This window comes from Adiantum capillus-veneris, chromosome 7, assembly GCF_014529385.1.
Source record: "Adiantum capillus-veneris isolate H3 chromosome 7, ASM1452938v2, whole genome shotgun sequence".
NCBI lineage: Eukaryota > Viridiplantae > Streptophyta > Polypodiopsida > Polypodiales > Pteridaceae > Adiantum > Adiantum capillus-veneris.
The window spans coordinates 14,236,797-14,380,975 of record NC_140937.1 but is presented as its reverse complement, the minus strand read 5'-3'; the positions used below and the strand labels follow the sequence as shown (position 1 = coordinate 14,380,975).

Genomic DNA, 144,179 nt, shown 5'->3' with positions numbered 1-144,179 from the left:
CCAAGGAAGGGGGGAGTGTTTGTGGACATCCATCATTCACTTGCTTCCCTCTCAACCTTTCTCCCTGACCTCTTAATCTCCAATCTTAGGGAATGTATATATAAAGCCTTATATTCACAAAAACAAGATAAAAAAGTAAAAGAGCAAGAGCCATAACACAAATCATATAAAAAAATTATGCACAACACGACCCTTGTAATATTTGCACTCTAACCATCATCTATTTGCGTGTACAGATATGGCTAGTACGCTAGAGTCATCCACTCCTGCCTTGGGTGAGAGGTACCCTCGTTACTTTTCACAAATATTTCACATGGTCTTTCCAGTGCTTGCATGTGAATGGGATTTGATAGGTACGCTAGCATGTGAGAGGAATTTTGAGGAGTTAGAATGGCTGATACGTCTCTTGACCACGTCTGATCCATACTTAGTAGAGAGTGTTTCTCCCATTGCACAAGCCTACCCTTTTGACCAAGATGACTATAGGCATCTAGTGACCTTCTTAGTAAACATGGGCACCTATGATGAAAAAGAAAATTTACACGACTACACGGATGGCACATATGGTCTCATGGATGATGACTTTGTTTATCTCGACGACGAGGATAGGGGTTTAGCCTTAGGGTTTCCCCCCAACCTCTACAATATCCTATTCCCTTGACTCTCTAGGGGGAGTGCAAATAATTAGGTTAGGGTTCCTTATGTTTTTTGTTGTGTTCAATAAGTGTTGGTACCTTTTTCCACTAATGTGCCTCCTGGAGGTATTCCTTTTGTTTCCTAGTGTGTACAGGAGCGTGTTGCTATTGGTAGGATTTGGACCTTCATGGAATCTTTATCTCAACTCACTCTTCAAATCAACCGCGACCATCGACACAAACAGGTGTTTCTTGTCCATTAGCATTGCCCCTTATCTTTTTTACATCTATGATTGTCAGCTTTAATCGTGATTGGTAGCCTAATATTCACCGCATTTGCTTAGTATCAAACATTTAATTCAATGTAATTTTTTGTCATAATCACTTGTCTAGGTTTAAAAATCAAGCAGTCCGACAAACTAGTTTGACCAAGTTAAGTGTTAGAAATCTTCTCTTAATACCATGGGGAATGCCTTCCTAATAATTAATGGTTACTTAGGTTCTTAATCCGATTTAGGCAGCATTGTGTGAAATGTACTAGGGCTTTCTAGTGGGCTTGACCCTATTGACCTTTAGCTTAAGTATTATAAAGGGAGTTTACTAGTGTGATGAGCCTGGGGAGGTGTATCAGTGTTATATGACCCCCCAAAGTTACAAAATTAAAATGCTGAAAATGAACAAACAAAAAATCAAAGTGCCACACTGTAAAATCTTAAGCTGGAAGAGAAATCTCAGCTTGATTTGGTACTTCACTCACATGTATTGCCTATGGTACTAGAGCCCTAGAGGTTCCCAGTATGGGCGCTTTTACTTGAAAAGCAAAAAACCCAAGGCATACAAAATAAGCACACACATCAAAATTGAATCACTGTGAAAAGACTTTGGGGGGTCAAAGAAAAGTAATCAGTCAGGCGATGATTTCATGAGATATTCCTTTTATGGTAGCTTAACTACAAGGTCTTCTAGATATAGCCTCTAGTCAGCCCTCGAACATGAATACTTGGCTCTCGCGATTAAACAACTTAATTGACCAAAGAAAATTAAGAAGCTTACCCATGGTATTAATATTCGATCTCTAGTGCCTTTCGACCGTCAAATTAGCAACCCCAGACTTGTTTAATTTTTTACCTTTACATCTGTTTATGCATTTGATAACATTGCAATTTAATGTTCATTGCTGACAAATTGTTTGAAATTCTTTTACCAATCAATTTGTCTACCTAAAACTGCATATGCTTTTTAATCACTTATGAGAATGCAATTACTGTGCCAATGTTGTTTGGTTTTGCGGTGACTGAAGAAGGCTAAGGACATTCATCTCAAATGCTCTTCCACCTCGACGAACAAGCTTCAACTCAATAGCTTCCGAGGACGGAATCTACATCAGGAAGGGGGGCATGTTAACCCTCACGGCTCACGGACACCCCATCACCTACGACGGACGTGTATTATGTATTTGGTAGAGTCAGGTACCGGGCTTGTCGGACCAATAGGAAAAGGGTAAGAGTGATCGCCGATGAGAGGCGCACTCTAACTTGGACATTCAAGGGATTAGTTGGCTAAGCATGGGCGCCCAAGTGTGAATGGGGTGAGCTCATATAAAAGCCAACTAAACCTAAAATTCACTCATTCTCTCATTTGTGCAATAGAAGAGTGCTCTTGCTCCATCTTCTTCTTCTTCACCTCCTCGTGCGTGTGTGTATGTGTGTGAGAGAGAGAGAGAGGGAGAGTGTGTGTGCGATCGAGCATTACGAAGGCACGACGGCGGCGAAGCGGTTGAGCGCGGCACGACTGCAGCTTCTTCTTCATCGCGGCAAGGAATCCTCCACGGCAGGAGCATAGAGCGGTGAGTGACACACCATTGCCCTCTTTTGAGCTTGCTAGATTAGTCTTGTTGTGTGCTTGGAGCCATTTGTGGCTCGCACACGGTGTATCGGCAAGTCCCTTGCTTCGACAGTGCGGCAAGGAGCGCACATCGTGACAAGCAAAGGTAGCGTGGTCGTAGCTGCGATCGTTCTCAGGATTGCACAACATCATAGCAAGAGTTGCGGCAAAGACATGAGAAATGTTGAGTGTGCCATAAAAAGGGACACTTGAAGAAATATTGTCGCACAATGCAACATGATAAGGGCAAAGAGAAAGCGAAGTCTGACAAACCTAAAAGTAGCGTGAAAATTGAAGAGATTAATGTGGTTGAGTATCTAGCCATTGAGACAATTTTTGACGTGCCAAATGATGTGTTGATTTTCACATCGACTAATTTGAGTTATGATGCATTGTTAGCTCTTGACAAATATTATGCATAGAATTGGATTGTGGACTCAAGTGCTAGCTTTCATGTGACTCCTCACAAGGAGTGGTTTTCTACATACATTGCCACACATGGCACAATAAAGCTAGGAAACTCTTATGAGATTGATATATGCGGTGTGGGCAACATCAAGTTCTCTTTGCGTAATGGAACTGAGTTTATGGTGCATAATGTTAGACATGTACCCACACTGACAAAGAGTTTGTTGTCAGCTAGACAACTAGATGATTTGGATTACACTACCATATTTTCTCATGGTTCTTGGATTATCAAGAAGGGAAACCCGGTCATGCTTAAAGGACAAAAGTTTGGCTCATTGTATTCACTTATGTGAAAGAGAATTCTATTTGTGTAAACGAGCTACCGTCTACGGAGTTATGCATAGCCGGCTAGGACATATGAGTCAAAAGGGAATGGAAGTCTTGCAGTGTTCTGGTTCTATCCCTGTGTTAAATTACTTTAATTTCTCTTTATGTGATCATTATATCTATGGCAAATAGACTAGGTTGACATCAGTGCCTTTAGACAAGGAGTTAGGGAGTCCTCTAGATCTCGTTCATAGCAACTTGTGCGAACCTTTGCCAATCAAGTCTCTAGGGGGAGCATTATACTTCCTAGCATTCATAGATGACTCTACTAGAAAGGTATGGTTTTATCTCTTGAAGCAGAACAACGACGAAGCAAAATAGCAACGTCTTTAGTGTCTTTCATAGATAAACCCACACCTTTCTAGTAGAGTCATCTATGAATGTTAGGAAGTATAATGCTCCCCCTAGAGACTTGACTGGTATAGGTTCGCAAAAGTTGCTATGGTTTCCATAGATATAATGATCACATAAAGAGAAGTTAGAGTAATCTAACACAGGGATATAACCAAAATGCTACAAGACTCCATTCTCTTTTGACTCATATGTCCTAGCCGGCTATGCCACAACTCTGTAGATGGCAGCTCATCGATGGGCTACACAAATATGAGTCAAAAGGGAATGAAAATCTTGCAGCATTTCGGTTATATACATTGGTTAGGTCAAAGTATATTAGGTATACCTAGCTAGGTATAGCTAGACAAGTGATTTGCTAACCTGTTAGGTCAGTACTGGCACTTTGTCAGAGTACTTGGCAATTTTGGGCTTTTGGTCTGGTTTTTGGTATCCAAATTCACTTTTGAAAAGACCATTAGACTCCTAATGTCCTCTCGCTATGGTGCAAGTTTGGTATCAGTCTGTGTAGAGTAACATGGATCGCGATCCATGTACCACTATGTCAGATGGTAATGAAACTTGACTCGCAGATTGCCCTTGGTCTCCTGATGCTAGCTAAATGGTTTTTATGTGATTTGGATCACTTTAGGTGAAGCAAAAGTCAATTCACATGTCTGTTTTAGGGTTTTCACCTTGAACTATTTTTGGCACTTTTTTATGAGTTTTTTGGACTTTTTTGACAATGCTTCTTTGGGGACTTTTGTTCACAATGGTCTTTGCTACACGCTGGAAATTTTTTGTCCAAAATTTCTCAGGGGTACATGGATCGCGGTCCATGTTCCACCACTTTTGGACTTGATCTTTGGTGTGCTGATAGCTTATGATCTTTGTAGCTTGCTCCACAAAGAATTTTTGGATTTGGATCAATTTTTTTCATTCAAAAGCAAGTTTTTATGTCTATCCTATGATTTTTGACTAGTTTCTGTATTTGGCTATTGTCACCAACTTTTTTGACATTGTGCCTTTTGGCAAAGTTATTCCACTAGTTATCAAGGATGTACTTGTAAAATATCAATCCCAAATGTCAAAAGGTACATGGATCGCGATCCATGTTTGCCATTATTTTTTCATGAATTTTGTTCTGTTGGTTCTCTATTCCTTGTAGAAGCCAAATCTCACCCCTTTTTGGATTTGGATCCCAAAAAGTTGAAAAATCCCAAATTTTGTGTCTCCAATGGCTGTTTTGTTGTTTTTACCCTAACAATCGATTTTGATGTGATTTTTGAGTTTTTCTTTCAAGAAAACTTGATCAGATAAATATCCCATTGATGCTCAATGTCACTGATCACTTTTCACCAAAAATGGTCTCTGGGGTACGTGGATCACGATCCATGTTCCTCCATAGATTATGGCCAAACTTTCCAGATTGCTTCTAGAGAGTCTGATAATGCTCTTGATCCAGAAATTTTTGAATTTGGATCACTTTTGAGGTTTCTACCATCAAATTTTTAGAATTTCAGAGTTATGGTCATTTCACCAAAATATGGTTTTCACCCTTTTTTTTGTCAATCTTTTAGCCAGAATTTGATGTTGGTAGTTTCTACTTACCCTAGTTCTAAGTACTGAAATGAAACATGAAATAAAAACAAACGAAATGGTACAAAATAAACTCAAAGCAAAAAAATAACAGCACTCTGAAAGCATAGAGAAAATCAAAGAAATGAAATGCTTTTGGCTATCTCACTCACAACCCTCTTTACCTCTCGAGAATAGATCTAGCAAGTCCTTGACTTCTAGACTCTACCAAGCACTAAAACCCGTGTCTATCTGCTTCACTGTTAAAGTGTAAATGGAATGGAGAGACAAATCTTCAAAAAGGAATGCTCTAAATACGCACTAGGTCACACTCACCATCTAAGGATCATGTCCCCGGCAGCGGTGCCAATGTTAGCGGGTCGCTGCGAGACAGGCATCTGTAGCATAGCTATCAGGCACTAACATAATGTCAATATTTAGGGAAGTGACTCAGATGGGGCACGAAGACTCTTTGAGATCATCAATCTTAAGAAGTGAACCTAACAAGCTAACGCAACAACTCATAAAGAAAATCAATCACTCAATGATCAGGGAAATTTGTCTATGTCTTTTCTCACCCCTCTTGGTCATCATGCAATTTCGTCACTCGAACGGACTTGAAATGCAACGAAAGTTTAGGAGGAGGTCTAAGACACCTAGGGTCACTATCCTACCAAGTCTGGTCACAATCCATCATGAAAAACATCTTTGAAAACTGTAACAGAACTATCTAGAAAGGTCGCCTTATGGTCTACGAACACCCGCATATGGTCAAAACGTCATAAAACAGTGATTTAAGCACTCAAATCTGAAGACTAGGCTCATTAACACGTAGTCGCGAACCTCAACAAAACTGACAATGCTTACACTTAAATGAAAGAGAAAAGAGAGAGGAACACAATGCAACTTTTGGAATTGAAAACTGATTACCCAATCATTAGGAAAGTTGATTACAAGTTGGAGTAGTTTCGTAGCTTGACCGTACTTTTTTAGAGCTCCCTTCTTCTCTAAAGACAAGCCTCTCTTTCACATTAAAGTTATTGAAATTTATACCTAGGGCATTCTAAATGGCTAGTGGTCGGTTCACAAGGACCTTTACAATTGTCATGACACAATTACAACTTAGGGAATTGACCTGCTACTGTAAAATCAGGATTTACATAGAGTATCACTACACTAGCTTGACATAATATTAGATTACAAATGTGGTGTTCGGCTACATGTCCAGCCAGGTGGATGCCCGTTTGATTAATAACAACTTTGGACCATTGGCTAGAGTCATGAGATATCAGGATCAAAGATGCCTCGGGTTATTTTTGCTAGAGCTGCATAGACACAGGGAAATTCACTTGAGAGACCAGGTAGTGGGAGACATTCACAAAGGGAGATCACTGAATTCTTTACAGCAGGGACTCAACAGTAGGATGAGCATGTCCGTAGTAGACTTCATAGCCCACTTCTACCAGAGGTATATTAGTGGACATAGCCACAAAGCTTGGGAGAGCTAGATGCCCATGTCTACGGGGACGACCATGACATTGACGGAGGCTCCACCAGAGAATCGGGACTATTCTAGCACGACATGGGAGATGCCCACTACGACTATTTACAGAGGTGGACATTGACGAAGCTCTTCAATGACCAATGCAATACTTTCGTAAACAATGCCCGATGCCAGTTATCCTTGGGCATGGATGATGATGATGATGATTTTCAGGCTGACGATTTGAGTCTTTTAGTCTTAATCATTCACTTTATTTCATTTTATTTTTGTACCCAGACATTGGATTAGATCCACAAGGATTGTATTAGCTTGGTCTCATAGGTCATTTTGGCCTTTGAATACGTTTATAACATTTCACTTCATTTATCTCTCTCTCTCTCTCTCTCTCTCTCTCTCTCTCTCTCTCTCTCTCTCTCTCTCTCTCTCTCTCTCTCTCTTGTGTGTGTGTGTGTGTGGGGGGGGGGGGGGGGGGGGGGTTGTTGTGTACACCTGGCCGTTGAACAGCCGGACAGATGGGTTGGGGGCATGCATCATCTCAAAATGGGATGTGAGCTCAAGATGGATGGGGAAGATCTGGCCTCATGGTCATTAGCTATGAGGCGATGGCATCAAGGGGCTCTATGTATCGAAAGCTCGATTGTTGCGCGTGTGAAAATGGCTCTCATGAGTAAATCTTTGCAGGCATCCGTAGCTACAAGTCTCTCTTGTAGTGTATCTAGAACCCTCGTACTATGGATTGTTCCTAGAGCTTCATTGCCCCGATGTGTGGTCATTCAAACCCTAAAACTCAAGGATCCCATCGGTCTTGGTACATAAAATTGTGGTCAATTGAATGAGTCCTCCACCCTGGTTCTAACAAGACTCACTCCTTTTGTTTATGGCCTTGACTTTGAAATAGTAGTTCTAAATGTGCTAGGAGTGACATAATATTGATGGAGTGGCTCTCCACGGTATGTTTATCTCTCCATATCTTTACGGTTTACAACAGAGTATCTTTGTTTATGTGAGGTCCCTGCCCCTTTTTGAGAGGAGCGGAGTACCTTTGATAGGTCTCCAATCCTAAAAAAGAAAAACCAACGGACATTACCTTAGCTACTACGTAGCCACGGGCATGAACCGTTAGTGAAGGATTGGTCCTATCTCGCTATGGCGGAGCGTGACCCATAACCCTATCTAAAAAATATCTATAATCAATTATACCTAAAAGTATAAATCTTAGAGTGACCAACCTGTGCGCTTTTTTCCCCATGTTTCAGACGCACAGCCGCCAAGGTTTGTCTCTTTTAAGATTTATGACTAAAAAAAAAAAAAATCTAGCGTTGGAAAGTTACCCAACTCATCGGGTCCACCCGTCCATAGAATGATACCGTCGGGGTATCATTCTCCCACTTTCCAAACCACACTCACCCTTCTTTTGTTATCTAATTACTACCACACTGTTTAAACATACATGTTCCTTTACTTTATTTATGATAATGGTTCGTTAAAACAGCCCTTCAAACACTATTACAAACAATTGTCAAACAAGAAGTCGTCCAATTTTAAACCAACAACCCTTGGATTAGGTTCACTCAAGAATCTCTACAGACGTTATTATGTCCGATCGGTATATACATTATTTATAAAAACCCTTGTCCTCATGAGCATCCCATACCGCTCGATAAGTATTCGTTGTGCTAATCTGGACGTACTCCCGTCACAGCAACAACGGTGCCAATCTGGGCGTCATCCTCACGCCACGGCAAAACAAAACCGCAGTATCCAACTGGGCTAATCTGGGTGTACTCCCACCACAGCATCAGCGGTGCCATCCTGGGCGTCATCTCACGCCTCGGCAACTGCCACATAATACCAGCGCTAATAAGTAGAGAGACTTGAGAAAAACCATACCGAAGGTTTTGGACAAACATTCTTTCCTATAGCAACCAGTTTAACCAGACAATCTTTCCTACTTGTCAAACATATGACGAGTTTCTTGGGGTTAAGCCCCGTGGTTTCGGTCCGTGTTTTCTTTTCATAAGGTAAATAATATATTCCTATGGTCTCGCATATGCAATGATGCATAACTTGAAACTGCAATACTAACCTGTACCATAGCTCCGATTGGTCCGATTGGTGGAGACATAGTATGTTCCGCAGGGATTCCACCGTTACTTGTACCAGCTTCATGATCGTTAGCGCCTTGGGTTCGAGCACGCTTTGGAGCCATTTTTTTTGTACTACACTTATGTTATACACTTAGCACTTTAAATTGGTCAATTTCCCTAGTAATCTCCTTGTTTTCAAAGAGAGTCTGTAATTTGAACCCTCGCCAACTCGGATTCACACTTAGTGTTGTTGTTCTACATTTAATTTCTATACAACAAATATTTTCTAATCTTAATTAATCAAAAATTAAGTGTGTAAATTACGAGTGAAAGTTTAGGAATGCATTACTTTTATGCATGACATTTCTAATCCAATTCTAACTTCAATTCTATACTTCAACTAAATCAATTTTTAGTATTATTCAAAATTCTATTTAACCTAATTGACAATAACATTGGTGAATGAGAATTTCATCATGTATAATAAGAATATGATGAGTTCTTTTATGTATTAACTTTCAATTAACTATACATAAGTTAATAGTGAAGATCTACTAACTAGAGAGAGTAGATATACTTAAAGAGATTGGAGTAAAAGAAAACATACACACACATCTTTTCTAAATTTAATTGAATCTTACTAATCCATTAGAAATATTAGAGTAAAAGAGAACACACACACACGTACTTTTCTAAAGCTAATTCAATCTCACCAATCTATTAAAGAGATTAGAGTAAAAGATAACACACACACACACACACACACATATATCCTTCTTAAAGCTAATTGAATCTTACTAATCTATTAGAAGATTAGAGTAATAGATAGCACACACACACATAACTAATTGAATCTTACTAATCTATTAGAGAGATTAGAGTAATAGGTAGCACACACACACACATATCTAATTGAATCTTACTAATCTATTAGAGAGATTAGAGTAGGAGATAGCACACATACACACATATCCTTCTTAAAACTAATTGAATGCTCAATTAATACACACCTTATTAGTCCACTAGAGTTTTTGCTCTCTTAGTGGTTTGTGGACGCCTTCTCTCTAAGAGAAGTGGCAGCACTTCGTAAGGGCTATAGAGGCAATCTCTATGTCTAAAGTGTGAGCATGGATGCTCTATTTATAGCAGAAAGAAACACGTCCAACTTTTTTTTCAAAAAAAATTATTTATTATTTTTAATAAAAAAAATTATTTTTTTTTTCAAAAATCATACCCGCGTTTTTGGTACCCTTGTGGTACCCATGAGCTTGACCACTTTGTCATTATCATCAAAAGATAAGGCCACGCAAGCCCCCCCCTCATTAAGATTAGTCAAGAGTAGCCTCTCCTTTTTCATGTGACAGTGTGTCCCACTTTGTCCCCTCCTATGTGATCCATGTGCCTTCATTTGTCATCCCTGTGTATTCTTTTGTCTTTATAATTATTTTATTTATTTCCTTAATGATAATTTACTTTACATTTTTAAGTTAAACTTTACAGTCTTATATTAACTTTGCAGTAGTAAAAGAAAATTCTACAATCAGTAAATAAGTCTTGGAATAAGTTAGTTAGTGATTCATATAGCTAAACATGTAAGAATTTTGTAGCGTAAATTTTAATTTCTAGGTTTTCTCAACCTACGATTCATAATTTGAACTCGAATATCTTAAATAAGGAGTGATGGTTCAAAAAAAATAAAAATGCGTAATAGAACTTGTGTGCAATTTGAAAGTAGAGACCTTACAGTTTATACTTATCAAGCATGATTGCATTATTACCTCTGTGTTCTTTGTATGTAAAGACATACACACATTTTTATTCCAACTACTCTCCAATGTAGGGCTCATCGCACTTTCAATAGAGCATTTGTTTTTTGTTATTGTATTTGTACAACCCCACATGAGTGTCATCTGTGTTGACTCAAGTCGCCTCATTCACTCACCTTAGCTTCACATTAGGAATTTCTAGCTTTGGCGGCTTGTCTTCAGGCTTGACAACATCAGCTCAAAATGGGATGTGAGCTCAAGATGGATGGGGAAGATCTGATGGTCATTAGCTATGAGGCGATGGCGTCAAGGGGCTCTATGTATCGAAAGCTCGATTGTTGCGCGTGTGAAAATGGCTCTCGTGAGTAAATCTTTGCAGGCATCCGTAGCTACAAGTCTCTCTTGTGGTGTATCTAGAACCCTCGTACTATGGATTGTTCCTAGAGCTTCATTGCCCCGATGTGTGGTCATTCAAACCCTAAAACTCAAGGATCCCATCGGTCGTGGTATAGAAAATTGTGGTCAATTGAATGAGTCCTCCACCCTGGTTCTAACAAGACTCACTCGTTTTGTTTATGGCCTTGTCTTGAAACAGTAGTTCTAAATGTGCTAGCAGTGACATAATATTGATGGAGTGGCTCTCCATGGTATGTATATCTCTCCATATCTTTATGGTTTACAACAGAGTATCTTCATTTATACTTATCAAGCATGATTGCATTATTACCTCTGTGTTCTTTGTATGTAAAGACATACACGCATTTTTGTTCCAACTACTCTCCAATGTAGGGCTCATCGCACTTTCAATAGAGCATTTGCTCTTTGTTGTTGTATTTGTACAACCCCACATGAGTGTTATCTGTGTTGACTCAAGTCGCCTCATTCACTCACCTTAGCTTCACATTAGGAATTTCTAGCTTTGGCGGCTTGTCTTCAGGCTTGACATCAACTTTTTCTTTGGTGCTTGTCAATCCCCATTTGCTCACAATGTAGGGATTTTGCACAAGTAGATACATAGTACCCTCATCTCATCAAAGTGTCAATCACCATTGTAGTCCACATGCACTATGTCCTTGAACTCACTAGATCTTTTTTTAACTTATGTAGTAGTGATCCATACCATCTTTGTAAATTTATGCACTCTGTCATGTTTAAATTGATATTTCAAGTGAAATAGTTTCGTGGTTGGTGCGGGTTGTGATAGTCTTGGTCCATGTTGGTTTTCTCTCTGAAACTCACACTCTTGAAACCCTCAACCATGTAGGTGTAAGATCTCTTTCAAGAAGTATGAGATAGAATTTCCTCAGGAATTGGCTCCAAGGTAGGCAACGGTCCCTGATTCACACTCTCTTCCATGGAAATGTGGCTAACATGGTCTCCTACCGTAGGGTTTCTACTTTGATATAATTTTACTAATCGCAAATTTACCAAGAAAAACACTATTGCAAAACCTTGACTTGTTACCTCTTTGGTTGATTCAAAATCATCTTAAGCCACATACTCTAGCCCTTGCAATTTGTACAAAAAAACACTTGGTGGCTATGAGTTTATAGACACTCTCTTAGTCAAAAATCTAGAATCGACAAAATTTATTGCGCTTTTGGAGAAAATTTCAACTTTTCTTGCAAAACCTTCAAATCAAGTACAAATTCAATTTGAAAAAATTATTAGGCTCCTTGTGACTAGCTCTAGCTATGGTGCAAGTCTGGTCTCAGTATGTGACAACGAAACATGGATAGCAATCCATGGACCTTTATGTCAAAATGTGATAAATCTTAACACACAGTCTGCCCTTTGTCAAGTGGTTTCAATTTCTGCTCAAACAGCCTTAAAGGTATCATGATCCATGTTCCTCCACAAAAGTCAAGAAAATTTCTTAGTTTTCTTCTTGTGAGTTTGTTGATTCCCTTTTGCACCAAACTTTTGGGTTTTGATCAGCTTTTATGCTCTGGCCATCAAATTTTCTACTTTTTTAGAGTTATGGTCTCTTTTGTCAAAATTTGATTATTGATAGTTTTTGTCATGAACCTCCAACCCAAATTTGATGGTGGTAGTTGCTACTTACCCTACTCCTAGGTACTAAATTAATCTATAAGCAAAAACCAACAAAATAGTGCAATTTGAAAGCGAAATGAAATGTGGAATAGTACTTTCAAATCATCGAGGATAATTCAAGAATGAAATGGTTTTTGTATGTCACTCACAACACTCTTTGCCTCAAAGGTACATGGATTGTAATCCCTTTTCCTCCACAAAAATACCTCAGAGGTACATGGATCGCGATTGCAAACTATGTTCCTCCACAAAACTGCATAAAAATTCTCAGTTTTCTTCTTGTGAGTTTGTTGATTCCCTTTTGCACCAATTTTTGGGTTTTCATCAGCTTTTATGCTCTGACCATCAAATTTTCTACTTTTTTAGAGTTATGATCAACCTTGTCCTTCGTGCCTGTCAATCCCCATTTGTCCACATTATAGGATTTTTGCACAACTAAATATATCATACCTAATCACATCAAAGTATTGATCACCATTGTCATCCATAGGCACTATGTCCTTGAACTCACTAGGTCTCTCTTCTAGCATTATGCAGTAGCAATTCATGCCAAATTTGTAAATTTTACACTTCGATCATTCTCAAGCTGGTATTTCAAGTGCAATAGTTTCATGGTTGGTGTGGGTTAGGATGGTCTTGCTAGTAAGAATTCCGGAATGCAATAAGGATCTAGTAGCAAGGAGAGTAGAGAGAGATACGATGCAAAGTAGATAAGTTGCAAATCAAAAACTTTAAATTAGAACACTATTACAAACTGATGGCGTCATCCACCCATGCGCTCTCAAGGTAGAGCTTAGATGGAAATTTAGACAACTAGGGCATAATGTAACATTTAATGGCCTAAAAACTTGTGTGTAGTGGAACTTAGCAGGAACATAGTGGGCATTTCATTAGAATAGATTCCTAATGAGAATTACAAGAGTGCTTGGGTGGAGAGAGCAACAAAAAGCATAACACCTAGTTAGATATCATGAACAATACTTTCAAAAGAGAAAGAAATTAAGCTATTGACAACAATTGAGGACCGGATTTGCATGGAGCCGGTCCCCCCTCCAAAAGGCTTTGTATTATGGTTTCTCCCATCAAGAGAGACATTTTACAATACAATTTCTTGTGTTCCTTCAATACTAGCTAGTGCAATGAAGATGGAAACTTCATGCATTACGCAAAACACTTATCAAACACAACATCAATTCCCTCACGGTCTCAGACCTTCTAACATGTGAAAATTGAAGAGCCTTCTAACATGTGTCCCTCTTTCCCTTTTTGAGAGAGCTTTATCAATTAAACTTAATTGATTTAAATGAATTAAAGCCCCATTGGACCTTTCCCCATTCTGGCCAATAGGAATTAAGTACACCATTGGGCTGCTCAATTCCTATTGGACCCCTTCACAGGCAGTCCAATAATCATCCAGGAGACTTAATTTTCATTGATTCTTTTTATTAAGTGTTTTAAAATTAATTAGACTAAATTTACTCTAGCCTAATTCTCATTGGTCCACTTCAAGGGTCATCCAATAGGAATTGAGCACACTTTGGGAGCAACTAGCTTAGGCATCTGACATGTGTCCTTTATGCCCTTTGTGTTCAAATGGGAGCTTGTGTGTGTGTGTAAGTTTTTTAGTCTTTCTCTCTCATCCCCCTACCTTTAGGGCTTGCCCCCTCATGTGTAGGGATGTGTGTTGACTTTGGAGAGTACACAAACCACCCAATTTATCCTAAGCTTTAACCCTTTGGACACAACCTTTGAATTTTAGAACCTTAGCATTTTGGAAGTCTTAATGGGCTGAACCTTAGGGTCTTTTTAGCCCATTGTTGAACATGGCTCTTTTGCAGATGGCCCCCCCTTTGGATCTCTATTTTCCCTCCTTTGGATCCCTACTGTGGCCAGTCTACTAGCTTTACCAATATTCTAGCTTTTTCTCCCCTGGCACTTCCCCACATTAAATGATCAGTTTAATATGAGAAAATCATTTAGGAGAATTAGATATTGATTATTATGACACATAATAGGAATACGAGGGACTAACAATCCTTCAACAAGGATGTGTGTGTGTTCGTCAAGTGTGCAAACCATTCTACCAAATTACTTATGAGAAGGCCTCCTTATATAGATGTAAGGGGGCCTCTAAACGCCCATGTGTAGCTATCCTTAGATAGCCAAGTCCAAGTAGAACTCGGCCATGTGTCCATGTGTGTGGCCGCCTTTGTGTAACCAAGTCCAAGTAGGACTCTCCCATGCACCCATGTGTAGCCGCTTTTGGGTAGACAAGTCCTCCTAGAACTCGGCCACCGCCAAGGAAATCCGGGCACTAGACGGCCATTTTTTAATTGTCTTCTGGAGAATAAAAAATATCGGTGAAAGGAATATTCTGGAGAATAAAAAGTATCATCGGATTTTTTTCCCGAGGCCCCCAAAGTTGGCCTTGAATTTTCTCTGTACCATCCACAATCACAAGTAGAGATCTCCTCAGAGTGCAAAGCTGTAATCCACCAAACATATTTGCACCATTAGCTTCTCCTCATATGGGGGCCTTACAAACTGTGCAGTATATATTGTGGTGGCAAAACTAAGGTGGGCATCGCAAGTATACCAACACCCCCCTCAATGAACACCAAAGATGCTCTATGTTGGCCATGTGCCAACTCCAAGTTGATGAAGATGTCGAAATAGCTAGTCTTTCCCTAGAGCTTTGGTGAAGATATATGCACAATTATCTTCAGTAGGTACTCTAGCTCCACAATTTCATCCTCAATTAGCTCTCAAACATAATGATATTGAACCTTAATATGCTTTGTGCGTGCATGGAAGACGAGGTTCTTGGCAATCGCCATGCAACTCTGGTTGTCGCATTGAAGTGTTGTCTGGCTAAGGCGAGTCCATGAGGACTCGCCTTAGCCAAACTGCTTCACAAGATGCAAAACAAGAAACAAAATGACCTAAGTACCTTATATACTAAGGCTATCATAGGCTAAACCAAAAATAGAGTTCAATGGGTCAAATGGCTTTGTATTTACGATCTGGAAGTGACATCGTACCCCGGCTTCTACAACTAGAATAGCTACTAATTACAATTGATTTTTTTAAACCATAATCGACATCATTTCATAACTTTTATAATATAATAATTTGGTACAAAAAGTGAGTTATGTTCTACTATTGACCCATGGGTCAACACTCCCCCCCTCCAAATTCATGTCATCCCTGACATGACCTGATTATCAATGTCGGTGCAGTCTATTGTCGTTTTTTATTTTGTTTGCTCCATTGCTTGTACATTGTCTTTTGGATGCCTTTGTAAAGTCCTTGTTAGAATCTCTTTTGACGTCCACTGCTTGTCAGCCTTACTTTAACTTAAGGCATGACTTGAGGCTTTGAGTCTTCACTTGTCTACCTTTTGTTTTTGCTCTTCTTCATTTGGGACTTCTTTGTTCCTGCAACAAGGTGATTAAAGTTGCATTTGCCACTGTTAGCTTTTGTGTGCTGTGTAAATCATTATATTGCTTCTACTTGATACATGAATTAATTAAAGTGTGACAAAGCCTAGTTAATTCCCCAAGTTAGTAACTTGTTATGAGCCATCATTGTCCATTTATCCCCAAAACTCATATACATGATGTAAGGGTATGTAGATGGCTATCATGGTTTCAGATTTGAAAAATTGCATCTTTGGCTAGGGTTTAAACTTTGATCCTTTTTCAATTTTCCTTCACCCTTAGCTTGTATTCTCTATTCATAGCCTACTGACAAAGTCTTGCTTGATTTGAGCTTGTAATTGGCTTTCTAAGCTAACGTTATGGATTTCAGTCTTGAAAACGATTGATAGGCATCTCTGGCACCTTCTGGCTGCCAATCTTGAAATGAATTATACCCTGAGAATCCTCTAAACATGTAGAACCAATATTGATGATTGGCTTGACCCGTGGTTGCTCCTACAAACATTTATTGCGATAGATGACTGAATTGTCATTTCTACCCCCTTTTTTTTGTCAGTACTGATAGTCCCTTTTGTTTGTTAGGCTTCATTAAGTCACATACAAGATAAAATATTTACAGTATAAAGATCTACTTCATGTACGCGGTCTTGTAGTCGCGTGAAGTGTCTAATAAGAAACTTTACACTTGATGGGTACTTTTGTTTAGTCACATCACCAACTTTCTTTGTCCCTCGTGAAGTTTTGTCATTTTCCTATAGCTTTTTCTCTTTGTACTATTCAAGCATCTCTTCGGTCCTTTCTTCATCTGGATTATGGATTTTTATTCTTTTTTTTCATAAAAATCTCAAAGAATAACTAAATAAAACCAACAAATGAACTCAACAAAAAGCAAAATCATTCGAATAGAATTCTAAACACCATGTACATTGTATGGCTTTTGTCCTTGTACTCCTCCTGTAATGCTATTATGACGGCATATACTCTAAAGTTTGTCAAAAAAAATATCACAATCAAACGCAAAAATTCAATGCAGCTCACAAAACATTACCCTCTAATATTCATACAATTAGATCTCCATTTAGAATGCCTCCCCCCTCCTATTTGGAGTCCTCCTCAATGACAGGGTATCACCAAGGGTATGTGATGTGCTTGGGCAATCAGAAATTGTGCCAATGCATGCCTTGTAATGTAGCCCTATTATGCATACATAGTCAATGCATGAAAAAAGTTTATGATGTGCAAGATGTGGGTATAAGGAATTTACTTATTGCCATTTGCTGGTGAAGCCTCCTATTCTAAGCAATGTGATGGTCTTTGAAGCTCCCGTGCCGTTTGCTTGATTCAAGGTTGTAGAGAGATTCGGAGTTCCTCTTTGGTTGCCTTTGGTTATTTTGCTTCCGAGCTTTTCGTACTTTATCTCCTGATTTGTAAGCCTTGTGCAGCATGTAGTGGAGAAGTGAGCAACTTGCTTGCTTCTAACTGTACTGTAAACGTAGGAGGAATTGAAAGAATTCAGTGGTGGTGCAGTGACAGTAGTTTTATTGGTTTCCTTTGGGACCCACTTCTTTGTGATTATTGGTTGTTTCATTGATGATGCTTGTCTGGGAACCCATACTTGTCCCTGCTTTGTTTGTGTTTAAAGAGACTTCTTTTGAATCCACCTTCTCTTTGTGTGAGTCAACAGTGGATTACCTTATCAAGTCCTTGTGTCCTTGTAAGTGGTGCCATTGTTGTGGGAGCGAATCACACCACATATAAAGTGCAGGCAACACTGCCTAGATCAACATAATGTCAATTGAGGACACAGATGACATGATAGGCGCATGGAGGAAATCTCTTTAGCTTGTCAGGCTGAGACCATCCCACACATACAACACTCTGGAAGGCCAATTAAACCATAATCAAGAATCTCACGGCTCTCAACTACACCACCCAACCCACATACACACAAACGGAAGGAAACTCACTAAACCATATCAGAATCGTACGAAACTTAAGGAACACCATCCCCTCACTAGGATACATCTGTCCCAAAGCCTCTACACTCAAAATCCTCATTCCAAACCCATCTGTGAAAAACACGTAAAGGCAAAATTTTGAAGTGCCCAAAACTAAAATCTATGAGTACCTATGCGTAGCTTATGTCGCCACGACTCTGATGACTACTTGCATGCAAAAAATAGACATCATTTGATTACGACCACAAATAGCTCGTAGATGTGTTAGCATGTGTGCTTTATTTTGCATGGAATGTTTGGCGTTGTTGTGTAGCTCTCCTTAAGCCTATCACAATGATGCAATTAAATCGCCAATCCGATGAGCGAGCAGGGAGTGGCGTCAGGATGAAGCTCTCTCTCTCTCTCTCTCTCTCTCTCTCTCTCTCTCTCTCTCTCTCTCTCTCACACACACACACACACACACACACACACACACTCGACAACAACTCAAAACATTGATTAAGATCAAGTTCTCTTTACAAAATGACGTAGGTACCTTATATACTAAGTCTACCATAGGTTAAACCAAAAATAGAGTTCAATGGGTCAAATGGCTTTGTATTTACAATCTAGAAGGGACATCGCCCCCAGCTTCCATAACAAGAATAGCTACTAATTACAATTGATGTTTTTAACCATAAAAATTGCATCATTTCATAACTTTCAAAAAATAAGACTTCGGTACGAAAAGTGAGTTATGTCGTACTATTGACCCATGGGTCAACATACTCTTTTTTTTTTTTTTGAGGCTATTTACTTCCCTTATTTTCCTTGCATGGTTCTTGTCTTTGCTTTGTTAGATTTTAGAGACAAGAGAGACAAACTAAATCAAATAATAAGTACAATTGAGAAATACTAACTCAAGGCTAGCATATGATGCACTGCCATGGATGCGCTAATACATAACAATAATGTAAAGATGGAGCTACTTACATGTGGGATATGATAGGATAAATCCAAGGACACGAGGTATTAGGATGGTCTTATCTAGAGGTTTGTGAACCTAACAACCCCCCTTCGTCACATATATGAAATTACCCTGTGAAATGACTACTAAGATGATGGAGAAACTACTCAAGCAAATGTCAAAGGAGAAACAAATCTAATAGCTTCATAGGTTTCTCATCATGGCTTAGTGGAGACCAACATGCATGATCCAAAGGCTAAACAATGGTGTGGTTCATAGGCATGTGTGTTATGGCTTAGAGGATGACAAAGGACATAACCTTCATAAAAAACCATATGAAATATGGGCCTTAATCAAAAGGGCAAAGCATCCCCCTCAAGGCTAACCAGGTTAATGCCCAAGTCATTAGGGTTTATTGAATGAAAATGGGAAGGGTAGTCTTACCACATACTAGTAAGTATGGGTGACATCTAAACTCTGGGAATACAACAAGCTTTATGAACATTTACATGGCAAAGATAAAAACCACATGTGAAAAAATCCTTTGTTTATTCATGCAATGCATGAAATGGGTGCCTTAAATAGAGTCTTTCAAAAAATCTATTTAATCAACCTGCAACAGTTCAAAAAGTAACAGCGTGGATGACACTGTGGATGGAAAACATGGCATTTTGTATGTAGATTTGGTAGAATTCATAGGAGACCAAAAAAAATTGTGTGTACATGCTAGGAAGTTGGTTTTGTATGTTTAGTTAGTAGTGTTGATAAACCACATGTATGTGGGTGCATGTGTGTGCGTGTGAATGTAGGATGTGTTCATATGAAGATAGTGCAAAGGATTAATTGTCTTAGGTGAGCATTAAGCACTTGAAAAAGTGTGATGGTGATCAATTTGCAATTTTTTTAAAAGAAAATCTCATTGGGTAATGTTGAGCATATCCTATAATAAAACACGTACAAAAGGAAACAATCATAGAATCTTCAAGTCCTAGACATATTCACAAAGAGAGAGAGAGAGAGAGAGAGAGAGAGAGAGAGAGAGAGAGAGAGAGAGAGAGAGAGATACTTACTCCTGTCTGTAGCAAGAATTATCCCTAAAGGATCTACTAATTTGTTGATTTTTGTTCTTCATGGATAGAAGTCAAAACTAATGTTAGCTATACTTTGACTCTTCTATTGATCTCTTCATGGAAGATTTTGTTTGTAAATTTCATTCCTCATGTAACTCTAGCCCACTTCATTTTAGCACATAAAGCCTTCAAGGTAGGATTGTCATCTTGGTAGGATTGATTCTATAGGACAAGTTGATGACATTTAGAAGATATTCAAAGAAAATATGGCTTACATAGCAAGGCTTACATAATGGTCTTTGAAAAAAGAGTTATGGGCTCACATAATGAAAGAGTGCATATGTGGATGCATGCATGTTAAAGAGAGAAAGAAGGAGATGGAGAATTTGTGTGGGTGGAGCTAACCTCTCAAGCAGAAGACTAAGAGAGATCCTTCTTATTGTATATGTACAAAGAATAAGGGGAAAGTAATTGGTTAGCCGGACATTGTGTCCAGCTTGAGGTAAGGCACATCACCTTTACCCCAACAACTTCCCATGTAATGGCATGTGTGCCAGGAAGTGGATCCACTATAGGACCTAATAGAAGATTCAATGGTACGTGAGAGACTCTCTCAATAATCCCATTGGCTCTCTAAAAGTATATGCATGCTACGGTATAGGCTCTAGCAATGTGGAAAAGCGTGTATCTCTACTAGAATGTGCTTTCATATTGTACAAGTATCCCATAATGACCTGCATAGCTCCACAATGCATCATGCTAGTGTTAGTCATCGCTCGACTGGCAACCCCAACTACAAACACTCCCATTGTAGCTGCTATCTTGGGCCTCAATTCTAGAAGGTCGTACATGAGACTCCTGAAGGTCAAGGAAATCTGTGTGATATCTTTCAGCCCATCCACAATATCCATATTAGTGCTCATTGCAACCTCTACGAGTCTATCCGTGGAAGTTGCCTCAATGCTATGTGCATCATTGTCATGTCCATATCAGTCTGACATATCGAGATGTGGAGGATGATATGTGCATCCTCAGCATCATCAAGACTACTTGTCACATGTTCTAACATCACCATATTAGTCTCTAGCATGAGCATGTCAAAAAAATCCATATCATCCATTTTTGTAGTAGGAGGCATCTTTGTCTCCTAAGAGAGTAAATTTGCTATGTCTCGCCAGAGTATGATCGCTCCAACTTTTCCTCTACATACAATTGTGCACAACAATTTGGAGATCCATGAAAGAGATTCGTCTACTCTCTCACCAATGTGTATGAAACACAATCAAATTTGAATAGTCCCATACCACAATGGATAGACCAAGCCACTCTGACCTCCCCTTGCAATCACTAATGATTTGCAATGCATCTAGAAAGAATTCTCCCTAAGCAATATTTGACATTCATAGTCTACTAACTGTCTCACTTAGATCAAACTCTCTCTCAACTAAGGAACATAACACACATGGCGAAGTGTATATGATGCACCTTTGGACAATGACATGCATACATCTCTTGCTTCTACAATGTCAAACATTGTACCATTGGCTAAGTTTGCTTAACCAAAGCTCCCACTAGAAAAATTTTAAACCACTCACAACATGGTGTGACATGGAAAACTACACCCCTCATCTAGCAACCAACAAAAAGAAATTGTCATATGTGCCAGATATATAAACAACATGAACACTAGATGTAAACATGACATCACCATCACCAGCATATGAAGTCACCTCTTTAGCATGTGTCAAAACCATATTTGCATCTAACATACATTGCCTATGTTGCTTGTAGTGTGCCTTGTGTAACCACAATGCCAACAATGTAAGTATCGAGATAAATGAGACCTCTGTCTCTCCTCACAATCATCTCTAGAGACTGTGAAACATCACACACATCTACTATATAGATGTCAAGAAACCAAAATATGCTTATGCATCAAAAAGTGTATGGAAATGAAATCAAAACTATGGCAAGAAATCATGGGAGAAATCCAATGGAGTCTTCCTTGTAAAGTGAGAAAAATCTCGATCAAAATCTTAGGCATAAATTGCATCAAAGTTACCAAAGTGGAGACATTTTGACCACTACACAATCATTAACTTGATCAATGCATCAATATGATGCTCACATATGCAATTTATAGCTCAACAGATGGTTCTACCAAAAGACAATAGAAGTAGTATCCAACCTATGCCAAAACTAGCAAAATATGCCGCATAATTAAGTACCAAAAAAATAACGTAAGCACAACAAGTATCAATGATGGCATGGTGCTAACACCATTAAAAAAAATTTGATACAGATGCCTAAATCAAAAAAGAAGCAAAAGTTTGGAGGACAAGGGATGCCAGTGTCAACATTGGAGCAAAAAGTAGCATAAAAATTCGTTGTTATGAAAGCCATCAATTTGAAGAACAACCCAGCATATGTATCTGAAAAGCTTTTTAGCATGTTACTAGAGTAGCTAGAGCACTAAATCATGAGTGTCCTATCAATTTGAGTTTGATTCGCCATCACAACATTGTCATACAAATCACAAAAATCAAAACCCAAATCTTTTCAAGGCATGGTATGTCTGGCAATATTTCTATTGGATTAATGTGTTCCAAAACATGTAAACATCAAAATTATGAATCTAAAATTAGCAAAACTAGAAGATCAAAAACCCAAGTGCTGGCTTTGGCTGAATCAGCAGTCCAGACAATCAAGAAACATGCATTGGAATAGTCCCAATATAAACCTCAAGAAAAGTTTCAAAAAAACCATGCTTGACTGAAGAGTTTTGGGATCAACTGAGTGTCAAAGCAAAGAAAGAAGCAAGGACATCAAGGGACAAGAATTTCAAGGTGGACACTGAAAGGAAGCTATAACATCTACATCTACGGCCATTGTACTACCCAGTACAACCCTTGAAACAATCATAGATTTGCAAAAAAGTCCCAATCAAACAAAAGAACAAATAGGAACATCGGAAAAAGTTTCCACGGTTACCAGACATGGCACAACAATCACCACTACCTTAGTCCAAAGATCTATTGGCAAAATTTAGGTCTTTAAAAAGAATATGTTGGTGGGTGATCTCGTCATTGAAAACTCCAAAATGATGACAATATCATACAATATTCCAATCATCAATAATGATGTCAACACAATCATAGATGGTTATGTAGTCACTATCAAACCGGCTGGAATACAATTGTCAATGCTCTAGGATAGATGATGGAGGCTCATACAAGCATGTAGAACGCTGACATCACTCGCCTCTAGAAACAACTCAAGCAAGAATTTTTTAATGCTGACAACTGTAGAAAGGAGGTAGTGAAGCTAAAAGTGACTCTAATAGAAGAACAACTTGAAAGGGAGAAGCACACTAAAACACTCAAAGAATTACAATGATAGAATGAGTGATTGAAGCAGATCAATTCCAATTTCAATGCCAAAAAATGAAAACTTACCGAAGATCTAACAAAACATTTGACCCAGACAAGACGTATGACAAAATTTTGTGGTTGTACACTAAAGAAATTATGAAGGTGTTGGGGTTTGGACCTAGAATGTGCACGATAGTACACAGCCTTGGGAAGGGTAGTTGCTCTTAGCTCCTCTTCAACAATAGAGCTATGGGAATGTTTAAAGTGAAGGGATTAATCAAGCAAGATGTCCTACTTGTCTCACTACTCTTTTCAATTGGTTCTCATCCCACTGGTGGCTTTGGCTTGAGGATAGTGATGCAAAAGAGAAGATTCAAGGACTCACACTTCTAAAGGGTAAACAATTGCTAAAAAGCTCAAATAAAATCTTCTCTTTATAAAGGCCAATTCCTAAAGGCTAAGAATAACACTCAAGATTCTCCAACTATTTGTAGCTCCATAATGCTCTAAGTGCAACATCAAAAACTCAAAAATGATTTCACTCACTAGTGACCTTGCTGAGTGGTCAAGGGAGATTCTGTCAAAAGACAAAGTGTTTAGACACCATGGTGCACTAATAGGGGTGGAAATATCAGCAGACAACAAATATTTGAATGGGTCCTGAGCATAATTATCATTATTATGAGAAGGTGGGAGTACACACTCCTCCCCTTCCACATCAGAGTGATTTTGATTAACTCCTTTACGATTCCTTGTCTTGCCTATTTATAAATATGGCCAAGTAATACAAAGAATTTTTGAAACCCATAAAACATTTCTTATGGAAGACTAACATAAAAGACACGACTCCATGGCAATGGGAAATATGGAAATGGGAGGTGAGACCCAAGGACCAAGATGGCATTATACCCTATACTCCATGTAGAAGTCACCATGTGTGCAAAGCTAGGAGTCTCCTTAAAGCATTTCAAACCAGGAGCACTTGTATGTACCACTTACCTTGCGAGCGTTTCAAGATGCTTGTAGTCTGTGAGCAAAGACAACTAGGCCACTAAGGCACATTTGAAAATGCAGGGCTAAAGCTGGCCATTGATGTAGCTCTATGCGTTTCAACATGCTGCCTCAAGTTGCTTTTACAATCGCCACCGATGGTGCACACACTACTGCTAGCATTTCAAAATGCTACACAAAGAGCTTACCCATCTCTAAGCTTCAAAACACAGGTAGATGCAGCACAAAAAACACCAATGCAAGGAGAATTTTAGAACGTTGTTGCAAGAGAGCCAAAATGCTAGTGACCTTCTTCTCCTTCTTTGCAACGATGCCCTCTCCCACAATCAATGAGCTTGGTGCTCTAATACCATGTCAAAGGTGATGCAGCGAAAGCATAGAGCAATGGAAAGAATGAGAGAGAGAGAGAGAGAGAGAGAGAGAGAGACTGTTGAAGCAACCAACCTTGGCAATGAATTGATGATTTACAATGGGTTCAAGGTGGTGCTTATATACTCACCTTAACAAAACGCCTTACCCAGACTTTGACAAATAAGTAAAATAAATAAATGCAACATCAATAGCTCTAATCCATCCTCTTAGCCGATGTACCTATGGTTCTGATGAGACGTCATGGCTCGGCTCAAGTATGACTTGAATTTGTAATTTCTTGGTTATGCTAATATAATTCACTCCCCATTGTGAGTTTTGCACACACAAAAAAAACTAAAACCAAAATAAATATTGGGATCACATTGGGCTGTTCACTTGAGATGCTATAACTTTTTCCCCCCCAAACTCAAAATTGTGAGTGGATGTATTGTATTCTCCATAAATAAACGTACGAAGTGGCCTCAAGATTGTGTCAAGCTTTGAGGGATTTGCAATACCTCGATAAGTGTTAGCAGGTCGACATTATTGGACATCTATAGCATAGCTATCTTGCACTAACATAATGTCAATACTCTGGGAAGTGATTTGGATGGGGCACGGAGACTCTTTAAGGGTTTCAACCTCAAGAAGTAAACCTAGTGAACTAAGTTGTCAACACAACTAGCAAAATATCAATGTCTAATATGGGAGATCCACCTATGTCCTATCTCACTATTCTAGATCATCATGCCATTTCATCGACCAAATGAACTCGGATTGCAATAAAAATTTAAGAGCAGCTATAATAGACCTAGGGGCATTATCCTACAAAGTCTAAAGGTCATCCAACAAGGTACCAAAATCCCAATCCATCATGGTCCAAGTTTTCAAATTTGCAGTAGGATAGTCTAGATAGGTCTCCCTAGGGTCTAGGAACACTCTTATATAGTCAAAATGTCAAAAAACAACCATTTTGGCACTCAAATCTGCCGATTTAACCCATGGCCAAGTAGTCGCAAAACCACATCTAAACTAAGATTGATTGTACTTAAATGAAAGAGCAAGAGACAAGGACCATAATGCAATTCTTGGAACATAATTTGATGACCAGATTAAGAGAAAAAACAGTTACGAGTTGCTATTGAGTGGCTACTCACAATCATACATACAAAAGCTCTTCAACATCTTCAAATAATGTTACAAGGTGTCTTTTCAAACTAAGGATTTTGATCTTTATACCTAGGGCTTTTCCCATGGCCAATGGCTGGCTTGCAAGGCTTTTAGGCTCATGATAGAAATACATCTTAGAATTTACAACATTCGGCTTAAAAATCATAATGCCTCTTTTACAAGGCTTTTTGGGAAAAATAATGTGGATTACATCAAAATTTTAGGCTAGAGCAAGGTGTGGGCGGCAAGGAGGGTGCCCAATCAACTTCACTGTCAAACACTCCCCCCTTCCTAACCATTGTACGTCCTCCTGCAAGCCTTGTTTGCTACTCTTCAGTAGTCAAAGTGCCGCTTCTCCAATGTCTTTGTGATCCGAGTGGACTTGGCAGCTTGAGCGACTATGTTGGCTTGGATTGATAGATCTTTGAAAGGGTTGTTCAGTAATGCACTCTGATAGGCTATGTGCCTTCCCAATAGATCTTTGGTTATGGGATTGAAGATGGTGGAGTCCATCTCAAAGAGGACCTGTCATGAAAGCCTCTTCGAATGTCCATAGGTATTGTGAGGGGAGGACCATGATCCTTGTGTACATCCACGTGAGAATATTCATGTTGAGGGCTTCAGTTTCCAAGCTCCATGGAATTCCCTTTATGCCTTCAAGAAATACTTTCCAAGGAAGTTCCGTTACATCAATGTCTTCAATGGCATGTATGCATGTGCTAATCTTTTTTGCTCTCTTTGTGAGCATCTGGCATGTGAGATCAGGTACATCCCTCATTTGAGCACTAACAACTTTCATGGTATGGACCATGTACAATTTTGTCAGCGTGTAATTGTTGATTGGCTTGGAAAGCACAGGGTAATTTAGAATAGAGGGCCTCCTACTCCTCCATGTGTAGTAGGTCTCCCAGGATTACCATCCATCCTCTAGCCTTTTTTCGAGCCACTTCTTTCTCCATTTGAGCTGACTTTCCAGGATGAGGAACACTTGGTCCGTTGTGACTGGTACATCCTCATAGTCACCCTTTGCATTGGCTTATAATGATGGCAAGAGCTTCTTTTTCGACAATATAGCTTCTTGCTTCATTTGTGGAAGTGCTATCATTTCATGGCCATGTGATCCTAGGCATGTCATCCATCCATTTCCTCGGCTCATCAAAGGCATTTGTCTACTCCATTTCCTCTTCAAAATCATGCAGACCTCCCTCAAATGATGTGCTTGGTAAATCCACTAGGGGTAAATCTGTACTTTCAAATTCAATCACTTTTTGTGTTGATTGGACAGGTACAATAGACTTTGATTGCATGATGGCACTGATGATTAAGTATTTAGCTTGTAACTCTCTAGTGTGCCTCTCTGCTTAGCTGGTCAAATCTATTTTGCTTTGACTAGATGTCCTTGGAGTTTCTTGATTTACTTTTCCATTTGTGTGTTGGTTGTTATTGACCCAGCCATGAGCATCTGTCCTTGTAGATTTTCTTGGCCAGCTCCATCTTTAGTGCTTTGATTTCCTCTGCAATGGCCGTGAAAGCCTGAGATGTGGATGCGGGTGCTGGCACTTCTTGGAGTGTCAAGACAGTCAAAAGCCTATGCTTGATCACATCATAAGACTCACATAATTTTGTATATTTATTTTGATCTTCTACCAAAGTCTCTTCTAGAGCTTGGTGCTCCACTTGCAGCTCACTATTGGCCTCAATCTATTTTTCTAGATCTTGAAAAATTCTAGCCACATCTTGTTTTTAGCATACCAGGGCAGCTTGAAGTTGCTCTTTTGTCTTCTTGTAGGCATTTGATTTGCTAGGAGAGACACTCAATCTCTCTAATGGCTGCATTGGCCTCCACCTTGGCATCTCTTGCATCTAGTTACCACAATTTTGAAACCACTCTTTGGCATATGAGTTGCAATCTTATCATTTCCAAATGGTCTTCTAAATCAAAATCCCGGAGGAGATTGTTTGTTGCCTCAGCCTCCACTCCTGAGAGACATGGTACCTCTTGCCGTACTTGAGTTGTAGGTTGCTAGGAACTTTCTGGCACTTGCTCCCTTTTTTGTTGATATTTTGCATTCTGCTCTCCAGGTTGCCAATGCTCTTCTTTTGGTTGGCTTTGATCTTGTTTTGATGTTTTAGAATCTTCAGGCTTTTGGCTTGAGCTTCATCTTCCTTCAGATTCCTTCTTGTCTCCTCGTGGTTTTTGTCAGTAGTAGGAGGAGGAGTTGTCGATTTGGGTGATACTTGTTGTTCTTATGTCTCTAATATCCTCTCCTCTTGCTGAGTGGTGGTAGTTGTGTTCTTGGCAAAATCTTTTTGTTTTTTATTGTTGACTTTTAGGTGAGTCTAGCTAAGACTCCAACTCTGTCGTCTTTTGTCTCTTGGAATCTTCTTCTTCCCTTTGATCATCTTTGTGCTTTAATACCTCATGGATCTTTTGCCTGAATGATCATGAAAACTCTACTTCATCCATTGCTTTTTGACATTTTTGTTGTTTAATCTTCTCGAGCCATTCTTGTCTCACTTTCTCAAGATTTTTATCAAGCTCTACAACATCTTCTTTGTCCTCTGAGGGAAATTCATCCAATTTCTTCTCTTCACTGGCTAGCTTGGCCATCCATTCCTCTTGGAGTTGTTGAGCTTCCTCCATAGATCTCTAAACTTGTGATTTTGGAATCTATTCAGTAGGCTACATTGTTTTTCAAACCAAGGGGATAGTTATGTCCTCCTCCTTATTTGTAGATGGATATTTGGAGGGGATGTCATCTTTTGTTTTGATTTCTCCTCCAAATTCAAAGTCCAACTCTGTGGCCTCATTGTTGGGTGTTTTGGCCCTGGAGTTTTATCCTCTTGTTCTTCTCTTTGTGGGTGTTGTGGATGAGCTGCCCACCAACCTCACTACCTTGCCTTGTGTAATAAATTCAATTGTGATTCAGTCTTCGGTAGCTCATGTATCTTGCCCAATGATTGATACGCAATTTTGGTTAGCAGTGGACCCACATTCATGTATGCTTTATATCGGTCACTCCCCTTCAGATTTGCCTCAACCAGATTCCCTAGGATGTAGTTGCCCATGTCGCATCTGATGACTCTTCTTTCTGCCAAGCCTATTGTCATTACCACCACTATGTGAAGGTTGGGCTTGATGTACCTTGGCGGATTTTGAACTTTGAGATGTTGGGAAATAAGTCGGAGAGACAACTCTATCCCTGAGTAGATAATATCTTCGTAGGTCAACTTGTGCCCCTACTACTTCACAAAGGCTTTCTCATTGTCTATTGATTTTGTCTTGTGGAGTAGATTTGTGGTTGCCAACTGGTAGATGGAGGGCTTGATTGGATCAATTCATCTATGATCCTTACTTTGACAACAAACTTCACCATTGTGACTAGCACAACTATGGGCACTAGGTCAAATTGTTATAAGTCAATTCTAGGTCAGAGGTACATGGATTGCAATCCATGTCCGAACACATTTTGAAGATCTTTTTGCACCATCTGATTTAATATGTTATGAGGATAATATGGATGAAAAATTTTGTGATTTGGATCATTGGTTTGGGATCTAAGCCAAAATCTAGAATTTTCCCACAGACTTAGAGAATTTTGCCATCTTTACAAGGATTTTGATATCCAAATAACTTGCACTTCATGGTTAAGCTTTTTTTGGCATTTGGGAGCTGATGGCTAGGTTTTGGTCTAGAAATATGGAAAAGGCACATGGATCGCAATCCATGTTTGGTCACATTTGGAGATGAAACTTTGGGAACATGTTCCTATAGCCTATCCTAGCACACTAGTGGAATCTTTTCAAATTTTGATTTTTTTCCCTAAGTTTATCGAGTTTCTCATCCTATGGCCTAGTTTTTCTCAACTTTGCCATATAGGGTTCATGGGGCTAAGTCATGTGGCTAGAGTGTGTTGAATTTGATTGATCTAATGCTTTGAGATTAAAGTTTATGCCCAAAGCCAGTTGACTGCCAAGCTTCACTCCATGTGGAGTTTGTTTAACTCCTCTAACTGAGTTGGCAAAATCTGTCTAGTTGGTAAGCATTTTGGAACTGATTTTTGAACCATTACATATACCATAATGTCTTTCTCATTTGTCTCTAGAAGATGCTATAGCTTTGCACTAAATACTCTGAAATTTAGCAACTACTAAAATTGGAGCAATCTTGCATTAATTCCTTAATGACTTGATGATATTATACTTTGCAAACATTGTGGACTCTGACTCTGTCAAATTTGTCCCTCAAGTACATGGCGATCCATGTTTTGGAGCCAAATTACACCAAACTTGGGGGGAAGGTTCCTAACAAGTCCTCTAAGCTATTGGTCATACTTTTGTGAATTTTGGGTAAAGTTTTCTTTACCTAGTTCAAAATGACCATATGCAGATGGACTTTCCAATTTTTTAGGATTTTAGGGTCTATTGAAGTCCATTTCTGCCCAAATTGCCAGGTGATAACCCCAAGTTGAGATCTGGATGTTGGTCAATTTTTACAGGATATTGGCACTAGAGGGTACATGGATCGCGATCCATGTTGGCATGGGTTTTGCAATTGTGATTGCATGAGTGCATATGCGCAGTTGAGAGGTGTCTTCTGGTGAAATGTCTTTGGATTTGGATGTGGAGGAACATGGATCATGATCCATGTTCTAACCCCAAAGTGTATTGTGATTGCAAGGTTGGGTTCTACTCTGCTTGAGGAGCTCACTCATGAAATATTTTTTTGTTTGGACAAAATTTGATGCTCCTAATAACCTTTGATAGTTTGCAAACAATCAATTCGGTGTTTTTTGTGCAGTGTGAGCTGGTTGGTAGAAGAACATACTTGTCGAATCTAGTGGGGTGTGGTGGCTCTGAGTGCTTGAGACAGGCAAAAACACGATAGCACAGCTCTAGATCAAAAAAGATCTCCCTCCCTCTCTCTCTCTCTCTCTCTCTCTCTCTCTCTCTCTCTCTCTCTCTCTCTCTCTCTCTCTCTATAACAACTGGAAATGGCCTCATTTTGCCTATATATGCCCAACCTATCCGGAGTGATAAGTGCATAATTACCTTGTTTGCCCTGATTTCTCATAATATATCACCTACACTCAGACGGCTCATCATTTGGATACTCGATTGCTAATTGTCCTTGATTTTGCAATTTTGATCCTTTGTGAGTTGGCCCAAAATTTGATTTGTGCCAAATTCTTTCAAGACTCTTTATTATTTTTTAATCCTTTTTACCTTAAAATTTAAAGTAAATTACTAAAAATTATTATTATTTGGCCAAAACTTAGTCAAAAAATATATCATACACTCATATATACATATGTACTCTCACTCTAGGCATCATGTCTATCAAATTATCGATATGGCTCATTATTATGCCTTATAAGAGAAGAATCCTCATAAAAAGAAACAAAAAAGAAAAAATTAAGCAAAAGACATGCTTTGTACACTATATACATAAATTATAGACATCTTGAAGTTTAAGATCTTGCAATAGGCTTCCAGAGCTACTTTACTTCCCCTTCCCATTCTAAGTCATCCCGGATGAAGGTTTATGCAATGTGCACGGGTGCAAATAGCATGTATGTGCAAGGCCGTAGAATGTGGTCCTATTATGCCAATGGAAAAGATGCATGGGTTTGTTGTGCAAGATGTGTGTATTGAACTGATTGTTCAGTGTCTTTCAGTGGGGTGAGGCTCCATCTAAACTATGCACAAAATAGAAGCCTTGCTTTGCAATAAGTCTGTCAAAGCACTTTGCTTTGCACAAGAGAGAAATCTTATTCAAATGAAAATTGAAAGATAGAAATACAAGTAGAACTTGAAATCATCTAACCTTGCTGCCCCTCTAGAAGCAGTTGCCTTTGCTTGAATCGGGCTCATAGCCATGTCTGCTGAGGAATTTAGAGCTGTCGGATGTATCTTATATGCCCTTGGGCTTGGTTCATACCAATCTCCAATAAAAAATAGGTAGATGTGTTGCCAAGTTTCCCCAAGTTCGTATGCTAATAGCATATTCCAAACTTTGGAAACTTCTATACAATATGCCCAAAAGTGAAGCCTTGCTTCGCATAAGTTCATCGAAAAGATGAGACAGTATGTAGCTTGAGTGCTCATAGCTAACAGGTACTTTGGTTGACACAAAAATATCAAAGCAAAAGAGAATCGATATTGTCAATCTTTCATAGAGAAACGGCCTTGCCAAAACATGCAGCTTATTGAGAAGCATGAGATTGTCCAATATTACAAGAGATAGCTCATGACGCTTAGCATCAAACTACCAAACTTTGCTTGACCAAAGCAACAATTTCTTGTCAAGTTGGCATTGTAGAATTTTGCAAGATTGAATAAGTTCAAAAATGAAACTTAAATATAAGGTACTTACCGATTTTATGTAGCCACCTCCCTTGGCATCAAAAATCATAGCATTCTGTGGCATGATTGTGCTTTCAATGTACTTCGTGTACTTATGTTGCCTGCACTTTAGCAAGCTGTAATTGCTTTGGAATGATTATGCACCCAATGCATAGACATAGATATGGAGCCATGCTCTTAGAATCCTTGCTTTTCCCCTCCTCTTGATAGCATAAGGAGGACATAGCAAAGAGATAGTAGCCAACAAAATCTATGGCCAACAAAATTGATGAAGTTGTGCTCCTTAGATAAAACATATACCGTGATGTACCTTTGAATTTTGACCTTGTCAAGGAGGATACCGTATTGGAAGCATAAAAATAACTATATTAATCGCACAAAAAATTTGTACATGAGTTGGCTAATACTACTTCCATTCACCCTAAAAAACCCATCGAATCTGTTGTACCGACCCTAGGTAGATCATGACTGTATCAAGTTTAGACAACTTTCCTAGGAGCCATGTCCTAGCAAATCCAAAACTCTAATTGGAGAGAAAGATGCATGTCAGCTTTGTGAATAGCAGTACATGGTTGGCCTTGTCACATAGCTCTCTCTACCTTACAAGCCGGAGGCCTGGCCTATACTTGCTTTTGCATGTTATAGTGCACAATAAGCTTTGACTTTGTAGACTAACTTTGGGTACCACTGTTGTTGGTATACATTCATGCCCGTACAACCTAGACAATTGAATCAAATGCAAAAGTTTTAAACTTTATTCCCCTCTCGAGGAAGTCCCCAACATTGCAAAGCTCATCCTTGTCATTGCATGGAAAATTCTTTTCTTTGACCTTGCAAACCTTATGGCTTGGGTAGAAGGACGTGTCCAAAAATTTGATTTTGTAAGGTCGAACTCCATGCATACCCATAATTCTCCACTATCACCATGCCTTGCATGGATTTCACATGGGTTTTATGCTTAACCAATGACCATTCGTCTTCCTGAGAAACAATCACTTGTCTTTGGTTATCCCTTGCATGCCAAAACTACCTAGCTTTGCTGGCTCTTGCTGTCGTAATGATCGAATGAATTTTGATCAAGAAGGAAACCGATAAATTCTTCATCAAATATCTTTCTTGGTTCACATACTAAACTTATTGTTTTTCAATAGATTTCCTACTTCCCGCTGCCAAGGGCCTTGCTCAATTCATAATCCAGGTTGTAGCTTGTGAATTTTGCTTAATTTTGGTCATTTTATCTGATGTTTTAGCTGTGTCTTTGATTTTTTCTTTGCTTTGTTTTTTAGTCCTTGTCAAAGCTGGTTTCCCTTATTTCTATGGCTTTTGTGTAATTCTATCCATGACACAGTCATTTGCGCCTACAAGAATCACATACTACGTTTTGCTCTTCAAAAGAGGCATAGGCTTTTCTTAAATGTTTTTCTATTTTTGCGCATGTTTTTCTTGATACCTCTTTTGTGTTCCCGACTTCTAGTTGGGGAAGTCATAGATGAACACCTCATCCTTGTTTGATTTTGTTTCGTTTTTAGAGCTACTCGATAGCTCATCCTCGGCTTCAATCTCTAATTCATTGTTTCATAAATCTTGGAACTCTTCATCACTTTTGTTGCTCATATCTTGAATGGAAGCCTCATCCACCTCTATACGTTTGCACTCAATCATTTTTTGAGCCCAATATCCTCAGTTTTTTACTCTGATTCCAAGATTACACTCACCATCTAGAAGGGTAGAATGTTAAATATTCTTCATCACAGAATCTTGTTGGGGTTGTCTCATTCACACACACATCTAGAGTAGCCAATATTTGGTCCCATCCAAAAGGTGCAAATGAATATTCTGGAAATGGCTCTTGAAAGTAGTCCTTGTCTTCCAGTGATCTACCCAGGATAAAATCTTCTTTGACCAAGCTCCCACATTTGGATGCTCCACACATCCAAATATGTGCTTTGTTATGCAACCATGTGGATATTTTTTTTTCATGGATTGTAGTTGTGTCAAAATCCTCTACAAGAGTTCGATTGACATCTCTATAACTATGGTCCTTGATGTCGACCCTCATGGTAATACCCTTATGCCGCAACTAGAGGTGGTTGTAACCCAGTCTTGCATCGTTTTAAGTTGATGCATGAATGGTCCCCCCAAAAAAACGTCAAAGTTGTTGCTCTTTTCAAAATCCACTATGGCAAATGTATGCTCATACTTGATTCTGCATGAAGATATGATGATCTGCTCTAGCATACCCAAAGGTCTTTCTACAAATCCATCTGCCAGCTACACTTTCATTTGTGTTTTCCTGAGATCTGGTCTCCCCTACTTTTCCCATATGTCTTTTGTAGCTATAGCCACTCTAGCCCCACTATCAAGTATAGCTATGGTTTTCACTCCCTGATGCTCTAATGGCAAGGTGGTGTTTCCTTCTTCTCCTTCGCAATAATCACCCATCTTGTTTATAAGCACAAGTTTTGCCTTTGGTTTCTCCAGTAACGTTTTACCCATTTTTTCATCTACAAAAACATCTTGAAGATGGATTTTTAGCCCCATCCTTTCCAAGTTTTTGCCCACTTCAACCCATAAATGTGGTTGTCTAGTAAATATATGGACGAGCAAGGCAAAGAGGACAAAGACCCAAGGAACCCCCCCCCCCCCCCCCCCCCCCCCCCCCCTACTCAACAAAGATAGTATGATAAGTGCAATATGAACCCCCAAAGCCTAATGAGAAAGATGGAGGGAACCTAGAGATAAGATAGTGCGTTAGATGTCTGCTGCCAAGTAGCGTTGGAGTGGCTGGAGTATAGACAAACACTCGCAAATGAGAAACACACCACGAGCACAAATATGGTGATGATTGATAACAAAATGATGTAGAGAATGCTTACACGAGCCAACACAATGGGAATAGTCACAAATTTGCGTTTGTATTATGATATATGAGCGCAAGTCGCTTTTATAAATGACTGCTTTGTTTTTATATCAAAATGGAGCAAGAGAGAGAATCCGAAGCCGCTGCGTCAAAAGTCAAAACTTGATGGTGAGGCTCATAGGGATTCTCACGACCCTCGAGGGTTGAATTTTACAAAGCTTCAATATTTTTGATAAATTACAAACTTTGACAGAAGTTTGCTACGAGTGGCTATATGAAAGCGAAAGTGTATAAGGTGTGCAAATAGCTAAAGATAGTAAATCTTTGCTTTGATGTCATCGTCACGTTGTCACTTGTGCCGTTTGACAGTAGTCCCGGCTTCGGTGTCGGCCTTTGTAGTGATGCTTGAAACCACCAAGTAAATTAAGAACAAGCAGGAGAGCACCTCTCACCGTTTGACGGTGAGCCACTCTCTCCCCTTCAATTTGAATGCAACCTTGCTATCTCTATCACTCTCACTTTTTGCTTTAATGCACTCTCAACTTCTCTCCCTTCCTCGTGGACTCGGCATTGAAGAACTTCTCTCTTTCCTCATGCGTTTGTGTTTGGGGCAAAGCCTTCTTTCTCTCTTCTAATCTCTACTTTTTCTCTCTTTCCAGCCAGCACAAAGACTCTATCTCTCTCTTTCTATTTTCTGTGGGGGGGTTAATGACTTTAAAAGATTGATTTATTTTTAAGGCAAATGGGGTTATGTATCACAGAACTGTTTCTCTCTCTCTCCTTGAATGCTGTAGAGCACAAAGATTTCTCTCTCCTCGTGCTCGCGGCCTGCAGCCCACAAGGGCTTGCTCTCTCTCTCTCTCTCTCCTCGAATGCTGCAGAGCCTTCTCTCTCCCATCTCTCTCTTCGCAATGGCCTGTCACACAGAGTCGCTCCTTCTCTCTCCCCGGCTCTTGTTTGTTGCAAGGCCGAGCCCTCTCTCTCTCTGGTTCCTCGTTTACAGCAGGGCAAGAGCCCTCAACTCTCTCTCTCTCTTTCTCCTCGATTTGAAGGAAAGGAGCCTGTAAGAGCAAGGCTCTCTCTCTCTCTCTCTCTCAAATCTGAGGCAATTTCTTTTTCCCTCCTCGATTTGAAGCAAAGAAACTTTCTCTCGCTAACTCAATGGAGAACAAGCACACACACATAAAGCTCTCGCAATGCTCACAGCTTGCTCTTTATGTAGGTGGCCGAGCACAAATGGAAACCCATCTCTCTCTTCTTTCTCACGAGCAGACACGAGCCACCAAAGGCATCTCTTCAATTTTTTTAATCATGCTGACTCTAAAAACTCAACGTTATAATTTTGTAAATGGAATGAGCACTTGAAATTTGATCAAAATGTAAACTACAAAAAGCATTTTGGTATTTCATGTTGATGTGTGTGGGGGCGTTCTTCATTCATTTGCAATCCTTCTTCAAAATTTTAGTTTCTCGGGCACTACAAAAACGACCAACCTTTCTCGGCCAAGATTAAGCACGACAGTTCAAAGAATCACAATATTGACAGTGATAATGTTGATGCAAACAAATGCAACACAACAGTGACAAAAGTGGATATGCATGCCGTGGTGCGATGATGCGGGGATATAAACATAGCATTCACTCTTGAAAAAAAATGCAACAGTGGTGTCATGCGGGGAAAACTAGCCTGCTAGTGTGAACCCAGAATTTCCAGTTAGACTCGTGCCTTATCCATTGGGCTACAAAAGCATAAGCAAATGGCAAGGGTCAATAGTGAGGAAAGTGATATCAGTAAGATGCATAAGTCTACAAGTCATGGATAAGATGAGGGAATAAAAAGTGGTAGGGTGGGTGGTTTGCAAACGCCTAAGATGACTAGTTAACCCCTCTAAACCCAAACATTTAAAATTTTGAAACATATCTCCAAAGTCATCATGAATAGAGGAGGATGTCACCAAGGAGCTGTCAAAATTTTGGGTGGAAGATCTAGATAGGGCCATCAAAGCAAGGCTATCTGCAACACGGTTGTCTTGATGAGGCAAAAAGGTAAGGTTGGAAGAGGTAAAATGGGTGAAGAGGTCATGAGATAAAAGGCTATACTAGTGCATTAAAGGGTGAAGGGTGCGGGCATGGCCACAAAACTAGTGTACCACAAGCTGTGAATCTCCATAAATATGCACTTGCTGCTCCCAAAAGAAGTAGTGCCCTCAAACCAATCAAAAGTGCTTGATGCTCTGCAATATTATTACTCAAATGATCCCCCAAAAGGACTCCCAATAAAATAGCATCTCTCTCGGGTGGGTATATGACAATACCACAACTTCCAACCTTCTCTTCTCTTTTTTGAGCCTCAAGGAGTGTGTTTGCATGAGCATGCTACACTAAAATGAATCATTTTATCTGCTTTTGGATGATGATATTTGCACTTGATCAACCATGGGGGATGTTTTCCAGGAATAAGCAAAGAGAAAAGGAGAAGACCAATCCAAGCTAGCAATCGACTTGATGCAATTCAAATTCATAAAGGAAATACAGATTGATTGTTAGCAGATATGTGGCATTAGGTGTGTGTATGCATGTAGCCTTGGAAGAAGGAGGAGTGCATATGAGGAGAGTAAGGAGGCCATTTTGTTGCCATGTCGATGCTAAGGCGGTGTTGGTTAGCCGCACATGGCACGGTTTTTGGTTGCCAAGCCGAGTGAAGGACGATGAGAGCAGGCAATTTTTTGCAAGGCCCATATGTTTTGTGTGAATGGGATTCCGAAGAGAAGTGGGATCGTGGGGGGGTCGCCCTAAAGCAGGTCGATGACTGAGAGATGGTTGAGGGCTCTAGGATTTGCAAGCTATGTTGGGGTGTGACCCACATTTTTTTTATGGTGTTAGTTTTTTTTTTTGGGAAAGTTGACAAGAGGGTGTCGATCGAAGGCATGTTGGAGAGATACAGGATAGAGTGGGAGAGTGATCATGAGGAGGAGGGCCGTGCATGCGAGAGAGGCCGCTTCCCTATGCAAGAGGAGAGGGAACCAGTATCACGAGGGTGTAGGCAGCCCATAGCCGGGAGTAAGTGAGAGATGGCTTTGCCCTGTGCATAGACCAATGAGGAGGGAGATCGAGAGACAGAACCCCTTTGGGGAATGCCGAGAGTGCACTGCCATGCCGACTGAGGGGGTGTAGGCCACGCCGAGAGGATCATCTTGGAGAAGAGGGCATGAGAGCAGGCTTCCAAAACCATAACGAGGGAGCAAGAGAGTCTCCATGACAAGCCAGGCTAGGGTGCATCTATGCAGACTGCCGCGAGCAAGGAGCCGGGGAGAGAGATCCTCTCTGAGTAAATCAAGAGTGATGTTTTTGTTTGTTTTAGCCTTTGGCTCCATTGAGACCCACAAGGGGGTGCTCCCATAGGAAGAAAATCGAGGAAGGGAAAGAGAGAAAACTCTCTACAGTCATGATAGAAAGAGAGAGAGATTTACTCTCTAATTAAGAGAAAGAATCAAGAGGAGAGAGAGAGAGAGAGAGAGAGAGAGAGAGAGAGGGCCTGCCGAGCAAATTAGAGAGTGAGAGCCTTGTTATGAGTTCTTTGCAAGCATTTGAAGAGAGAGAGAGAGAGAGAGAGAGAGAGAGAGAGAGAGAGAGAGAGAGAGAGAGAGTTTGTGTGAGGGCTTTGTCTCCGTGGCATTCAAAGGGAAAGGGAGAGTGAGGGCTTTGTCTATGTGGCATTCAAAGGGAAAGGGAGAGAGGCTTGTCTCTGTGGAATTGAGGAGAGAGATTTTTGCCCCGTTTTGAATCAAACGAGAGAGAGAGAGAGAGAGAGAGAGAGAGAGAGAGAGAGAGAGAATAGTGTAGCCTATTCCATCAGCATTTGAGAGAGAGAGAGAGAGAGCGAGTATTTTGGGCTATCAAACAAATGCAAGCATGCTGCCCTATAGGGTGCAAGCCAAACTGACGCACTGCCCTATAGGGTGCAAGCCAAAATGACGCGCTGCCCTATAGGGTGTAAGCCATGATCGCTATCATGGCTTACACCCTATAGGGTGCAAGCCAAAATGACGCGCTGCCCTATAGGGTGTAAGCCATGATCGCTATCATTTGAAGTTTGGAGCCTACGAAGCTACCTCGACCAAATATCTTGAAGCCAAAAGATAAGTTTTGCTACGTTTGCTATAAAAACAATATTTTCAATATTCAAATTGCAGAATAATCTTTCACAAAATCTCGTGCTCGTCTCGTCTTTCTTTGTCTTTTGAAATAAGACAACGTTAAATTCATCTCTCTCTCTCTTTTGATGAATGGTGAAGTGGTTACTTTGTTTGTGGATATTCATTGATATGATCTGGCATCGAGACTTCCTGGGCGGCAGATTTTAGTAGCACATCTCCAGCCATAGTTCCTTGTTGGTGGGCTTGGGTTGGGGGCTTGAGTATTATCTTTGCTTGGTTTTTCTTGTCTTGGTCTGCTCCATGGCCCATGCCTCGAAAAATATTCATTAGCGGTCTAATGTGCAATATTTCTGAGAGAGTTATTGTATATTGTATTGTAGTTGACAATAATTCATGGAGGCTCTTGGTGTCCATCATCTTTGGAACTGGCTTCCATTGAGGGGCAATCAATTTGTTTTCCTTGTGCTTATCCTTTTGGTGTATCATCATTTCTTGGTTGGGAATGTTTGAGTTTTTTGGATGCATTAGAGATTGAGTGGTCTCTATTAGCCATTTGAACATTTCCAATCTCTTCATTTTGAATTCAGGATATGGATATGTCAACCACCTTTGCTCCAAAGTCTAGTTGGTCTTCAGTCTAGCCTCGTACGCTTGCAATAGAGCCTCTAAAGTTTCTAGTACCTTGTCCACTAAGACTGAACCACCTTTTGATATTTTGGATGACACCGCTCCTTCCATCCTTTCCTTGTTTTCTTTTTTGCATTTAAGCTGCTCCCTAGTTTTTTGCAGCTCTATCTCCAAGGCACTCTTTTCCTTCAACCTTTTAGCTTTCATTTTGTCTCTTTTTTGCTTTCTAAGATTTTCTATGAGTCCTTACTGTTAGGATCTCAAATTCAATTTGGTCTGGTACTTTTTGCTCCTCCTTGATTGACATGTTTTGTGCTGAAACCTGAGCCTGAGCTCTAGTTACCACATTGATAGGAATTGTTGGCTCGCTCTTTGATCCACTCAAACAAGATAAAACTCCAATGACATTTATAGTTGCTTTTCCTTTTTTATCAGGATTCTTGGGGCACTTTGGAAGTGAATGGTTGATCGCATAACCATCACAAAACCCAAAATCCTTTGTTTGCTCATCCTTGTGTGGATAAACTTGTGCCCGATGATTTCCTCCACATTCATAGCAAGGACCTTCCGGGTGAGCAGATTGTTGTGTCCCCATTGGCTATCCTGTCCTAGAAGGATATCCTCTAGGTTTGTAGTTCTGATTCGCTATGAATATGAGCGTATTCTCGTCCATTGTATAATGATTTTTTGTTGATTAAGCAATGTATGAAGGTTTTGTAGCTTGATCTAAGCTTACCTAGGAAGGATAATCCTCGTTAGCATACATAATTCCTTCAAGTTCTCTCACAAAGGTTTACTTGATAAATTGCATTGCAAAGATTTGTCGGAGGTACTATCAAGGAAACCCAACTTTGTACCACCAAACCTTGCTTTTAGCCCAATACAAGCTAAACATGGTGGCCTTATAAAGGCTCAATGATGGAAGGTGGAAATTAAGACAAGAGGGATATGCACCATAAGTGGAGGGGGGGCAAGTAGTATGTGGGCTACAACATGTAGCTTGTGGCTATAAAGTGTAGCATGTGTTCATGGCATGAGAAGCATGTGTTAGGGATTCTTAGGTAGGAGGTTGTATCCATGCACATAGGGGAGCATGCTAGTATGTTTGGCTTGAGGGATTGTCCATATATTGAGTGTAAGTTAAAGGCTTACCTCAAACAATTCCCTCATAAGTTGAAGCTTACACAAAATGCATGGATTCTAATCAAGGAGTCTAATAAAGGTCACATAGAGTAACTACATATGGCTCATAAGATGAATCTAATGCAAAAAGGTAGGTCTTACCACCAAACTTTGGGTTTGGGGTAGTGTCTAAACCCATTACAATACATCCTCATCCCCTTCTTCTTCTTCTTCTTCTTCTTCTTCTTCCACGACATGTACTTTGCCTTTGGAATCTCTAGGACTCTTTTGGTTCTTAGCATTATCTTTGAAGAAACACTTGTTGGGTGCATGTCCCTTTTTGCAATGAGGACACACCTTAATGCGGAAGCAATCTTGTGATTTGTGGTTGCTTTTGCCACAATGTGAGCAACCTTTTTCGTCAACAACAAATGCATTTTTTTGAGACCTTGTGTAAGTGCCAGTTCTTTTTTCTTCCTCTAGAAGTGAGTTGATTACATCTTCAAATGTAGGAATGAAATCTTTCTTCTTGAACACAAGTACAATGTTATCAAAGCTACTTGGTAGGGCTTTGAGAAGGATGGCTATTGTATCCTTGTCTGGGATTCGTACCGTGGCATAGGCAAGTTGGGTTGAAATACTCTTAAGTTTGTTGGCAAGGCTAGCAACATCATCTTGCTCTTGCATAGTGAGGCCATCAACTTGAAATTTGAGGCTCATTTTGGAATGTTTACCTTGAGCACCCAAAAGACGCTCTAGGGTTTGCCAAGCGTGAAGCGCAAATGTAACATCATCTATGTGGTGAATGAAGTCATCTTCAAGTGTGATGATGATGATTCCAAGTGCTTGCTTATCTTTGGCTTATTGTTGAGCATTCTAGGTTCATGTTGAGGCTTCCCTCAAACTAGATGATGGTTTTACAATGCTCCAAAGATTATTGTTCATAAGCAACCCCTTTACTTTTGTTTGCCAAGTGTGAATTTCAATGCCATGAAACTTGTTGACATTTTTGGTGGATATTGTGCATGTAGGATGGTCTTATCGAGATAAGTCGGCAGTGTCTTAACCCCTCGACAAATTGGAATGTTAACAAGATGGAGACGGATAGTTCAAATAGTGCTTGCACGAGGAAAAACAAGCATAATTTTTTTGGCAAGGAGGTTTCTTATCCTTTGAATTTGCTTTTATTTGTTGAAGAGCATCACTAAAAAATCGATTTAAAATGTGCTTTTTTCTAATCTGCTACTATGGGAATAAAGGCTTGGTCGAGCTTAACACTAGATGATGGGCTTAGCAGTGTAGGAATGAGCTCTTAAAGGGTCTAGGTAAGCCACGGAGGACGAGCACTTTTCTAAGAAGCGGGGTCAGCCTGGGGCAGCGGGGGCAGGATTTTGGGCAACAGGGGCAGTGCAAGCAAATGACCCAGAATCTCATCGAATGGAGGTAAAAAATGATGCACGCTTGAGACGTTCAATTGATGAAATTAGGGCCTTTGTTCCATGGCCAAATGGCCAAGATTGCTTGTGCATCGGCTGCTGACGACAATTCACATGCTTTTTTGCCTTAGTAAATTATGAGTCCCGTAGATAGCAAAGGGTCTCCACAAGGCATTGAGTGATCCTTTTGTCTTGTGGGCCACACACAAACACAATCACTCAAACAAGAAAACACACACACACACACTCTCTTTCACACATACACATAGACTTTCCCAAATCCAATGATAGAGATAATTAGGATTGTTGCACTAATCTAGTCCTAAAAAGAGTTATGAATCAATTTTGTGCTTAGACATGAAGAACACTAAATTTAGCATAGGGATCTAACTAACGTAATTAGGAGATACCAATTACATGCAAGCTCTCACACCACATGTAATGCCTATGGTGGATAGACCAATTAGACATTCATTATAGTGAAAGCTTCATAACAATTAGGAGTAAGCTGATAAGAGAGAATGTACCCAATGAAATGAAATGAACTTGCTTGCTTGATTAACCAAAAAGAAAGAAAGAATAAGAGACCTAAACATGGTGGCCTTATAAATGCTCAATGATTGAATGTGGAAATTAAGGCAAGAGGGATATGCACCACAAGTGGAAGTGGGGCAAGTAGCATGTGGGCTACAACATGTAGCTATAAGGTAAGGCAAGAGGGATATGCACCACAAGTAACATGTGGGCTACAACATGTAGCTATAAGGTAAGGCAAGAGGGATATGCACCACAAGTGGAAGTGGGGCAAGTAGCATGTGGGCTACAACATGTAGCTATAAGGTGTAGCATGTGTGCATGGCATGAGAAGCATGTGTTAGGGATTCCTATCTAGGAGGTTGTATCCATGCACATAAGGTGCATGCTAGTATGCTTGGCTTTAGGGATTGTTCATATATTGAGGGTAAGCTAAAGGATTACCTCAATAGGAGACAGGTGCAGATAAGTGGCGAGGGAGATGGCAACGGAAGTTGGAAGCGACGCATGGCTGTCTATGCTTCTTTTCTAGTGCACGGCATGTAGTGATGAGCACAACAGGGCTTTCATGGATTGGTTACCCGCGTTGATTAAGAGTTCTTCAAAGTCAACCAATTCGGGTTTGGATCAAGCATGCCTCCAATTTTCCAATTGAGGGTGCATGAAATTTTAAGCAAAGTGCAGGATCTTTTGAGCTTCTCCATATTTGAAACGTGGAATCAAGCGAGATTGAACAGTATAATAATGTGTGAATCTACCGCCATGCAAGAATAGCCGACACTTAATTTGCATGGGGAAGCTAAGGAATGTAAAGTTATTTTGTGGGTTAACAAAGGTAGCGAGAATGGAGCTAGTATATGTGTATGTCCCCACGATTCTTAGGTAGTGGTTTAATAGAGGGTATATATTGAGATACCCTCTTCCAAAGGGAAAGTAAAAGGAATGCGTGCCAACAAATCGCAAGCTTGTAGCTAGATGGACATCAGTGCAAGGAGAGACTCCACGTGTTGGGCCAAGCCAAAACAAAAAGGATTTTGCTTTGGCGGCAATGGATGGCAGATAGCACACAATAGGATGGGGGGCAACTAGCTTGGGAGAGAAACTACTAGGTCTCCGAATGAGGCCGGAGGTCTCGGGAGAGGAGCCTTGGCTGTAATTTTTTGGGTGAGAGCTTCACTTAGAGGACAAAGAAGGAAAACAGATCGGATGGTTAGCATAGTGGGTATGCGCATATTCAATTGTCATCAATATGTGGGGATCTTGTCTTCATGTGCTGCTGGGAGAGAAGGTGAGCGGAGGCATGTGGTGAGATTCCACCTATTGAAAGTGCAAAGGAGCCATACAATTGCTTAGTATGTGCCTACGATTCTGGGAAGGGGATTGGGGTAGAATCCTAGAAGATGCTAGCTTGGGATTCAAGAGGAAAAAGGAAGGGGAAAAATATATATATATGTGTTTTCTTTTCATGCATGCAAGTATAGTTGTATATGTCTTTTCTAAGAAATTAATGGATTTCATTTTGTAGAATCTTAGAAGATAGGAGATGTCGCTTTCATAGAGCAAAGTATCAGCAATAAACACCTCTAGGGTTCGCAAAGGGATGAAGCTCGGGATGGGGGTGAAGCAAGGAGAGGCTTTTGTTGTGGGGGTGGCCTCCGGGAGGGGAGTCCCTAGCCATGAGCAACCCTGATGCTTCAACGATGGCCCTTCCAACCTAGCATTTTTTGAACCTTGGTGCCTAGGGGGCCACTCGCTCTTATGCGAGAAATTGGTATGCATCTCGAGTAGTGGTGCAAAGTCGCAACTATGAACGAAGCCCCTTTCAAGGGCTACTACTGGCAGTCTGTGTGGAGTAGGCAATGCCATCTCAGTTGGGGGGCTATTGTAGCACGGTAGGCCCTTGTGCTAGTGCATTGGGCTACTCGGAATGCACGGGATGTGAGATCATGCAAAGGGAATTCGTGGGGCGGTCATCAACTTTGGTTGTGGTTTGGTGGGTGCAAGTAATTTTGTTGGGTTTGTTGTCTTCCAGCTTTGCTAGAGGTTGGGGCAGGTTCGGCTTAATATCAAGATGTGGTGTTTGGTCCTTTGTGGGGTGCTCTTAATCTTGGGGATCTCACTTGAGGGTGCATGGCTCACTAGAATAGCCAGAAGTGAAGTCGTTTTGGAATTGTTCTGACCCGCAAGGGCTATTGATAGGGAAATTGGGACCCAACCACTTTTGGCTTGCTACTAGTGCTCTTCGTTGAAGGAAAGGCTTGCATGTGGTAGGCGGGAGCTTTTCCTGTGGCAACCAAGGAAGAGTATGTTTCCATTCCTTGGTCTTTGCAAGGTGGCTCCCTTTTCAACCATGTGTTCTTTTCTTTCGATTGTAAGGGTATTGGCTCCATGTAAAGCCTCGTGATAAATAGCCGATTATGTGAGGGTCTTAGACTCTATGATTGTGCGGTGGCTTAGATTGATACCCTTGCTTGGGCGGAGCACGGTTTGAATTTTTATTCTCATAATCTATTTTACAACTTCACTTGTTGGTGGAGGTACTGCCTTTAAAAAAAGATGCTGCTTGTTTGAGGAAGAAGGGGAATGGTGGATCTCTCTCTCTCTCTCTCTCTCTCTCTCTCTCTCTCTCTCTCTCTCTCTCTCTCTCTCTCTCTCTCTCTCTCTCTCTCTTTTTTACTGCATTGCACTAGTGTAGAGAGGTGGTTCTCATCATTGTTGAGAGCCTGAGCCAAGGCTTGTTGGGAAGGATCCCTTAGTCTCTCCAATTAGCTGCTCAGATGTCGTATTGCCAGAGGGCTTGTGTGTGTGTGTGTGTGTGTGTGTGTGTGTGTGTGTGTGTGTATGTCTTTTTTCTTTGCGAACAAAGGAGATGAAGGTAGGTGCAAAGGAGAAGCCGGAGGGAAATGATACATGGTGGATAAAGAAGCCGGTGATGTAGGACAACGAAGGGGGGCAAGGGATGTGAACCAGTGTGCAAGGAGGGAACTTGCTCAGTTTCACCATCATGGCCGCTAGGCAGAAGGAGGCAAGGGTGAAGCCATTGATGCAGCAAGGGGTACACTGTAACCTAGTCTTCATAAAGTTATATTGAGCTAAATATCTTTTTCTTTTTTTTGCCATACAATTGTGAGTGGAGATAAATTAGCTCTGAAATGAATTTACAATGAGCCTGAAGCACAAAATGTGTCTGCCAAAAGATGATAAGAAAGGTTCCAGCCTTTTCAGCCCAGCTTGACAAATATCTTGTCCTTCTTTCAAAAACCACTAAAGGCTCGAATAAAACAAGTGAAAGAGTCACGACGGCTTTCAAAAACAATAAGAAATTGATAAAATTGTTAGGTTGAATTAAACTGGTATTAGTGTTTGGGAAAGGATTGCTCAGCTTAGTCTTGAGCCAATTGAAAATCGAGACTAGCTAGCTGCAAACCATGTTAAATAGAAGAAAAAACGATGAAATATGTGAGAAAGTCGTCCAAAAATTCTACAAATCTAAAAAAAAATTTACTAGTATTTCCGATCTTCTTCTTTGTGAGGAGGAAACTCGACCAGTAGCCGCTTAATAAAAGAGACTTTCTCGAATGTTAACAGTGACCGGAATCAGGCTATAGAATGGAAGAAATGTAAAGCCATGTGAAGTTGTGAAATGAAAGGTGAAATAAAAAGAACTAATTAATACATGTGTGCGTACATAATTTATTAGAAGTAGGACCAACCAATTTCTGATTTGGGGTTGATTAATACGAATCCCAGTAGATGCTTTTACAACTTTGAGGCAAAAGAGGGGTGGGGGGGTGCACGTGGAGGAGAGGCAGGAGGTGATGATCGCTTTTGAGCTTTAATGGCACGTAGAGGGGACGGAGAGAGAGAGAGAGAGATCTGTCAGATGTAGACGTCAAGAAAAGGTGATTTTTGTATGGGATTGTGCATAGAGGATCGCAAAGTGTGTCTGCGGTCCTGCCTTGCAATGCCGACCAGATTCATCGAGGTGCATCGTGCAGACGGAGGGATCGCATTGGGCGAGCCTGTGGGGGTACGAAGGCCAATCAAGTCGCAAGAGAAGCTGTGAGGGAGGTGAGCAAGCAACAAGAGGATGGGGCAGTGCAGGGGAAGGCGAGTACCAATTATGTGGGCAGCTATCGCAGGTTGGTGTACAAACAACAGGGAGAGAGAATCGACTCACGATGAACGAGGGTGCAAAAGGATGGCTCGTGGGAACTGGAGCAAAGCCTCGAGATTTTGCATTTTCAACAGTTAGAGAGAGAATCTTGCACTCTAATTAATTAATAAAGTGCAAGATAGACCCATTAATGTAAGAATTATGTAAGGTGAAGCTTCACTTTAGCATTCTAAAACAATAGAATGCAAATAAATAAATAAATATATATATATATATATATATATATATATATGTGTGTGTGTGTGTATGTGTGTGTAAAATTTACTAAAATTATGCAAGGTGAAGCTTCACTTTAGCATTCTAAAACACTAGAATACAAGAAAAGTAAAGACATGTCGCCATGTGAAATGAAAGGTAAATCATCATGCACAGAAAACAATGAAAGTCTCTCTAACCCACCACAACACTAAGGGTTTCTTTTAAAAAGCCAAAAATTCTAAAACTACTCACAATTGTGAGTACTTTTTATATATATTTTTAAAAGCCTTAAGTGCCTTGATTTGTTACCTTGTTTCTATGATTTGGAGCCTTGCACACCCCTAAAGAAATGGCCCCAAAATTGTTATTACATATCTACTCTCCTACTGGGTCTACGTTCCTATTAATCGGAATCTTGGTAGATCCCCCCTCTCTCTCCTCTCTCCTCGGTTCCTCATCTCCCTCCTCTCTTTTCGCTTACGCTGCATGCTCGCTATCGCTTCACCCGCGTGCTACGCATCGCCATCCTCATCCTACGTGCGACCCCATAGCCACGACAAGCATCGCAACAGACTCTTCTCTGTGGCCCTGCTTCTGTCCCACTTCAAGCTTTACCTGCAGGTCGAGCAAACAACAGCTCCTCTCTCTCTCTCTCTCTCTCTCTCTCTCTCTCTCTCTCTCTCTCTCTCTCTCTGTTGCTCTCTCTCTCTCTCTCTGTTGCGCATCGCCTTCCTCACGCTGCATGCGACCTTCCTCTCTGCGCCTCCCATAGCCAAACACCTGCGCCACGACACGATGCACGACCTCTGGCAATGAGCTCCTCTCTCTCTCTCTCTCTCTCTCTCTCTCTCTCTCTCTCTCTCTCTCTCTCTCTCTCTCCGACTTCCTGTGATCGAAACACGTCCAGTATACGCTCGCCTCCACGTGTCTGCTTGCCCATTTTTTACTTCAAACGTATTGAAGGCATCTCCCAAGATGCCGACCTGCTTGCAAAATTGGGCACACCTACTCGCCCTATCTATGTTTACTTTTCTTCCATCCTTCAAAAGCGAGGCAAGGCTGCAAGCTAGCGATCAAGCTCGAGACAGGTCTCTTAGGGAGAGCATACTGCCGTGAGCCTACCCACCCAACCAAGCTTCATGCCTCCTCCCCAAATCTTTCAGTATTAAAAAAATTCCCCTCTCGATGCCTCAAAGACAGGCCTAAGCGAGCCCTCGATGCTATCATTGCCTCTATTAAAGAAACTTTATCAGTGTGTGCGTGCTGGTTTGACATATGGCGGAAGCCTCTACTTTTGCGCAACACTTGCAAATCTCTCTTTGTCTAGGAGGGCCTCTTTATTTGGCAGTTTGAGGGAGTCAAACCTTTAGTTGCTGCGAATGCACTGCAACAGTTGGAAATATCTCTCTCTCTCTCTCTCTCTCTCTCTCTCTCTCTCTCTCGCGTGTTGTGACGCGCTGCTTTCCCTTTTACTTCCATTTCGAGATGGTATCCAGTGAGATACCCCTTAATGAGCCCCTTTGGCACACCTACTAGCCCATTAATAATGCCCCAAAGGAAGAGGACATTACCCACTTACTCACCTTGGATATTGAACTACTTCCCCTTTTCTTGCTTGGCGTCAATTTAGAGCACAATGCCCATTTCTACTTTTTGCAGGTTGTGTCACCCTCCTTAGCATGTGAGTCTCGATTGTTTCTTCTCCATAGCTGTGGAAGAATATCTCTCCTCTTTCTCTTTTTCTCGGCACAAGTTTGAAAATGGAATTCCTATGGTTCAGGCTTTTGTCCGTAAAGCTCTAGGTCTGAAATAAAGCCTTCAAGTCTCTGTCTTTTTTTTATGCACGATGATAAAGTAAGCATCTTATAGCTTGATGACAAAGTGAAAACTTATACCTTCTGTTTTAAGCTTTGCTTTTCCACAAATTTGGAAAGAAGGGCGAAAAGGGAAGAAGGGAACCACCTCCCAAGGCCACTCGTTGGGATTATCTAAAGCTTCTTTGGTGCCTTAAAAGATATATTTTTTTGCCCTTTGATATGCCTTAGAGCATTGCAATTAGTGATTGACATCTACGTCAATGCCTAAAATAGTGATTCAAGGATTGTAATGTAGATACACGATTTGTTTGAAGCGAATCTTGGCAGATGCTATGCACAAGTTGCTTCCTCTTTCTTGAAAGATTTACCTATAAAGGTCTTCCTTCTTGAAATAAAGGTCGATCGCAAGTCTTTTTTTTTTTTTTTTTTTTTGGCGAACTTCAGAACGGTGAGAGGATCATATTAGCTTATCCTAAAAATTACAAGATTAAGTCATGCTTGTGCTGGGCCATGACGACTCCCATAGGGGAACCACCCTAGGACACAGAACCAAGGTTGACTCAACTTCGACTAGAGCATGGATCCAAACACTAATTATTCAAATGGCTCTATTCCATTCTTCACAGTTCATGTTTTCCAATGGCGACCATTGCTTATGTTTTCCAATGGCGACCATTGCTTCTGTGCTTTCTTGTAGAATCTCTATGAACCTAGCTGTTTCCAGAGCGTTCTCGAACTCTCGACAATTCCTGGCATTCTTGTTCATACTCGTTCATCTCTGATTTTAATCCCCGAGAATCTCACGAGATCCCTTTGATACTCACTTTTTGTACTTTTCATTCAAAAACGTGAGAGCCGGACTTGAACACTGGCAGCTCGGGTCTCGACTCTGTATCGTCCGAGCTATCCCTTGAGGCTAGTCCGTACGTTGCTGCAGTTCCCTGTTTTATTCTTTAAAAAATAAGCGACTGCACTGGCCTGCTCTCCCCTCCTCTCGCTCCTTCTCTCGAGGAAGCTGCCGGCACTTTGCGTCCAGGAAGTATGAGCGCCTCCTTCTCTCGAGGACGCTGCTGGCACTCTGCATCCAGGACGTCTGAGAAAGACGAAGAACCCTCTTGATGCGCATCGTGCTACCTAGGGTCCGCCTGCGTTAACTTCGCTGGACTCCGCCTGGCATCTGTCCAGATTCAACTATCAACGATTTTTTTTAAATTGTAGGCACATACTTGTTTGAAGTAGCAAAATCTAGCAATTTATGTACCGATCATAAGGTCAACCGCAAGTTTAACAACATTGTTATTATGCTTATGCGTAGGAATACTTGCTCATTTATCTCGCTCGAAAGCATCCCCTAGAGTTGGACTCCTCCTCAATTTCTCCACCCAGGCCGCACCTGGGCACTCAAATGCAAGCATCACTCGGAGGATTGGTGTAGGACTACTTGTGCCTTGTTGTCAGCAGATGGAATGCTTAGGATGGGGGCAAATCTTGGCCATCGATAAATAAAAGATATCAAAATGAGGCAGGGTGGTAGGGGTGGCTGTCCTGATAGCCATTGTAATTATGATCCCTGGATGTTGTCATGGTATAACATGAGCATGACAAAACCTTGTAATTTTTTGGGATGCTCAATATAATCCACTCACATTTGTGAGTTTTGCTTTTAAAAAAATCCATTAAAAAAGATGGTCCCAGAATTGTTCTCCCCTAACTACTCTAGTCACATCGCCATCGTGTATATCTTTAAGAAGGAAACTCTTAAAGGATTGAAGACCTACCATGTTTGTTTAGACAAGGAGGTAAGGTTTGAGTTTGGTTATACAAAAAAAGTTTGGTTTGAGTTTGGTTATACAAAAAACAGAATGTTAGGTCCAACAGGGGATTGAAGAAAGGAGAAAAGGACAGTGAACATGTGTGTATCTACCAAGTGGTAAATAAAAGATTGTATGCATGTGTGTGCGAGCATGCACACATGCATATGCACATAAGCTTTACCTTGACCATGCCATCAAAACCCAATCACACGGATCACAACCCCCTAACCACAAACAAAATATGGAGTTCCTAACATTTCAAGTGATGATTTTTTAGTTTAAGCGCAACATATAACTCCGTGGTAGTAGGTGATACGATTTTTGGCCTGCCCAAAGGGCTAAGGTCATAGTGATGTGTTCCTTTTTTCCTAATGAAAAAGGAGAGGTTGTTTTAAAAAAATATACATTTTTTTGATTGGTTAGTTAGCATTTGATTGGTTAGTTAGCAGAGCAAACACTCATTATAAAGATTTATAAAGATAGAGCTTTGTAGAAAGTCATTACAAAGATTTTGAAATTGTGATGTGAAGGTTAAGGAAGAACAAAATCTCAAAGTTTCAAAGGAAAAGAAAGCCTGGCTCTTGCCATCATACCTTCCTACCATCGCTTTGTCTGCTACCGTACCTCCCCTCTGCCAGTTATCCTAAAAAAAAATACTTAGCCAATGTGGCATTTTCTAACCACCCTCGTCGTCCTCGTGCAGAGAGAGAGAGAGAGAGAGAGAGAGAGAGAGAGAGAGAGAGAGAGAGAGAGAGAGAGTGCTGACCATGCTCATGCTCCATCGCCATGCCTCAAGCCCGCGCTCGAGCTCCCTATAAGCCCAACTCCCAACAACCTCACACGCAAGCTACAGAGAGAGAGAGAGAGAGAGAGAGAGAGAGAGAGAGAGAGAGAGAGAGAGAGAGAGAGAGAGAGAGAATGAGCAACGAAGGTCGCCATCGCCAAGGGCTTGCACATGACCTTGTGTGTAGCGCCTCTGTATCAGGATCTTTTCATGTGCTGCACTGTATTTGATGGTACTAATCATTCTGCAATTCATGATGATACGAGCCTACCTTTGTGGAGAGTGTAACATTTAATGGCCTAGTAACTTGTGTGTAGCGGAAAATAGCATGAACATAGTGAGCATTTCATTAGAATAGATTCCTAATGAAAATAACAAGAGTGCTTGGGTGGAGAGAGCAACAAAAAGCATAACACCTAGTTAGATAGCCTGAACAATACTTTCAAAAGAGAGAGAAATTAAGCAATTGACAACACTTGAGGACCGGATTTGCATGGAGCCGGTCCCCCCTCCAAAAGGCTTTGTATTATGGTTTCTCCCATCAAGAGAGACGTTTTACAATACAATTTCTTGTGTTCCTTCAATACTAGCTAGTGCAATGAAGATGGAAACTTCATGCACTACGCAAAACACTTATCAAACACAACATCAATTCCCTCACGGTCTCAGACCCAAGACCTCACACACCTTTGAAGATGGTGAGAGCTAGCGGGGTATGAGAGCAGATTGAGAGGAAGAAGGAGTATTCATACGAGAAAGATGTACATCTCCTCACATAATCACTCATATTAGCATAGCTTAGCTTAGTAATTAGCATGGTAGAGGAGATGAGCATGCATTGAAGCTTGGCTCTTGGTTGGATTTGCATCACAAAGCCAAGAGATGTTGGTGTAGGCCTCCCTTCTCACAAGCTTGGAGTAGGTGATAAGCTTTCCATTAAAGCTTGAGAAGAGAGAGAGAGTCTTCTTTACTTCACACCTTGATTGTGTGAGTGTGTATGTCAATAATGCCTTGCAAAAATCAGCCCCCTCTCTCTCTTGGTCGACCCCCTTTGCTAATTACTCATGCTAGCATCCTATTGGACCTCCCCAAGCTTAGCCAATGACAATTAAGCAGCATAAGTGATAGCCTTCTGACACGTGTCCCCCTTTCCCCTTTTGTGAGAGCTTTAGGTAATTTAATAATTCAACTAAACTCTCATTGGACCCCTTTGCCTCCTGGCCAATAGGAATCGGGCAAGCCATTGGGCTGTTGAATGCTCATTGGTCCCCTTGGGAGACTGTCCAATAGTCTTCTAGAGAGCTTAATTCTTATTGGTTCTTTTATTAAGTGTTTTTAAATTAATTAAACTAGATTTACTCTAGCCTAATTCTCATTGGTCCACCTCCAAGGCCATCTAATAGGATTTGAGTACACCTTGTGGGCATCTGGGCTAGGGAGCTGACATGTGTCCCTCTTTTCCCTTGTGTACAAAGGGAGCTTGTGTGTGTGTGTGTGTGTGTTTCTCTCTCATCCCCTACTTCTTGGGCTCGCCCCCTCCTATGTAGGGTTTGACAAAGAATTTTGGGACACACACAAAGCATCCAATTTTCCCTAAAGTTGACCTTTGGACAAAACCTTTGAATTTTGGAACCTTAGCATTTTGGAAGTCTTAATGGGCTGAACCTTAAGGTCTTTTAAAGCCCTTTGGATCCCTAATTTCCCTCCTTTGGATCCCTGTTGTGGCTGGTCTGCTAGCTTAACCAATATTCTAGCTTTTTCTCCCCTGGCACTTCCCCATATTAAATGATCAGTTTAACATAAGAAAATCATTTAGGAGAATTAGATATTGATTATTATGACACAAAGAGAGAGAGAGAGAGAGAGAGAGAGAGAGAGAGAGAGAGAGAGAGGCAAGCAGGAAAAATTCTAATGCCCTCCTCCTCCTACTTCATCATCACCACGTTTCCTTGACATGACCTGCCTCTCTCTAAAGCACTCTTAGAAGAGCATATGGGTGAAAGATGCTATAACTTTGCGGCCTCCTGCCTCGGCATTGGACCTGTTGCATCCTCCTTAGTTTCAAGGTATAGAGAGAGAGAGAGAGAGAGAGAGAGAGAGAGAGAGAGAGAGAGAGAGAGAGAGAGAGAGAGAGAGAGAGAGAGAGAGAGAGAGAGAGAGAGAGAGAAGTCACTTTCAAAGCGCAGAACCGCTCCACCAGCAACTAGTGCCTAGAACATAGATCCTATGACCATACTTGCAGAAAGTATGCATACCTCTTCAATTTTCACCACCAGAAAAAAGGGATTTTTTGAGTCTTTCCTCAGGGACTCTTCTCTTTTCCCTTTTCTTGTGTTGAGCTTAACTAATATAAGTTTGGTTTGTATCTCGGTGTGTGCCTTATTTCTCGTCCGAACACGTCAAAACATGGCACTATTAGCTCACAAAAACGTTTGTGAATTCTAGTGAAAAACGACTGCGAGTTGGATGGAAGATATGCATGTAAATTTGACACATCTCATGCATGGCAGTTCATGAGCATGCGTGGATGATCAATATCTTGTAAGCATCATCGAAGGGTAGGCCCGTCTCCATATGTAGTCACCTTGAAGGCTTGTGGCCTTGCTCAAGACCCTAACATGGGTGACAAAATCCACGAGGGCCTGATTGCTAGTGAGGGGTTGTTGGAGAAAGGGGTTATGCTTGGAGCAAGCATAGAGAATGCATGAGGGTGATATTGCAGGGAGGAGTTGTTGGAGCTTCGTGCTTCTTTCACCATTTGTGGATTAGGGAACCAAGCTTTGTGCTACTATCACCATAAGCAAAGGGGGATCCCCTTGCACAGAAAGCTAACGTGGGTGAGAGAATTCATGTTGCAGGTCTTTGGGGGGGGGGGGGGGGGGGGGGGGGGGGGTTTGTGTCCTCTCATCAAAAGCCAGGATGGAATACGACTGCTGAGAAGGGTCTTGTGGGGAGGGGGAGGGTTGAGTCACCATTAAAAAATCATGGGGGAGACACATAGCCTATTTTTTTAAAGCCCTTGGAATCTTTGAAGTAATGTTTAAAATTAGAGTGAGTACGTGTGCATGGTTCTAAAAAAATTCAAGAACAAGTAGAATCTGTGCAGATTGTGCTAGGTGAGTAGTAGTAGGTGTTAAAGTTATAATATCTCTTTTGGGGAAAGCAATGGCCACAGGCAAGATGGGTGTTGATAGCACGCTACGTGTGGAATCCACAATGGCTGCTGACGATGAAGATCTTTCTTTGGAGGTGCTATGGGGCTCTACTGACAAGAGTAAAGGTTCTTGTTAGAGGGATTGGATCTGATAGATGCTTAGGTTGTAAAATGGCTCGTGAGGACCTCCCTCACCTATTCAAGGAGTGCTCGACTATAAGTGGCATGGCAGGGAAGATGTGCAAATGGGTACAAAAGACTTGGAAAATAGGGTTCTTCAAGAACGACCTATTCCTTGGAGGGATATTGGTGATGAAAAGCCAAGTGCTACTTGTATGCATGCAAATCCTTAGATTTTGCTACTTTAAGAAATTTTGGAAGGCTAGGAGCTATTAGATCTTTGATAATGATTCACCTTCTACTAGTTGCAAGAAAGCAAGGAATTGATTGTATCCATTGGTAAAAGAACAAACTCGGATGAGTGATATAGGGCCATTAATGGCATCTTGATGGATTACGTCTAGCCAGAATATGGATAGGTTGTCGCCTCTTAGTGAGGCTTGGTAGCTTATCATTTGACATATGCAATTGATAGGGCGTCCTCCTAGCTGCCACACCTTGCCCTAGCCTTAAATTTTGATGTAGTCCATATTATTTTTCCCGAAAAGCCTTGTAAAAGAGACATTGTGATTTTTGAGCCGAATGCTATAAATTCTAAGATGTATTTCTATTATAAGCCGAAAAGCCTCGTGCCAGTCATTGGCCATATAAAAAGCCCTAGATATAAATCTCAAAATCCTTAGTCTGAAAAGACACCTTGTAACATTATGTGAAGATATTGAAGAGCTTTTGTACGTACAATTGTGAGCGGCTACTCAATAACACCTTGTAACTGATTTTTCTCTTCATCTAGTAATCAAAATTTTGTTTTGAGAATTGCATTGTGTTCCTTGTCTCTTGCTCTTTCATATAATTATAATCATTCCTAGTTGAGGTGGTTTGCGACTACATGTTTGTGATCTAAATCGATAGATTTGAGTGCCAAAATGGTTGTTTTTTGACATTTTGTTTGTAGAAGAGTGTTCCTAGACCTTAGGGAAACCTATCTAGATTGTCTATGTTTGCAATTTTCAGGACTTAGACCATGATGGATCGGGATTTTGGTACCTTGTTGGATGACCTTCAGAAATTTTTAAGATAGCGTCCCTAGGCCTTCCTTCTAACTTTTGTTGAAATCCAAGTACATTTGGTCGACGAAATGTCATGAAGACCTAGAGCGGTGAGATAAGACATACGTGGATTTCCAATCTCAGAGAGTGATCGTTTGATGGTTGTGTTGACAACTTAGTTAACTTGGTTCACTTCTGTAAGTTGACACCCTCAAAGAGTCTTTGTGCCCCATCCGCGTCACTTCCCTAAGTATTAACATTATGTTAGTGTCAGATAGCTATGCTATAGAAGTTCAATCGCGGTGACCCGCCAACATTGGGTCGTTGTTGCCGGGGACACAATCCTTAGGTGGTGAGTGACCTAGTCATATTCTTAGCCTTCTTTTGTAGAGATTTTATTACCCATTCCGTTTACACACCTTAGCAGTGATGCATCTAGACATGGGGTTTAGTGCTTGGTAGAGGCTAGAAGTAGAGAACTTGCTAAATCTACTCTCGAGAGGCAAAAAGAGTTGTGAGGGAGATACAAAAAACATTTCATTATTCAATTTCCTTTATGCTTTGAAAGTAATATTCCACATTCCATTTCAGTTTCAAATTGCACAGTTTTGTTGGTTTTTGTTCATAGATTCATTTCAGTACCTAGGAGTAGGGTAAGTAGTAACTACCACCATCAAATTTGGGCTAAAGTTCATGCCAAAAATTGTCAAAAACCATATTTTGGCAAAAGAGACCATAAATATGAAAAAGTCAAAAATTTGATGGTCAGAGCATAAAAGCTAATCAAAACTAAAAAAATTGGTGCAAAAGGGAATTAATAAACTCACAAGAAGAAAACTAAGCGATCCATGTACCTTTGATGCTGTTTGACCAAAAACTAAAACCACTTGACAGAGGGCACTTCCACGTAATAGAAGCCAAAATTTGGAGTTAAATTGACATAAAAAACACACTCAAAACAAGGAAATTAGACAAAACCCACAAAAGTTTGGAAAGTTGACCAAGATTTACGGTTTTTTAACTTTGAGTGATCCAAATTCAAAAAGATTTGGGAATTAGCATCCACAAGGGATAGACAACCACATGACCAAGTTTCATCCCAAAATATTATTGAAAATGGATCGCGATCCATGTATCTTTTCATGAATTTTGGCTAAGATTTAAGCAGCAAGTAGCTGAGATTATTTGAAACACTTTCCCAAAACACACATTAGCAAAAGGTTGAAAAAAGTTGACCAAAAGAGCAAAACATCAGAACTAGTCAAAAACCACAAAGCAGGCACAAAATTTCACGTTTGATTAGCAAAAAATGACCCAAATCCAATTTTTTTTTGGGAGTAGGCTATTGGAAACATAAGTAGCTAGTAGGCCAAATTCCAAGTTCAAATCTGATGAAACATTGATCGCGATCCATGTTGCACCTTCTCAGGTCGGTAAATAACCGTGATACCTCTGTTTTGTAGAATATCATTTGAGTTTGACCTTTTTTACATTGACTAAATAAAGTCCCATTTTTTGGGAGTATTATGCCGTTTTTAACTTAGCTTATTAGGAAGGTTTTTTAAAAAATACCCCCTGTTCATTTTTAGCATCTTACTAACAACACACATGATTGTTTGTACAATTTGAAGTTGTTGATAACACTCTTATCCCTTGGAAATATTGGGTATTTTAATACCTAATTGACTCCACACTTGCTCATGAGGTGGCAGGCCGCCGAACTGACTCTGTACTGCATAACTATGTATAACAAGTTTTTTTTGCACTAGCTTAAAAATGTGGTCTCATGTTTTTGAAACTATGTACCATTATTGGTTTAGCATAAACATGAGTATACTGGGTTGTTTTCCCATGAAATGTGTGTAGGGGACGAATTCACTTTCTTACCTAGAAGGTTGTCAATTGTCATTGCACTATGCCACTACCAATAGGAATTAGGATCTGGTTACATGTTGAGCTGGTGAGTATTTGATATTTTGGTTGTTGAGTTTATGCTACCTTGGTCACATGTTAGGTCATTTTATTTGGTTTCATGCATTATATACTAGGATTTGTACATAGGCCGAGCAGGCTACTAAAATGGTTTTTTCTTAGATTCTTGTGTTATGTCGGGAATGTGCTACTAGCTACCTAAAAGGTTTTTCTTGGATATTGTGTTCTGTCCAAATTATGGATGGGATACTACATTCCGTTTTTAGGTTATAATTGAAAAAGAGAAAAATAGAGGCTTGTTACCTCATTCACTTGATGGATTTTGATAAATTCTTAGATATAGAAGTTCAGGGCTATATTTTTTGACATTCAATAGAAAAAATGGGACTAAGTTGGGGGTAAGACACTTGGATCAGAAGGGGTGGTGGCCTTCTGATCATAATTGTATGTATTTAAATACTTAAGGCCTTATAAAAGATTGGGTACAAAATAACCTTATCTATAACTACAATAAAACACTTGGATCTCGAAGAGTGACGACCTTTTTTTATCTCAAGTTATACAATGAACTTAAAAAGAACAAAATTACACCTTACATTTGGCAAAACTAGAATTCGTGATTACTTTGGACTATGGTTTTAAGTTTAAAAGATTGGACATGGATAACAACTGATATAGTCTATTGACACCTGTAAAACACATTCAAGGCTAACATATTTGTTGTCTTGTTTGAATGGATGCAGGTGAGGACTCTATCATTTCTTGGGATCTCTTTGGCTTTGCTGTTGTCCATCCTTCATGTACCAAACTAATCCCACTTTTTGAAGCAGACAATATAAAAGTTCCTTTCTACTTTTACACCAGAATGAAACCTCATTCTATTATAATGTACAAAAATAATTCTAAGATTGAGTTGTTTTTGTGCTATCCTTGGTCACTTGTCTAAAGCCAGCTGTCTTTTGAATGGTTTGGTTCTTTTGTGCTTATATATTTAAGTAAAACACACACACACACACACACACACACACACACACACACACACACACACATGAGAATAGAAGTATCAACGTTGTAGGAGCAATCCCAAGAGGATGAGTCTTGAACTCAAGATGTGATAGTCAAGAGGGAAATGGGTTAATCAAACTACCACACAAGGGTCATAGAATGGTTATTCCTAGGTCATAGAGTTCATTTCTAGGTCACACTAGAAAAGGTGCAACACAGACAATTTGCGGAAGTTCACACCTACTTTGCATCCAGTTTACATACACGTTCACAACCGCTCTGTTCATGCATTTTGACCCCATCTTTACATTGAGATCAATAGTTAAGGTTTTGCAACGTGGGCCGCCTAATTTCAAACATAAATCCTCAAAATGAGATGGGAGAAGCCTCATCTACATCTCACACGAACATGGCAAGGAATGGGATCTTCGGTGAGATGGTTGAGCACTGTGGATTTAGAACAAAATAAACTCAAACAAAATTGGGGTTGCTTGGGGGCCTTGGATCCCAGATATAGCTCAGGAGGGAGTTGGGCCAAAAAGCATGAAGGTCAAAGGAGAGCATTGACTACAGTAACTGGTTGGAAGTCGCTAGATTTTAATCAGACGGTCGGATGCAAGCAGTTATTACGGTAATAGTACAAATTATGTCTCTAATGTTTTGTTGTAAAAATGCCTTGTGTATGATGAAAATAGTCGGTGATAGTCATATTATTTCTCTTCTTTTTTTTAGATAGAGAGAGAGAGAGAGAGAGAGAGAGAGAGAGAGAGAGAAAGAGAGAGAGATTTAAGCATCTTCTATTACTTATTAGCGCTCTTCCTAGTGGACATACATGGTAGCTCTTGGTTTGGCAAGTCTCTATCATCTGCAAAAAATACGATGTCAATATGATGCAACCCTTTCCCTCATTCAACTAGCAAGATTTCCTTACCACCTTGTCTTGAGCAGGCACAAGCTCAAAAGAGATTGAAATTTGCGACAAACAAATTATGACCTTCTAAACATCTGTTAGATTTTTTCAAACAATAATCCAAAATGGAAAGGAGTCGCATCTTCTCCTCTTTGTGAACTAAGTTGTTCAATTGATCTATAGTTAAGTTTCCAAAAGAACATATTTTTGCTAGCAATGGTGACATGTATAAGGACGACTAGATTTGTATGCTTTCTACATGTGGCGCAATCGATCAAGAGCTTGCGCTCAAGGAAGAACCCCCGACTCGCCTCCTCCCGACCTTTTCCCTTGCTCTTCCTCCTCACGTATGATTTGGCTTCGCCTCAGAGCTTGTCTTCCCACCCGAAGACAAGCACCATAATTGCAAATGAGGTCTTCTTCAACAGCTTCATTACCCACCATAACCGCAGTGGAAGAGAGCGCCGCCCATCTGCTTCGTGAAGTGGGCAGATCATCGAAGCGTGAATGGCCCAACAAGCTTCTCAGGATGTTCCTCTTTATTCTCCTCATTCCTGGGCTTGTCGTTGGGCTGATCTTTTTAGCGCAGATGTCCAGATACACCACACCAGGTACAAGTTTCTTCCCAAATTCCTTGTCTCTGTGTAGAGATGGCCTTAATAGGAATCTGGCGCAGCCCACTCATTGGGTTAAGCCCGAGTCTTGGCTTCAAGGGCTTCCTATACACCACAATATGTCAGATGCAGAGCTTCTTTGGCTAGCTTCCATGGCCCCTCGGCGCAAAGGGATGCCCCTTCACAGGGTACCCAAGGTGGCATTTATGTTCCTGACACGTGGGCCGCTGCCTCTTGCACCACTTTGGGAGCGTTTTTTCAAGGGAAATGAAGGCCTGTACTCAATTTATGTGCATACACATCCTGGCTTCAAACTTGATGTACCTTCCTCCTCTGTCTTTTACCGCCGCCAAATTCCAAGCAAGGTGAGTTCTCCATCCCTTCTATTTGACATGAAAAGATCAAAATAAGTGAGGATTGGGTAAATGTGCAATCTTGTTTTAAGTCAGTATTAAAGTGGGAGAGGCATGCTAGTTGGTTTTAGCTAGGCAAGAGCCCAATTGTGAATTGTTGTCGTCCTCTAGGGTGAAACTAGTTGCAATATATGAATTTATGTAGTGATGAGTCGTTTTAGCTTTATGATGATAATAGTGTCTAGCTCTTCCACACTTGTGATGACTCAATTGAAGAGGCTTGGTCGTGTTGTATGCAATTCCCCTCTTGCCGCCTCCCTCTTCACCCCTCGTACTACAGTGTTCCCCAATGGATGTATTGGTTACTTCCGTTGATGTGTCCTGTGTTTGAGCTGCTTAGGCAGTCAATTGGCCGATTTTTCCATGTGGCAGTTGATGAGGGACTTCCTGGGGCTGATATGTTGGCTACTTGTAGGGTGTGGTTGCAGACATGTTGACGTGTTCCGTGCTTAAGCTGCTTGGACGGTCCATTGGCTGATTTTGCCGTGGAGCGGGACTAGTTTTAATCTTTCTCTCTCTTTTGCTATGATGTGGAGGGGGATGAGGGTGTGGCTCTCCCCAAATAACCATAAAGCATAACCCCTCGCATATGCTTTTGCTGCCATGTTTGGAGGTTTTTGGTACATGGCCAAGGATGAGCTTTAGACACTTTGGTCATGATGGATCATGAGCTGAGAGTGGTTGGTATCGACTTGATGTGTTTGTGTTTCTTGTTGTCGGTGGACTTATTGTTTGGGAAAGTGGAGTCTTGGATGTGGAGGTGTCCATGAGCTTTAATTTACAGGTATTGCGGTCATAAGTGATAGGTACATGAAGATTTGTTGACAGTTGCATTATCTGTCGGTATTCTGGGTGCTAGGGTGATTATAGTAGCTTCTATTTTGACTATTTTGTTAATTGGGTCTATGACTTGCAGAGGGGGTGCTAAAGTTATGCATATGAATGTGCAATTCTTAGTGCATTTATTTAACATGGTTTTAAGAGGGTCTTTCCCCCTTTTGACACGATTTATTGAAGTTATGTAGGGCAAATTCAGTTCCTCCCCTCCCCCCCCCCCCCCGCCCTTTCTCTCTCTTACTCATGCATGATTATGCTCGTGAGTGTCTTGCGTGTATGCTTCCACATTGTGCTACTGTGACATGGTGTTGGATGCTTGATTGTCATTCGGGGGGAGTAGTGAGGAGATGTCCAAGAGAAGAAGGCGCTATATGCTCCAAGAGATGTGTTCTTTTGCTTGCATTAAAGGATCCGCATTGTGGCAAAGAGTGTGACATGATCTGCTTCTGCATTGTGCTATTCTGAAATGATATCAGACGCTTGATTGTGATTCTGAAGGGAGATGCCCAAGCACAACAAGCTCCAAGAGATATGCTCTTGTGCTTGCGACAAAGCATTCGTAGTTGTGGAGAGAGTGTGGTACACAGAGACAATCGAATGAAGTTTTGGACCTTTGAGACCATGGATACCAGCCAGCCTTTTATTTTATCAAGCTAAGATTCGTGGTGACCAACTTCCTGCTTGCGGGTGAACCTACTGTTTCACACTGGCCATACAATGTCTGGCCATTTGCAACTTCAAAAAGAGGTCTCAAAAATTAAACGAAAATCATCGGAAAGAAACCAACAACTAAGGTTAGCAATTGCGACGTCCTCGTGACATACCCCCCTCTTGAAATCGCAAACGTCCTCGATTGCATACCAAAAATACATGCCTTTATGATCTTGTGTTGTCAACACTCTTTTACCATCTCATGTATCCGCAAGAAAGATGATAAGACATAGATACAAATGACTTAATGAGACCTTCATACTTTTGTCATTTCCATCTATGATAGAAGTGAACATTATACGTTTAACACTTAAAGAACGATGCACACTTCTATTACATTGAATCCATATGTATACTTGATGTACTAGGCTATAGCTCTATCATTACCCCTCCTTTGCACACGTTGTGTTGGGGCATACGTAGGTTGTAACCCAAAGGCCTCAAGGTAAAGTTGCAATACATTTGGTGACTCTGACAGTACATGCTCTTCCATCCACTTTGCATCCATAGGTGGATAGTTCTTGAACTTCACTAAATAGCGTCTTGCAACCTGTCCCTCAACTTTTCTTTCCTTATGTGTCAAAATCTGCTTAGGAACCAAGATTTCATCAAGTTCCTCAATTTTTGGCTGGTCCTCATCCGGCATATCTTCTAGCACATCATCCAGAAGGGTCTTAGAAGACTCACGTGAAACGCATTATGAATCTTCCAAGCGTCAGGCAATTTCAGCTTGTAAGCAACATCGCTGATCTTTTTCATCAGTAGCATAGTGTTCCTTCATGTCATCCAGCTCATGATGATAAGAATTGACACAGCTGAAATTTGTGGCTTCCTTGATAACGCGTCAACCACAACATTCTTCTTGCCTTCCACATGCATTATCTGGAATTGGAACATAGAGAGAATGTTTGCCCATCGCATATGCTTTTCGGATAGCTTTGACTGTGTCAAGAAATATCGCAAGGTCTGATGATCTGTTCGGACAACAAAATCAACACCTAATAGGTAGTGCTTCCAACTATAGTTCGCATGAATGGCGGCTAATAAATCTTTCTCATAGATTTGCATAGTCTTTTCTGGCCCTTGCAAGATTCTGCTCTCATAAGCTACTACCCGTCCATCTTGCATCAGCACCGCTCCGATGCTATTGCCACACTCTCACACTGGACCATAAATGACTTTCTGAGATCAGGTAGGATCTGAAGTCAACTTTTCCTTTAAGAGACTAAAAGCTGAAATCTCTTTTTGGGTCCATGTGAAAGTGACCTCTTCCTTTTGCAAAGCGTGAAGAGGTGAAACTATCTCTGCAAAATTCCTGATAAACCTTCTATAGTATGAGCACAATCCCAAGAAGCTTCGGACATCATGCATAGTCTTTAAGTCTGGCCATGTCTTAATAGCTTCAACCTTTGCGGGATCCATTTTGGACACCATCATTTGACACTATGTGGCCAAGAAAGTGGATCTCTTCCAAGAAGAATTCACTTTTCTTAGTGTCACGTGACACATCCAACCCTACGTGTCCGTGGACAAGCTACAGTATGATCAGGGTTCAGTTCCGTCTGGTCAGTCTAGAATAGGAAGTGATCTGGCACTTTTGTGAGTCTGTTCGCAGACCATGCATGTCCAGACACTTAGTGTAGATGCATATCCTCTGGTTGCACACAACATGATCATAAGCATTCTTATCAGAATCCTTCAAGGAAATTTTCCAGTGCATTTAACCTATATTCTCTATTTTTTGACATTTTTCACTTATTAATATAAGTGACTTTTGCTGGAAAGTAGGTAGGGCAAATTGAGTAAGCTTGTATATAAGCAAACCTAGGCTAGCACTAATTGGCAGAAGAGGTAGCAGGAGCACCTTGCTCAACACCTTCACCTAGCGTTTTTCATCAGCAAGTCACCCTCGCCATCAGATTCCAGCACTTGGCGTTTTCAGCCGCAGCATCATGGCCAAGTCTTCTCAGCCCTAGCGGTTTTCATCCAAGCACCTATCGCCACAGATCTCAGCCCTTTGGCGTTTTCAGCAGGCCATTATTGCCCTCTTTCCCTCACAACAGCAGCAGAATTTCAGCAATAAAGACCAGCAACCAGTGTTTTTCCATAGCGTTTTCAGCAGTAGCAGATTTCAGCCCCTGGCGTTTTTGGACAGCAGGACAAGAGCACCTATTTTCAACCCTTAGATCGGTCTCGTCATCCCCGTCGCCGACATCGACCTAGCCTAGACTTGCATCCACTTTGTACTAGTTTGTGCAATCAATAGTATACCACTCTCGCCAACGAGAGTGGGGCCTTCGGAGGAGGGTTTTACGTCTTTGGTGTTGTATTCTCTTCTCTCTCTATCTCTCAGTCTCATGCACTTTCACGCATAGTGTCCATTCACTTTGTTTGTGTCCATTGCACTCTCTCATTAAGAACGGAAGGCTCTCCCTTCCATAAGAACAAAAGGAACCTTGAGCACAGTTCGGAGCACTCATCTTGAGCAAAGTTCAAACATTCATTCCGCTGCACCTTACATTGGTATCAGAGCTTTGGCAGTGTTCTGTATCACTCAAGGAAAGAACCACAAGAACCACAGAATTTTGTTTGCTTGTTGCGGTCGCACGTAACCCAAGTCCTCTTGGGCGTGTTGATTCCTAATCATGTTTTTGAAGAGTGACAGGAAACCCAAGAAAGAAGGGCTTGTCCAGCCTCCCCTTGTGCCTCTTTTCACTCATTGAGAGCGGACCGTGCACTTAGCGGCCGGCCAATCGACGTGAGGTGGGAAAAAGCAACCTTTGTGTGAGTGCAAGGCTGCCTAGGGGTGCGCCCGCAGAAAAGAGCAGAACTCGGGTGAAGAGAAGATCCTTCTCTAACACAGATTGCAAGCTAAAGAAGAACCTCAAGAACCTCAAGACCCTCAAGAATCCCAAGAACCAAGACCCACAAGAACCCCAAGTTCCTCGTGAACTTAAGAATCCAAGACCACAAGAATCCACAAGAACCCAAGACGTCAGTGGATGGTCATCACTCGAAGCCGAATGGATACGTCGCTTGGAGGTGGTGAGCATGGGAGTGGCGAAGAAGAGTTTTCCTCACCAGGAGGTTTTTCCGACCCTTCCCAATCTACGCCAAAGATTGCACCGGATCCTATTGAAGCTTTCGATAAGAGGATGATGGACAGGAAGTTAGAAAGCGAAGAAAGAATAGCAGCCATCGACCGCAAATATGAAGAAAGAATGGCAGCCATAGCGTGTGAGAGCGAGCAAGCACGCTTGGAAGCCAAAGCAAGAGAAGCAAAATTTGATCGCGAGAACAAAGCAAGACTAGCAGAATTTGATCGCGAGAACAAAGCAAGAATGTAAGAGATGTTGCGACTCTTTTCTCAAGTGCAGGCACAGATGCAAGAGATTCGGGAAAAGGAGACTCTCTCAGTCTCTTCTTCTCCACAGCATGACACAGAGAATCTGCATGATGATACGCATGATGATTTGAATGATAAGGATGAGCATGATGATTTGGATGACACTGACAAGCATGATGATTTGCATGATCAAGATGTGATTTCTCACAAGCATGATGTGCATGAAGAGACACGATTGTTCACAAGGATGATGAGTTAGTTGATGCTTTTTCTAGCGAGGCTACCTCGTTGCAAATTCGATCAATCAGGAAGAACCGATCTTGGCTCTCGAGCCTAGGTCCAAAGAACCTTCACAGGAAGTACTATGTGTTCGAATGATTAGTCAGCACGCATTGTTCGAGTGTTTCATTCGTGATCGTTTCCTGTATTTTAGTCAGCGTCTTTATGTGATCCCTTTTCCTAGGCATGACATATTGTACGTTGAGCACGTTTCACTCATGAATGAGCACGAATGTATGCGGATTCTTCACGAAAAGCTGAAAAGTATGCATTTAAGGAAGTCACATTTCATGTCTCTTCCTTGGCACGACACAGATGTAGAAAGAGCATAAGAAAGTATGAGCATCAAGCATAGGCATTTCCATTGTGTTTTGCCACAGTTGATTGATTTAGAGCAGCACGACAAGATTAGATCTCATTGGTTGCGTGTGTGTGGTGAATGGTTTGGCACTCCGTCTCTATGTTCATCTACATTGCATGCACAGTTTGTTCGACAGACGAGATTTTTTCCAATCACTTTACATGGAATAAGTACGTTCATGGTTTTGTGTTGGAAATGGTTTCATGAATTTTCAACCATGGAGATTCGTGAAGAAGCAGGAAGCATGACTCTAGACGAAGTTGAAGCATTGAAGGAGCCCCATAAGACTTTGTGTCGCTTTCGACGCGGCCCAAAGAAGCAAGCGTTGTAGTCCTTTTTGAAGTTCAAGTACCGCACGACCCACACATCAGAGTGGGCCAGCGAAGAGTCCCTTCCAGGATTCCGGATGCTATTGGCGATCTTCCTCAACACCATACAGTTCGGTACTAGTACCTCACTTTGAAAAGGAGGGGATGTCACGTGACACATCCAACCCTATGTGTCCGTGGACAAGCTACAGCATGATCAGGGTTCAGTTCCGTCAAGTCAGTCTAGAATAGGAAGTGATCTGGCACTTTTGTGAGTCTGTTCGCAGACCGTGCATATCCAGACACTTAGTGTAGATGCATATCCTCTGGTTGCACACAACATGATCATAAGCATTCCCATCAGAATCCATCAGAATCCTTCAGGGGAATTTTCGAGTGCATTTAACCTTTTTTTCCTATTTTTGACATTTTTCACTTATTAATTTAAGTGACTTTTGTTGGAAAGTAGGTAGGGCAAATTGAGTAAGTTTGTATATAAGCAAACCTAGGCTAGCACTAATTGGCAGAAGAGGCAGCAGGAGCACCTTGCTCAACAGGCAACTTCTCAGCAAGATCCTTCCCTTGGTGGCGTTTTCCCTCCAAGCAAGACATCCCTTCACCTAGCGTTTTTCATTAGCAAGTCACCCTCGCCATCAGATTCCATGTCACAAAGTGATGACGTGGCGGACAGCAGAAACCCTAATTTCCAAAAATCGCGGAGGCGGATTATTAATTTTTTTTTTTTTTTTTTGGAAAATGATGAGCGACGCGAATTTTGCTTTTGCTTTTAAAAAAAAAAAAAAAGAGAAAAGACTCTCAAGAGAGAGAGAGAACTGATGCTTTTGATTTTAAAAGCTTTTGGGGCTCTGCTTTTGGGCATCCCTTGTAACCTTTAAATTAGTGGTGAGGGCCTCACTTCTCAGGGCATCTGGACGCAGAGTCTGAGAGTGAAACCCTAACCGCTCTCTTGTACTTTGATGATTGATTAATATAAAAAGAAATACCGAAAGGGGCGCCAGTCTTTGGGGCCAATATCTCTAGGCACGGAACTCCGCCGGGCCAGTGCAAATCTATTGTGATCTGTGAATTGTTTTGAAGTGGTTATTTGGTGCTGTCGCGGTTGATTCTTGACTTGGAGTGTCCAAGTTTGTTACAGTGGTATCAGAGCACGGCCGATTTCTCTTTTACAGGAAATCCGATCCCCGAATTTTTTTTCCGCGGCACCTATGGCTTCAGGCAATGATCAGTCGACTCCCTCTGCATCTGGAGATGCGGGCTGGGATCACAGCGAAGATTCAGACAGAGAGTATGGCCCGCCTCGGCCTACTCAGGCGGAGCAAAGAGAGATGGAGCGTCGTCAATTGATTGGCGATGCAACAAAGATGATGCTCAATTTTGCCAAGGACCCGAAGATGGCAAAATATATGAACCAGACCTCTTTGAAAAAGGTACACATGGAGTGACAGAGAACCACAACACCACTCCCGAAATCCGCTCTCAAGAAACCTTCTGCCTCCAAGAAATATACGGAGAAGGAACTGGAGAACGTGGTTGATGCACGGATTGCTCAGCTTTTTGACACGCAAAAGAAAGCCAAAAAGCACGGCAAAAAGCAGAAGAAAGGCACTGACTTCCCGGGATATTTGGGTCGTCGGTTGACATTTGACAAGGCAAAGAAACGGAAGAAGCGTGTTCGATTTGAAGGAGTACCCAGTTCTTCTTCTTCTTCTTTTGACAGTTCTTCTAGCTCCTCGGATTCGAGCGAAGAAGACAGAAAAGGTAAAAAGCGAAGCAAGAAGCAACGCTTTGGAAAGGGCAAGGCAAAGAAGGCTAAATCTCGCCCAGAGACTGATAGTTCTACTGAGGACTTGTCTACAGACAACTCAGATTCCGATGACGGAAAGTTTTATGCGAACAAGAAGAATTTTTACAAAGCCAACCAGTATGACTTTCTCGAAGATAAAAGCAAGAAAGTCCGAGAGTTTAAGGAAGGTGGCCACTCGATCAAGTTTGATACTTTTCAGGATACTCAGATGCTTCGAAGGCTTTGTCTTTTATACAGCAATTTGACATCGCTTTCGTGGGAGGACGCTATTCAGAGCACTCCAAGATTCGGAGAGCTGCCTCTTACTTTAAGGGGAATGCTCGTACTTGGTGGTCCACGCTTCTATTAAGCAAGACTGTGCCAGTTACATGGCTGAAATTCAAGAGGCTTTTTATTTCTTCTTGGTTGACTCAAGAGTTTGAGCGAGATATACGAGCAGCTTGGAACCATCTCCGGATGACCAAGAGCGATACAGTGAATTCTTACTGTGAAAGATTCTGGAGCTCTTTTCTACCCGCCTCTTCATTCAAGAAGATCTCGTTCAGAGAACAGATTGAGCGGTTTACCTTGGGTCTACCTACAGAGATCCGAGACCACTGCTTGGAACAGAAGTCAGCTTCTATTCAGGAGTTGATGAGTCATGCGAAGCGGGGCTTTGCCATTCACTCTGGCAGTCTGACCTACCCCACAGATGAGGCCATGACACAACGAGCCGAACAGACTTTTGGGAATGAAAGTAGAATGAAAAAGAGCAACCTAGAGAAAAAAAAAAAAGGATGCACGACCCAAGCTTACTCCTGAGGAGAGAGCTCGCTTCATCAGAGAGGGGAAGTGCTTTGGATGCGGGGAACATGGACATATTTCCGCGAAGTGCCCTGATACGGCACAGAAAGAACAGCATGATAAAAACGACGACAGGTCTGAGAGTTCGAGAGCAGCTGAGGAATGTGGCAGAAAAGGCAGATAGAAAAGCAGAACTGGTACCACATGGCGTGGGACCTGCATCGAATCTAATGAATGAAAGTACAAACTTTGCCGCTTTCGGGGCAAAGCGAAGGATCAGGAAGCTCTTTTGAAGGAGCCAAGGCCAACTTCTTTTCACTTGGAATTGGCGGCTCGATTTGGAACTACGCCCGACAGACTGACGCCACAGACGGAGGTAGTTCGACTGGCACCTGGATGGGATGTTGCCATTACACCGAGCATTGGCAAACTTCGTTTGCAATGACAGGGGTGTTCAGGGCACGTGAGTGACGTTCTACTCGGGATCCCTTGGTACCACAAGAACTACGCCGTGGTTGACTACCGGGCCGAGAAAGCGACTTTGATAAATGAAGGGCTTAGAGATTGTACTTGATGAACTTCAGTTTTCTTACTCATTCTTTTGGGAGAACTGAACGATGGATAAAGGTTGAATATGTTTTGACCTGAAGAAAAGAACGCCAAGATTTTTTTTTCTCCACGCTCATGCCGATTGCTTTTGAGAGGGCCTGAAGATCATACGATTGATTTGATATCTGGAAGCACGCCACCGAATCGGCCACCTTATCGTGTGAGCCGAGTACAGAATGAAGAGATTATGAACCAAGTGAAAGACCTCTTGGAAAAGGGTCTTGTCCAGCCTAGTACTTCACCGTATTGCTCTCCAGTATTGTTGGTTTTGAAGAAAGACGGATCTTGGAGAATGTGCATCGATTATAGCACTCTCAATGAAATCACCATCAAGAACAGATTTCCGATTCCTAGGATCGATGATATACTCGACAGGTTACAGGGATCCTCGTGCTTTAGCAGGATTGACTTGAAGAGTGGATATCATCAGATCAGGATAGCGCCAGGAGATGTCTACAAGACAGCTTTTCGGACGACTTTTGGGTTATTTGAGTTTTTGGTGATGCCTTTTGGCTTAACCAATGCTCCTGCGACATTTAATTGGATGATGAACAGGATTTTTCGAGAGTACAGGCTATTTGTTGGCACTTTCTTTGACGACATCTTTGTTTTCTCCAAGAATGAGGCAGAACACAGAGATCATCTGCTTCAAGTCTTTCAGGCATTACGAGATCACACGTTAGTGATTAATGCAAAGAAAAGTGAATTTTTTCCTACTAGAGATACACTTTTTGGGACACATTGTGTCAGCAGTAGAGACTATCCGTGATTGGCCCGATTTGAGGAATGTCCATGAAGTTAGAAGCTTCTTGGGACTGTGTTCGTACTACAGGCGGTTCATACGAAAGTTTGCAGAGGTTGCTTCCCCTTTGCATACCTTGACACAGAAAGGAGTACCTTTTTCGTGGGGACCCACAGAGGTGACTGCCTTTCGGACATTGAAAGAGAAATTGACTACGGGACCAGATTTGACTTTGCCGGACTTGCAGAAGTCATTTGAAGTATATTGTGATGCTTGTGGTCGTAGTCTGGGTGCGGTCTTGATGCAAGAAGGCCATGTCATAGCTTACGAGAGCCGTTTGTTCTCTAGGCCGGAGATGACAGCACAGATCTATGGGAAAGAGCTTTTGGCGGTTATCCATGCTCTTACTCAGTGGCGGCATTACCTACTCGGAGCGGATTTTACTGTCTTTACAGACCATCAGAGTTTGCGCTACTTCTTGTCACAGAAGCAGCTTTCGGAAAAGCAGATGCGGTGGGTGAACATCTTGTCACAGTTCCACTTCCAGATTGTCCATGTGCAGGGACAAAAGAATGTGGTGGCAGATGCTTTGTCTCGAAAACCATTGGTTTTGGCTATTTCCGCGATACATCATAGGAGCTTCGAGGATATGGTCGATCAGTGTGTCACAGATACAGATTTTGCAGATATTTTCACACGGATACGGGATGGGGAGACAGTAGCTGGATACTCCCTTCGGGAAGGCTACTTGATGAAAAAGACTATGTTGTGCGTTACACAGCCGTTGGGGGAAAAGGTTATGACTGATTGCCACTGTCCACCTTTTACGGGTCACCGCAGCATTGCTACCACCATGAAAGGGGTAGAGAGAGATTTCTTTTGGCGGAGACTGAAGAAGGATGTGGAAGAGTTTGTGCGCAGTTGCTTGGTATGCCAGAAGGTCAAGTTTGACAGGCATAAGGCACAGGGATTGTTACAGCCTTTACCCATACCCACCCGCCCCTGGGAAAATATTGAAATGGATTTCATTTTTTTTGATCTCCGGAGAATACAGAATGATCACGATGATTTTCCGATTACATGGCACGCCTGAGACGATTGTCTCCGACAGAGACCCCAGATTTATGAGTTTGTTTTGGAAGGCAATTTGGGAGAACATTGGCACGCGGTTGCAGTTCTCGTCATCGTTCCACTTGCAGACTGACGGGCAATCTGAGATTGCCAATTCAGTGATTTTAGATATAGTATCTCGCATCAAAAGACTCAATGGGAAAAGAACTTACCTTTGGTGGAATTTGCCTACAAAAACACGATACACTCTTCGACGGGGAAGACGCCATGTGAGATTGTTGAAACTGCTGCGAAGGTTCCATCCTTCCTGAGCACGAAAGATTAGAAATTTGAAGCGGATGAATATTCGCGAGATTTGGATACGGCTTTTGCCAAGGTTCGCGAGACTTTGCAGGAGTCTCAAGAACGACAGAAAAAGGCAGCGGATCGCCATCGTTGCGACTGGAAACTGAAGGAGGATGATTGGGTGCTCTTACTTTTGAGAAGGCACGCCTAAGAAAGAAAAAGGGAAAGGAGAGGCTTTTTCCAAAGCTTAGTATGTGATACTACGGACCTTTCCAGATTACTGACAGGATAAATGATGTCTCCTTCCGATTGGAACTGCCAGATACTTGGAGGATTCACAATGCATTGCATGTGAGTCTCTTGAAACCTGTTAAGGGTGATGCGCCGGATGATGGGGAGCCTGATGAGCAACCCAAAGTGAAAGAAAACGAGGAGATCCTTGTTCCTGAACAGATTTTGGCACATAATGATACGAAGAAAGGTAAAGTCCGAAGGCGGTTCTTGGTTAAGTTCAAGAACTTTCCTGCATTTGATGCGAAGTGGATGGAGGAGGAGAACCTAGCGGATACTCCTCGGATTGTGAAACTTTACCTCGATGTTTTGGTTTAGCATAGTCTACTCCAAACGGAACCCAGAATTCAGCTTGGCCGGAGATCTGGTGCAGTGGGATGCACAAGAGGGGAGTCACTCCACTCCTTTGTCAACAGATGCCTCGATTTTGATACTAAAGACATTGATGTCTCTTTGAGCTTCAGGGATACTGAGAGCTGACAGTATTCTGCTGGATGACTTTATGAAATGGAATTCCTGATTATGATACTGATTTGTTCTTGACTTCTTGTGAGTGCAGGAACTGATAGACGAAATGACTGCAGCATTTTGGTCTACTTGATCTCGATTAGACATGGTTGCAATAGGGGTTAGTCAATCGGACATCGATGAGGTCCCGATTGGACCTAGATGTGATTGCTAGCTACATTGCCGATAAATCATGGTCTAAGATCCGAATGAATGTTGAATGTGATGTGATGTCCTATGATGTCTGGTGATGTCCTGTGATGTCGTGTGATGTGACTGTCGATTTTGTACGTGTGCTAGATGTGTGTTCCTAGTACGTAGGTACTAACAGTCAGTGTCTGCTAAGACGGTTTATGGCTTTTGTCGGTTTTGCAGGCGTAATCGCGGTCGATTACAATGCTTTCAAGAGGGGGGTATGTCACAAAGTGATGACGTGGCGGACAGCAGAAACCCTAATTTCTGCCAGAAACCCTAAAATTCCTGCAAACCCTAATTTCTGCCAGAAACCCTAATTTCCGGAAATCGCGGAGGCGGATTATTAATAAAAAATAAAATAAATTTTTTTTTTTTGGAAAATGATGAGCGACGCGAATTTTGCTTTTGCTTTTTTTTATAAAAAAAAAGAGAAAAGACTCTCAAGAGAGAGAGAGAACTGATGCTTTTGATTTTAAAAGCTTTTGGGGCTCTGCTTTTGGGCATCCCTTGTAACCTTTAAATTAGTGGTGAGGGCCTCACTTCTCAGGGCATCTGGACGCAGTCTGAGAGTGATACCCTAACCGCTCTCTTGTACTTTGATGATTGATTAATATAAAAAGAAATACCGAAAGGGGCGCCAGTCTTTGGGGCCAATATCTCTAGGCACGGAACTCCGCCGGGCCAGTGCAAATCTATTGTGATCTGTGAATTGTTTTGAAGTGGTTATTTGGTGCTGTCGCGGTTGATTCTTGACTTGGAGTGTCCAAGTTTGTTACATTCCAGCACTTGGCGTTTTCAGCCATAGCATCATCGCCAAGTCTTCTAAGTCCTAGCGTTTTTCATCCAAGCACCTCTCGCCACAGATCTCAACCCTTTGGCGTTTTCAGCAGACCATTATCGGCCTCTTTCCCTAGCATTTTCAGCCTCACAACAGCAGCAGAATTTCAGCAATAAAGACCAGCAAACCAGCGTTTTTCCATAGCGTTTTCAGCAGTAGCAGATTTCAGACCCTGGCGTTTTTGGACAGCAGGACAAGAGCACCTATTTTCAGCCCTTAGATCGGTCTCGTCATCCCCGTCGTCGACATCTACCTAGCCTAGACTTGCATCAGTCACATGCATCCACTTTGTACCAGTTTGTGCAATCAATAGTTGGAGGAGGGTTTTACGTCTCTGGTGTCGTATTCTCTTCTCTCTCTATCTCTCAGTCTCATGCACTTTCATGCACAGTGTCCATTCACTTTGTTTGTGTCCATTGCACTCTCTCACTAAGAATGGAAGGCTCTTCCTTCCATAAGAACAAAAGGAACCTTGAGCACAGTTCGGAGCACTCATCTTGAGCAAAGTTCAAACATTCATTCTGCTGCACCTTACACTTAGGATTGACAAGTAATCTGTGACTGCGCAGCTCTTCGAACACAATGGTCAAGTGACGCCTATGTAACAAACTTGGACACTCCAAGTCAAGATTCTACCGCAACACGATAGGAATTTACTTCAAAACAGTTCACAGTTCACAATTGATTCAACACGGCCTAGCGGAGTTCCGTGCCTAGAGATTTTGGCCCCAAAGACTGGCGCCCCTTTCGGTATTTCTTTTTGTATTAATTTGCAACTCAAAGTACAAGGGAGTGGGAGGCTGTCACTCTCAGACTGTGCGTCTAGATGCTCTGAGAAGTGGGAGGCCTGTCCACACTTATAAAGGTTTTACAAGGGATGCCAAAAGCAGAGCCCCAAAAGTTGTAAATCAAAAGCACTTAAAAAATAAAGGCAATTCCTCTCAAGCCTTGGTAAATGAAGCAACTCCAAAATAAAGCAAGTTTTTGCGTAGGATTTCCAGCCCTTTTTGTGTAGAAAAAGCAAGCCCTTCTTGCATAGAAGCCTCCGTACAATTGCCCGCAAAAGGCGTCGTGAATTGCGGAAATGTCCGTACGACAGTGCCATGTCAGCATCCAACGGAAATTCCGGGAGCTGCCCTTGCAAGAGAGAGTATGTGTGTCCGGTCTGTGACTCTAGGGTTATGCCACGTCATTGGGTTGTGACATTACCCCCCTCTTGAAAGCATTGTAATCACCCTCGATTACGCCTGCAAAACAGATAGAGGCCATAAACTGTCTTAGCAGACATTGACTGTTAGTACCGACGCACTAGGAGCACACATCTAGCACATATACCAATAGACAGTCTGTCACAAAGTGATGACGTGGCTACTGATAGAGCAGAAAAACCCTAAATTCTGCCAAGAACCCTAAAAATCCTGCAAACCCTAATTTTTGCAAAAAACCCTAATTTTAGAGAATCCTAATTTCCTACAAACCCTAACTGCTGGCTGGAAACCCTAAATTGGCGCCAGTGCCACGTGGCAGTAGCTCCGGATTTTGTGGTGTGAATCCCGAAGATGGGAAAAAGCATCACCGACGCTATTTTGGTTGCTTTTTGGCTTTGCAAGGAAATTGGAAGAGAGAGAAAGAGAACTTACTTTATTTGATTTGCTCTCATTTGAGAGAGAGAGAGTGAGACTGCTTTTGCTTTCAAGCTTTTGGGGCTCTGCTTTTGGGTATCCCTTGTAACCTTTTTATATGCGGTGAGGGCCTCATTGCTCAGAGCATCTGGATGCAGAGTCTGAGAGTGAAACCCTAACCGCTCTCTTGTACTTTGATGATTGATTAATACATAAAGAAATACCGAAAGGGGCGCTAGTCTTTGGGGCCAATACCTCTAGGCACGGAACTTCGCCGGGCCAGAGCGAATCTATTGTGATCTGTGAATTGTTTTGAAGTGGTTATTTGGTGCTGTCGCGATTGATTCTTGATTTGGAGTGTCCAAGTCTGTTACAAGTCACATCACACGACATCACTTGACACCACAGGACATCAGATGACAAATCACATTCACAAATTCATTCGGATCTCAGACCATGATTTATCGGCAACGTATTTAGCAATCGCATCTAGATCCACTCGGGACCTCACAGATGCCCTATTGACTAATTCTTATTGAACCGTGTCTATCGAGATCTTTCAGACCAAAATGCTGCAGTCATTTCGTCTATCAGTTCGTGCACTTAAACAAGTCAAGAACTAATCAATATCATATTATCAGGAATTCCAGTTCATTAAGTCATACAATAGAATACTGTCAGCTCACAGTATCCCTGAAACTCAAAGAGACATCAGTGACTTTAATATAAAAAATCAAGGCAATGTGTTGACAAAGGAGCGGAGCAACTCCCCTCTTGTGCATACCTGCTGCACCAGATTCCGCCCAAGCTAAGTTCGGGGTTCCATTTAGAATAGACTATGCTAATCCAAATGCTTCAAGGTAAAGATTCACAATCTGAGGAGTATCTGCTAGGCCCTCCTCCATCCACTTCGCATCCATTGCAGGATAGTTCTTGAGTTTAACCAAGAACCGCCTTATCACTTTACCCTTAATCTTTCTGTCTTTATGTGCCAATATCTGTTCTGGAACAAGGATCTCTTCGTTTTCTTCCACTTCGGGTTGCTCATCAGGCTCCCCCATCTTCGGGCACATCGCCTTTAAAAGGCTTCAAGAGACTCACATGAAAAGCATTGTGAATTCTCCAAGTTTCGGGTAGCTTCAGTCTAAAGGTCCGTAGTATTGCATACTAAGCTTTGGAAAAAGCCTCTTCTTTCCCTTTTTCTTTCTCAGGCGTGCCGTAAGAGCATCCAATCGTTCTCCTTCAATTGCAAATCGCGACGATGGCGATCTGTTGCCTTTTTCTATCTTTCTTTAGATCTTTGCAAAGCCTCGCGGACCTTGGGAAAAGCCGTGTCCAAGTCACGGGTGTACTCATCGCCTTCAAAAATCTTATCTTTCGTGCTTAGGAAGGGTGGAACCTTCATAGCACCTTCAATAATCTCAAATGGCACCTTCCCCGTCGAAGAGTGTATCGTGTTATTGTAGACAAATTCCACCAAAGGTGAATACTTTTCCCATTGAGTCTTTTGATCCGAGATGTAAGACTTCGATAAATCTAGTACCACTGAATTGGCAATCTCAGATTGCCCGTCAGTCTGTGGGTGAAAAGATGACGAGAACTGCAACCGCGTGCCAATGTTCTTCCAAATTGCCTTCCAAAACAAACTCGTGAATTTGGGGTCGCTGTCGGAGACAATCGTCTCAGGCATACCATGTAATCTGAAGATCTGGGCCACAAACAGTCTCTCTAAGTGATCCGGCTTGACTGTTTTCTTCACTGCAATGAAATGAGCTTGCTTGCTAAATTTGTCAATGACAGTCCAGATACCATCGTGACCACTGTGTGTTCTCGGGAAATCAAAAATAAAATCCATTGCAATACTTTCCCAGGGGCGGGTGGGTATGGGTAAAGGCTGTAACAATCCCTGTGCTTTATGCCTGTCAAACTTGACCTTCTGGCATATCAAGCAACTGCGTACAAAATTGTCCAGGTCCTTCTTGAGTCTCGACCAAAAGAAGTATCTCTCCACACCTTTCCAGGTGGTAGCTATGCCGCGGTGACCCGTAAAAGGTGGACAGTGGCATTCGGTCATAACCTTTTCCCTCAACGGCTGTGTAACGCACAACATCGTTTTCCTCATCAAGTAGCCATTCGAATGGAATATCCCGCTACTATCTCCCCATTCTGTATCCGAGTGAAAATATCTGCAAAATCTGTATCTGTGGCATACTGATCGACCATATCCTCAAAGCTCCAATGATGTATCGCTGAAATGGCCAGAACCAACGGCTATCGGGACAAAGTATCGGCCACCAAATTCTTCTGTCCCTGCACATGGACAATTCGGAAGTGAAACTGTGACAAGATGTCGCCCACCGCATCTGCTTTTCCGGTAGCTGCTTCTGTGACAAGAAGTAGCGTAAACTCGGATGGTCTGTGAAAGTAAAATCCGCTCCGAGTAGGTAATGTCGCCACTGAGTAAGAGCATGGATAACCGCCAAAAGCTCTTTCTCATAAATCTGTGTTGTCAATTCCGGCCTTGAGAACAATCGGCTCTCGTAGGCAATGACATGGCCTTCTTGCATTAAGACCGCACCCAGACTACGATCACAAGCATCACAGTATACTTCAAATGACTTCTAAAAATCCGGCAAAGTCAAAACTGGTCCTGTAGTCAATTTCTCTTTCAATGTCTGAAAGGCATTCACCTCTGTGGGTCCCCACGAGAAAGGGACTCCTTTCTGTGTCAAGATATGCAAAGGGAAGCAACCTCTGCAAACTTTCTAATGAACCGCCTGTGTACGAACACAAGCCCAAGAAGCTTCTAACTTCATGACATTCTTCAAGCAAGGCCAATCATGGATAGTCTCTATCTTGGCCAGGTCCATCTGCACCCCTGCTGCTGAGACAATGTGTCCCAAAAACTTTCTATCTTTTGTGGTGCGTATGCCCTATCAACTACCTCATTTGTGCTAATTTTTTCGATTTCATGCTTCTTTTAGTGCTAGGCTTCATTATGGCTGAATCTGCCCTTGATCTCTAGAGTCATGACAGAAACTCAGTACGCTGAACTTTGTGTTGATGTATGCTCATGTGTGTGTGCGTGTGGTGTGTGTTGTGCTGGGGAGCATATGTTAGTACCTAGTTCTACACCCACTATTGGGCACTGACGACGTTAGTGGGGATGTCGTGGTATTTAGTCAATACTATGCATGATGGAGCTGATGGTTTATCGTCTTGTGGGTGACTACCATGGGTCTATACCTTGCACTTTCCTTCAAGGGTGAATCTGGGCTTATCCTGGATTCATCTAGGTATATATATATATATGTATGTATCTCGGGTAGGAAAAATTCACTTTTCTTCGTATTAATCACCAACTTGTGATCTCATAATGCCTGAAAGACCTGTAGCAGATGTTCTCTATGTTCTGCCATGTTCTCTATGTTCTGCCTCATCCTTGGAGAAAACAATGATATCGTCAAAGAAAGTGTCAACAAATAGTTTGTACTCTCGAAAAATCATGTCCATCATCCGGTTAAATGTCGCAGGAGCATTGGTTAGGCCAAAAGGAATCACCAAAAATTCAAATAACCCAAAAGTCATCCGAAAAGCTGTCTTGTAGACATCTCTCGGCGCGATTCGGATTTGATGATATCCGCTCTTCAGGTCGATCCTACTAAAACACGAGGATTCCTGTAGTCAGTCAAGAATATCATTGATCCTAGGAATCATAAATCTGTTCTTGATGGTGATTTTGTTGAGAGCTCTATAATCGATGCACATTTTCCAAGATCCGTCTTTCTTCAAAACCAACAACACTGGAGACCAGTACGGTGAAGTACTAGGCTGGACAAGACCCTTTTTCAAGAGGTCTTTCACTTGGTTCATAATTTCTTCGTTCTGGGCTCGACTTACACGGTAAGGTGGTCGGTTCGGTGGTGTGCTTCCAGGTATCAGATCAATGGTATGATCCTTAGGACAAGCTGGTGGTAACTCGCCTGGCAGGCCCTTTGAAAAGCAATCGGCATGAGTGTGGAGAAAATCTTGGTGCTCTTTATCAAGTTCAGACATATTTGTCCTATTCTCATCATTCAACTCTCTCAAAAAGATCGAGTAAACAAACAAACTGGATTTCATTAATTTTGAAACGGCCGAAGCCGATACAATAGGGATCGACTCGCCCTTAAGTTTTACATCAAGTACAATGGTTCAGCCCTTCTCTGTAGTCTAAGTCGCTTTTCTCACCTGATAGTCGACAACGGCGTTGTTCTTATGGTACTAGGGAATTCCCAAGAGGACATCACAACCTTCCAAGGGCATTATGTAGAAGTCCATGCCCCAAATACCCCTGACAATGGAACCGAAGTTTGCTAATGACAGGTGTAATGGCTACGTCCCCGCTGGGTGCCGCTAGAACTGCCTCTGCTAGTGGTCCCATCCGATCGGGGATCTTGAGCCACGTCGCCAGGTGAAATGAAGTTGGCCTTGGCTCCTCCATCAAAGAAAATCAGGGCTTCTTGGTCTTTCACTTTGCCCCAAGCTTGGCAAAGTCCTGTACTCTCGTCAATCGTGCTTGGGTCAGTACCCATGCAATCTGGAACTAGTCCTGCTTTCATCTTGCCTTTTGTCCATGTTCCTCAGCTGCTTTCCAACCGTCAGGCCTGTCTTCATCCTTGTCGTTCTGTTCTTTCGGTGCCTTTTTAGCACTTCGCGGAGATGTGCCCAGTTTCCTCGCATCCAAAGCATTTCCCCTCTTTGATGTAGAGAGCTCTCTCTTGAAGAGTGAGCTTGGGTCGTGTGTCCTTTTCTTTCTTTTCTGGGTTGCTTGTCACGAGGACGTGGCAACTGCTAACCTTACTTGCAATTTCCCCGCATTGGGCTTCCTGCTTAAAAATCTCTCAACTGGTGCATGAGTTGACTTTGCAGCAGAGTAATAAAATCTTCCCCTTGTCATTCTGAAGCTAATGACGCGAATAGATTTCATGGCCCAAAATAGCAGTTCCCTAAATTTTAGGAGATGCTTCCGTTGGGATCCCATTGGTCATCTGACCATCAATGCCCACTGGAACCGCATCCAAAAGTGCAATGTAACCGAGCTGTTGGGTACTTTCCTTTGGTGACCCCATCTTGACATTATGCCTTTATTGAGTTCACTTCCTAGTATCCACCAACTTGCTAAGTGCGACGGGGGGACCTACATGATCTTGAACTGAGCCTAGACATCCTTTTACTTTACGAGTTCTAGTGCCGACCAACTTCCCGTCTGCGGGTGAAACTATCGTTCACATTGGCCATACAATGTCCGACCATTTGCAACTTCCAAAAGAGGGTCTCAAAAATTAAACAAAAATCATTCGAAAGAAACCAACAACTAAGGTTAGCAGTTGCCACGTCCTTGTGACATTGCTCTTCTTCTTTCTACTTTCATTGTTCGAAGTCTGTTTTGTCCTTTGTGTCATGATTTCATCTGTGGGGTAGGTCAAACTGCCTGAGTGAATGGCAAAGCCCCGTTTCGCATGACTCATCAGTTCCTGAATGGAATCTGACTTTTGCTCTAAGCAATGATCTTGGATCTCTGTAGGAAGTCCCAAGGTAAACCGCTCAATCTGTTCTTTGAACGAGATCTTCTTAAATGAAGAGGCTGGTAGAAAAGAGCTCCAGAATCTCTCGCAATATGCGTTCAATGTATCCTTCTTGGTCATCCGAAGATGGTTCCAAGCAGTTCGTATGTCGCGTTCGTACTCCCAAGTCAACCAAGAAGAAATAAAAAGCCTTTTAAATTTCAGCCATTTAACTGGTGCTGTCTTGTTCAATAGAAGTGTGGACCACCAAGTTCGAGCATTTCCCTTGAAGCAAGAGGTAGCCCTCCAAATCTTGGAGTGCTCTGAGTAACGCCCTCCAGATAAAGCTATGTCAAACTGCTGTATGAAGGCCAAAGCCTTCGAAGCATCTCGATATCTAGAAAATGTGTCAAATTTAATTGACTGTCCACCTTCTTTAAACTCTCGGACTTTCTTGCTTTTATCCTCCAGAAAGTCATTGAGAACTGTTAGAAACTGGGTGAAATCTAGGCTTCTTTGCCTTTTTCTTGCCCTTTCCGAAGCTTTGCTTTTTGCTTCGCTTTTTCCCTTTTCTGTCTTCTTCGCTCGAGTCAGAGGAGCTAGAAGAACTGTTAGAAGAAGAAGAAGAAGAACTGGGTACTCCTTCAAATCACACATGCTTCTTCTGCTTTCTTGCCGAGGCAAATGTAGACAGACGACCAAAATAACCCGGGAAATCAGTGCGTTTCTTCTGCTTTTTGTCGTGCTTTTCGGCTTTGTTCTGCGCGTCAAAAAGCTGAGAAATCAGTGTATCAACCACCTCTACTAATTCTTGCTCTGTAAACATCCTTGGAGTAGGAGGTTTCTTGAGTGCCGGTTTGAGGGGTGGTTCTGTGGTTTGCCGCCACTGTGAATGCACCTCGTCGAAGGAGGTCTGGGTCATAAATTTTGCAAATTTCAGGTCCTTTGCAGAATTTAGCATCATCTTTGTTGCATCGTCAATCAATCGTCGACGCTCTATCTCTTCAAGCTCCGCTTGAGTTTGTCGAGGCGGGCCGTACTCCTCGCATGAATCTTCTTCGTGATCTCTTCCCACATCTCCGGATGTAGAGGAAGTCGACCGATCTCTGTCTAAATCCATAAGTGCCGCGTAAAAAGGATCGGATTTCCCGGCAGAAGAGAAATCAGCCACGCTCTGATACCATTGTAACAAATTTGGGCACTCCAAGTCAAGATTCTACCACGACACGACAGGAATTTAGTTCAAAACAGCTCAGAGTTTACAATTGATTCGACACGGCCCGGTGGAGTTCCGTGCCTAGAGATATTGGCCCCAAAGACTTGCGCCCCTTTCGGTATTTCTTTTTGTATTAATATGCGACTCAAATTACAAGGGAGTGGGAGGCTTTCACTCTGAGACTGTGCGTCGAGATGCTCTGAGAAGTGGGAGGCTTGCCCACACTTATAAAGGTTTTACAAGAGATGCCAAAAGCAAAGCCCCAAAAGCTGTAAATCAAAAGCACCTAAAAAATAAAGGCAATTCCTCTCAAGCCTTGGTAAATAAAGCAACTCCAAAATAAAGCAAGTTTTTGCGTAGGATTTCCAGCCCTTTTTGCGTAGAAAAAGCAAGCCCTTCTTGTGTAGAGGCCTCCGTACAACTCCCCGCAAATGGCGCCGCGAATTGCGGAAATGTCCGTACGGCAGTGCCATGTCAGCATCCAACGGAGAATCTGGGAGCTACCCCTGCAAGAGAGTGTGTGTGTCCGGTCTGTGACCCTAGGGTCATGCCACATCACTGGGTTGTGACACCTATGCTCCTCTTCATTCTTTGAGTCGACTATCATGTCGTCAAAGAATGTGCCAACAAACTTTTGATGCGAGCGGAAAATCTGTCTATCATTCTATTGAACGTGGCAACAACATTTGTAAGACCAAATGGCATCACTAAGAACTCATAAAGACCAAATGTCGTTCTAAACGCAGTCTCGTGCACATCCTCTGGCCTTATACAAATATGATGGTATCCACTCTTAAGGTCTATCCTGCTGAAAATTGCAGCACCCTCTAAACGGTCAAGAATATCATCAATCCTTGGGATAGGAAACCTGTTTTTGATGGTATTCTTATTTAACACACGGTAATCAATACACATGCGCCAAGAGCCATCCTTCTTCTGCACTAAAAGCACTGGGGAGCAGAAAGGTGAAGAACTAGGCTGAATCAGCCCCTTCTCTAAAAGCTCCTCTACCTGGCCCATAATCTCTTTCTATTGCGCCGCACTAACCCTGTAGGGAGACCTGTTTAGTGGGCTACACCCTGGCACCAAATTTATCGCATGATCCTCAAGCCTCTCCCGCAGCAATTGAGACGGTAATGAATAAAAAAAACAGTCATTAAACTCTCGCAAAAATACTGACCTTTCTTTATCTAACACAAATAAATTTGATTGACAAATATCTGAAACATCACCTGCAAAGATCAAGTACACAGAAAGATGATTTTTAATTACAGAAGTGATAGCCGATGCAGATATAATAGGGATAGACTTTCCTTTGAGCTTTACATCCAAAACATGAGTTTTGCCCCTATGTTGAAGGGTGATCGTCTTATCGTAGACATCCAGCACACCATGTGTTCGGAACATCCCACAGAATTCCTAGTAGCGCATCGCAAAATTCTTCTGTGTCCACATACGACTGAATATGCAGACGCAACTTTCCAATGATGGGAGTAGCACACAATGAGTAGCCAGGACATGCCAACCCTCCCTGTGCCGTGTACCCCATCTCTTCAGCTCTGATGCCCAACTTCATAGCTAACTCTGGTGAGAAAGTTTGCTTTGGCACTTGGATCAAAGAAGATGAGTGTCGTCTGATCTCTGACTTTACCCCATGCTCTGCATAACTCGCTGGTTTCGTGTTTGGCCTGTCTCCCACCATATGCGGCACCAAACCTGTCGTAGGCTTAGGCTTCTTTCCTTTCTTATCTTCTTTATCATCCGAATCAACTGGCCTTTTCCTTTGTGGACAATCTGCAGCGAAGTGACCAGGCTGCTCGCATATAAAGCATTTATTTTCAGCCATCAAGACCTTCTTTTCCTCGAGTGACTTGCGCACAAAAGGCTTCCTTTTTGGCTTCTTTGCTTGCGCTCCAGAAGTCCCAGCTAAGTCCGTATCCTTGTTGTCCTTTTCTGACCCTTGTGATGCTTCAGGAGCCGCTTTTGGAAAGGGCTTCTTTGCTGAAATTTCTTTTGTTGCCCCCCTTTTACGTTGGCCGGAAATCCATTGTCCTCTCCCTTCAACAAGGCAAGACTAGTGTTGGCAACTTCCATAAGCTGAGTGAGGGTAGCCACTCTATTTTTTGTAGAGTAATCTCGAAGCCCTTTAGCCAACCCACCTTCTCTATGTGCTAGTCAATGGTACGAACTTGTAGGAGGTTACTGAGAGCAGTGATTTACAAAACCTCCGATTGTACTTCTGTAGTCTCTTGCAAGTAGCCGCAGTGAGTTGGTGCCAATCCGTCATGACATCGGCTTCAAATTCATTTGACAGCCACGCAGATGCAAACATTTGCTTGAAGTTTACTCATGTGGTGGTCTTGGAGGCCTCTGTAAAATCCCCCCCTGCATAAGCTGTATCAAACTGCTGGAGGAAAGTGAGAGCCTTCGTCTTATCCTCAAAGCTGTTGAAAGTTTCAAACTTAACAGTTGCACCACCTTGTTTGTATGCTTTTGGTTTCTCCAGTGCCCCCAAATTTTCATAGGGAATTGCCTACAACATGGGCACTGTGATAGGGATCATCGGCACGTCTTGGCCATTGACATTTTGCGTCATAGGTGCCATATTTGGCTGTTGTCCAAGAAAACCAGCCATGCCAAAATTACCGTGTGGCACCCCAAAGTGGCCCTGGTTGCTCTGAAAGCCTTGTTGCATGTTGATGCTACCATACATGGGGTTTGGCATCATGCCTTGTATACCCCCAAACACTGTTCCTGACATATAATGCTGGTTTCCAGGCGCATAACCAGCCATACTCTGGAACACCGATCCACCCCGAAATACCCAGGATGTACCGTGTGTGGTGGAAAAACCTGATGCATTGCTTGGAAACTGGTTCCCTGTCCTTGTAACGCAACATGCGGGCTTGGAAGGTGGCGGGCTGAGTTGGCAAAGCGTGTAGAATAGGCGTCCTAACCACCTGTTCATGGATGGAAGGAACATAGTTACCCGGAACGGGAAATCGGAACGGGGAACGAGGAACTGCAACATGCATGAAATGCCATTCCCTGTTTCGGATACTCACGTTTGAAACACGGAACAGGGATCCGGAAGTGGAAATTGGGATGGGAATGGGGTACGGGGACCTGAAAATGGCCATTCCCTGTTACTATGGTTTCGAAGCCCCCGACTCCGCAACATGCGAGTTGCTCCCTCTCCTGCTGAGACGCATTAAGTACTTGGGCTTGAGCCTCACCATGCTCCACGGGCTGTGTGAGTTGCCTTGACTGTTGTGGCACTTGTGGCGCTTGCAAAAACTCCATAAACGCACTTGTCAAGAAAATACGTTCACAGCGGCAACTAACTGAGTCCTGAACACATCATCTTCAAGTTGCCCGGTCATAAAGCCCTGCACTGGGGGAACATTCACATCAATTGTAGGTATAGACCGGGGTGGACGTGAACTCTCGCCAACCTCGAACATTGTAGGAATTTCGTGCATGTCCTTCGAAGAGGAACCCTCTTCCATAATACCCTTCCCTTTGTCGGCCATAGTGTAGCCCCGCGTTCCTGTTCTCTTTGTCTTTACCAAACCAACCGAGGCTCACTTCTTGAGGAAAAATTGATTCTGTTCCGGCGACGGAACCATGAAACTCGTTCGTAGGGCGGTAGACTTTGGCTTTCACCCGAAACTTTACTTTAGACTTTAGGACACAGAGAAACTTTGCAAATAAAAACTTGTAACGAGAATTGATACTTCAAAGACACACAGCTCGGAAGCTAGAATGCTCCGAGCAGATGCCGACAACGTGTAGGCCCTTTGGCGCCTCTTTCGGTATTTCTTTATTCCTTTAGAGGGTAAAGTTACAAAAGTAAAGTCCTGGGGATCTTCACTGGGGATCTTCACGTGTATATAACTCGATCACACCTGTTCTGGAAAAATTTGAGCAGCATAACGGCCCCAAAACTTGCCCTGAACAAACTCCGTGCTGGAACTCAGGAGCAGCTTTTTCCAAAGCTTAGCATGAGATACTATGGACCTTTCTAGATAAATGATGTCTCTTTTAGACTGAAGCTACCCGATACTTGGAAGATTCACAATGCTTTTCATGTGAGTCTCCAGAAGCCTTTTAAAGGCGATGTGCCCAATGATGGGAAGCCAGATGAACAACCCGAACTGGAGGAAAATGAGGAGATACTCGTTCCAGAACAGATATTGGCACACAAGGATAGAAAGATTAAAGGTAAAGTGATTAGGCGGTTCTTAAATTCAAGAACTATCCTGCATTGGATGCAAAGTGGATGGAGGAGGAGGCTTGTAACAGACTTGGACACTCCAAGTCAAGAATCAACTGCGACAGCACCAAATAACCACTTCAAAACAATTCACAGATCACAATAGATTTGCACTGGCCCGGCGGAGTTCCGTGCCTAGAGATATTGGCCCCAAAGACTGGCGCCCCTTTCGGTATTTCTTTTTGTATTAGTCAATCATCAAAGTACAAGAGAGCGGTTTCACTCTCAGACTCTGCGTCCAGATGCTCTGAGAAGTGAGGCCCTCACCACTAATTTAAAGGTTACAAGTGATGCCCAAAAGCAGGGCCCCAAAAGCTTTTAAAATCAAAAGCATCAGTTCTCTCTCTCTCTTCGAGAGTCTTTTCTCTTTTTTTTATAAAAAAAAAGCAAAAGCAAAATTCGCGTCGCTCATCATTTTCCCAAATTTTTTTATTTTTATTTTTATTTTTAAATAATAATCCGCCTCCGCCATTTCCGGAATTTAGGGTTTTTGGCAAAAATTAGGGTTTCTGGCAGAAATTAGGGTTTCTGCTGTCCGCCACGTCATCACTTTGTGACATACCCCCCTCTTGAAAGCATTGTAATCGACCGCGATTACGCCTGCAAAACCGACAAAAGCCAAAAACCGTCTTAGCAGACACTGACTGTTAGTACCTACGTACTAGGAACGCACATCTAGCACATGTACAAAATCGACAGTCACATCACACGACATCACAGGACATCACCAGACATCACAGGACATCACATGACATTCAACATTCATTCGGATCTTAGACCATGATTTATCGGCAATGTAGCTAGCAATCACATCTAGGTCCAATCGGGACCTCATCGATGTCCGATTGACTAACCCCTATTGCAACCATGTCTATTCGAGATCAATCAGACCAAAATGCTGCAGTCATTTCGGCTATCAGTTCCTGCACTCACAAGAAGTCAAGAACAAATCAGTATCATAATCAGGAATTCCATTTCATAAAGTCATCCAGCAGAATACTGTCGGCTCTCAGTATCCCTGAAGCTCAAAGAGACATCAGTGACTTTGGTATCAAAATCGAGGCATCTGTTGACAAGGGAGCGGAGTAACTCCCCTCTTGTGCATCCCACTGCACCAGATCTTCGGCCAAGCTGAGTTCTGGGTTCCGTTTGGAGTAGACTATGCTAAACCAAAACATCGAGGTAAAGTTTCACAATCCGAGGAGTATCTGCTAGGTCCTCCTCCTCCATCCACTTCGCATCAAATGCAGGAAAGTTCTTGAACTTAACCAAGAACCGCCTTCGGACTTTACCTTTCTTCGTATCATTATGTGCCAAAATCTGTTCAGGAACAAGGATCTCCTCGTTTTCTTCCACTTCGGGTTGCTCATGAGGCTCCCCATCATCAAGCACATCACCCTTAACAGGTTTCAAGAGACTCACATGCAATGCATTGTGAATCCTCCAAGTATCTGGCAGTTTCAATCGGAAGGAGACATCATTTATCTTGTCAGTAATCTGAAAAGGTCCGTAGTATCACATACTAAGCTTTGGAAAAAGCCTCTCCTTTCCCTTTTTCTTTCTTAGGTGTGCCTTCTCAAAAGTAAGAGCACCCAATCATCCTCCTTCAGTTTCAAGTCGCGACGATGGCGATCCGCTGCCTTTTTCTGTCGTTCTTGAGACTTCTGTAAAGTCTCGCGAACCTTGGCAAAAGCCGTATCCAAATCTCGCGAATATTCATCCGCTTCAAATTTCTAATCTTTCGTGCTCAGGAAGGATGGAACCTTCGCAGCAGTTTCAACAATCTCTCATGGCGTTTTCCCCGTCGAAGAGTGTATCGTGTTATTGCAGGCAAATTCCACCAAAGGTAAATATCTTTCCCATTGAGTCTTCTGATCTGAGATATAAGACTTCAATAAATCTAGAACCATTGAATTGGCAATCTCGGATTGCCCATCAGTCTGCGGGTGGAACGATGACGAGAACTGCAACCGCTTGCCAATGTTCTCCCAAATTGCCTTCCAAAACAAACTCGTAAATCCGGGGTCTATGTCGGAGAGAATCGTCTCAGACGTGCCATGTAATCGGAAAATCATCATGATCATTCTGTATTCTCGGGAGATTAAAAAAAAATGAAATCCATTTCAATATTTTCCCAGGGGCGGGTGGGTATGGGTAAAGGCTGTAACAATCCCTGTGCCTTATGCCTGTCAAACTTGACCTTCTGGCATACCAAGCAACTGCGCACAAACTCTTCCACATCCTTCTTCAGTCTCCGCCAAAAGAAATCTCTCTCTACCCCTTTCATGGTGGTAGCAATGCCGCGGTGACCCGTAAAAGGTGGACAGTGGCAATCAGTCATAACCTTTTCCCTCAACGGCTGTGTAACTCACAACATAGTCTTTTTCATCAAGTAGCCTTCCCGAAGGGTGTATCCAGCTACTGACTCCCCATTCCGTATCCGTGTGAAAATATCTGCAAAACCTGTATCTGTGGCATACTGATCGACCATATCCTCGAAGCTCCTATGATGTATCGCAGAAATAGCCAGAACCAACGGTTTCCGAGACAAAGCATCTGCCACCACATTCTTTTGTCCCTGCACATGGACAATCTGGAAGTGGAACTGTGACAAGATGTTCACCCACCGCATCTGCTTTTTCGAAAGCTGCTTCTATGACAAGAAGTAGTAGCGCCAACTCTGATGGTCTGTAAAGACAATGAAATCCGCTCTGAGTAGGTAATGCCGCCACTGAGTAAGAGCGTGGATAATCGCCAAAAGCTCTTTCCCATAGATCTGTGCTGTCATCTCCGGCCTAGAGAACAAACGGCTCTCGTAAGCTATGACATGGCCTTCTTGCATCAAGACCGTACCCAGACTACGACCACAAGCATCACAAAATACTTCAAATTACTTCTGCAAGTCCGGCAAAGTCAAATCTGGTCCTGTAGTGAATTTCTCTTTCAATGTCTGAAAGGCAGTCACCTTTGTGGGTCCCCACGAAAAAGGTATTCCTTTCTGTGTCAAGGTATGCAAAGGGGAAGCAAGCTCTGTAAACTTTCGTATGAACCGCCTGTAGTACGAACACAGTCCCAAGAAGCTTCTAACTTCATGGACATTCCTCAAATCGGGCCAATCACGGATAGTCTCTATCTTGGCCGGGTCCATTTGCACTCCTGCTGCTGACACAATGTGTCCCAAAAAGTGTATCCATGGTACGAAAAATTCACTTTTCTTTGCATTAATCACTAGCGTGTGATCTCGTAATGCCTAAAAGACTTGAAGCAGATGATCTCTGTGTTCTGCCTCATTCTTGGAGAAAACAATGATGTCGTCAAAGAAAGTGCCAAAAAAAAAAAAATAGCCTGTACTCTCGAAAAATCCTGTCCATCATCCGGTTAAATGTCACAGGAGTATTGGTTAAGCCAAAAGGCATCACCAAAAACTCAAATAACCCAAAAGTCGTCCGAAAAGCTGTCTTGTAGACATCTCCTGGCGCTATCCTGATCTGATGATATCCACTCTTCAAGTCAATCCTGCTAAAGCACGAGGATCCCTGTAACCTGTCGAGTATATCATCGATCCTAGGAATCGGAAATCTGTTCTTGATGGTGATTTCGTTGAGAGTGCTATAATCGATGCACATTCTCCAAGATCTGTCTTTCTTCAAAACCAACAACACTGGAGAGCAATACGGTGAAGTACTAGGCTGGACAAGACCCTTTTCCAAGAGGTCTTTCACTGAGTTCATAATCTTTTCATTCTGTACTCGGCTCACACGATAAGGTGGCCGATTCGGTGGCGTGCTTCCAGATATCAGATCAATGGTATGATCTTCAGGTCCTCTCAAAAGCAATCGGCATGAGCGTGGAGAAAAAAAATCTTGGCGTTCTTTTCTTCAGGTCAAAACATATTCAACTTTTATCCATCGTTCAGTTCTCCCAAAAGAATGAGTAAGAAAACTGAAGTTCATCAAGTACAATCTCTAAACCCTTCATTTATCAAAGTCGCTTTCTCGGCCCGGTAGTCAACCACGGCGTAGTTCTTGTGGTACCAAGGGATCCCGAGTAGAACGTCACTCGCGTGCCCTGAACACCCCTGTCATTGCAAACGAAGTTTGCCAATGCTCGGTGTAATGGCAACATCCCATCCGGGTGCCAGTCGAACTACCTCCGCCTGTGGCGTCAGTCTGTCGGGCGTAGTGCCAAATCGAGCCGCCAATTCCAAGTGAAAAGAAGTTGGCCTTGGCTCCTTCAAAAGAGCTTCCTGATCCTTCGCTTTGCCCCGAAAGCGGCAAAGTTTGTACTTTCATTCATTAGATTCGGTGCAGGTCCCACGCCATGTGGTACCAGTTCTGCTTTTCTATCTGCCTTTTCTGCCACATTCCTCAGCTGCTCTCGAACTCTCAGACCTGTCGTCGTCTTTATCATTCTGTTCTTTCTGTGCCTTATCAGGGCACTTTGCGGAAATATGTTCATGTTCCCCGCATCCAAAGCACTTCCCCTCTCTGATGAAGCGAGGTCTCTCCTCAGGAGTAAGCTTGGGTCGTGTGCATCCTTTTTTTTTTCTCTGGGTTGCTCTTTTTCATTCTACTTTCATTCCCAGAAGTCTGTTCGGCTCGTTGTGTCATGGCCTCATCTGTGGGGTAGGTCAGACTGCCAGAGTGAATGGCAAAGCCCCCTTTCGCATGACTCATCAACTCCTGAATAGAAGCTGACTTCTGTTCCAAGCAGTGATCTCGGATCTCTGTAGGTAGACCCAAGGTAAACCGCTCAATATGTTCTCTGAACGAGATCTTCTTGAATGAAGAGGCGGGTAGAAAAGAGTTCCAGAATCTTTCACAATAAGCATTGATTGTATCTTTCTTGGTCATCCGAAGATGGTTCCAAGCAACTCGTACATCTCGTTCATATTCTTGAGTCAACCAAGAAGAAATAAAAAGCCTCTTGAATTTCAGCCATGTAACTGGCACAGTGTTGCTTAATAGAAGCGTGGACCACCAAGTACGAGCATTCCCCTTAAAGTAAGAGGCAGCTCTCCGAATCTTGGAGTGCTCTGAATAGCGTCCTCCCGCGAAAGCGATGTCAAACTGCTGTATAAAAGACAAAGCGTTCGAAGCATCTGAGTATCCTGAAAAGTATCAAACTTGATCGAGTGGCCACCTTCCTTAAACTCTCGGACTTTCTTGCTTTTATCTTCGAGAAAGTCATACTGGTTGGCTTTGTAAAAATTCTTCTTGTTCGCATAAAACTTTCCGTCATCGGAACCTGAGCTGTCTGTAGACGAGTCCTCAGTAGAACTGTCAGTCTCTGGGCGAGATGTAGCCTTCTTTGCCTTTTTCTTGCCCGTTCCAAAGCGTTGCTTCTTGCTTTGCTTTTTACCTTTTCTGTCTTCTTCGCTCGAATCTGAGCTGCTAGAAGAACTGTCAGAAGAAGAAGAAGAAGAACTGGGTAGGTCTTCAAACTTGACGCGCTTCTTCAATTTCTTTGCCTTGTCAAATGTCGACCGACGACCTAAATATCCCGGGAAGTCAGTGCCTTTCTTCTGCTTTTTTCCGTGCTTTTTGGCTTTCTTTTGCGTGTCAAAAAGCTGAGCAATCCGTGCATCAACCACGTTCTCCAGTTCCTGCTCCATATATTTTCTTGGAGGCAAAAGGTTTCTTGAGAGCGGGTTTCGGTAGTGGTGTTGTGGTTCTCTGCCACTCCGTCTGTACCTCTTTCAAAGAGGTCTGGTTCATATATTTTGCCATCTTCGGGTCCTTGGCAAAATTGAGCATCATCTTTGTTGCATCGCCAATCAATTGACGACGCTCCATCTCTCTTTGCTCCGCCTGAGTAGGCCGAGGCGGGCCATACTCTCTGTCTGAATCTTCGTTGTGATCCCAGCCCGCATCTCCAGATGCAGAGGGAGTCGACTGATCATTGCCTGAAGCCATAGGTGCCGCGGAAAAAAAATTCGGGGATCGGATTTCCCGTAGAAGAGAAATCGGCCGTGCTCTGATACCACTGTAACAGACTTGGACACTCCAAGTCAAGAATCAACCGCGACAGCACCAAATAACCACTTCAAAACAATTCACAGATCACAATAGATTTGCATTGGCCCGGCGGAGTTCCGTGCCTAGAGATATTGGCCCCAAAGATTGGCGCCCCTTTCGGTATTTCTTTTTGTATTAGTCAATCATCAAAGTACAAGAGAGCGGTTAGGGTTTCACTCTCAGACTCTGCGTCCAGATGCTCTGAGAAGTGAGGCCCTCACCACTAATTTAAAGGTTACAAGTGATGCCCAAAAGCAGAGCCCCAAAAGCTTTTAAAATCAAAAGCATCAGTTCTCTCTCTCTCTTGGAGCGTCTTTTCTCTTTTTTTTATAAAAAAAAAGCAAAAGCAAAATTCGCGTCGCTCATCATTTTTCAATTTTTTTTTTCTTTTTTAATAATAATAATCCGCCTCCGCGATTTCCGGAATTTAGGGTTTTTTGCAAAAATTAAGGTTTGCAGGAATTTTAGGGTTTCTGGCAGAAATTAGGGTTTCTGCTGTCCGCCACGTCATCACTTTGTGACAAGGCCCTAGTAGATACTCCTCAGATTTTGGATCTTTACCTTGAAGCATTCGGTTTAGCATAGTCTACTCCGATAGAACCCCGATTTCAGCATGGGTGAATCTAGTGCAGCGAGCTTGCACAAGAGGGGAGTCACTCCGCTCCTTTGTCAACAGATTACCCCGATTTTGATATAGAGTCACTGATGTCCCTTTGGGTTTTAGGGATACTGCTGGGCTGATAATATTTTGTTGTATGACTTTATGAACTGGATTTCTCGACAATGAAAATGAAACTGATTGATTTGTACTGACTTGTTTGAGTGCAGGAACTGAAAGACGAAATGACTGCAACATTTCGGTCTCATAAATCTCTATAAACATGATTGCATTAAGGATTAGTTAATCGGGGTCTGTGAGGTCCCGATTGGATCTAGATGCGATTACTAAATACGTTGCCGATTAATCACGGTCTGAGATTTGGAATGAATTTGGATGTGATTTGTCTTGTGATGTCCGGTGATGTGATTGCCGATTTGTACAAGTGCTAGATGTGTCGTCTCTAGTGCGTCGGTACTAACAGTCAGTGTCTACTAAGACAGTTTATGGCCTATGTCTGTTTTTGTAGGCGTAATCGAGGGCGATTACAATTCTTTCAAGAGGGGGTATGTCACAAACTGATGGCGTGGCAGTGTCCACACACAGACAGACGCATGCTGACGTGGTAGCCAGTACATACGCCCGGGCAATGCTCTGACTGAATGCTGACGTGGCAGCCCGGATTATGCGTCGGAAATTACACTGATGACGTGGTAGTCCGTACGCTGTACGGATTTTCCGCAAATTCCACTGGCTGATTTTTATTAGCAGCTTTTGGGAACTTTGCTTTTGAGTTAAAAGATTTTAGGGCTTTGCTTTTGGGCATCCCTTGTACCAATAAATAAGTTGGTGGGCACTCATTATTGAGAGCATTTGGACGCAGAGTCTGAGAGTGAGCGCCTGCCGACTCTCTTGTACTTTGAACACAGATTAATATAAAAAGAAATACCAAAAGGGGCGCCAGTCTTTGGGGCCAGTACCTCTGGGCATGGAACTACACCGGGCCGTGTCGTCTTTGTGAATTTTTTTGAAGTGAATCTTTGTTGTGTCGCGGTAGAATCTTGACTTGGGGTGTCCAAGTTTGTTGTAGTTGTGCCTCACCTTTAATAGGGGGGATGTCACGTGCACACTTCACTTGCGCTATGTGGACATGCTTCTGCTGCAGTCTAGCATGATTCTTAGCTTAGGACCTAGCTTGGCACTTGTGAGCCTCTAGCAAGACGTGCATGTCCAAGCTGGTCATAGTTGCATACCCTCTCTTGCAAAGTAGGGAAAATGGCTAAAGGACCTATAAAAGAAATCCTTTGGGCATCAGTGGAAGACAGAAGAGATAGCGGAAACAGAGAAACCTGTTGACTTGGGGACCGCAAGCCACCACTTGGTGCTTTCAGCCTTCTTCTCCATCAGCGTTTTCAGCAAAGACAGCCAGCATTTTTGCCTTTCCCGGCTTCTTGCAGCAACACCCCTAGCAGATCAACCCTTCCCTCGTTGTAGTCTGTCGTTCCATCGTGGCCAAGCCGATGGAATAGTTTTCAGCATTCAGCCATCCTCATCGTCGTTGTCACTGTCGTCGACATAGTACCCCAGCACCTAGTACCCCTTGTGCATCGTCCTTGACAAAGACCCATCAAAACCTTGTCGTCGACATAGACCCATCAAGAACCTCGTCGTCGACATCACCGTCGTTGACATAGATCCCCATTAGCACCTCGTCGTCGACATAGACCCATCAAGAACCTCGTCATCGACATAGATCCATCAAGAACCTCGTCGTCGACATCACCGTCATTGACATAGACCCATCAGTACCTCGTCATCGACATAGACCCATCAATACCTCTCGTCGTCGACATCATCGTCATCGACATAGACCCATCAGTACGTCGTCGTCCACATGATCGTCGTCTACATAGACCCAGCAGTACCCGTTGTCGTCATTATCGTTGTCGATATAGAACCTCTCAGTACCTCAGCACTCGCAGTATCCACAATACCCAATAGTACCCAACATCAGTAGCATCAATACCCATTAGCATTCGTACCTCAGCATTTAGCATCATTGTAGCAACATTGTGCAATAATAAAGAAAGTACTTGATGTGGCAACAGAGCAAGGGGGCCCTTTAGGATTTGCGACCCGACATCCCTGTGTCGTCTCTTTTCTCTCTTTCTCTCTTGTGTCTCTCTCTTTCTTTCAGTTCAATTCCTTCAAGTAAAGTAAAGTGACTCTTGTGTTTGTGTGGAGTATAGATCCGAGCTAAATCCATAATCACTTTTGCTGCACGTGACACTTTCAGTATTTCTTTATTATTGCTTCAAGAGAGTACAACTCTCAATGGGTCCAACTCTTCAAGCTCTACATCCAGATGCCTCCAAGAGTGGTGTATGAGGCACTTTTAAAGAGTACAAGGGATGCTAAAAGTAGAGCCCCAAAAGGATCAGGCCTAAAAGCACGTGATCCTAAAAGTAATTGCTCCAAAAAGCTAGTGCTCAAAACTGCTAAAATCAGCTGGCGTAAAAAGCGGAAATCCGTAAAACAGTGCCACTTTAGCAGCCAGCAATCCCAAGCGCGGAGTTCCGTACTGCAGTACCATGTGGCATTCTCAATGCAAATCGTGGAAATTTCCGTACTGATTTGCCATGTCATCATTCATTACACAAGCCTTTGTGTGTGTATGTGTCCTAAGTTAGGTCCCTCGGCGGAATTTTATAAGTTGGTGCTTCTTCTTCTTCTTCTTCTAGGTTTTGAGGCCTCGACCAGTCCTTGCAAAACACAATCAAGTTAGTTCGAGACCCGACGGTCACTTAGACGTCCTAGCACCATTAAGATGCAAAAACCACATGGAGAGATTTGATCACAACACAGAGGATTCTGGTTTTTGATTAAAGAGATTGGTATGGACCACACTTCTAGGGAGAGCGAGTCTTGGGCGGGCCAAATGGATGCGTCTATGACCTCGACGCAAAAATCCTAACCCTAAAACCCGTCACAGAAGGTCATCCATTGACAAAATGCCACAGTAGCAGTAGCAATAGTAGAGACAGAGGAAAAGTCAACCTCGCAAAGGACGAAGACGAAGACAAAGATCAAGAGGAGAACTGTCTTCATGTTTGTATCTCCCCCCTTGATCACTATTTCGACTATACTGATGTACTAAAAATATGGGGGTCTTCCGTCTTCTTTGTTTGAGGGGAAGATTCTTTAGTTTGTGTGACACCATATTACTTAGAGATCTATTTTTATTTTGTGTGACTACTTGAGTTTGTGTGAATATTAGCATGTGCGACATTGAGCTTACGTCAATATAGTACAAAGTCCAAGGGGAGGATTGGTGGGATTATGGCCTTTGGCCTAAACCTCTCGAACTCCATGGGTATGAACTCTTTTACAGTTAGCAATCTAGTCACTTCTAAGCATGTGAGGGCACATGGCCTAGCACACATAGCATGGTGCATTGCACAAGAGTCCATAATCCGACCAACAACAATGAATAGTGTTTTTGATACGTTTGATTGGTTCCTTGCGAGATGCATGTGTCTTGAACTCCAATCCATAGGTTCAAACACCGATAACTGAACTCCAACACAAGGATCCAAATTAATTATACGGAGCATTGTTTGCCCCTCTTTGCCATTCACAAGCCTCTCTGGATGAAGCTAGTGGCGACAATTGCCATTTGACTAGAAATCTGACGGCAAGGCCACTATGGGCGCCGCCACGTGTGCCATGCCGATCTCCTCTGTCAAATCTTTATTACCATAATCTCTCTCGAGCTTGCCTTTGTCTTTGTCTATCTATGAGTTCTTGCTTTTGCCCTTGGCTTCAAACTCCCGAGCCAAACAAAGCATCACGTCACATTTATAACAATGGTTGTCGGACCTCATAGGTACCGAGGCAGCTAACTGAGTACCGGTACTGCATCCTTGTCAAGCTTGCCTTTGCCTCTGTCCTCTAGCAAACTCGTCCATTTGCTTTTGGCTTCATAATCTCAAGCCAAACAATTTTCCGGTTTCCTTGAGAATTTTTGTCGAGCATAGGTCACTAACCAAGGTTGTACCATACGTACTGTACGGGTCGTGACTGTACGTACTGTACGTCGTGCCGTGTGGATAAATTTTTTAGGTACGTAAAAATACGTACCTTTGTAAAAAAAACAATAAATGAGAGGAAATTTAAGAAAATTTTATTTTCCTCGTTAGAGGGTTAACCAATCTATATCATGCAAAGTACTTGGGGACACATTACTACACACATTGTCCACTAGAGATTCACTTAACTTCAAAACAAGTACCAACCTACAAGAAACAATATACATTGAACAACATAAAAACATTTCTACCTGCTGACAAGAGAACTCAGAACAATGACAAACCTTCAAGCATGAAGCAATTGAACAAAAGGTAATTTGTTGACAATAAACGTAGAATTGTACAAACATTGCTTCAAGACTCAAGTAGCCCACATGGCACAAACTGCTAATAAGGATGGAACCAAAATAATGACAAATGTCAAGCCAAAATGGCTCTTGATAGAGCGTACGTAAAAAACAACATCTTGCTGAAATATGTGAAAATGTCTAGACTCTAGACTAGTAACCAGTCACTAGTGCCTAGTGAAACTCATCGTCATAAGAAGAAGAAGATGATGCTGAAAAGAGCATGTCGCCATCTGCCACGACATTGCCCTCGTCATCAAACTCTGGCTCTATCACCATAGCATATGTGGCCTCGTCTGCACCAACTGGGTCTGGATCACTATCCTCCTCTCCCTCTGGAGTGTGAATGAGACAGACTGCCTCATTCGCACGCTACCGAGGAGTACGTATGGGTAGCTTGCCTTTGCGATTGCTCTTCCGTCGTGCACTCCCCTCACCTGTATCCTGGAGGCATAATGGAATGTTGTAAGCACGTGCACGAGACCTTGTCACACGCCGATCGACATCCTCTAGCTCTCTATGAAGCATGCGTACTATCTCCTCCTGCCCATCTCTGATATGTTGGTCCGCCTCCTCCACAATAGGATCAACTACCAGCATGATACGTGAGGGATCAACCTGTTGTACAATGTATATTTTGTTAACAATAGTGTAAATAAGAAACATATACATAGGATGTCATATTACATCGTCATACTACCTGCTTGGGTGTCCCCAAAGCGTAGTAAGAGCGCACAAGCCTCATGTTGGCCCTGCAATACACTAGCTTCTCCAACTGAGAAGTGCTAAGGCGATTCCAGATCTTGGTATGGATCAAAGAGTAAGCGCTCCAGTTGCGCTCACAAGCACCTGTTGAGCAATCTTGAATTAAAGCAATTGCCGGTGTCGTTGGCAGGATTTAAACGCATTGTGCAAGACCCAAGATAGAGAAATAAAGTGAGATTTAAAAGATACCTGCGAGAGTAAACGTAGAGCCATAGTAGTCAGGCATGGAAGACCTTGGCGACCATAACATAACTCTGCCACCAAGTGAGAGGACAACTGGTTGCCTCTGGACGCAATGCTACCTGACGTGAAAACGATGGCCCCAAGTTGTTCATGTACTTGCACATCTCTGCATATATTGCCAGCTGCTCGTGCTCCTCAAACGAATCATTAATGTACTCGTCCTTTAGTGTGAGGAGATCACTCTCATGAAACAACTCTGGGGTCTTGTAAAAAGGATGGAGTAAAGCAGCCATCCCATGAATAGGACGGCTCATAAACTTCCACCTAGTCTCTATAAAGAATAGGATATCATCTCGCCTGCAAAAAAATCAGCAATGATACACACTCAAATTAGCAATGGATTCATGGCCTAGATGTAAAAAGAATGTCATGCAAAAATCTGACACTCACCGCTCCTGAGTCAAGGCTTGGCATGCTGTGATGTGGTGCTTCATCTGCATGCAGAGATGGTAGACAAGGCCTAATGTTGAGCCCTCCATGTCCGTGACTCGTAGCAAGACATACATTGGTTGCAAAGCCACTATCAAGGTATGGACCTCTGTCCAAAAAGACTCATCCAACACACGCCTCTGAATGGCTTTGGTGTTCTCATTGTTTGCACGAGCCATGTTTCTCCACTTTGGGTCCACAACTGTCTGCAGCAGTGGATCCCTCACCTTGGAGAGTCTTTGCAACACCAAATACATATATGCAAACTTGGTCTTGGATGGCCGCACCATATCAAGGGTACTATGGCTACGAAAGATGGCTAAGGCCTGATGCTTCTTTCGGAAGAATGTGGTCAATCTGGTAGCCTTTGAAATTGTTGGCTGCACCCAAGGCAGTTTGCCTATGTCCTCCATCAACAAATCTAAACAATGGGCTGCACATGGAGTCCAAAAAATGTGAGGAAACTGTGCCGTTACCATTTCTTCCATAGCTTTGCAGCTGGTTGCATTATCTGTGACAACTTGAACCACATTCTCTTTACCAACGTCATTGATGGCCCTTGAAATATGCTCAAAAATGAATTCACCTGTGATCTTATCTCCTGCCTTTCCTACATCCACAACACGCAAGAAATATGTACCAAGACAAGAAGACACAAGTATGTTAATGATGTGTCGCCTGCGTACATCACTCCATCCATCAGAGATGATGGTGCATCCAAATTGCTGCCATCCAGCCTTAACAGGCACCAACGCCTTATCTATCAAGGCCTTCTGCTCCTCCAGTGCTGTGGTGCGCATCTTTTTGTAATCGAGGCCATACCATGTATCTATGGCACCAACACCTACCTGGGCAATGGACCTCACCATCCTCTTCCATTGTTCAATCTTCAAGACATTGAAACTAATGTTGCACTCAATGAGAGTGCGAGCAATCTCCATCTCAACCACTTTCTGACACTCTTTTATCCAAGACACAGAATGCACACATGAAGGCAAGGTGGTCTGCCTACGCACATGCACATCACCAACCTCCTCATTCTCCTCTTCCTGCATGATACGAGCCCTCTTCCTGTTTGCAATTTGCTGAGACCCTGAGCTCTCCTCCACTTGTGTAGAAGAGTCACCAAGCTATCCAAGAAGAGCATCTTGCAAACGGTCTTCTGTTTGTTGTGCCACTTTTCCTTTGTCCGTTGTTGCAAATGCAGGGAATTTCTCAGCAATCAATGCTTCTTGCACACTTGGAGGTACCTTCTTGCACTTGCTATAATTATTTGTGCAATTGATGCTAGTTAGATGCATCACAACTCGAGTGATTGTACTCGACAGCGTGAAACCACATACTTGCATGACCACTTGCAACAATTTGATCCAGCCTGCCTAGGAGTATTCACAACTTCAATTACATTGGTGTGCTCTTTCCACAAAGGGTTCGTAGGTTTCGGCATGATGAAAACAGCCTGCTGAAAACATGCAAATAATAAGGTCACAGGTGAGAGTTGAGATTGGTGTATTCTCTCGCAGAGAGAGACTCCAGAGAGAGAGAGAGGGAGAGGGGAGAGAGCGGGGGAGAGAGAGAGAGAGTTCCGGGGGGGGGGGGGGGTAGGTACCTGGTTCTGCACAGTGCAAAAGCCTTTCTCTGTAACGCTCAACAGCGGCAATGGGCAGCGAAAAAGTCACGCAAAACGATAACTAGATAGCCTAAAAGGGCTTTAATTTTTTTTATTAAAAAAATCACCGTATTGTACGATCCGTACGCGTACTATACGGATCAGTACAGACGTACCGTACTGTACGGTTCCACACGTACGTGTTGGTACAACCCTGCCACTAACTGGATGGTCAATCTGCTTTCCATAGTGTAAGGTGCAGCGGAATGAATGTTGTATTTTTTCAAGATTAGTGATCTTTATTGCTCAAGGTTCCTTTTAGTTCTTTAGGGAAAGAGAGAGCTTTCCATCTGTAGAGTGCTGTGGTCACGAACAAAGTGAGTGGATATTGTGCGTGCAAGTGAATGAGACTGAGAGAAGGAGAGAGAAGAGATATGACACCGAGAGGTTGTAAAACCCTCCTCCGAAGGCCCCACTCTTGTCAGCGAGAGTGGTCTACTTTGATTGCACAAGGGTGTACAATGCGAATGCAATGGACTGATGCAACTTGGACTATGCTGGTGACGATGACGGTGGTGACGACGACGACTCGATGGCTGAAATCTGTAGGCTTGTAATCGCTGAATTCGGGGACTGTTTCGGTGGCTGAAAATGACTGTTTTTGCTGCGTTTTTATGGCTGAAAATGGGGGAACGTCTGCAACCAACTTGGGGTGAATCTGCTACTTTGCTAACTGCTGAAAACCTGCGTTTTCCAATGGCTGAACTGCAGATTCCCTAGCGTTAGTAGATGGGGCTGAAAACGCTGGAGAAGTTGAAGGTCGGACTGGCGTTTTTGCATGAAAAACGCTGGCTGATTTGGTGCTTTTCTGCAAATGAAAAACGCTGGCTGAAATAGCACTACAGGGCGATCATGCAAGGGGGGACAATGCGCCAGAAGGTGGAAGCTTCTAGGCGATGCTGATGCTGTGGAAAAACGCCAAGGCTAGGCAAGGATGGCGATGGATCTTGATGGTGGGGGGTACTGCTGAGAAGTTGTCTGTTGAGCGGGAAGCTCCTGCTGCCTCTTCTGCCAGAAAGTGCTAACTTGGGTTTGCTTATATATTAACTTTGCAAAATTGCCCTACCTACTTTTGTTGGAAAGTCACTTAAAAATAATAAGTGAAAATAACCAAAAATAGGAAAATAGGCTAAATGCACTGGAAAATTCCCCTAACTGATGCTAATGGATTCTGATGGGAATTCCGATGATGATGCTGTGTGTAACCGGAGGATATGCATCTATGCTAAGTGACTGGGCATGCACGGTCTACGAATAGACTCACAAAAGTGCCAGCTCATTGCTAATCTAGACTTGACTTAACCCTGCTGTGGTGTAGCTTGTCCACGGACACATAGGGTTGGGATGTGTCACGTGACATCCCCTCCTTTCCAAAGTGAGGTACTGGTACCGAACTGTATGGCGTCGAGGGAGATCGCCAACAGCATCCGGAATCTTGGAAGGGACTCTTCGCCGGCCCACTCTGCTGTGTGGGTCGAGCGGTACTTGAACTTCATAAAGGTCTACAACGCTTGCTTCTTTGGGCCGCGCCGAAAGCGACTCAAAGTCTTCTGTGGCTCCTTTGATGCTTCAACTTCGTCTAGAGTCCTGCTTCTTTCGTCTTCAAAAATCTCCATGGCTGAAAATTCCTGAAACCATCTCCAACACAAAACCATGAACATACCTATTCTATGTAAAGTGAAGGAAATAAATCTTTTCTTCTCTAAAGACCGTGTATGCAATGTAGATGAACATAGAGATGGAGTGACAACCCGTTCATCAAACACATGCAAACAATGTGCTCGAATCTTTTCTGTTTGATCGAAATCAATCAACGGTGGCAAATCACAATGGAAATGCCCATGCTTGGTGCTCAGACTATCATGTGCTCTTTCGGAAACTGTGTCATGCCAAGGAAGAGACATGCAATGCGACTTCCTTATCGAAAAACTTTTCAGCTTTTCTTCCATGAGAGAAACGTGCTCAACATACAATATGTCATGCCTAGGAAAAGGGATCACATAACGATGCTGACTAAAATACAGGAAACCTTCACGTATGAAACACTCGAACAATGCGTGCGTATCAATCATGCGAACACATAATACTTCCTGTGATGGCTCTTTGGACCAAGGCTTGAGAGCCAAGATCGCTTCTTCGGGATCTATTGAATCTTCTTGTGGGGGATCTGTGGACCTCGACTTGAAAGCCAAGATCGATTCTTGGTGATTGATCGAATCTACAACGAGGTTAGCTTTGCTAGTAAAAGCATCCACTAACACATCATCCATGTGAACAATCACATCATCTTCACACAATTCATCATGCTTGTCTTTTCCATCCACATCATAATGCAAATCATTATCATTCAAATCATTATGCTTCTCATAATCATGCAAGTTCTGTGTGTCATGCTGTGGAGAAAAAGAGATTGAGAGAATCTCCTTATCTCGAATCCTTTCAACCTTGTCCTGCATATTAGCAATGAGAGATGGAGAAGGAGAAGTATCCACTCCATGAAAGACAATAGGAGAATCACTTTTGGCATTGAGAGTTAAAGTGTTAGCCTCAAAACTATAGATACAATGGACTTTGACCTCGGGAAACCCTAGCAGCAGGGGTCCTACCTCATGCTAGCCTATCGGGTGGGCACAACATGTGTTTGGTACCGTTGAGAACGTAATATAACCGGGCATAGCCACAAAACTGGCCTCACTTTCTAAGCTACTCTTGGGAGATACTAGAGCCGCCACTCGATAGAAGTTACTCTAATAGGGAACCAATCCAAGGGAGCCAGATGAAGGGATAATGTCACCTATGGTAAAGGTTTGGTGAAGATATCAACAGGGTTATTTGACGTAGGACAAGACTCTAGTCGAATAGAGCCATCCATGGTCTTCTCACAAACAAAATGGTGCTCTGTTTCTATATGCTTGGTCCAGGCATGAAAAACCTGGTTTCTCGCAATGGCTACACCCCTCTGGTTGTCAAAGTAGATTGTGGTCGTGTGTTGTGGCAAGCAAAGCTCCAAAAGTAGCCTTTGGAACCATACTAGCTCGCATGTAGCATTGCAAACAGCTTGATACTCGGCCTCTGTGGATGATTAGGCAATCGTAGGTTGCTTCTTGTTGCTCCATGAAATCGCTCCCGTGCCAAATGAAAAGGTGCAACCTGTAGCCGAACATCATTAATCTGGATCACCACCCCAATTAGAATCACTCCATCTGATCTTGAAGTTTGTATCTCGAGTTGCATACCATATGCCCAATGCATTAGACTGTGTTACAGACTTGGGCACCCCAAGTTGGAAATTTGGCACGACACACGAGAGAATCATTTAAATACTTAACAATTTAATCACACTTTTAAAAGAGTGTCGACACGGCCCAGTGTAGTTCCGCGCCCCGAGATATTGGCCCCAAAATTTGGCGCCCCTTTTGGTATTTATTTTTATATTAATGCTTGAGCAAAGTTACAACTCCTGTAGGCCCTCTCTGCTCAGAAGCTTGTCAGCTAACTGAGGTGAGGAATGGCCTTTGGTTCAATTTAAAGGCCCTTGGCCATTGAAAAGCAGTTACATGAAAAGCTTCAAACTCAAAATCACTGGGCCAAAAAGCAACCAGTGTGGATCATGGAAATCTGTACAGTCTGCCACATGGCATAGCCAGCACAAAACACGGAGATCTGTATTGCTGCCACATCAGCATCATCATGCATGTCAGCGCAATCTACAAAAATCCGTACTATTGTCTGCCACGTCATCAGCTTTTGTCCGGAGTTGCCGCGTCATCAATTTGTGACATACCCCCCTCTTGAAAGAATTGTAATCGTCCTCGATGCCTGCAAAATCAAACACTAAGCCATAAACCAATTCGGTAGACACTGACTCTAAGTACCGATGCACTAGACGACATAAATCTAGCACTTGCACAAAGACGACAGTCACTGCACATTTACATCACATTCAAATCATCACATTGAAACCATCCAGATCTAGGATCATGCTTCCTGACAACGTATTTAGCAATTCGCATCTAGATCCACACTGTACCTCATTGATGTTGGATTAGCTTATTCTTATTGCGATCATCTCCATAGATTTCTCAAGACCGAAATTCTGCAGTTATTTCGTCTTTCAATCCTACACTCAAACACAATCACACGAGTGAGTATTCAAAAAATCAAGTCCATTTCCGGGAATTCTCGTTTATCAACCACACACTGAGTTCATTCTGAACAGAGTATTTCAATCATTCAGTCTAGTCACATGCATGAGCACCAACACAGATGCTCACATAGGTGTCTGACAAAGGTGTGCACATAGGTGTGCACATACAACATATGCTTGTTATCTCCAAGTTGTCTCGTCAGCAAAGGCTATGATGTCTGAGCAACATCAACTTATGCCCAACAATTCATCTATGTGTGAACTAACTGGTAGTGATTACAATCAAAGAGGTAGCCAAAGGACACACTTACGAGTTAACTTAGTAACACACTCACTAAGCTCTCTTTTAGTTGGTTTTTCACATTCCATACATTTTCTCATACTTGGCAAGTGCTAGCTTTTATCATGGCTAGAGTGTGATAGAAACTCAGTTCGTTGGTCTTATAAGCAATGCAAACCTACTCTTGAAACGTGAGTAGAGATGTTGTAGCTGTTGTCCAAAGGTGATGATCTTTTACTTCTTGTTTTTCGGGACTAGTAGTGGGGTAAGGTTGCGCATTGTCAGGTTTCCAAGATTGTAATTAATTTGGTTGTGTATTGCTTCATTTCAGCCTGTCCATTTTGCATTTTATATTATAGCTTAAATTGCTATCTTGCCTTATGTTTGCGTTGAGCATAGTAACATGAGACACCTATTTTTGGGCTTCCTATGTAACCCCCCCCCCCCCCCCCCCCCCCCCCCCCCGGGGCAGTCCTCCCATCGCCCCTCTCCCAGCACCATCCCTGGCTGCCCCCTTGTTTCCAGCCTGTGTTCTGGAAACGAGATTCCCCTCTTAAGCTCCATACCCGTTCCTCGTCCCAGCTGTTTGGGACGTGTCCCATGTTACTATGGCCACAGTACGGCATTGAACTGTAAAGAGGTAGAAATCTAGGCAACAAGGCTTTGCATTGTCCTGTCCTTTCTGTGAATGACTTGAAAACTGGGGGTTTGTTTAAAGTTTTCATTGAACTTAGAATCTCTCGTCTATTTTGCCCATCTTTTTTCTCTAAGCCATTTGTAAGCAGCTGTTACTTGACTCTTATTGTGTGAAAATGAACATTTATGGTCAGTCTTGCTTCATAGCTTTCTTTCTTTTGCAGGTATTTGTGTCTTGGCTGTTAGTTTACTGCAAGAATTTTGGCCTCTTTATTAGTTCATAACTTCATAGTCTTTTGACCTTATGAAGGTCTATGCTAATTATTGTCACGCAGGAGGCACGTTGGGGTGATATAACTATGTGTGATGCAGAAAGACGACTATTGGCGAATTCTTTACTTGATTTTTCAAATGAAAGGTTTGTTCTTTTGTCGGAGGCGTGCATCCCTCTCTATCCTCTCCCTATTGTCTACAACCATCTAGTGGTTTCAAAGCATAGCTTTGTAAGTGCATTTGATGATCCGGGACCTTATGGAAGGGGCCGATATAACCGAAATATGGAACCGGTTGTTGGCCTTGAAGAATGGCGGAAGGGTTCCCAATGGTTTGAAGTGAATAGAAAGCTTGCTATTCATATGGTGTCCGATACGCTATATTATCCAAAGTTTAAGGACTTCTGTAGACCTGCATGTTATGTAGATGAACACTATTTTCCGACAATGCTAAGCAAAGAGTTCAGTTCGCAACTTGCGAACCGAAGTGTGACATGGGTGGATTGGTCTAGGGGAGGTCCTCACCCAGCCATGTTTGGGAAAGGCGATATAACAGAGGAATTTATCACCAAGATGAGAGAACGAGGAAATTGTTTATATAATGGGCATCCTGGATCCATTTGTTTTCTATTTGCACGGAAATTCTCCCCGAGCACAGTTGATCCCTTACTTCAGCTAGCTTCAAAAGTAATAGGAATATGAGTACTTCTTGCACAAGGCATCCAAATTTTGATGTATAGGTCTCTTGATTGTGTATGGCTCATGGTGTGATGCAAAATTGATTTGTATATTTTTTAAATGGTTTGAAATTATTGCATTGGCACGGTATAGATGCGTCGTGATGCACTAGTATGGTCGATTGTATCTTCTTTGTACGAGTTGTATCATTTATGTCTAAACATACCTCCATAAACATTTGAGGATCAACGCCGTGATGCACTAGTTTGGTGATTGTCTTGTTTGTACAAGTTGCATCATCCACATCTAAAGACACCTCCATTAGTATCGATCCCCACTTTGTGATGCCTAAATATCGATAATTATGCTGCTCCAATTCTTCTTCTTTAGGTGACATTATGCTTAAGATGACACATTGCAAGCCTACATTGATGTGAACTCATTTATCTCCACATTTTTTCTGGCGATCTCAAGGTGTCATTGAGGTGCTCTGGCAGTGGAAATCCCTAAGATGCAAAAAGTGTAAGGATGAGAAAGTTGAAAAAGGAACGTTTGACATTGATCAAGAATGTCATCACGGTGCTTAGTCCCTTTATTTGAGGTCCATCTATTGAACTTTTGGGTTATTATAGGGGGACTACGATGTGGCTAAAATCTCTATTATAGAGAAACAAATGTGGATGTTCAAAGGTCTAGGGGTTAACTATTCACCCATGGAAAATCCTTGTCAAACTCAACCAGTGTGGTTGCTGAGTATATAGTATAGTACAGCTGCACAAAATTGCCATTAATGTGGCAATTGTGGTGAAGGATTCTACATTTTGTCAATTGGACTGGGCAGTAAGAGCTCATGTTTAGAGAGAGAGAGAGAGAGAATGGTTAAACCTATTCAATTGAAGTATCTTGAAAAAGACATAATTTTCGATCCAATTTTTCTTTGATCCGGCCAGCTAACTGGTATAGAGGAGGAAATGAAATGAAATATTACTTTAACATCTTCTTGAGGCCAAAATGACCTATGAGACTAAAGAGGTACATCATGGTGAATTTGATACAAAGTCTGGATAAAGGAAAGAAACTAAACTAAACAAGAACACTAATAGAGCTGTAAAAGGTGGGTAGCATGAGCCTGAGGGGTACGTATACAAAAAGTAGGTATTTCAAAATACATATGGCGGATATGTTTGTATCAAAATCCGGTGATAGCTTGCATCGGACGGTGCATGATATATATATAATCAAAGGTTGCGAACATTGCTTGGGGCAGAAGAAAATTTTTATTGTAAATATGTCTCGATCTCTAGAATTGGCAAAAAGGATGCTTCTATGAAGCGATAAGCCCTACCCACTAAAGTAATAGGTTAGAAAGCAGCAGGGCATCAATAACCAACCATTCTATTGCCGAAAAGAAATACGGGCGCATTTCAGTTGGCCTATGCTCGTCTCTAATGATGAAGCACCCCTGTTGTGCATTGAGAGGGTGGTTTGCGCAGAATTGTCCAGTCACTATAGTGCCCCTTCACCCTAGTAGCATTTGGATTTTTTTTTGGGTAAGTTGTTGGTCATGTTACCATATACATGTGGTAGTGATGTGTGTGAACACACTAGGATCGCCGGGGAATTTTTTCCCTCTTTAGGAGGTTTTTTCCCCCATGCATTGTATATATGCCCATCACTCTAGGGCTATCTATCTTTCCATTGCACACTAAGTTATACACTCTCTATTGTGTGCCTTGAGCTTCCTTCGTCTTCTCCAAGTTGTGTGTGTTTCTCTGCAACCCTAATTCCTACAATTGGTATCAGAGCAGGTCATGTCCTCCTAGGTCATGTCCTCCTAGGTCATGTCCTCCTTGGTTTAGTCGCCAGCTGCTCCAGCACACGTCTGCTCACTTTCTCCGATTTCAGTGAGCTTTGGCGAGCGTTCGTAGGTCGACAAATATTTTGGGAAAGCTCGAAGAGCTTGGTCTACTCAAAATTTTGATTTGGTCTCATTTCGGCCTTCGTTTCCACTACAGGCAGTACTGCACAGACTATTTTGTCATTTTGTGCAGAATTGTTGTCAGTGCCGTCTTCTGCATAATAGGTGCCTTATAGTCTTCTACGGTTTGTGCTATATAGCATAGGATGTTCCCGCTTCGTTTCTCTTATTTTCGGGCAGTTTTCACATCAGGTGCAGCATTTACCATGGCTGACAACAACACAGATGCGTTCAAGATGTTTGTTGCTGAGGACAGGTTGGATGGGGACAACTACCTTATGTGGGCTTATATGATGCAACATGGTTTTGTGTCAAAGCGTGTCTGGAACATTGTGCAGGCCATTGATGTACGTTCTGGTTTTGAGGATGTAGGCGATGTTGAGGATGTTGCAGGTCTTGCTGCAAGGATTGCAGCTGTTAGAGTTGTTTTGCCTACGGCAGAACAAGCTCATTGGGATGTTAAGGATGCGCAGGCTCATGCATTGATTGCGTTGTCTGTGAAGCGCACCATTGTTCCTCACATCCGTTCAGCAAAATTTGCAAAACAGGCTTTGGATATTTTAGCGGGTCTTTATGCAAGCCGCAATGCGGCTAAAATTGCTTTGCTGCGTAAAGAGCTGGAGTCGAAGATTATGCATGAGGAAGATGATATGGACACTTTCCTTGCTAGTGTCAAGGATATCAATGAGCAACTTATTTTTGCAGGTGAAGTTATTTCAGACACTTCCCTTGTGCAGACTGTTCTTGATGCCTTACCAGATTCTTACCAGACTTTTGCTAGTACTTGGAGACTTATGACCCAAGGAAATCCAGAAGTTGTCAAGTTTGATGCATTATGCACATTGTTGTTGCAAGAGTCACTGTCCAGAAAAAACAGGACTAGACAGCGTGCAGTTGAACACGCTTTTATTGCTTCTCAAAGAAAGGGGGGTAAAAGCAATGCAGCCACTTCTTATGGTTCTGCTGCGAGTGGCAAAAATTATGTTCCTAATGCTTCTGCTGGCAGTACTTCGTCTGGCAATTCTGTTGATAAGGGCAAAAAGAAGATGTGTTGCCATTATTGTAAAGCCAATGATCACTTGATCAAGTCGTGTCCTAAGTTGAAGGCCAAAGAGGCTAAGAAGAAAGAGGGTGGTTCCACTGCAAATGCTGGTTCCACTACAAATGCAGCCATTGTTGAGTCTTCTGTGAAAGGAGACTGTGTTGCTGATGTTGATGCAGAATGGGCTTTTAGCGCAGAGTGCACTTACAATCCTGCTATCCATGATGCATGCTTGTCAGTTGCTGTAGATTCATATGTGGTATTTCGACAGTGGTGCTACAAAGCACATTACCTCACATCGTGAATTGTTTACCTTTGTTGAGTCCGTCCCTCATGGGAATTTAGTCACTTGTGCCAACAACACCTCTTATCCAGTTCAGGGAGTTGGAAAGATTGTATTCACTGCTGCTAATGGCAGTTCCTTCACACTTGTTGATGCACTTTATGTACTTGGGATCAAGAAGAATCTCTTGTCTGTATCCGCACTTGCTAGACTTGGACTTGTAGTCAAATTTGTGGATGACAGATGTACAGTTCACGATCTCAGTTTTGGTGATGAAATTGTTGCATCTGGCCTTTTGTGCCGTGGGCTGTATAAGCTCACTTTGTATGAAAAGTGTGGACAAAATTTTGCAAATGCTGTTGCAGATTCAAGGGCTATTTCAGATGCAAAACTTTGGCATGCACGTTTTGGTCATCTGAATTTTGCCAGTTTGTTGCGTTTGCAGAAATCTGATATGGTTGCTTCTTTGCCGCCTCTTGAAGCACCTGTCAAACATGTTTGTGAAGGCTGTATTTTGGGTAAGATGCAGCGTTCTAAATTTTCAAAGGATGGTTCAGTTCGGGCCACATGCAGGTTGCAGCTTGTGCATAGTGATGTTTGTGGGCCGATGCAAACTCCGTCCTTGGGCAATTACCTGTACTTCGTGACTTTCATTAATGATTACTCCAGGCATGCATGGGTATTTCCGCTTAAAGCGAAGTCCGAAGTTTTTATGTGCTTCAAACAATTTCTGGCTATGGCTGAAAATGTCTCGAAATGTACTATGGGCACCCTCCGTTCCGATTGAGGGGGGGGGTATATGTCTCATGAATTTAATGCATTTCTGGCTAGTCATGGGATAAAACACCAATGTACAGTGCCTTATACACCTCAGCAAAATGGTGTTGCTGAGAGGAAAAACAAGTCACTGACGGAAATGGCACGATGTATGGTCAAAAGTCAAGCTTTACCGCATTCTTTTTGGCTTGAGGCCATCATGTGTGCCACTTATGTACTTAACAGGTGTCCTACGAAAGCTTTGCAGTCGGTTACTCCATATGAAGCATGGCATGATAGAAAGCCTTCTATTCAGCACATGCGTGTTTTTGGTTGTTTTGGCATATGCTTTGGTGCCACAAGTGCAGCGCAGAAAATTGGATGATAAGGCTGTCAAATGTATTTTTGTTGGTTATAGTGCTGAAAGCAAAGGTTACAGGTTGTATCATCCGCAAACAAAACGTATTCTGGTTTCTCGGGATGTAGTGTTTGTGGAAGATTCTGTTCAGCCCTTGCTGTCATGTACTAGAGACAGTAATGTAAGCTCACAGAACATTTATGACACTTTGTTGCCTCTTTTCAGTGGTGGAAATACAAATGTAAGTTCCAATGAGGCAAATGTACAGCCTATGGGGGTTTTTGAAAATGTTTTAGATCAGCCTATTACTGATGCAGATGTACATGATGTACTTGATGAGGAAAGGGCTGAAAATGAGCAGGCTAGAGGTATGCCAAAATGGCTGGTGCACACTTTGCGTGACAGTAAATTGGATGCACCTTTGTCTAGTCGTACTCGTTCAGGCTCTCGCCATGCATCTTATGCATCAGATTGTTATGCTTTGGCTGTGTCTAGCTTACATGATGTTGAGGAGCCTCTGACTTTTGATGAAGCACAGAATTCAGAAAATTGGATGGCTGCCATGCAATCAGAATATGATGCACTTATAGAGAATGACACATGGACTTTATGTGATTTGCCTCCTGACAAAAAGGCCATTGGTACGAAGTGGGTTTACAAGTTGAAACGCAAGCCGGATGGTGAGATCGATCGCCATAAGGCTCGACTTGTTGCAAAGGGTTATGCACAGCAAAAAGGCATAGATTATGAAGAGACTTTTGCTCCCACTTGTCGTATGACTATTGTGCGTTTTCTATGTGCATTGGCAGATCATTTTGGTTGGGATTTATATCAATCAGACATTGTTACTGCTTTCTTGAATGGTGACATATTTGAGGAAGTTTATGTAACGCAGCCTTGCGGTTTTGTCATAAAAGGACAAGAGGACAAAGTGTGCAGATGTAAGAAGGATTTGTATGGTTTGAAGCAATCTCCTCGTGCTTGGTATGAGAAAGCTGACACTCATTTGGTTAAACGAGGCTTTCGTAACAGTCCAACAGAAAGCACATTGTATGTAAAGCGTGAGGATGATGTATTTCTCATTGTGGTTCTTTATGTTGATGATTTGCTGATCACTGGACCAAATGAGAGACATATTGCTGAATTTAAGGAGGCTGATTTGAATGCTACTTTCAAGATGAAAGATTTGGGAATGTTGCATCATTACTTGGGTATACAGTTTAAGCAGTGTGATGGTGGTATTGCCTTGTGTCAGAAAAGTTACATAGAGACATTGCTATGTAAGTTTGGACTTGAGGATTGCAAACCTGTTGCCACTCCCATGGAAACAGGTTTGAAGTTGAGTCTACATGATGCTGGCGATCCTGCTGATGTCACTCTTTACCAAACTGCTGTTGGCTGCCTCATTTATGTATGCAACACGAGGTCGGATATTCAGTTTACAGTCTCACAGGTCAGCACATTTATGCATAGCCCAGGGTCTAAGCATTGGCAGGCTGTCAAGAGGATATTCCGCTACCTTAGTGTCACTTTACATCTTGGCTTGTTTTATCCCAAGGGGGGATCATTGCCGCCAGACTTACATGCTTTTTCAGACTCAGATTGGGCTGGTTGTTTTGACACGCGAGTGTCCACAAGTGGTTTTTGTTTCATGCTTGGTAGTTCATGTATATCATGGTTGAGCAAGAAGCAACCTATTGTGGCCATTTCGAGTTGTGAGGCTGAGTACAGGGCAATCTTCACAGCTACGGTTGAGTGTGTATGCCTCAGACGCCTTATGGCTGATTTGGGTGTCGGACAGGACACTGCCAACACTATCTACACTGACAGTCAGAGCGCATTGGCAGTTGCGAGGAACCCAGTTTTTCATGCTCGCACAAAGCACATTGAGGTGCATTACCACTATGTCAGGGAGAGGCTCTCAGCAGGAGAGATCAGCTTGGCTTATGTGCCAACACAGGACAACCTTGCAGATCTTTTCACAAAGGCATTGTCTCGTGAGAAGCTTGAAGCTTTCCGCAAAGCGTTGGGCTTACTCCCCTTTGTGGATTGATCCTGTCCTCAGGACATGGCACTTCCCTTTACTCATGTGCCAGCTCTCGTTCACCGCATCACTCCAGGGGGGATTTGTTACCATATACATGTGGTAGTGAGTGTGAGAACACACTAGGACTGCCGGGGCATTTTTTCCCTCTTTAGGAGGTTTTTTCCCCCGTGCATTGTATATACGCCCATCACTCTAGGGCTATCTATCTTTCCATTGCACACTAAGTTATACACTCTCTATTGTGTGCCTTGAGCTTCCTTCGTCTTCTCCAAGCTGTGTGTGTTTCTCTGCAACCCTAATTCCAACATGTCACACCAAGTGGAAAGAGAGAAAAATTGTTTAATTGGAATAAACCTAAATTTAAGAAAATCAAATTATGTAGCTAAAAGGTGGTAAAAGTCTTTTAGCGTCAATCTTGTAAAATTTGGTACATATCACTAAGGCAGTACAGACACACACACACACACACACACACACACACACACACACACACACACACACACACACACAAAGTCATAGGAGAACTTGGCTCCAAGTCTAGTGCTATTTCTTGGGAAAATGATTATGACAGTCATTGAAGGGCTAGATTTTTGGAGGAGGAGGTGTGTTTCATTGATTGCTCTTGATAGATCACGTACTCAACTTCAATTGCTAGCAAGTATCTCCTTGTTCCAAGAAAAGTTAATAGGCAACATGCGAGCTTGCATTTGTATGAGTGATTCCTATCCCACTCAACCAATGAAAAATTTTATTGAAAAAAATGACAATTCACATTCTTCATTCACCGGAAGGGGGACTAAACACTAAGGCCTTTGCCCTTTGGGTACGCCAATAAGGTTTTAATTGAGTGCATGTTATGCACAATGGTGGCAACGGCGTAGGCATCCCAACCTAACACAGAGACACTCACCATTCATCAAAATTTTTTTAAATTCAAGTCTAAAATTTACTAGTCCAAACCACCTTGGCTTTCTTCTTCGTACCTACCTTATTCACAACATAGAAAATGTTCCTCGTTACTTGAAATCATACTTGAAGAAGAGTCCACGTACTAGTGGTTCCTTTAACTGGAACTTGTATGCATTTGTGTCTCTAGAGACCAGGATGCAGTTAGATACAACAATAGCCTTAACTTTAGTAGAGTCGTTTCCTTGTAAAAAGTTGCATGTTAGATAATAATTTTATTGTTGTTTACTCGAGAATTACTTGTGATTAGATGTTAAGGGGGGAGAGAGAGAGAGAGAGAGAGAGAGAGAGAGAGAGAGAGAGAGAGAGCGCACAAACCCTAATTCTTTAAAAGCGTAAATTGCTCTTTTACTTTCAAAAAGTGATAGTTTAAAGGCGTACATATGGGTTAATAGGAGCCTTGTGATGTAGTCTAAGCAACATATGGACTCCCCGATATGCCCTTTAAAGGCTTCCTTAGGTGGCCCTTCAAATCCCACTTCACAGTGCCCGCTATTTTGTTGCAATTGGCTCCTTCTGAGGCCTTTGTGTGTGTGTGTGTGTGTTCTTTTGTTTTTTGGGTTTTTTTTTTTTTTTTTTGGGGGGGGGGGGGGGGGGGGGCCTTCAACCACCCCCTACAATAGTAAAAGACCCTTTGCGAGAACCTTTTACAAGTTGCACGCAGTTTGTGAAACCTTTTACGAACTATGCAACAATGTCATTCAAGGAATGAGGGCCTCTGACTTGGTGCACCCTTTATTAAAGGTGTATGGGGAAGTCCTCTAAATGTAGATACACCTCTCCATGACTCTCATATCCATAAACAGGTATAGGTATATCACTTTGGACCATATGTCCAAAGTTATGCCCTAGGGTGTGTAAAAGTTTCCAACAAAAGGGTCCCACAATGCCCATATGCACACACTTTTGTGTCTCTACACAAAAGCTAGTGTAGAGACACAAGCTTTTGTTAAAACATTGTGTACATGATATGTTTGATATTATCTTAAAGTTGTTTGGTCAATTATTGTTAATGATTATTAATATTGTTAACTATTGTGCATGCAGGAGGTGTATTGGGGTGATATAACTATGTCTGACGCGGAAAGGAGACTTTTGGCAAATGCTTTACTTGATTCGTCAAACGAGAGGTTTGTTCTTTTGTCAGAAGCATGTATCCCCCTGTATCCTTTCCATGTTGCCTACAACCATCTAGTGCATTCAAAGAATAGCTTTGTGAATGCGTTTGATGACTTTGGACCTCATGGAAGGGGACGATATAACTCACAGATGAAACCAATTGTTAGAATCGTAGAATGGCGGAAGGGTTCACAATGGTTTGAAGTGAATAGACAGCTTGCTGTTCAAATCGTCTCAGATGTAATCTATTATCCAAAGTTTAAGGACTTCTGTAGACATGAATGTTACCCAGATGAACATTATTTTCCAACAATGCTAAGCAAAGGGTTTGGTTCACAACTTGCGAATAGAAGTGTGACATGGGTTGATTGGTCTGAGGGAGGCTTTCACCCCACCACATTTGAAAGTGGCCATGTGACAGAGGAGTTGATTACAATGATAAAAGAGCAAGGAAATTGTCTATATAATGGGCACCTTGAATCCATTTGTTTTCTATTTGCACGAAAATTTTCTCCAAGGACAGTGGAGCGATTGCTTCAGCTAGCTTCAACAGTTATAGGGATATGAGTACACCCCTTCCATAAGGAATCCAATTTTGATGTATATTAGAATCATTCATTGTATGATGTATATTTTTTGGTAGTTCTACATTCTTTACATTTTGATGGTATTGAGTTATCTTGTTTGCACTTGTGTATAGTTGGTTGCATGATCTTTCAACAAATTGCATCACCGATGTCTCAACATTTCTCTACTTATGAACGCAAATGATTTATGTCATGTTGGGCATGAACATGCCATGTTTTTCTTCATGATGATCCTTAGGTTCATCTGTTGAACCTTTTGTAGAGGATTTTATGAGGAGGTGAGCTAACACGCATAGAAATTAACATGGGTCATCATTCCCACAATGAGAGAGAGATGTATTGGAAGGAGAGGAACATATATTTTTCTATGAAAGTCTATCTATATTTCCATTGACATGTATAGCAGTATAGACAAAGAGTTTGATGAATACATCAAATGTCAACATTGCTAACACAATATTTATAATTTCCATCTGAGAGAGAGAGAGAGAGAGAGAGAGAGAGAGAGAGAGAGAGAGAGGTATTGGAAGGAGAGGAACATATATTTTTCTATGAAGTCTATCAATAACATATATTTCCATTGACATGTATAGCAATATAGACAAAGAGTTTGATGAATACATCAGATGTCAACATTGCTAACACAATATTTATAATTTCCATCTAATGTCAATTGAAAATTAGTTTATGCTACTTTATAAAACCATAAATCACCTCATGTTTATGTGTCCTCACATGTTGTCATCGAGGATTACCTAGTAATGAGTTACTTCGTGGACAAAAAGATAAGTTTGGATGGTTCTTTTTTATTTACGTTTTGAACTATTGTAATAAAATGATAACCAATGGTTTGCTTATGCTTATGGTGTGCATCACAATGAATTTACTATCTTTGCAAATTAGCATCTTGGTCGAACACAAGCTTAGGGCATGGTCACGCGAGGCTTAGTAATCTGTAAGTCTCAATAGCCCTAACAAAGGCAGGTACGGCAGTTCAGAATGAGTCTGGGAGCAGCAGATAGTGTGTGTGTGTGTGTGTGTGTGTGTGTGTGTGAGAGAGAGAGAGAGAGAGAGAGAGAGAGAGAGAGAGAGAGAGGTGTGCAGTCAGGCAAGAGAGAAAACGGGCTAACCAGCTGAAAACTGGCATAGTTTCAAAACTATGCATACTTTCAATACTAAGCCGATGAAAAGGCTACAAGCAGTTAGAAAATGTCGGTTGTGTTACGGCCAACTAAGCCTCGAGTGACCATAGCCTTACACATGTGCTTTAAATGTATGGGTAAGCATAGTTATTACCCAAAAAAAGAATTATGAAATTCTGTTATGTAGCATTTTCAAATTTGTGTTGCATGAGGGTGCGTAAGAGCACTAACTGAACGCTATAAGGGCTGCTTTGGCTACATAATCATCAGAGAGATATTATGAAGCACCTGGTGATTACAAGATGAATATTGGAGGAAAGCGCTCAACTAAGGAGGTGCAACAACAATATAGGTATTTCTTTATTATTGCTCAATGCAAAGTACAACTCCCGAGGGTCCTCTGCTCTCAGACTTTGCGTCCAGATGCTCTGCAGAGTGAGGCCTTGGAGTAACAACGCCTCATATCCACGCCCATAGCTTGATTCTCGAACCTCGATGTGTCTTGGTTTGGGCGTACCCTCGTCTATTGGACTTGAATTAGGCCATGCTTGGTATCATTGCAATAGTTATGAAATGTCTGCAATCGTTCACAACATCATAGAGGAAGTAGGCAAACTTTGATGGTACAAGGCATGCTATTGTTCTAGATGAGATATTAGGTCCATGTCAGCCTATTGCTTCCATGTGCGTAGATAACACCACAAATGAAGACGAGGAAAACATGCATTGTTGGTCCTAAGCTATCAAGGAGCCTCCTAAGCAGTCCAAACAAGTTGTCATAGCTCATTTTTGTAGCTGCTGTGATCCTCATAGCCAACTTGAGAGAGAGAAGCGGCCTGCTTCTTTGAAGGCATGCAAGCGTTTCAAATGCACCTTGGCTCTGCAAGTTTGTATCATCTGAGCTTGTTAGTAGCTCACTTGTGATCCTTCTAATTGGACATGGAGGGATCAAGGGAGGTGTGTTTGTTTGAAGTCCCTCCATTCGCTGCAAGCTGCTATCTTCTTCGTTTCACAATTGAGTCTCCGATCTCAAGAGCCTAACTTGGTTCTTTAGGGCTACGTTTTCATGTGCTTACGGTGTTTAAAGGTACTTCGGATGGAGCTTTAGATAGGGTACTTGCATAAAATTGAGGGAATCTCGTCTCCGAGAGAGAATGCACGGTTGTGTCCTCCAAGCGAGGCATCAACTAACCCACATTGCTGCTTTATGTCTCCACGCATAAAAGGGACCAGCTTGCTATACATAGCCTCAATAGCTGGTTTGAAACCTCCCCAAACAAGGCATTGAAGTTTCCAAAGCAACCGAGCCACTTGGTCTACAACCATAGCAAACAAGGGCATACATTCCTGGCTTGAAGCAACCCACAAAGATCATGCATACCATCTCAATGCAAGGCTCCACCTGGCCTGCTCCCATAATGGCAAGGAATTAATGGCCCATGCTGGTCCTCAAAAACATCAAGACATCCTATATGCAGGGCTCCTAGTACTGGCCCGCACATATGATTCGTGCTTGTGCTTTAGCTCAATGGCCTTCCAATTGCATGGTCAAATTATCAAATCTTCGTCCCCCGTCTATTCGTTGAACTTTTGCGGACTCTCCCTTCGCCCCGAGATTGGAGTGCCCACTTCCCGGTCATAGATCCCACCGCTTGGGGGTCATCAAGACCCTGTGTAAGATAGATCATAGTGCTGAGCGTTGGTCATCAAGATGCAGTAACTATCATAATTGCAACCAGACACAATTCCTTTTTATGACTTTTCCATGAGAAATTTTAAGCTAATCTTTTACTAAATTCACACTGATTTTTTTTCCCGACACACCAGAGGGCCCACAGGGGGAGGTGCTTATCCCTTCCAAATATTAGCCATGTTACATGGTCGGACAAGGGCCACGTACCATCGGGCAAAAGCGACGCGCAGGCATCACCATGGCCACCTAATTGATGCACCACGTGCTGGAACAACGGAGAGAACTCGTAGCAACTACTAGGAACCTCCTCCTCGAGTGACCTACCTCAGGAGGAGGATGCATTCGAGTGTCCAAGGGCAAGACCTCTAGCAACGTGAACACAAGGTGTCCCTCTAGAGTATGAACCAACGAGGGATTTGAACCCACAACCCATAGGGTGAGAGGCCAAAGCCTTATCGTTAGACCAACCCTTTAGGGACACTAAATTCACACTAATTTTCTCAAATCTAGGCAAGATTTTTCCTTTTCCTCCTCTCAATTGGCAATTGTTAAAGTGACACGATTGTAAGCTAAGGCACTTTTTTTCTCGATCGCATTAATACATATAGCTCTCCTAAGTGGCTATCCCTAAACATGGACATTTTTGTGGTCCTTAATCTTGAGAAATTTGGTACCCTCAAGGTCCATGTAGTACTCTCCTTGTCTTTGGGTCAGCAAATGTGCTTAAAACTCTATCATGGTCATCAATTCTGACCACATACTCATTAGATGAGTCTATATAAATGTGACCTCCATGTTCATTTTGTATTCATAACCAAATACCTTACAATTGTCTCAAGTCCAAAGTTCGTGGACTGGGAGGCCATCCGGAACTAAAGTAGGAATCAAGCTAGCTCCAAATGTGACAGGTTTCTCTAGTTGGGGCACAAAGTTGATCACACCGTAGAATCTCAAGGGCCGACATTACTATGCATGGCCTCAACATTTTGGCAGCCTAGACAAGTTTCATCTTCCTCGACAACCTCAAAAAAGCGACGAAGTTTAACGTAATTTCTAGCACTTCCATGTCATGTCAACATGTTGATGGTGTCCTTATGATGCTAAAACCAACACTCACTAGCCTTAGAGATGGCCGCTAAATAATCTCTCTCTCTCTCTCTCTCTCTCTCTCTCTCTCTCTCTCTCTCTCTCTCTCTCTCTCTCTCTCTCTCTCTCTCTCTCTCGCTCTTAAAGAAAAGAAGTTTCCAAATAGAACCCGCGATATGAGGCCACAATCGTCACACTCGAGTCACTCTCCCTTGTATGGTGGTGTTTCTAAAAGGGGTGGCACCATGTAAGATAGACCAACTAGGGACAATAGAAAGGCCCCCATTGGCAAGCCAAAACAAAGTCTCAATCCGAAATGGACACCACATCCTCTGTGAAAATCACCTCAAAGCCTACACCTTGTGCACAGACATAAGATGAAATCCTAAATTTGGAGCAGAAACCACCTGGGAGATATGGATGCCCCTTTTTCCATCTAGAATAAACTCCATGGAACACTCACGAATAGGAATTTTAGATTTTTCACCAATGCCCAATGAAAATAGTACCAGGATGTGGCTACATGTTGGACAAAAGATCCTTTAAAGGTGTCATGTGCCGTGAGGCACCACTATTTAGAATCCAAACACGACCATCTTGAACCACAAGCCATCTCAACCTCCAATGTCCCTAGAGAGTCCTCTAAGGCTATAATCTCCAAATGAATAAAGGCCAATGTCACCGCTGATGTGGAAGTCAAAGCATCTCCAAATCACTTTGGACACTTCAACTAGTAATGGCCCTTTCCCCCACAATTATTGCAATGTCGATCCGTCTTTAAGGCATCCTTTTCAGCATTACTCTTCTTTGGATTGTTGTTGTTTTCCTTCTTACCCTTCTACTTGTTGTTGTCGTTGTTGTTGTTGGGAGAACGAGCCAAGGCTTGAGCCTATCTAACCGCTCCTCCTGGTCCAACACCATTGAAACAATTTCGTCCCAAGAAATAGTATTCGTCGACCATCGCTCCTCCTGGTCCAACACCATTGAAACAATCTCGTCCCAAGAAATAGTATTCGTCAACCACCACTGGTAATTAGCAAAGAATAGAAATTGATATCGAGGAGGTAACTGGGCCAAAAGCTAGATGGTCATGTCCTTTGAACGATAAGCTTTCCCATATGAAGTATCTCTTGTTGGTAAGCTCTTTCCTTTTGTTGATGTGATTCCTCAAGGATGATTGCTTCGTATCCAGGGTCCTCAACTGCACCTCTAAGGCTACCCACATCATTGGAGAGACTCAATCATATAGAGAAGAAAGAAAATCCCAAATCAACTTTGCATCAATTGGATGTGATTGATAGCAGATGTTGTACTATTGAGGATAATGTAAAATCAGATTCAAGGATTGACATGCTCCCATAACTTTGCTCTCACAGGATCTTGTAGCTTTTGAAAGTTGCTCAAAACAAAGCCTCCAAGCTTGTAAGAGTCAAACACCACCATCATGGTCGCTTTCCAAATCGAATAGTTAGTGCCATTCAATTTCTAATCCAATGGAAAGGTAGGGAGGGTATGTATCTTGATTGATTGATCACCTATATGAGAGTAGAATTGGGACCAATCTCCACACTCCTTATTGACAAGTGGTTCTCCACCACCATGTGTGTGACGAGGCTAGGTCGAGGTAGAGGAAGGGAAACCTTCAAATATGCCCACTACAGCTAAAATCAGTCACAAAATGAGTGAAAAGTATTAAAAAAAGAGCAAATTGTCTCTTTTTGTGAAAATTCAGCTCCAAAAACTTGCATAAATCACCAATCCGATTCAAAAGCACATTGTAACTCTGATACCATGTCAAAGGTTCAAGCAAAAAAGGATGGATCGGGTGGCTGCAATTGTAAAGCAAACCTCCTTGTGGGACCAAGCAACCAATGGATTTCGGATTTATTGTGGCAGACCTCCTCGTAGATGACCTACCATATACCGCCCATTGAACGAGACTAAGTACACACAATGCAAGTGAACCTTGCAAGTAGTGGTTGTACATAGAGGGAAATGGGAGGACTAGAGAGATAACGAGAGATCGTTGGATAAAACTGCAGGAGGGAGCAAAATGTTGGGCTGATTTGTAGACAGAGAGGAAAAACATTGGTGTATGCAAAAAATGCTAGAGAGAGGAGACAAAATACACTGCATACTCTAGAGAGAGAATAGCTCAAAATACTGGTATCCCTACACTAAACATATGGTAAAAAATACAAAGGGGGGCTGTATATATAGGCAAATAACAGATTTGCCTTACCTATTGCGAAACCTCATGATTTGGTAAGTATAACCAACGATGTTAATAAATGTGAAAAACTCATGAAAGTGAACTGATGCATACATTTAGCAATAGAACTACAAAACACTCGAGCCTTTGACCCCAAAAGACCCTAGGAGCGGGGGTCTCGCACTTAGCCCTAAGTAGCAAATCCTATAATAGAACTTGCCTAAAGGTTTGGTATTTCTAATGTGGTTAGCTTGTTGCAATCATTGGACTTAAAGGAGGTGTCCAAATTATTTGAGCATGAAGCCCCGAAACTTTTGTGGTGAAGACAAGGACCACAACAAGGATACAATGGATAATTTTCTTAGTAAATGGGAATACATCCATTGTTTATGTTGTACTCATGATGAAATCAACACATAGCAAACAATTCTATCCTTGAAAGGCAAGGAATATATGTGGTGGATGATATAGGAACCACAAAATATCCCCAAGACATGGGCTACTTTTGAGAAAAAAAAGTTTCTTCCAACCAATAAGAAGGATCAAAATTGATCATGTTGGGATTTCTAATTGATGTGAAATCATCAATTAATTAACCAATGTATATCATCATTGGGATGTTGTCTTAAAATTAAACAGGTTGGATGATTTCAAACAAGTTTTTGGTTTTGTTAGAGGTCTTGACCCAAAGCTTAAGAAGAGGTCAAAACACATGATCCTGAGACTCTAGAGGATGCCATAGTTCAAACACACATTCATGATGACTATAACAATGGGAAGAAATTTTGAAGTCAACCATTGAACAAAGCACAACATACCATGCATAACACTAGGGATCAATACTACACATACATTAGGTCATGCTCATAATAAGAGAATATCTCAACCTACACCTATCAATGACCAATCCAAGACACCAAAAGGGCCTCAAGATTAGGTAGTCTTGTTGAGAAATATTTTCTTGAGAGGAAATCACAAGGTGCATGAAAGGGAAAAGTAGTGCATACAATGTCCCAAGAGGAAAGCATAAGGTGCGGGAAAGGAAAAAGCAGTGCATATGATGCATCTACTTTCTCTAAACTCTTCTAAGTATACTAACGTGGAAGTCTCACACAAAAAAGGTTCATGAATTCTATTTAACTACCTGTATGGCTTGATATCATGAGAATGCTTAGTACTATCAAGAGGCACAAGGTTCGTATCTTGGAAGAAAATGGTGCCTTTCATAACTTCTCAAAGTAGGAGTTAGTCAAGAGGTTAAGCTTGCCATGGGCTCTAAGGTGCAAGATACTTAAGTAAAAAACTTTTCCCCTCGAGGTGTAAAAGAGAAAGGTCTACTTTCAGATACAACCATGATTTGACTTTGTGGGGGGGAAAATCTCTCTCTCTCTCTCTCTCTCTCTCTCTCTCTCTCTCTCTCTCTCTCTCTCTCTCTCTCTCTCTCTCTCTGGGACGCATATCTAACCTCACCATCCTATCTTATTGCAGTATTAGCGAGAACCACGATTAAATTGTCAATCCATGGGATGAAGCTGACTCGACTAGTGCATAGAGGCTACAAGAGGCTGTCAATCTCTCGGAAAACAACTAACAAATCGCATCTAACTCAAGCTACACTCAAGTGACTGAAATCACCAAAAGCCAATTGCTCATCGGCAAACAAATCACATCCGTTACAGTATCAAATGACATCCAAACGTAATGAAACTTCTAGGACATGTTTATAAGACCTAAGCAGATATGCTTATGGTCTCAAACCCCACTTTAGGTCAAGTTCCAAAATCGCGATTATTAACAGCAGTGGATTTTTGACCTAGTTGTTTTCGACCCAGAATGCATCTAAATGCTTAGCAATGATGCCCCAATACCCCGCCTATGCTTAGTTCTTGATTTCAAAGTGTAAATTCCTAGTTATGATGAAATTAGGCCGCGTGTCAGCGACGCCAAAAGCTACAAATTACTGTGAACTGCTTACATCAATGCGTAGAGCTCTTACCTTCCGTTTTAATGCAACAAACGCGACTGCAATGTGATAACTGGGGAGGGAGTAGGAAGCGCGAGAAGGAGAGGAGTAAGCGCCGATAGCTCACGCTGTATATTTCATTATCCAAAACTTGAAAATAACTTACAGAAATTGGCTTTTATACCTTAGCCAAGGTTTTTGGTGGTCAAAACCAATAATTAGGGAGTTCTACCAAAGATGGGTAATGACAGGTTGATACAATCTAGAAGCTTGTAGCCCCGGCTCATTAATTATCGAGTTTATCCTAGAAAATAGGAGTTACTATATTCTCGATCTATCAAAATAATAATTATTTTACAATGAGAATTCTGAAAAATGATATCCGTGTTAGCTTGCTGCTAACATTCCCCCCCTCCTCGCCGGTGTTGTCCCTTGATATAGCTTTATGAAATGAAGTAGTCTTCAGACTGGCGGTTGGCGAGGTGGTCTTGAAGCGTACTTAGTGCCTTTTGGTATTTGATTTTTCTTTCTTTATCTGGCACTTGCAAAAACCGCATAGTTACTCTGTTCTTCAACTCCACTGATGAGTAGCCTACAAACCTTGAGGTCAGATTGCTGATCACTGGTGCAAATATCTTCGTTCGCCAAGTGAAGAATCTTTTGTAGAACACTTCCTCGAACGCCATCATATTGTGTGAAGGTAGAAACATGCATCTGACGTAGAAGCCATAGAGGACTTCTTCGGAAGGTTGACTACTGAGATCGTAGCATAAACCTTTATTACCCTCGAGGAATGATACCAAGGGGCGCCTGCTTGCTTTGTCTCATGAAATACTTCGATGCAAGTGAGCAGCATTCTGCAGATTTTATATAACATTGCACAGGATAGATCAGGTAGACTCTTGAAGAATGACATGGCGCCCTTTAGGGTTTTCACCATGTATTCCTCTATGGCCAGTCCCTTTTCTGGAACTGGCAATCTCGGATAGTTTAGCCAGGTTGGCCGCTTCTTTGTTAGTGCCTCATGTGCTTGCCAAGTCCTTACTCTTGGTACAAGATAGAAGGTCGGATCTCTTTGCAGGGCCGCAAGTGCTCTCATGAACAAAATCAAATATCTTGGGTTTTTGTTCAGCCATCTAAACCTCCACTTCGGCTGGTCTTTATCTGCGCCATCTATTTGCATGCTTGCGTAAATCCTTTCTTTTACCTGTAGTAACTCCACTTTTATCGGAGGGTATGGCAGGGACTGTTGGTGGCATTGCACATTGATTTGATTGGGAGTGAGTTGTGTAACGTTGATGGAGTGAAGAACTCCCAACTCCCAATCCATCGTTGCCTTCCACTGCTCATCCACCTCTTGTGTAATCTTTTCTTTCAGTGCATCTTCTTCAGCCTTTGAGAGCTAGACCAGTGTCTTCTTCCTTAATTTTTACCTGAAAATCATCCTCACCACTCAGCTCTATTGTGGACTATGTCTCTAGTTCAGCAAATGACACTGAGGGTATTTCTATTTGAGGTTGCTTCGAAGTGCCTGCCTCTTGTTGTAATTTGGCTTTCCTTCTCTCAGTAGCTGGTTAACTCTTTTAAGCTCGACTATTTCCTTTAGCAGCTCTTCTTCTCGTTGCACCCACATCAAAGCCAGGTCTCTGTGTTGAGATTGATCCAGCTTTAGCTCCAGCTCGAGGTATTTGTTCTTCTTCTCTAATGCTTTGTACACTTCATTTGTCCCTTTGATCGAGGCTATGGCTGGATTCTCCCGTATTTGCCGCAAGAAAATTGCCTGATCATTTACTCTTTGTTCTAAGTATTGTAAAGAAGCATTCGCGACACCCAACTGCACTTGAATCTTCTGCGCTGACAGGGTTGTCGTTAGAAGTTGGTTTGTAACTTATGTCAGCTGTTCATGTTTTGCTTTGCAAGCATCTGATAACTTTGTAAGCAGGTCACCTAACTCTTCCATCTCCTTCTGCTGTCTATCTCTGGCTAGCTGATGTTGTTCAGCTTCAGTTTTCGTTTCCTACACTTGCTTTTGTAGATCGGTGATGACATTTAGTTTGTCTTCTAACTCTCCTTGGAGAGCATCAATCACCATCTCTTGTTCTTTAGCTTTTGTGTTGCGGCTAAGTGATGCTGATCAGAGTCTTTCCGTCATATTCTGCATTTTCCCTTGCATATTCGTTGACTTGCAGAATTACTTTGTCATTCGATTGCCAGTCGTCATTTCTTGCTAGCTGCCTAGATGTCTCGGCAGTCTCTTGTGTCTCTCTCAGTTGTGTCGTGGCGGCTAATTGTTCTTGCCCTTGAGGTTGTGGTTGGCTTTCTTTTGCTTTGTCATCCTGAGGCTTTGTGGATGCCTCAGCCATTTCATGTTGTGTTGAGGTAGAAGGTGTTGGCTCGGACTTTGTTGTGTCCTCTTGTGCAGTACTTGTTTCCTGTTGTGCAGATTTGTCTGCCTTTTGCTGTTAAGGCTCTTGTGTAGCTTCGGCTGATTTCTCTTGTTCAGGCTCAGCTTCTTTCTCTTTTTGTTTCTCTTGTGTAGCAGTAGCCTCTTGTGCAGATTCTTTTGCTTCTTTTGATTCAGATTCTGTCTCTTTGGTGGAATCAGTTTCTGTGGCTTTGGTTGTTGGTGATGGTGGTGGACTCGGCATAGGATTATCCTGTTGTTTCGTAGGCGGTGAAGTGGGTCGGGGAGACTCATGACCTTGGTCGTGTTGTGCCTCTTTCCTTGCCGTTTCCTTGGCTTGTCTCTGGTCCTCCGCTTTCTTTCGCTTTCCTTGCCTCTTCTTGGGCTTCTTTCAACTTTAGGGCTTCTGCTTCTTGATACATTTTTTCCAATGATTTTGTTGGATCTTCAGCCTCTTTCCTGGTGTGATGCTTTGTCCTTGGTCCCTTAAGCCCACTAAGCACCCATTTTTCCGAGTCTTTTCCTTGTGCTTGTCGACTGTGTTGGTAAGCATGTTTTTCTTTTTCAAAGCGGGCTTGCTTTTGCACGGGCTCTTCTTGGTGTGCGGCCACAATTTTTCTCTTCATCTCCTCTCTTCGTGCTCTCTTTTCCTCATTATCTAAGATTTCACTACTGTGTCTTTCCGGCAAGCTTTCAGTTGACTCTTTATCAGATTTGTAAGATCTCTTGGTTGATCTTGTAGCTCGAGGAGATGGTTGTGATGATAGTATCCAAGTGTTTTGGTCTGGGGCAGGTGGTAGGTTGTCGTCCATGCCGATGGCATGGTACACAATCCTTGTCAATACCTCTGGTGCACCCAGGTAAGTGATCTTTCCTTCTTTCTTTGTGCCTTTCAGAGTGGTCAAGACGTATTGTGCGTGGTCCACCGGTTGCTTGGTTGTTGACTTGAGGACTTGCGTGAAAGTGGTGGCAATCGTATGATTTGGTGTGGTATACCTTGGTGGCATTTTAGCCAGGAAGTGGAAATTTTGGTGGTATAACCTGGCTGGCTCTTCCACTTGCTTGTAAATTAGATCTGCAAAGGTGGTTGCGGCGGTTTCTTTGGTGAAAGTACCTTCTGTTTTCCTGTCCCTTGCCCTCATCGTCATTCCTTCTGTGGGCAGTCTGAGAGCTTCTGCCACTATTTCTTTGGTCATCACCACTTCGACTTTATTCCCCTGTGGGTCACAAATCTGGGCAATTCTATCTTCTTTAATAGTGGATAAAAGCTCGTAAGCTTTTTGGAAATCCACATCGCATGGCTCTTGTTCATAGAAGTCTCTGAGTCCTAGCCTGTGGTTGGCTTCTTTGGTCTCAGGCTTCGCGGCGACATCATATACTTCTTTTGGTAGGAGTTGCAACTCTACCTGATGTCCCTCCTCACTCTTGAATCTGTCGGTGAACACTGTGGTGTGATGCTCTTCTAGCTGTTCTTTTGAAAGATATGTTGCCTTAGCGGCTTTGACTGAATCTGGATCCAGTTGGTATGCAGTCAGCTCCTGTAACTTTTCTTTTTGGTTGAGCTTCTTCTTGGCCCTCTCTGCTGCTTGCATGGCTCTTGTCAATGAATAGAGTGTCAAAGCTAGCAAATTTGTTGGATTTTTCTCTGAAATGTCCTTGAGTCTGAAATGCTGACAATTTTGGTCCAATTTGCTTCAAATCAATTTTTGAAAAAGCAACATGCAAGGAACAAAATTGTAAAGTCCAAACAAATTTTTGCAACCAAAGTAAATAATTGCGATTATTTACAGCTGAGTATTTTTTTCAACATTTTGCAAACTTGGCATCACAGGCTTGAAGTATATACCAAATATATACTCTGAGTGAAATATGGAATCATTTGGATGCATAGGATAAAAATGGTACTAGATTTTGGCTTTAGGTCTTTGAAAAATTATATATAATAAAAATTTGAGGTTTTCAGCTCCAAATTGGTTCAAACTTGGCTAGTGGGCTTAACACATCATGTACTTTGGATGTATGATGGCAAATATCAAAATTCCTCCATTTTGGCTAGAAAGTAAATCATCGCGATTATTAACTTTTCTACCAAAATCAACATTTTTTGGTACAAATGGATTCTAGGCCTTGTATAGACCCTGTGTATGAGATATGAGGTGAGTTGGATCAAGAAATGTTGTCCATAAGCCAAAAATTGGCTTGCAAAGACTTCTTTGCATTTTCTGGTAATTTTCCAAGTTATAGGTGCTCATTTTGGCTCATACTTGATTTTTGGCATGTAATAGGTGTATACACATGATAGGTGAGGTGATGATACAATTTCCAAGCAAAAATAGTGCAAAAGGAAATAATCGCGATTATTCACAGCAGTCACAAATTTTTGCAAAACTTACAAATTTTGACCTAAACACATTCTATACACCTAAAACAAGTCCTAAATTGAATTTGGTTAAGTTTGGTCTTGCCGGCATCACTTTGTGCTTTGTCGACGCTAAAATCACCGTTTTCTGTGACTACACTGTCTGTTGAGTTGGTCAATCGATTTTAAGGCTTTGGACTTGTCCGCAACATAGTTGTGAAGCCGCTCATCCAATTCTGGCTCATTTGGAGTCAGTTTGACCCTGTATATCGAATTTGACGCTTTGTAGCCTTCGAACTATTTTTTGCTTTTTGAGGGCTCTGCTTGATTGATTTCACTAAACCAATCATATACATTGTATATGAACCTCGTAGGCAGACTGTCTGTGGAGTCTGATCAGAATTCTGGCATTTGCCAAAAACCTACCTTTTCTATTGAGGACCCCCTCGACCCCTGCCAAATGGTCAGCTGATGATATAGAAAGGCTCTATTATGTTAGGGCATGCTACAATTCAAATCCCATTTGATTTGGTCGAGCTGACAGGCCGCTATGGTCAGTTTTTGGTCGTAGATCTTCGTGCACTGCTCGGTTTCTAGGGTTTTTTATAGGGGTTTAGACTAGCTACCGGCCGTACAAAATGGATCATTGACAAGTAAAGAACTTACCCCTCATGTCTCGTGTGAAACGACGTTGAAAACGGGCAACTATAGACTCCGAAAAAGACGCATGAAAGAGGTCGAAAAGCTCTCTCTGCAAAGGCCACAAGTGGAAATAAGGTGGTTTTAGCCTACCTTGGATATCTATACCCGGACTTCCCAAACCAATTTTCCCCCAGATTCTCTCGTTAGTCCTACTAGGCCGTGAAATCTATGTTAGACTCTAAATTTCCTTGATCACATTCCTGTAGCTCATTCTGCAAGAATTTTGCAAAAGTAGGTATGGTCGCCTAATTTAGGCTTCCCGCTTCCATCTTCTGATTTCATTGAAAATTTTTGTGCTTGTCTGCCTTGTCTTTTTTATCACCTTCATGTCTTTCGTTTTTCCATCTGAGCTTCCTTGCTATTTATTATTAATTTTTAACATGTTTATTGAAAAAATCAAAGAAAATAACAAAATGCTCTAAAAAAGTAAAGAAAAAATTCAATAATTAAGAAAATCCATTAAAAAACACAGCTTTATTTTTTTTGTTGGATTTTTCTATTTTTAAGTCTCATTATCAATAAAAATGATGAAAATACCAAAAAAGGACTATTTTTGGCGATTTTCTGACAGTATATGTACTATTTACACTCATCGGAAAGATATTATTGATGAATTTTTCCTTGATGATGAATTATAAGGGCATTATTAGGTAATTTTGTAAAAAATCACACGTTAACATCGAACTTTTTCCTCCCTCTACAAACATTGCCCTTAAATACTTAGTACTTAGTGCCCTTCCACCCCTCCTAGATGGCGTACTCTGGGACGATTATGTGCATGGGTTGAACAATCCTGTCTATGCATAGTCGTGGTTGGCTCTACCATGCTTTGAAGATCAATGCAATTCAAACCACTATGCTGTGCAAGAGCTGGGTCTTGAGTAATTAACTCAAGGGTTTTTGATGTCGAGGTTTGCTACTGCTGTCTTCCAAAGAGCAAATCTTGTAGCTTGTGTGCTCTCTGTTTGATTGTACCATCAGGATGCTTCAGTACGCTGATTGCTTGAGCTGTTGGTAGCACTTTTGACTGTTGTCGAGCTTTTTCTCGCCATTGGTAGCTTGGTTTGCTTGGTGTTGTATGGTGTGGTGGAGTCTTTTGAGACTTAACTCGCCATTGCTTGATTGGTTTTACGGTTTGTGGAGAAGATAAGTGCTCCTTTTTCTTCCAAACCAATTTCATGTTAGGTTCCTTGCTTGGAGATGGTCATCTCTGTGTTTTTACCGTTGGAACCTTCTTTTGTTTTATCAGTGAAGTCATAGGCACCCAAATTTGAATCGGCTTATCCTTAAGCTGTGCTTTTGGTACCCAAATTTGCTTGACTCCTTGCATGCTACTTGTAGCATTTGCTTGTCGAGGGAATGGAGAAGATTTATTACTTCGTGGTTTGGTCTGCTGATTGCTTCCTTTCCATTCCTCTTTGCTTGATGCAATTGGAACAATGAGTTGCCTGCCTTTAAATGATAGCTTGAGCTGATTTTTATCCCAAGATGGTACTGCTTTGTATGTCTGCATCCATGGAATTCCAAGAATCATCGTTTCATTCATGTGTTCATATGGTAAGCACACAAACTGATGAGCACATGAACATCCATGTACTATCACGTTCAAGTTAACTACTCCCAATGTTGGGGTCGGGTTCTTGTTGCATCCTTTGATTGACGCTATTCCTGTTGTCAATGCTTGACTTATTGTCTTCTTGTACGTGGAATAACTAGCTGCATTTACTCTAGCTCCTGTGTCGACCAAAGCATTGGTGCTATGATTATTGAGTTGTACTTTGATGCACATGTCCATTCCATCTAACTAGTCATCATCTGTTGAAACCGCATCTTTAGGTAATTCCCATTGTCGGTCATCTATTTCGAGAGTGTTGATGGGAATCGGTATCTATTGATTTCTGAGAGTAGCTTTTCATTTGAGTACCCGAAGCCGAGCTTCGTCTTGGGCTTCATCAATAACCTACTGTCGTTTATTCTTCCTTTGCTTGGCTGCATGCATTCTTTCTAGCAATTCATTGGTTAGGGGAAAACTGTATTTCTTTAAACGACATCCACTAATCCAATTAACCATTGGTTCACCATCTAGGGTGAAAACATTTACTGCTCCACTTGGAGATACATCGTCAATGATAAACGGTCCGTTTCCCTTTTTTTTAAACTTGGGAATGTGTTGCTTAAGGGAATACACTAAAACTAAGTCCCCTTTCTTGAAGATTTTTGTGATTAAGTGGGAATCAAAGAACTGTTTTTGTTTTCGCTTTTGTGCATAGATGTGAGCTAGAGTAGTTAGCCTTTGCTCATCTAACTTTTCCAAATCTTCAAGTCTTTCTGACAATTCATGTCCAGTCCACTCAAGATTTTGTGCTACCCTTAATGTCGACGATAGAAATTCTTTTGGCAGTATGGCATCAAGACCATAAACAAGGTTAAAGGGTATAGCATTTAAAGCTGTTTTGAATGAAACTCGATAGGACATAGAGCAGCATGGAGATTCATTTCTCAGTCTGTCCTTCCTGAACTAACCACTTTAGCCAGCACCGAGCTAAGAATTTTGTTCGTATGCTCAGCTTGTCCGTTTGCTTGTGGATGATAGGGAGCCGATTTGTTATGGATGACCATAAACTCATTAAGCAAATACTCGATTACCTCATTGAGGAAATGAGTTCCCCAATCTTTGACAATTTCTATTGGCAATCCATATCTCGTGAATACATACTCGTATAAGAATGCAACAGTGGTTCTGGCATCATTATAATCCGTATCTACAATGATATATTGAGCTTGGGTTTCTTTAGCCTCGGCCTACTTGGTCAAATAGTCCATAGCTACAATGATATATTGAGCTTGGGTTCTATAAGCAGGTGACTGTATCGTCCCAACAAAATCTATACCCCATTTTGCAAAGCTCTAGCCCTCATCATTGGTCTTAAGGGCCTGCTATCTACACGTATTGGCACTTTTGCTCATTGACAAGCATCACACCTTTGAACATAGTCTTTGGCATCTACAAAAAGTGTTGGCCACCATATGCCTGCCATCAAGATTGCTCTTGCGGTGGTCTCACTAGAAAAGTGACCTCCAGCTAATCCAGCATGTGCTTGTTCTATAATCGGAATATACTTGTCTTCATTTACACAAAGACGCAAATGTTGATCTTTATCTCTCCGATACAATTGGTTCCCAATAAGAGCATAGTCTCTTGCTTCAGTTTCAATTGCTCTTTGACGACGTTTACTCATATCCTCAAGAAATGTTCGCTTGATAAGTAAGTAAACAGATAGTTACTCCACTCAAGAACATGTGACATTTGAAACAATGTTACATGAAGTATGGGTGTTTGTTTTTGACATTGAGGACAATCCTTTACAAAATATTGAACATGACTCCTCTTAGTCGGCCAAAATACTCCAAGTCTCAAGATTCATTGCATAGTTTGGTCTTCCGCAAAGTGAAGTCCTACTATGGTAACATGTGCTTGACTTAGGTACCGTTTTTTTTCTTCAGGATTAATGCATAAGAGCAATATCCGTCTCGATTTCTTTTGTATAGTCTACCAGCTAGTAATTGATACATAGTTGATTTCTCAATTAATCCGATCATAATAGAAAGTGGTATTTGTGAATCCACTTGAGCTATTGTCATCAATGACACAATGTTTTTCGACCATCGAGGTATCATTTCCACGGAGAACAAATAGGCATCTGGTAGATCATTGTTTACCCCTTTAGGTGATTCTCCTGAAACAATCCTTGACAAATGATCTGTTCGTTGATGTGTAGTGCCCTTTTTTACAACCACAGATAAATCAAATTCCATAAGAATGATGAACCATTTCACTATTCTTCCTATGCTGCATGGCTTGTTGATGAAATACAACAAAGCTTGATCGTCTACAAAGAACACAAACTTATTGGCTAATAGGTAATGTCTATACTTTTAATGGCATAAATCATTCCTAATCCTTTCCTTTCGGTGGTGGTGTAATTCTTTTCCGCCATGTTCAACTGTCGGCTAGCATAAGAAATAGAAAAGTTAATTCTCTCGTCTTCTGGTTGAGCTAGTATACAACTGATAGCAAAATTGGAAGCATCTACATGTATATGGAATATCTTATTCCAATCTGGTGCTTTCAATATTGGACCTGAGATGAGAGCTTGCTTAAGCTTCATGAAGGATTCTTCACATGCCTCGGTCCACTCAAAGTGTGTAATCAAGTTATACATGGGTTTTGCAATTATAGAGTACATGTAGATGAACCGTCGGTAATATCCGCAATGCCCCATGAAGGCTTGTACCCCTTTGACTATCGTTGGTCTAGGCAATTTGGCAATGATATGAATTTTTTCAATATCAGTAGCTATGCCATTTTTAGACACTATATGTCCAAGAAATTTTCCTTGTCTACCCATGAATGTGCACTTTTCAGGATTTAAGCAAATCCTATAAAGTCTACATTTTTCGAATACCTTTTTGAGGTGTTTAAAATGATCAGCCCGGATTGATGAATGTACGCATAGATCATCCATATATACTTCTAAGAATTTCCTAAGATATTCTTTAAAAGCATGGCTCATCAACCTTTGAAATGTGGCTGGAGCATTAGTTAACCCAAACGGCATAACCCGATAGGCAAAAATACCCCATTCTGTTGCGAAAGCAATTTTATGCTGATATTTTGGGTCAACCAAAAGCTGATTGTATCCCGAAAAGTTATCTAAGAAGTTGTAAGATTCTTTTCATGCAACTCGTTCTAAAGTCTGTGCAGTCCCTTTCTAGGATACATTCTTCTCGTTTTAAACTTTCGTTTCCTGAAGCTCCACACATCCAAATAGGAGTGTCTTTGTTTAACCAGGATGGAAGCTTAGTTTCAGTTGAAGAGATTGAATCAAACTCTTATTATCGATCCCACTTGCTTCAAGTACAGATAATTGTTTTCCCAATCTTGGATAAGTTGTACCTGTTGCATGAAAGGTCTTCCCAATATGATTTCATAATTGAGTTTTTTTCCAAGTCTACTATGGCAAAATTGTGTTGATATTCAATTCCACAGGAATTGACTATCACCTTTTCAAGCAGCCCTAATGGTCTCTCAATGTGTCCACAGCCAATTGCAACTTCATTCAAGTTTTTCTAATGGATGGTTGTCCCCAGGATTCCCATACTACTTTCGTGGCTATGGCTATGCTTGCTCCACTATCCAGTATTGCCATGGTTTCAATGTCATTATATTTCATTGGAAGGGTGGTGTTTCCTTCTTCCCCTTCATAATATTCTCCGACTTTGTTCATGGGAACAGATCGAATCTCTTTCTTTGTTGTCCTTTTTTTTTTCCCCATATTTTTCAAGATTAATCCCGTTATCCCCACCTTCTCTAAGGTTTTCTGTAAATCATTCCATAAGTATGGTCTGAGTTTTAATAGTTCTCCCAAGGTAAGAGTGCATTGGATGGGTGTAGACATGATTGAATGAATGTTGTCTACTTCTAGGGTCTGTTCATCTCTTTTTACTTGAGTGGTCTTACACACTATGGATTCATCTTCGTTATCTCCCAAGTAAGAGGGTAATGTTTTCAAGGTCAATGGTTTCCACATTCCTGAAGCTTCAGATCCACAATCCCCGTACAAGAATTGTACATCCATATTCATATTAGAAGGTAGGTTATCCAACCAAAATTCCTCTATAGGAGCTGACTTTAGAGTTAGGCTCCCATCATTGATCTCTCTAACCTTTTTCCATAAGTGTCCTGGCTAGTCTTGCTCTATGAATGGAATTCCGTCTAAGGCATCTTCGTTGTTCGGCACTATAAGTTCTGGTTCTTTTGTTTCAAGGTGGGGTTCTGCCACCACATCGGATTTTTCTTTAATGTCTCTTACCACAAGCTCCTCAGGTTTTGCGATACTTTTAAGCTTGGGTTTTTTTTTCCAGCATTTCTTGCGTGATTCTTACCAAATTTTGATAAGCTTCGAGCTTAGCTGCTTCCATGTCTAGAGAAGGATAGTTTTTCCAATTGTTTTCCATGTTTTGATCTGCTTTAACTCCTGCTTGGTAGGCTTCCAAGGCGGCATTAATAGGCTCAAAATTTTTATCAACCAGAATGGATCCTTCAGATTTCACGGTTGTTTCCTTGATTTCACTTCCAGTTTATTTCAACTTTTCGTGGAATAGCTTTTTTGCTTTCTCCTCGATTTCAACCCGTTGTTTTTGTTTTCTCATCTCATATCTTTTGCTTCTGCTTCTTTTAATCCTTTGAGAGGAAACTTTCGTATTTTCCGAATCATCAGAGGAGTTGTGTTTCTTTTTCTTGGCATGGGCTCTAGTGATTACCTTGATTGATCACTACCTTGATTGGAACAATCGGTTCGCTCTCTGATGAGCTACTAGGTATCACTCGGACTATGTTTACTAACGTTTTACCCTTGTTTAAAGGATTTTTAGGACAATCTTTCGGAAAGTGTCCTCCCTTTTTGCAACATTGTATGCAATAGGCTTCAACTGGCTTGAGGTTTTTGTCAGGCTCTGGACATTCATTTTTCCAATGATCATCTGCACCACAGTTGTGACAGTTCCCCGTTCTTGGCTTAATCATGGGTCTTACCATGGGAGGTTTGACACCTTGATTAGCTACATAATACATTGGTGCGAGCTCTGGTGGAGCAAAAGTCACGGTTTCTTCCATTGGTGGTGGATGTGAATTATACCAATCTCCTTCTACCATTACTATAGATGGACTAGGCTCATCATAGGGTGTAACAGGCACTAATGCTTGTTCATCTATGACTCCTTCAGAGTGCATGTACTATACAGGCACTGCATTATATCCTGGGTACGGAGATTGTTGACCCAACACAAGTTGAGGTCTTTCCATACGCATTGGTGGTCTTGAGCTTGGACCATATTAGGGTGATATCTATACATGGGTTGTCCTTGTGGCCTCATGGGCACGTACTGAACATTTCCATCATACTTTGGTCTGAAGTAGCACTCGTGGGTCTCATGGTTGGTCCATTTATCCTCAATTGCACACCATTTTTGTGGCCTAATTGGTTGTCCTTGTTGAGGTATCCCTTGTCCTGGTCCCCTCATAGGTGCTTTTTGCATGTTGTTCATCCTTTTGAGCATATCTTCTATGGCTGAAAGTGGTGCTGCAGCAGCCGTTCCCACTTGTGCTGGTTTAGTGGATGCTGTTTTCTCACTTTAGTTATCCTTGGGGACATCTTCTTCGTTAAAAATATCACAATTGTCTCCTAAGTCAATAGCATCTGACACACACTCTTCTAGGGTTGCATGCTTTTTATTATAGAGTATAGCATGAAGTTCTTTGTTTAGCAGTCCCTCTAGAAACAAAGATACAAGTCGTTCTTCTGCAGGTATCTCTAGCCCTGGGCATCTGGCAATGTATTGTTTCATTCGAGTTGCACAATCCCTAACAGACTCACCATGTTTTTGTTCAAAGCTGTAGATTTGAGGTACCGTATTATGTTTGATCCTCGTTTTGGAACAAGCAGCTCCACAAATCCTTGAGCTAATGGGTTCAAGTCCATGATTGACCTTGGTGGAATGTTTTGGAACCATGTCAATGCTTTTCCTTCTAATGTCATTCCAAACCCCTCGAATTGAGTATGGAAATCAAATATATGTTCTGCTCTTAGCACTTGCTTAAAGCTTGCTAAGTGGTCATATGGATCCCCTGATCCACTGTATTTTCTGACCCATTTCTAAAAATCAACTCGTCTGACACGTCTGTTTGGTTCAACTCCCGGTCTCCTGGAAGTTGGTCCTGTTCCGAGTCCTTCAAATCAGTTTGTTGGAAATAGTGACTCATGTAGCCCTGGATTGGCCTTAGTGTCACCTGGTTTTCTTCGTGATGAGGTGGTTTCTTGTTTCTTGACATTACTCTTAGATGATCTCTCACGGTGTTCATCTCTTGGAATTGTTTATGGTCCTTGTCCCAATATCCAATCCCTTATGGAATACCATTGGTATTTGGTTTGTTCTACCTCCTCAGTAGTCATCATAACAAAGTTGTTGTTATAACAATCCCTAAACGGGTAGGTTGGTAGGTCGGCTGATCCCTTATCTTTAATCTTGAAGATATAGATGATCTTCATGGCCGTTAGTTGTCCTGGTTTGGCATGCAAAGTCCACAAAAGATCTTTTATATTTCTATCTTCCCAACAATAGACTCCGATCCTAGGATTATCCGTACTAAGCCGTTTCAAAGGCTTCAAATCTACTTGATCGTATCTCTCAAATTCTAAAGTTGGTGGTCCTTCTTTTGCTGACATATCTGGGATTATGATGTTTACTTTAACCCCCAGGGTTTTCAACTTGTACATACTGAGTTTCGTTTCTGTCCATGTACATTTTTCCTTGTTTGTTTGCCCTAATCTCTTCTTCGAACTCAATACCATGGTCATCAATGCGAATAGCATACTCCTCGTTAGGGTCCAAGTAAACCTGGGCTCCATGGCGATTAGTCTTATAAAAAGAGAGTATATGCTTATAGCACATTGTTGTTCCGGTTTTTGAGTGAGTCAAGTAAGAATACATTTCAGATGTTATATCTGAAAAAGTGTCTGAGACTTCTTCAAGAATTGTCTGCAAGGAATTGTCTTGATTCACGCTTTCTTTGGTGGATACTCTACTGGATGTTTCTCCGAGTATGCCTTGGTTTCCTAGTACACGACCAGATCTAAGGTTCATATAGACATATGAATCCCTGGTTAGAGTATTTACCTTTGGATTGACCTGTCGTCAATTTCCACTTGATTTGATTGCAACTTTCTGTCAAGCCACTGATTCCTCGTTTGCAACCTGATACCTGTACAAATTTGATCAAGTTAGCTATTCTTCTATAAAGATAGTAGAGTTTTTTCTAACTCTCGTGATTGGTCTATGTGTATCACTTCAAACAAGCTATGGGAGTCAGCAATTGACTTTCAGATTCGACTTTAGCAAAAAATCAAAGGATTAATCTGCAAGTTGGAAACTGAGTGAATATGTACCAATTCAGATACGATTGAACTTAAAATTGCCCGATGGCCTTGTATTATGCTGGTCTAACACTTTACAAGTTCAAAAGTCAAATCTGATGTCCCTGGGTAGCAGTAGTAGATTATTTACTTTTGCTAGTTTTTTGTACTTTTTTTGTACCTTGTTGAAATTTCAGGTCTACTCAAATGTGCAAAATTTTCAAGTTTTTAAGCAGATGTAAATAATCGCAATTATTTACTCCAGCTAAATTTTTGCAAACTTTTATCCCAACTTTGACACAATTCTATTAAGCACCTCAAGTTAAGGTCACTAGCCAAGTTTCATCAAGTTTGGACAATTTTTGGTCAAATGGTCATCAATTTTATGTCCGTACAATAACTTTGTAAATTTGGTCACAATTTTCAATCCAGTGATCCAAATCTTATCAAACTTGGTTTGTGGGCTTATGACAACATGGTAAAACTAGTGGTATGCTGACTTGGTCTAAAAAGGTGAAAAATGGAGAAGATGTAAATAATCGCGATTATTTACAACTGACAACTTTTTGCATCTTTTTGGTAAACTGAGCATGTACACATGTTTATCACATCAATATAAGCCTATGAATCAAATTTCAACAAGTTTGTACAAATTTTCTCCCAATTTACACACAAGTTTCAAAAAATCAGTACAAACTTTAGTTTTTACCCACTTTCTAGCCAGTTTGGTGATCCAAACCTTTTGGCCCTTTACAAAAGTTGTACACATGCAATGAGTCAATGGTATGAACCTTGGTCAAATCTGAGCTAAAAGTTAATAATCGCGATTATTAACTTCATGCTTGAAATGAACACTTTTTTGCAATTTTTTCAAAGACGATCTTTTCATGAGATATTTTAAACCTATGAATCAAGTAAAAACTTAAATTGGCCTAAATGTCAAGAAAAAGTAAATATCTGAGTTTTGGCCAACTCTTGAAATTTTTACCTCGAAGTGTCCTTGAGCTTACCTATTGATTCAGACAACTTTTAAGCTTACTCTTCAATAGGATTGAGTGGTTTCGAGTCTTTTTGTGCTATTTCTAGCCGTAGACCTGAAATTCTGCAACTTCCAATAACAACTCACACTTGATCCTTTGAGAGTTAGAGCAATGTTCTGAATTCCACCTCCGATCCTACTTACCCTACTCCTAGATTCTCATGCAATGGGGTTGTGGAAAATGTCCACAAACATTCGTTTTTTTGTCTTTTATGGTTTTTTTGGGCCTTGTTCTTAAGACTTGTCTTGTTTGTCAATCATTCTCAAAATCCTAATCTAATCCTACACTCCTACAATCCTAAAGGCACTTAGCAAGTCCGATCACTTCCAAGCTACCTCTACACAACAAAAGACGACAATCTTAAGCTATGCAGTTTCTAAAAGAAAGTTTTGAACTCTAGGCGATCCTAGAGTAAGTTAAAGGATAACTTCACGAGACACTCGTGTTTTTCCCTAGTTTAGGTCTCTTCAATCCCTGTCCAGTGGCACCAAATGTGGGACGCATATCTAATCTCACTATTCTGTCTTAGTATTAGCGAGAACCACAATTAAATTGTCAATCCATGAGATGAAGCTAACTTGACTAGTGCATAGAAGCTACAAGAGGTTGTCAATCTCTCAGAAAACAACTAACAACTTGCATCTAACTCAAGCTACACTCAAGTGACTGAAATCACTAAAAGCCAATCGCTCATCGGCAAACAAATCACATCGGTTACAGCATCAAATGACATCCAAACGTAATGGAACTTCTAGGACAAGTTTATAAGACCTAAGCACACATGCTTATGGTCTCAAACCCCACTTTAGGTCAAGTTCCAAAATCGCAATTATTAACAGTAGTGGAGTTTTGACCTAGCCGTTTTTGACCCACAATGCATCTAAATGCTTAAGAATGATGCCCCAATACCCCGCCTATGCTTAGTTTTTTATTTGAAAGTGTAAATTCCTAGCTATGATGAAATTAGGCCGAGGGTTGGCAACGCCAAAATCTATGAATTACTGTGAACTACTTACGTCAATGCGTAGAGCTCTTACCTACGGTTGCAATGCAACAAACACGACTGCAATGTGACAACCGGGGAGGATAGGAAGCTCGAGAAGGAGAGGAGTGAGCATTGTTAGCTCACGCTGTGTATTTCATTATCCAAAACTCAAAAATAACTTACAGAAATTGGCTTTTATACCTTAGCCAAGGTTTTTGGTGGTCAAAACCAATAATCTGGGAGTTCTACCAAAGATGGGTAATGACAAGTTGATACAATCTGGAAGCTTGTAGCCCCGGCTCATTAATTATAGAGTTTATCCAAGAAAATAAGAGTTACAATATTCCTGATTTATCAAAATAATAAGTGTTTTACAAGGAGAACTCCGAAAAATGGTATCTGTGTTAGCTTGCTACACACACACACACACACACACACACACAGACAAAAAGTGAGACTAAATTATATTACTTGAAATATTCCATATAATTCCCAAATGGTTCCAATTTGCAAGTGCATAATTGTTTACAAAACGGGCCCTAAGGCAACAAACCGGGAGTTATAAAAGCTAAACACAACTATCACCCTAGGCAAACTGAAAATATTGGAAGACAAGGGAAAAAACCCTCTCTTAAGAGTAAAAAGTACCTTGATAAGATAAGTGGAGAGAGGTTGAAGCATCCTCTAAAAGATATGCACTTCCATCAAAAGCACTCTCTACAACTATATCAAAACCCGGAACCACTAAAAGCCACTAGCGATGAAAAGAAAAAAAAAGGAGCATCTGCAATGGGAATGCTAAAAGTTGGATACAACGATCTACCTGGGCATACTGTAAAAAGTGAAACCCAAGGGAAAAAAGAGCTCTCCTAAGAGTAAAAAGTACCATGGTAAGATAAGTGGAGAGAGAATGAAGCATCCTCTAAAAGATAGGCACTCCCACCAAAAACACTCTCTACAACTATATCAAAAACTTGAACCACTAAAAGCCACCAGCGGTGAAAAGAAAAAAGGAGCATCTGCAATGATAAGATCTTAACGTCAGTTTCATATCCCCATCGATGGTATCATTTGATAACAAAGTTAATTGGTAAACAGAAGGGAGAGATCATTTGATGATGAATATGATGGAGAAGAAACTTGAAGTCAACTAAGAGACTATAGCAGGAGGTCATGAGGTGAGTAGTAAAGTGCAACACTAGAGTAGACAAGGATTTGTGATCGAGTATAGAGGACCAATCCACTTGTTGAAAGTGGCTCTTGAAGAGTATAGCTAGGAAGGAAACTCCAAGAAGACAATGAATGAGGCTTTGATGACAACAACCATGTGAAAATCTATTGTAGAGTCTTTGTAGAGCGAGTAGGGAGCAGAGCAATTAGCCAAAAATCCAACAACACATCACAAACAACCACAACCAAAAGCAAAAAAAAAAGAGAAAGAAGTAAAATATCAAAATAAAATAACCAATAAAAACTAGAAAGAAAATCCGAATGTACTCTAAAGACTGACCCACACCCCCACCCACACACATACACATGCTCACACACCCAAAGTCAAGTCTTTAAAGTATGAAGGAAACAAAACACAAAAACGACACCTTGCTTTACTCTCTCTCTCTCTCTCTCTCTCTCTCTCTCTCTCTCTCTCTCTCTCTCTCTCTCTCTCTCTCTCTCTCTAAAGCAAGGAAAATCAAGCAAAAGTAAAATAAGAGACAAGAAAAGCAAGGAGACAAAAAAAAAAATAAAAAGGAGGAAAATTAGCGCACCACAGGACCATAACCAAAAAGCCACCAAGACCATAACCAAAAAGGCACCAAGACTCGTAAAGGGAACAAATGTCAAAATAGCTATAAGGGTATCCACATCACCAGGAGAACCACCAACCACATCTCAATGTAAGGCTCCAATGCTTGCAAGGTTTAACATGAATGGATATGGGGAGTCCCTCAAGTGCTTACTTTAGGAAGAAGTAGATGAGGTCATCAATGGAAAGGGAGGAAAATCCAAGCAACTTCTTTGGCAAGCAACCTAGCTTAGCCAGAGGTGAGCAGCCTTGGCAAGCTTTGAACAAATCCATGGTCAAATTCTAGATAGGTTGTGCTAACGTGAGCGAATAGCAAGTGACTTTGGTAGATTCCAACATGGACCTCAAGCTCACTCGCTTACTTTGACATTAAGCTCACTCCGTGAAGTCAAGTGCAGAGGAGGAGGATGATGAATAGTAGTAAATGGGGAGATGAGGTTCTAGGGCTAATTTGAACTACAAGCACTTAGTATCCGTGTTAAGAGCTTTGAAATTATCCAAGTGTAAGTGTCCTCTTGCTCAATGCACAGCGACATGCTAGCTACTTCTTCAACCATTTCCTAGTTTGTCTACACAATAGACACTCAAGACTTTTGTGAATGACTCCAATGTGAGACAAGGTGATGAGGCAACATGGGAAAAATCTATCCTAGAAAATGCCTAAAAGATGTCCCTTCCAACATACTTTGAGAACATGCTAATGTAATGGAAAAATGATTACGGGGCGGGGGATATTTTTGATGCATTGAGTAATACAGTGAAGGGTGGTTGAGCCACTAGCAAGCAGCAACAAAAGGACGAAATATTGGGAGTGGCAAAGAGGTGCTTGTACATGTATGACCACCTAAAATAGCATTCTAGAAGTAATTTCACATGAGCTTTACATCAAGGGTGTATGTAATATGGGATGCATGCTTGTCATTAGATGTCTTTGTTCATGGCACTAAACAAAGGACTTGTGGTAGGCAAGGAGTGGACAAACTTGAAGCATGTTAATTGCATGTTCACTGAGAGTCAAATTAAGTCCAAGTGGAAGCATGGATTCTACATCCATTTCTACCTATTCTTAGACTTCCTCCGAAAGGGGTTCTCTGAATCAAAAAGAGAGGAGTATGTGGAAGCCCTAGAAAAGAAGAGGCCTAGTAAGAGATCACCCAAAATTGACAAACTTAAGGGATTGCTGCTTTGGTTTGTCTTTGAATCGTGCATGTTGTGAATCGTGTAGCTGCAAGGCTTCTAGCTTCAAAAAAGTTGCTTGAGAACTATCTCTCGTATAGGAAGCTGAAGAACACCAAGAAATTGAAAGGCAATAGTAAGTATCATTTCACTTTAATTTTGAGGTAGATAATGATGGTTTGCCTTTGTTTCCAGCTCCAGAAAATGCACCTCAAACCCCACACAGGTACAACACTAATGTTGGGAATAACTCTCATATTCGCTAGTTGACACACGAGACCAAGCTGAAAGAAGCCAATAGATAATGCTTGAGAAGAGCTAGTTATAAAACTTGCGGCCTTTTTCAATAGATCATTAGGCAACCTAACAAGACTAACGTAGTTGGAGCTTCTAAAAGGGTGGCTCATGTCTCATGGTAGTTTTGGTGTCCCTAGAAGTTTCCAGCTCATCATCACTGACTCTCTCTCTCAAAGGACATCCCTTCCTAAACTCGTGGTGCAAGACTTCTCCCATCAGCAACCCGTTCAGTAGTGTCATGCCCACTAGGTATTGAGGTTGCCTCTACTACGGGAGCTTTAGATCCAATCATCCCTATGCAGGCTCTAGAACGAATGATCAATGCAAGGTTTTTGCCTTCTTCAAATTAAA

The 144,179-nt window shown here is 41.9% G+C and overlaps 1 protein-coding gene and 1 pseudogene across 2 annotated transcripts; both read left to right on the top strand.

Moving 5' to 3' along the window:
• The first annotated feature begins 60,259 nt into the window (after positions 1 to 60,259).
• Positions 60,260 to 107,007, top strand: LOC147453468 (glycosyltransferase BC10-like). Of its 2 annotated transcripts, none has more exons than XM_086515653.1 (2): positions 60,260 to 60,992; positions 106,243 to 107,007. In XM_086515653.1, exons 1-2 carry the CDS (start codon positions 60,423 to 60,425, stop codon positions 106,879 to 106,881), a joined length of 1,209 nt encoding a protein of 402 aa, XP_086371779.1. In that variant the 5' UTR covers positions 60,260 to 60,422; the 3' UTR covers positions 106,882 to 107,007. The 2 variants fall into 2 exon arrangements, with proteins under 2 accessions (XP_086371779.1, XP_086371780.1); XM_086515654.1 differs by having other exon boundaries at positions 60,761 to 60,992; positions 106,218 to 107,007.
• Positions 107,008 to 115,328: 8,321 nt separating this feature from the next.
• Positions 115,329 to 116,032, top strand: LOC147453467 (glycosyltransferase BC10 pseudogene; annotated as a pseudogene).
• Positions 116,033 to 144,179: the final 28,147 nt, after the last annotated feature.

What these genes read in the sequence shown, in the direction of transcription:
- LOC147453468 (XM_086515653.1), top strand. Translation starts at nt 60,423, where the DNA reads ATGAGGTCTTCTTCAACAGCTTCATTACCCACCATAACCGCAGTGGAA. An exon ending in GCCGCCAAATTCCAAGCAAG is followed by an intron (nt 60,993 to 106,242) that starts GTGAGTTCTCCA and finishes ATTGTCACGCAG; the next exon opens with GAGGCACGTTGGGGTGATAT.